This window comes from Blennius ocellaris, assembly GCF_963422515.1.
Source record: "Blennius ocellaris genome assembly, chromosome: 17".
Taxonomy (NCBI): domain Eukaryota; kingdom Metazoa; phylum Chordata; class Actinopteri; order Blenniiformes; family Blenniidae; genus Blennius; species Blennius ocellaris.
Genome location: NC_137666.1, coordinates 13,215,856 through 13,360,034, shown reverse-complemented (window position 1 = coordinate 13,360,034; position 144,179 = coordinate 13,215,856). Strand labels below are relative to the sequence as shown.

Sequence of the window (144,179 nt, the reverse complement as noted above, 5' to 3'; positions counted from 1 at the left end):
TTCCTTAACGTAATTTCGATCATGTGTGACATTGTACAGTAAATATCAAGTGGCCATTTGACTATGCGGGTGTTTTATTCCCAATATAATGCTGTTTTCAAACACATAAATGTCTTCTCACCCATATCATGTGCTGTCAAATTACTAAGGCTAAACTAACACAGACTTTTACTCAGCCAACAGAAAGAAGGCAGATGCCCGTAAAACGGGTGGTGGCCCAGCACTGCCACCTTTAACAGAGGCAGAGGAGCCCTAAGCCAGAATGTTGGGAGGCCAGTGGCTGAGGGAATCCCTGGAGGAGCTCCTCTTTCGAGTTCACCCCTCAAGATACGAGTTCCATCATAATATGCAACATGCCGAGGCCTACACATCTCTTTAAACCTATTTTTGTTTGTCTTTATTTCCCCATCATGTCTTTGTTTTTGTCACCCAACAGATTGTGATGGTGCTCTCTGCCTGCTGGACCCCCTCATGCCACAACAGACCTTGTAAGTAGGCAACACTCCAAAGATCTTGCAAAATGGTAGTTTAAATATACTGAAACATATTCATCTAGGATGAAGAGTACGAGGAAACCCTGTCTGCTGCCTTTACAGAGGAGGATCCACTAAGGCCTATAGAGGTATGATAGTTCTCATCCCGTTTACATTTCTTAAACATTGTGGTGAAATAAAGAGTGATATTTTGTCTGCACTGAAGTATTGACACGTTATCATCCTTTTTAACAGGGCATGGCTGGGCAGCAGCAGGAGGGTCCCTCAACATCCACTGCAAGGACTGACACAGTGAGACAGATGTTCAGTAAACACCAGAGGTTCATTCTGTGGAATTTATGTCCAAGTGTAATAATTGAATGTCCTCCTTATGTCTTCCCAGTTACCTGTAAAACACATCTATAGACTCCACCTGCTCCAGAAGAACTAGCTCTTGTATTTGTAGGAAATAAAAAAGACCAAATGAATTGTGCATCATGTCTTTATTTGGTGGTGGTGGTGGTGATCAGACCCCGAAGTGATGATGGCATATGGTGTCTCTGACAGCTCTGCCATCCTGCATAGCTGACAAGTCAATGGGCTCATCATCATCATTGGGGTCCTCTCTATGTAGGGCAAGGTGTTATGAAGGACAACACATGCCACTATAATATCACAGGCCCTCTCAGGGGTCACCCTGAGGTGACGTAGGCACTGGAAACGGGCTTTCAGCAGGCCTATGGTCATCTCCACCTGGGCTCTTGTCCTGTAGTGAGCCCGGTTGAAGTTCTGTTGGGGGCCTGGTTCAGGGTCTGGGTAAGGGGTCAGCAGCCGGGGTTGGCATGGGTAGTAACCCCTGTCAAAATCTGCTTCATTTTGTGAAGGAGCTTTGATGGGGATGTGCGTTCCATCGATGCAGCCTATCACATTTGGGAATCCTGAAAGACAGGAAAATTACTAATCCCATTCTAAGATTGCAGCACAATATCATTAACAGAATGTTATTTAATATTTATTTAATGGATCTCATCATTCACCTGCAATCCTGTGGAACTCCTCCTTGATGACTCTTGAAGGTTTCATTCCAGGGAATACAAAAAAAGTTGCTAAAAACCTTTTAAGGGCCAGGCACACCTTTCTGATTGCCCTGCATACAGTGCCCTTACTCAGGTGTTCTGCGTCTCCAATATTGTACAGAAAACTGCCATTTGCGAGGAAACGCAGCGCAACACACAATATCTGCTATGACGTCAGGGCATGGCTCCGGCTGGTGATGTTGCTAATGTACGGACCGATTAAACTGTGGATGTACATAATGGTCTATGCAGTAAAACGGCACCACTCAAAAAGGAATGTGTCTGGAAATGCCAGTACATCTATGCGCGGTCTGATGATGCGAATACTATCTGCGAATATTAAATTCTCGGCGAAGTAATGCTGCGCCTTCATCAATCGGATCATTATCAAAAGCACATTCCATTTTGAGGGAATAAAGTTGACGTCTAATTTGCCTCGGGAATAAGACACTGCAGAACTTTTTCGCCAAAACTCCCCCGCTGAATGAGGAAATGAAATCCCGTGTCCATCTGAAAGGGGGCGGAGCCAGAGCAAAACTCCGGGTTCATTGACAAAAACCTGCTCCCGACCAAGTTTGTTCTAGAGAGTCTGTTGCCCTGGTAACTGACCGAGAGTTGACGTTACCCCGCTTTGTGAAACAGGCTGGAGTTACCCCTCTTCCTCTGGTTGGAGTCACCTCCCGTTGTGAAACGGAAAACCCCGCATTTCCCTCAACTCGGTGTTAATTGACCTGGGGTAATCGATAAACCTGCTTTGTGAAACGGACCTGTGGTCTCTTCCCATGTCCTTCTCTCCATGTTTCTGTGACAGACAGTGAAAGACAAGTAATTAGCAGAGTCAGAAAAACAAAGTTTTACAAATGGAAATACAATATAACCGACTATTGGTGCAACAGAAAGTATAATAAGAGATAAAGTAGCTGTACTTTAGTTTTTACATTCATGCTTTACTGTTCTCAGTTTTAGAATAGACTAGACTACATTATCATCATCAAATGTATGGGCCTGAGGTGATGGTAGTGTGCATTAATTAAAATCTAATCCTAACCCTGCTACTCGATTGGCCTTTTTGTATTAATCTGCTATTTCATATTGATTTTGCTGTGTCTGCTAATAGCAAATAGCTTTATGGCTATTTCTGTTCCTGCAGCAGCTAAATATTTCCCGACATGGACATGCTGCATATCTTTACAAAGCATGTTTTGGGTAATTTTTAGTCACTGGGTTTGTTTAACAGATGCCTTAATTTCCTAAGCAAGACGCGGCTTAAGAATCGCTAGACGGGCTGGAAGCTAGCTAGTTAGCAACGTTAGCCTGTGGTCTTGTAAACACTGCCAACTCCGCGCTGCGGCACTATAATGACAGCATTTAGCACTGGACACACTCTGATTTAGACAGTGTAGTCTGTAATAAAGTCAGCTCTATATGGAATATTGTGTTTCCACACTGAAGAATCCTCCAGATTGTTGCTCTTTGCTCTCCTCAGTGGAGAGGTCGCTCCATACTGAGCACACAGAAGGGATGGGATCTGACCGGCAAACGGGCTCTATAAACACCTCAAAGTCATTTTCAAACTATCAACAGAAGCAATGCATCGTTTACACGTTGGTGTACAAGATCATAGCACATTTGACGCAAAATAACCTACCTTATATGATATTTTAGATGCAAGTCTTCCCAGTAGTTCTCCGTTGAAACAAATGTGATTTCGCTGTAACAGGAAGTGCGTTTCAAATGGAAGTGTGGGACAGAAGTAAAAGTGGGCGGGTTGGAATAAGGTCAATAGCTGGCATGGTGATGACAGAAATTGGTACGGGTGTGGAACACTACGGCCCAGACCTGTGGCCCGCCCACTCTTAAAGGGAGATCTCAGCCTACCTCCTGAGACAGACCTCGCCTGGCCCCTTTGCCTGGGTGTTCGTAGTGAAAGGCCTGATGATTGTATCCCACTCATTGAGTGTTCCCTGCCAGGGTATTTACTATTTTACTAACTCAATGTTTTAATGTCAACTGTATGAACCCTTTGTTGTTAACATATTCAGCTTTGCACTGGTCGTTTTCTTTTTTGCTGCACAACTTTCACATTGATCCCAAAGGAGCAGATGGGAGGCAGGGACCGAGACCAGGACTCGGGCCCAAGCACTACAGCTGTAACCGAACTGGGATCTGAGCTCGGAGGCAGCCATGGACGTCCGTCAGCCAGCTCAGAACAGCTCTACCAAGTCTGCTCATCATGTCATGTTGCGTCGTTGGCCGGTGCTCCATTGTACAGGCCACCGCGTGTCCGCATACATGTGCCGGCTCTGGAGTTCTGGTTCCCCAACGCCCCAACACAGACGTTGGAGCTGTCACACTACCGGTGGTACCGCGGGACCGGAGCCGACTGGCTTTGTGCCGCTGGAGCGTGCTTTGGTGCAGTTAGCAGAAGCGACTTCACTGGGCCGTCCGGCGTTCACTCTCTCTGAACCAATGCAGAAGTTGCAGCCGCAGCTCTGTGGCTGCAAGAAAAACTAGTGCAAAGCAGAGTATGTAAACAACAACAGATGATTCATAAGGTCTAGATCTGTTACCTACGGCTGAGACTACTGTTGCAACGTCACATAGGTATCTGTGGAGCTCTAAACCCCGCCTACATTTGACCCGTACTTTCTACAGTGGAAACGATCCCTGCACTTTTTTGTGAAAATGGGAAACAGGGCTAAAGAGCTATTTGGACCTTGTTTTTCACTGAATGGAAGATACTTAATTATTACATATTAAAATATACCCTCCCATTATTGTTTACATACGTCGCTTTGTGCATGCTAGTTGTTTTGTTGACAGTGTTAATTGAAATGTAGGTGCGCCACAGCACTGCAGTCTTCCGATGAGGTTCAGACGTTCCTCTCCGCAACAGGAGAGGAGGAGATCTGGCAGAGGATGGATGCTGGTGCTATTCGGATTAAGAAACCTTTCCACTGTGTCACAGAAAATGGAAGCTCTGGCCACTGGGAGTGGCCGTGGAGATGTGGGAGTAACTTCCACGTAGTTTGTGGCACTATTGTTGTGTAATGACGTTACATACCTGCGTCGTTTCGTGACGTTCACAATCCCACCTACAATTTATCGGTCGGGTCTACAGAGTCTCATTTGTTTTTGATTCAACTCCAGCACCATCACATTTACCCATATCATGCAGTCCAGGCTCTGGCATATGTTGTAAATTCTTCATAAATTCATCAGCCTTACACTTTCTGTTCATTTCTCTGTCTGTCTCATTCTGGCAATCTTTCACCTGTGTGTCATTCCAGCTTGGAAACATGTCAGGGCTCCTCCTCTTCCTGTGGGGATGTGTGGTCCAGCATCCTGCCTGTGCAGGGTACTGTCAACTTCCTGTACACCCTGAGGGCAGAATAAGTGGCCTAAATTTGGAGGATCTAAACTTGCAAGAAACATGAATGTGAATGTTCCAAATGTGGTGCCTGTCTATATATAAATCTTAATAACGACAATGATGAAGGGATCATTTTAAACAACCACAAAGAGACTTGGGCTAGAATTAATGAGTGTGCAGTAGCTCATTCTTCACATATATGCAAGTCATTAGTGAGTTACTTTTCTTTTAGGAATGGATCCAAATATTTTCTCCCATGCTATGGCTGCTATAAAAACTATTTTAAAACAGAAGGTGAATGAAAATGCTTCCAGCTGAAGAAAGTACACTGCTTGAAGCAATCAAGTAACATTGCTATGACACAAAATGAAAACATTTATGTGGGTTGATATGTAAGATGAAGATGAGCTAACATTTACAATGGAAGTTCCCAGTATATATTGCTTCAGAAGAATTCTGGTTCATTTCAACCTATTGTACTTACTAGATAAGTATATGTGTAGCAGGTAGTGAGGGGTGTGGTCATTCACTGGCCCTGCTAAATAGAGCTGTATGCCATCTGCATATTAATGATTGGAGATGCTATGTTCCATCATCTGAGGCAGAGAGAGCATGTATCTGTTAAATAAAAGAGGCCCAAAGATAGAGCTTTGAGGAGCGCCTTGAGGAAGTTGTGTTTCTACTCATTTTGCATTGTGTTGTTCTGGAGTCCACACTATCATTTGTATCAGTTAAATATTTGCCTTTGTGTGAGTGACGTTAAATAGAAATATGAGTAACAGTGAGAATTTATAGGCTGGAAATGTGTCTGTATCAGAAGAACTAAAAAGGTTTTGTTTTCACACAAATTGTAAAAAAAAATATGTATTTAGCATGCCACAAGTTGGCACAATAGGTTTTTTTTTTTTTTATCAAACCACAAACTTGCATAAAAGAATACACCATAAACATTAACAAGGTCGAGTATACTGACATTCATAAAGATAGACTGATGACTCAACTATAAAACTACCAAATGCAAGGAGAATATACTGGGCATCCTGACACTGGAGGCAAATATTGTTATTATTGTGCAGCTACTCACACATATGCTGAAAAACTATTCACTACAGCCATGGTGTGTATGCGCAGTGGCAGCATATTACAAAGGTTATGGTTAACATACCATTTACACGGAGACAGAGTGACTGAGCACATTTGTCATGTAAACAGACACCCAAAACATAATAAATGTTCTCAGTTTCACATACAAGCATTGCTGTGTGTACAACAACTGACACAGATTTTATGGGAAAATGTAATTTTACTTCTTAAAAAAATACTAATAATAGAACAAATTTGGTCTGGAGCTCTGCACTTTGCATATTGGGTATAACCACAGAAGGGGTGACTTTATCAACTCCACAGACTATTTGGTGTAGACTGCCATAACCACAGGTTGTAGGATTATCCTGAGACATTGTAAAACCAAAACTGTCATCCCAATAACCAAAATAGCCGGTATTTTTATTTAATATACAATATTTTATTTTTGTTCTCTTTTTTTATTTTTATGTTTTGTATTGTTGTCAGTGTTCAAAAATGCAATACACATTTATTTTTTACAAAAACATCGCCGTGAAAACGGGGCCTGGGTTGCATTTGCATGTGTCCCCTGTGTATCTGAGTTTTTTCCAAGGACTCTAGTTTTCCTCCCCCTGTTCCCAATCATATGGTGAAGCTGGTGAGTCTAAAGTCTCTGCAGTCATTAATGTGTGTGGTTGTCTGTCTTTCTGTCTTTTCCATGTGGTAAAAAAGTGACTTGTCAACCTGTATCCTGCTTTCACAAAGCATAAGCTGGGATCATCTCCAGTGCCCTGTGACTGCAATTCGGATGAAGCAACATAAAATATAGATGGACGGCATGAAAAACCAGAGTTCAAACATTATCATGCCTTAAGTGGTGGTTTTTCTTACACACTTCACACCTTTAACAAGCTATGAGTGCTGTTTATGTTGTTCACTGGGGCCTATTGCAGTGCAAATCCAAAACAGAGAAAGAATGCATTTACAGCAGTGCAGTGTAATTACTACACTGAGTCAATAAGCATCTTCTCCTCTCTGCTGTGAAAGGAAATCTCCACCTCGCAAGTCAAGATTACAGATTTCCATTCTCGGCAAGGAAGTGCCACAAAAATGACACATATTCCGACACAAACATGAAAAAGAATGTGGTCAAGCATGCACATGCCCACTGCAAAAATTGTCATCCCAAAAGTCCTGGATTGTTTTTGCTGCATTGTTATCTGCGTGTGTATGCGATGCGGTTTGTTTTTGCATGCATGTATAAACAGTACCTCACCCATAGCTTTCATAGCTCAGATTCCTCTGTCCATGTTTGCAAATAGCAGATAGACGTTCCTCTCTATTTGTCTTCCTCCACATTGAGGTAAAGCTGAAAGAATGTCTAAGTTTGAGGAGTAGAGTGACTTAACCTGAAGTTCATGTTATTGGCTTCTGAAGAAAGAAAAAAGCATCAACAACCTTTTTGGTCCAAACAAGTCAGAATCGCCTCCAGGAGTTGCTTTCTTTCCCTTTTGGTTTCATCTCAAACACGCTTTCTGACCCCACTTTATCCGTCACCTCTCTTCAGCTTTGTAGCTGTTTCTTCATGATTTTTTTCCCTCTTTGCACAATTGGAGGACGATGATATTCGAGCTGGGGCTCTGGGGAACGCGGATGAAAACCAAGAGAATCCCACAGAAAGCCCATATGTATGTGCACATTCCACGAAATACAGGAGCTTTAAGTGTGGGGAAAAGGGTTCTTTTTTACGATCTGATTTAGTCTTGTAAGTCTTACTGAAATGCATAAACATTTTTAACTCAAATTTTCCTTTTAAAACCTTTCAAAACTTTTCTGAAACAAAAATGCAGAAACAATGCATTTTCACTTGCAGCGTTGTTGTGTAAAGGCCTATTATGCATGTGGTTATATTGTTGGTTTGTATAAATCCTGAACCCTTTATTTGGTCAGTGACCATATTTGATAACTACCACATTTTCTTCTTCTTCAAAACCAAAAATTGATCAGTTGAAAAAACATATGCATAATAATTCTAATGAGACATAGCTATGGCAAATTATATGGTGAGACGGTGGTGCGAATAATCAATCCTACAGAAATACACAAGCGATGTATCCAATTTGGATTATTTCTTGTGTAGCCGTGGTGAAACATGGCTAATCTTTATTTCTAATGGATTTTTATCAAACAAAATTAGCATTTTGGATGTCCTCAACTCACAGTCTGTTACTGACATTTTCAATTTAATAGATTTTTTTTTTGTGAACGCCCAATAACCAGGCTGAGACTGTATGTTGGATCAGATTTTAGCATACATCTTCAATCAAAGTCTGTAGAACTTCCCAGTCGTTAAAAAAACAATCACATTTTTCACAGTTTCAGAAAAATAATTATGGGGCCGGGTTTTGTGTCCCTGGTGATCCCAGTGTGAGGTTGAGAAATGAGCCCCCTCCACGAACAGCGAGGCCAAAACAAGGAAAAGCCTGAAGGGATTTCTTTTGGAGATAATGGTGGTGGAGCTCTGTGTCACAGCTTATTACCAGCATCATATTCCCTTCCCACAACTACCTCTTCCGGTGGCCATGTGGCCATCAAACACATGGACGAGCTTGAGTCAAGGGAATTGAGTATTTCCTTCGGAAATTTAAGCTCTTCTGTTCCACTGCCCTGATATATATCTCCTAACAATGTTTCTCTTCTTGATTCTTACACACATTTCTGTTTCGTTCTACACTCTTGCTTTACGAGGGTCGTATAGTTTGCACATCGCTCATATCCAACTCACTCTGTCTTTCGTTTTCCATCCGCCTCACTTCTTTCAGACTCACTCCTCATTTGCTTTGAACACGCTCCAAGTTTCTCTCCCACGTTTGCCCGCTCTCTGCTGAGATACTACATTCCCTCACAGCTCTGACATGACGTAGCCCTGTGTATACTCTTTGCGCTCCAAGATGAGACAGTTGTGGGACAGAGGTGTCAGATCCCTTGACTGTGAACATCTGGAGAATGGTAATGTAATCAAGCCAAATCAGATTCCTCCAACTGTTGCTGGCGGGTGTTCAGGGCTCGGGAGGGTGCAGATGAGCTCTGGAGAGATGGGGCAAGTGAAGAGAGGTGGAGAGCCAGGCAATGAGTGAGGAAAAGGTTGCTGGTTTGTGTCCTTGAGAGTCAAGCTTATGTGCCGGTAAAGAGGTTGCACACACCTCTCTCTTCTTCACTCATGGTTGTAGTGTTTTGCCCATGCCATAGCTGAAGCGATTAGAGAGGAAATGGTGTAAAAAAAGAGGCCCACAAATGAAATTCCAACACGTGAGATGCATGATCTTGTAGCAGGGAAGGCCAGAGGGCTTCAGGGTCACGTATGGCTGTTTGCAAAAGCGAAAGAGGGTGTGTGATTAGTTTGCTTGTTGAATGGTTGAACGTGAGAGTGAGCCATTTGTAATGGTAACCTCTGACCCCCCTGGTTCAGGGCTGTCGTAACTACGTTTCCTCTCCCCTGGGGATGTATGTGCGTGTACCCTTGTGATGAAGGGGTGGAGGGGTTGAACGTACTTCCCTGTTGACAGTAACCTCGAGTTTCAGTGCAGTGACTGGCTGGGAAAGTAACAATAATGCAGGAGCAATGAGGTCATGCAGTTGGAAGACCACCACTCTCTCTCTCCCTCTCTCTCTCTCTCTCTCTCTCTATCTCTCTCTCTCTCTCTCTCTCTCTCTCTCTCTCTCTCAGCCTCTGTCTGACCCAGATTGCTGTAACGGCCAAAGCAGATTTGGGTCCAACCCCCACGGACAGATCACAGCCCCCCATGGGCCTGCATGCCACACACACTCGTCATTCCCCACTCGTGCCTGCTGGCTTTATCATGGTGAAACTGCCGCCACCACTACCCCAATGTCCACAACCAACCAAAACGGCTAATGACATCCACACATGCTGCTGCGCCGTGCTTTTGCTCTTCACATAATCTCAGGCTGAAGGCTCCGATTTCACCTCATAGTCTTGCTAATATTTGTGGGAATGGCTTGTACAATCAAGTGATACACTCAGAAAACCATAATATAGAGAATATACAGTATATAGCATAGTTTATTATCTTTTGTGCAACCTCCTACTAAAAAAAGAAAGAAAAAAACTACTGCAAAGGAAGGAAGGCGGACGAAAGAAGAATCAAGCTGAGGGAAGGATGTGAAGGACAGGAAGAGGTAAAAGAAAAGATACTCAGAGGAAAGCCTGTTAAAGGTATTTATACCCTTCTATTGACAAAGACAGAGAAGCAGACTAACAAGCGTACAGCAGGTGGAGGAATAAAGCCAGGTGGCTGAACCAGACAGGGTTTGCAATCAAAAGTGAAGATGGAAAAATCCAAGGGTGAAATTTTTAGATAGCTGAAGACAACCTTGTGATCTCAAGCAAAGCCAGACATCTTGTAACAGATGTTTGCAGAAAAGGGCAGGTAAGGGCTGTCTGATACTGTCCAGAGGGAGGGTGTGATAGTTAATGCAGAGAGCTGTTATTCTGAGTTTATGGCACTAATGAGTTTTGGGACTGAAGAGGCCAACAACCCAAGATCCATGCAGCATCAAATGACTCTGTACTTTTCACATCTTTATCCTACAATTCACTGGTGTTATGTAAAAAAAAAATATATCCTCACTTAAGGACAAGGCACCACTATTAATAAGCACTTTGAGGGCCAAATACTGACAAGACCCTATAATTACTGACTTGAGTTTTGCTTTTAGTTGGCAGCATGTGTTAGCAAATATGTCCACTTAAAGAGCAGCAGTATAGTAGAAAAAATACTTTTCCTGTTAATGCACAAAACGTAACACAATTTATTACACACACTGTTTCTTACTCTACTGTGTTCATACTGGCTGAATAAATTACAAGTAGTTTCAAGAAAGTATAAATCAGACTCAGGGGCCATCCAAACCATGAAACAGGTTAGCCCAATCGTGCTGTTTTTGGACGATCATCCACATGAGGTGGTGTTATTGAAGCTTGAAAACTGTTGAAAAATGAAAAATTCTAAAACCCCGGCTCATGCCGTCCAACCCCCCGGGGTGTGCAAAGACAGCAAAGACGATCATCTGTGGAAATAAGATGACATAATCACACCCCCTCTGCTCTGTGTTCTTCTGCATTTTTGGTGTGTTTGGTGAGTCACAGCGCCCCTAAAGGCCTGAAGGCTCGTGTTGAGCCGTGTCTATAGTAAGGTGCAGAGTTTTTTGGAGAAGGCTGGGGAGAAAAAAGATTGTTTTTTCCGTTGTGTGGATGTACACTCAGACTTTGGTCCTGGAGACCCACTGTCTTGTATATTTACATCAGAATTTAATGAATGAGTCATTGTGAGGCTCTGCAGAAAGCCTGATAATGGGCTACGAATTACAATAGGGTGTGTTAGCACATGGAGATTTCAAACACATGCATGGCTGTGGCCTCCAGGGCCAGGTTTGGCTATTGAGATTATTTAAAGTGGGGAGGTATGTGGTAAAGCCTGTAGTTGTTGGGCGTCAGCGCATCTTTGGTGTGGAGAAACAGACTCCTACAACACAGATAGAAAAGTGTATTGCGATGGACGGGGCTAAATGTTTTCATCAAAATAATCCTTAAGATTTGCATTTATCCTTTTTACAGTCTAATGTAATTCCCATTATTGTGCATGTTATGTCTCTGAGGATTTATAGTCACTAAAAAAACTGAAGCCAAGTGACATTTTGTTACTAAAAACATGAGAATTCATTCAGGATTACTGATACTGACCGATACTCACAATGTAGTTTTTATTTTTCTGATGACATTGTTATAGCAATATATCATAACATTCAGAGGCTATTTATTAACCAATTGCAGCACTGATTTGTTTTGTTCTTTCCTCAAGAAAGCTAAAATCTAAATGCACATCCTTTCAGGTCTACTTTGGTCCCATTTACCCAACGTTTGAAGTGAAAATGCGACTAAATTACTTGTATTTCTTGTACTCTGATTTTTCAACGTGATCTCCAATAGGTAACATTCTGTTCAATGAAAGGTTTCCAAAGTTAACTCCACTTGATTTGGAAGTACAGTGTGCAGAAGTAATGTACATTTTACATTTGACTATGCTGTTTTTCTAACGTGGTGCATCAAGTTTTGTTTTACTACAACAAAAGTTACAGTTTTGGAAGGGAAAACTTTTCTCATTGAATTCTTTTTTTTTTTTTTTTTTTTTTTTTTAATGATTACCCTCCATCAAGAAGTTTTCTGAGGCTATGTACCTAATGGTGGCAAAGGCCAGTTCAGTATTGATGGAAGCCAAAATGGGGACGAAAAAGATGCCGTTTCAAATCTATCTCCATTAGAGTGAACACTACTTGAGGAAAGCTCAGAGGGTAGCGAGGGTCAAACTATCACCTTTCTGCCTGTGAGTTCTCCCACAGCTGCCACCTCCATCCCAAACAATTAGTGTCAAAAGGCCCCAGTACAGATTGAGCTCTTGCTCTCCCAGGTTCACACACACACACACACACACACACACACACACACACACACACACACACACACACACACACACACACACACACACACACACACACACACACACACACACACACACACACACACACACACACACTCACATCAAACACACACCAAGGCCAAAAGCAAACCAGTCGAGAGGATGGAGGATGAAGACCTCACAGTTGTTCTTTTTTTAGCTGCACTGTAACGAAGCGACACAGTAACTAACTGGCAGTAATTGACAACTGTGAAAAAAATAACAGTACTGTAACTGTACATTAAATCACAGTAATTATTATGTATAGTACTATTTTTGTAACTGTAAAATACAACCCAGTAGCTATGTGCTGTTTATATTGCAGTACTATAGTTGTGACTGTGAAATAAAACATTCTACAGCATTATATTTTACAGTAGTATTTCATAACTGCAAGATATAAACGTTTATGTACTGTGGTTTATACTATAGCAGGATTAATGTGAAATAAGACACAGCATTAATATGTATTGTCTATTGTTCAATCATTGATGATTTAACTAAAATGAAACTACTTTCCCAAGTGTTGTATTTTTGGTTATAGAAATCATATTTTAACTTTATAATAAAAACTGTAATAGGGTATATTTATGTTTCAATATCATTCAATATAGCAACTTGTGACAATTTATTTTAGTATGATTCATGTTATCCAGTGATTTAGTGATTATCAGTATTCTCCTGTCAAAATAAAATATGAATGCATTTTAAATAATTCATTTTTTAAGTTTCAACAACAATTGAGACACCAAAAGATTCTTTTTCCAAACAAAATCTTTCTTTGCTTTAAACAGTAACAAGTATAAAGGCATTTCTATGAAGACAATTCTGCCTAAATGGTGAGCATGCCATTGCTACCACAAACACAATACATGTTTGTCTTCCTCAACACATTGAGTGCAGTTTTCAACGATTTCAACAAGTTGTCTTCTGAGGGTGCTGTCCGGCGAGTTGTACGGGGTTGCAGTTTTGTGGACGAGTTGTCCTACAATTGTGTCGTTGGTGTGTGTTGGCACCACACTTAACCTACTTCCATGAAAGCATTAAGACCCAGTTGTGATAAGAGTGTAAGCTAGAGGCCACCAAAACACTGAGGCGTTTGATTTGATGGCTCCGCAAAATGAAATTCGGCACTTCAATCTGTGCAATAGCATAATGTCAACTCTGTTTTCATACATGAGGATGACGAGGTGCGATAAGACATGCCTGATGAGCACAGGCCAGCAGTAATGACCCATAAACTTAGCACAGGGCGCGGTAATCAGCTTAGAAGTTCGTAGGAGTTAGATGGCGGACTGTGCGGTAAAACCACGATGCATTATGAAATAAAGAGCTCAAGGCAGCCCCTAACTCAGTAATGTTATTGAGTTATCCCATAACTGGCTGAGCCAAATCCGCCTGCTGCACTTTGCTTAATATACAACAGCTGGTGGCAGCTGGGGCTCGCGGCAGCCATGATGGATATGATGTCATATCGTAATTCCCGCCCACTCTGACCTCCCGTGATTCCTCGGCCGCTGCAGACTTCAGGAGAGCGGTGAGTGTGGCGGATTGAGTGGTGAGCGCTTGTGGTATGTGGATCATCCAACAGCTGTTCAGGGAAAAGCAGTTTCTTAAGAGGCACAATCTATTCAGCAAAATTATCAAAAAGTTGAAGACAACCAAATTCAATTACAAGAAAATATCTAAAATGTTGACGCAGCAGTAATGCAAAAGCAACATGTTTAAAAAAAAAAAAAAAAAAGTTAGGACATCAATTACTGGAAATGTTAAGTCCGTTGGCAGCCCGGAGCTATTGGGTTGTATAAAAAACAAATACTAAGTCGTACCAGCGCTGTTTGAAAAGACCACCAGCAAACTCCCAAAGAAAAGCAGAAAGTTCAAAATGCTAATGATTTTTCTCATGGTGCAGTTGAGAGACGTTGAATTGTGGTCCTGGAGAGCCACAATCTGCATGCGTCTGACATCTTCCTACTCTAACACACCTGATGTTAATAGGTGGCTTGTTATCTGGCTTCCTGCAGTGCTTGATGATCATGAGATTCATTGTGTTGGCACAGTGAGACGCCTCAAACATGGAGCACTTTGACCTTCTGCGACCAGGATTTAACAACTCTGGTCTAATTTATCAGATGCTAAGAATCTATGATGCAAACTTGCTATTGGGGGCCCTACGGGGCTTCACAATGGGCATTTAATATGCATCTTTGTGTATTGTGTCTGTTCAAGGAGAAAAATTCCACGTCAATGTGATTTCTCAAGCGCAGTCTTTGTAGGGTGCCCACAAAGTATATATGGCGGGGGTGGTCTTTATAATGAGGTCCAGATCCTTCAGTCGCCATGTTATTTCTGCTCATGTGTTTACATTCTGGGTTCACTTTTTCTTCACCTTCCAGAAAGCTACCAGACGAGAGGTTCTTCTGGTTCAGACACCCCCATTCATGCAATCCCCTCGCCGAACAAATTCCATCACTGTCGTCATGGCATTGTCATGGTAACCACTTAGGTCCCTGTCACCAATGCCTTTGCTCGGTGAACAGGGAAAGAGAGAGAAAACACGACGGCGAGTGAGAATGAGAGTGGAAAAAAAAAAAAGCAGTATGAGAGCAGGAGAGAGTCAAAAGTGGAAAAATGTGGAGTCAGACGTGACGGAAGGAGAATTCCAGCCAATGAAAAGATGAGAGTGAATATTTTATGTGATCTGACCATTAAATATGTGTTTAATAATGAAGAGAAGCTGACATGGGTGTAACTGGTGACTTGAATCTTCACGTAGCACCAGATTTATTCATGTGAGCGTAAACTGTGACTGACCCCTCCCATCATGGTCTCCTGCAAGTGTGTGTGTGTGTGTGGGGGGGGGGGATGCACAGCAGGTACATGGTTTATTAATGGATATGACTCTATTTTTGGAATCTGTGCAAGGAAGAGTTGCCTGGGAGAGCAACAAATGTACAGATCGCATATTTGATCTTAACATAGCTGAGGGCACGTTGGCTTCATCCTTCTTCTTTTCATCTTTGCCATGAAATGGAAACATAAAAACAATGGATGGCACATTTCCCTGTTGTGTGAAAAGCACTTTCACATCTCACTTCATTACAATTTCTTCCTCCCAGCCTACGAACAGCTACCCAAAGTCAAAAGCACACTGAATCTTTCTTAATTTTGTTTTGGAATTTTTTTTTTTGGTTTCTTTCTCTTGTATCCTTGCAAACACACACATGCATATTTCACCGTGCCCTGACACAAGTGCACCACTCTATCCTCCCCTCAGACTGGGAGCTACATGAGTAATCCATTTGCACAGCAGCAGGGAAGAGAGGAGCAAGCAGAAGGACAAAAACACTGGAGGAAAGAAAAGGGAGCAAAAGTGTGAGATGCTCTTTACGATAGCTTTTATATTCAGACGGTCAAAGTTTATCATGCAGAGTGTCAAACAACAATATGCTATATTTAGCACAAGTCTTAAGGCATTGTTGCTTGTTTGTGTGGGCAAAGACTTGCAGAGCCTCTACTCTTTGATGTATCAGGGGATGATTTGTGACATGTGATGATGCAAGCTGATGAAAAAGTGAAGGGGGGCTCGGCAAGGGAATGTAATTCATGCCTGCAGGGAGCCCAGTCAGGTTGATGAGAGATGTCTTATTCTATGCAAGTGTGTTTCCAAGCTAATCAGAAGTGGGCAGATAATTGAAGAAAAAAAAAAAAGAGATAGAAAGAAAAGCATACCGTCTGATTTCAATTTCACGAGCATAAGAGAGATAATTCTCAAGACAGTTGGATGGTGGGAAAATATGTAAAAAACCAAAAAAAAACACTTTGTCTGCTTGCATTATAGACACTGTTGGTCAAACCTGTGGTCTGTTTGAAACCCAGCAAACTCTTTGGACTGGATTTCATCACCACTGTGATATTACTGGAGGTGTAATTGCAGTAGGGGCCCTGGCCAAAGCAGAGACAGGTATCTTTCCATTACAGCACCCCCACCCTTCTCTCATCCGTTATCCCCATCTGAAAGGTAGGTCTTGCTATTGATTTCCGCCACCTGCCAAAAGCTTGGTGAACAGCTGCTTGGTTGGACTACCTCATCACTCATCCTAGACACTTAGCAGATATCAATAATCAGCCGTTTCCCTCTTCTCTATTTGGAATAACAAGGCCATACATCAGACACAACAGTCACTAGCTTGCTGCCAAATAGCTAGGGGCTCCAAACTCCTTCAGGCCTTATAAGGTGATTCAGTCTCTGGTTGGATGGCAAAAGAGAGAGATGAGTCTATAGGATGGGACATTAGAAACAGAGCCATCGGTGAACGCTCCTCTTGTTCACATTTGGCCCTGAATGCCGAGGAATTCAGTTCATTAAGCTTTATTTCTGCCCATTTAGTCCTCTGAAATACCTCCTTGTCAAACTGTGACACAGCAACTTTGGGAACACACGCACATGTGACATGCCCATCGATCAAGCTGAAAGGCGTTGTCCCAGTGCAACCTTGAGCTACGTCTCGTCTCGGAAGTCTGTGTGTGTGTGTGTGTGTGTGTGTGTGTGTGTGTGTGTGTGTGTGTGTGTGTGTGTGTGTGTGTGTGTGTGTGTGTGTGTGTGTGTGTGTGTGTGTGTGTGTGTGTGTGTGTGTGTGTGTGTGTGTGTGTGTGCGCACACAGGTGTGCAGCTGCTTCTTGGTATTGACTCGGAGGACTTTAGAGGTTTGAGGTGTTTAATGATAGCAGAAAGTTTGAGATAAGGCTGGTCAAAAAAGCTTTGCGCTGCTCGTTAATTACTCCAGATCGCACTGACCTTGAATAAGACCAGGGTCACTCAGCCCATTAGGACGAACAACTTGCCTCTATCCAGGCAACTTTACCACGACACCCCCATAAATCTCCCTAAAAGAATCTACCAAATGCTCTGCAGAGAGCATAAAAACAGACGACACAGTTTAATAAAAAGGCCTTTTAAGGAGTTTATTACCTACCTATCTACAGTGTAACAGCTTGGGAGTGTGAACTTGAATCATAAGATCTTTTCAACTTTTATATCACTTCCATACTTCTTCACTTGTGCGGTGAATTAGACACCCTGGAATGTTTCAGGGGTAAGCCCCTTTCGGGCAAATTCCTAAGCTTGTGGAAAAGAAGGTGCCAAATAACTAACCACATCCATCAAACACTGTGGGGATGAATTTGTGACACCAAATAGCTCAGATATTTCAACAGTCTTTGCTTTCCAAGGCTGCTCGGCACCAGAAGTAAGGGCACAATGAACAGTGATCAAATTGCCCTGTTGAGCTTCAATCTGGTCTTCTGGTGACACGGGTTATGTGCTTATGTTACACATCTATAAACCTAAATCCCTCAGTGACATCAATAAAGAACTGACAATCTCATCAAATTATGGGCTTCTATCTATATACTGTATCTGAACCATTGTTATTAGGTTCAAGCAGATTATCTCCCACACAGTCCTGAATGGTGCCTGATCGGCTTACATGTTGGGTATTTGAGTATGTTAGCACCTGATGAAATGGTGCACAACCTCCTGAGAACTGTGCCAACCAATGCCCTTGGCCCCAATATCATACCTGCCGTGCCCCCGTTTTCCCCGTAGCAAGGGGTCTCTTAAATGCTCTCTTATTGATCTTCAGTCAGATGTTATCATGGCTCATCAATGACCCATGATAACCTTGTTAGCCAGCCCAAAGAAGACAATACAACGAAGGAAAATGGGTCCCTCTGCAACCTAAGAATGGCTTTATGTGTCTCCCCTCTGCTGTTGTCGGAGCAGGTGTCTTTCATATTGTGGTTGTCTTCAGGAGATATATAAGCCCAGTTTTGTTTTTAATGTCTCTTTCTGTCAGGGCAGTATCTCAGGCTCTGACAAGGAGTGAACGTACGAGAGAATAATATGGGCAGTCACAATAAATCTTTGCCCCAACCTGACTGGACTCATTTCCTGATGAGACACAAACGTAAATAACCGCTCGCAGTCCCCACACTCTTATTTCACTCCATCTATCCCCGGTTTTAACCAATCAATCCACGATCAATCACTTGCAATCACTGTCAGGCAGTAGCCAAAGTGTTCCAGGCGAGCCAGACCCAGGCTAGCTGGAAGTTAATGCAGACTCAACCAGGCGGGTTAGTCAAGCAAGTACGGATCAATGTTAGCATTTCCAGCAGATGGGTTGGGATGATGTGAGCGTCCTAACACAGTTGTGTGGCTGGAGATAAATCAAACCATTGCTAGAAGGGAAGGAAGCATGGTGGGATGATAGAATGCAACGCAAACGCTGATGCCAGTATGAAGACAAAGCTGTGGGGACGGTCTAGAGGTCAAACCTAGGAGGCTGGGTGAGTGTTTGATGAGCAATCATCTTCGTAGACTCATAGTCGTTAATCTAATGAGGAGAGGGAGCCATAAATTGTTACACCCTTCAGGGTGGAGAGCCCTGACCTTATTTGATTGACTGACATCTGAGGTTTTCTGCAGATACCCAAACCCCAGCTACTGGATTTGAAATTTCGAAACTATGCTGGCCAATGATCTAAATGTTTACTTGCTGAAAATTATGTGACTCATCACATCTTTTTTACATGCAGAATTCAAAAGTATGTATTGAAAAATGCTATGCTGGGAATTGTTATTCAAATAAATACTGCAAAATCAACAGAACCGCAATGCCTTTTGCTTTACCAACAATTACAACTGATGAGGTACTTTTGAAGAGTAAACACCTTTACACAATTCAAGTATCCTTAAGTCCATGATCATAACACTGCATTGGAATAGATCTCCAAAAAGGGAGTTCTAAGGTATCAATAGTGAATTAGTGAGTGCAAATGTGTTAAAGTTGACTCAGGAGAGGATTCAGGATACAAGCCAGCATAGTCGGTGGTGCAGAAGCTAATTTTCATTCTCACCAAAATGCAAAAGAGCCAAACAATCACAATGAGGCGCAAGCACGACTATTGCTGAGACAGTGGAAGGACCAAACATGTAGAACACAGACTGAAACGTTGGAGGGCTGCAAACACAGACCAGCCCAAAACACCTCTTTGCAACTTCACTTGACAACAGAAATGGTGGACTGCATGGTCCAGAATTGTACAAATACCAACATATATTCTGGATTTCTTTTACAAATGTATTTAAAACAAGGGTTGCCGATTTATTTCATCTACACAACATGGGGTTGGTGGTCACCAACACCCAATGAAGTTGAAAAGTGACATGATGTGTGCAAATTTGAAGCAATGTCATCTAAAAATATAGGTGGTATATAAAATCAATATAACTTCAATTAACTAAGTACATCAGAAGCAAATTTGACACAGGAGATATTGCACAAGCTGTTGGTCTGAACGGCATCAAAAACGTCATGTGACCATCAGCTAGTTTTGTTTCAAATAATCACTTGAAAAGTTCACATGTGCCCTGGAGTGAATCATATTTATTCCAATTGAAACAACATTTCACTACATTTCTTGAATTATTGACTAACACCTAAATCTTCCCAACACTGTGACAGGCCTGGTTCAAATGGGGACTGTGTTTTTAATGTAACTGTGTTTTGATAAAACGAAAGGACAGTAAAGGGAATTGGGGGCAAGGGGACGGGTTATAAATAGGTCAGTCGCAAACCAACGCGATGATACTCCATGACAACCCAGCTGCAATGGCAGATGGATAGCATGGAAAACTAGAGCAAAATGACAACTAAATAATGACTCGTGCCAAGGTGGCAGCAGACTGGGCGAGTGGGGAAGCCATTTTTCTGCTGCATTTTTTTTTTTGTTTTTGTTTTTTTGGGAGCGCACGGCCTCAATCCCTCCCTCTGTAAACTGAACCTGCACATCAGCGCATGCAAAGGGAGGGTGAAAAATTCGAGCAAAGCATCACCCTGTAATTATTATCATTGTTATTAAGTTAACCGCGTTAGAGATCCTGATTGTTAAGAGGGCAATCAAACAGGGAATGAGGAGTCAACAGAGGAAGTCAGCCGACTGTCTTTTTTTCCAGCGCAATAAGAGGTGCAAAGCCCATGAATCCAGCCGGCACACGGCTCATTAAAACACAATGGCTGAGTATCGACTTCAGACATTTATTTATTTTCGCTGGAGGCCTTTTTCGGCTCTTTACCATCTCCACTCTCCATTCTGGTGTGTGTGTGAGACAGAGAGAGAGAGACAGAGAGAAAGAGAGAGAGTGAGGGACATTATCATGAGAGGGCACTCAGTAAAGGCTGTATTACACTCCAACAGCTGGGACCAGCATGGCCTCAAGTCTGAAGCTACGTATGTGGCACCTCCACACCACACACTAACGTTAATAGTACACATACACTTTGTGGCACGCTTGTAGCAAAAAAGAAAAAAAAAACCTCGGCATGATTCTTGCACAGCTTGCACATCTGAAGACTACATGTGTGCAAATTAGTGAGATTCCACTAATAGCTTCGACGGAGCAATACACAGCAAACGATGATCACTATTCATTTTCCAGTTAGTTGGACACAGCATTAGTGTATGATGGAGGGAACAACAATGTGACCTCGATGACATTAAGCTCATTATGTCTAGACAGAACAAAACGCTGTCGAACATCCCATTCTCCACCGCTCCGCTGCTGGATGAGATTACGGTTGCGTGAAGATACGAGGGGCATGCCTGCCATCTTATAAGATGATGATGATGATATCTGATGTCTGAGTCATGTATACAGGCCGGGGGAGGGGGGTAACCCTCAAAGCTCTCTCTTTCTCTCTCTCTCTCTCCTTTCTTTCCCTTCCCCCTCTACCCACGCCGGACCGCCCGCTGAGCCACAGCAGGGCTGCCAGGTCATACTTAACACCAACCACAGCCTCTCCACAAAGCTCCCCTCCTCCAGCCTCCAATACTCCCATCCCCCACCCCATCCTTAAAAAAAAGATCTGCATTACAATGAAGATGGCAGAGGAGGAGGAGGAGGTGAAGGGTGCAGAGGGTGGTGGGGCTGCTGGACAGAAAAAAGAGCTGAGGGGGATTTAAAAGGTGAGAGAGAGATAGAGTGGTGATCTCACAGATTGTCCAAAAAATGGCCCAGCTAGTAGATCACCCAGAAATGATCTAATGAGTCTGTCTATGCGTGTGGAGCAGCAGTAGGGGGTAAATTCATTTGCATGTGGCCGCACGCAAGTGGTTGTTGTCGTATATGTTTCTTTGTGTACAGCAAACAAACGACTCTCGTGGTGCCCAGCCACATTGCAGAGCAGCGGGGATGATGATGTCTCCGAGGTCTTATATCACTCAGGCCTTTTTACAATATGCAGGAATGCAAAGCTGTCATGTAATACAGCCTATTATGTTTTATTGGTGGGCTTTCCGCTGTGTGGAGCATGTCAGCAGATCTCTGCTGCTGCCCCAGGACTATTACACTGAACTCACAAAAGTAGAGGTGATTTGTGAGGGGCACAGGACAGCTAAGATGTTCGATTTTTGACAGAAGGAGATATACATTTGATAGACTTTCAGACATGGAACATGAAACATCGCTGGCCTTGTTGAGCCGTTGCACTGGATTTTCCACCTATAAATTGTGCATGAAATATAGCATGCACTGCATAAATAAACAATAATCGTATGAGGTATGAAGACAAATATTGTTCCTGGTTAAATTTGGTACAACAGAGACACGTACTATTGTGACTCTCACAGTCCAGGATGCTGATTCAGCTCTGAGCTGGAATGTCTGATTGCTGCCAGATGAGCAGAAAAGCTGATTTAGCTCGTAATTGGCGACTTGTAGATTTATCAGTTCACTGTGAGTTTCAACTTCATATATTGGATGGAAAGATTTAGATCTAGGGGACATAAATTATAAAAACACATGTGTAGTGGTTAGCACTCTTCTCTCACAATGATAATATATTCCATCAGTCCAAAGTATTACATGAATTGTTAATCAGCGGGTGGGATGGTCACCATGAGTACAACCAAAACTGAAACGTCCCCTTCTTTTAAGTACTGTGGGACACTGATCTGAAAAAGTGAATTTGGCAAAAACCTAAAAAAGGAGATTTGAGCTTTTAGATGAGAACAAGTGGTTCACAAATCGCTCACTACCATGTTTCTTACGGTTGGTGATGTCAAGGGTGACAAGAAATTGTGCAGCTATTTCAGTTTAAAAATCATTATTTAAATTGATAGGTTTTAAAGAGATTGAGTCATGCGTGTGCGTGCGTTCGCGCGTGCGCCTTTCCTTGTACTCCTCGTATGAGGATTGACGGCAAACGACTGCAAAAAAATGTGGGAGGTATGAAGAGGGAGAGCAGAGGAGGAAGAGCAGGCTGCGATAATGATGAATGAGATGATGGCACACTGACCTAGTAACGCCGCGGCGCTGCTGTTGCCGTTGGGGATGGGCTGCCCTACTACTGTATGCTCCTGTCTGACACAGGCATGCACACACACATCGACTCTCCCTGTGCTCCGCTCATCGACACTTTCTGCACTTCTTAACCCCTCGCCCTCCTCTGCTCACTCGTTATGCCGTTATCTTCATCTCCCACTGCATCTTAGCCGGCCTGCATGTTGTGACGGTACCTGTGATGGCTCGAGTCGGCGCAAAAAAAGACAGAAACAAGCATAGCTTGTGGGCCGTGGAAGTGAGTGAGGCAGAATTCATGACGGGGAAGGAAAAGAAGTCAAATGGGAGAAGATGGTGAGGGTAACGGTGAAAGGGAAACTACGCTCTGTTTCTCTGCAGTTGAGGAAGGGCTGAGGGTCTCCGCTGTGTAAAATTACGTGAGCACAAACAAATAAACAAACCCGAGATGATAGCGCTAACATGAAAACAACGCGAAAGCCGTATCCTTCTCCATCTTCTTCCTGACCGGGTTCCCAGCGAAACCCCGTCTCTCCGTCACATCAGCCAGAGATGGAAGAAGCAGTTGCCATGGTGACCGGCTCCGTGGTATGTCTGCACTCAGGCAGGAAATGCAAGGGGGGGGGGGGTTCGTGTCGCGTCATGTCTGCCACCTTAGGCACAGAAAAAGAAGTATGTGAGAGCTACACACATCAACATGACTTCCAAATTAGGGTTTCATCAATGAAGCCAGATGAACATGCAAATCTTGGCCGAGCAGTGGAAACCCATTTCCCCTCCTCCTCCGAGAAGCCACAGCCATAGTCCCGCACACTGATATGTCTCCACAAACTCTACCCCCACCCCCAACCCCCGGCATTCTTGGCCAACATGGCTGCCATGTGCAGCTTTGTGGTTGCCTGCTGGTGAAGGCCTTTTTGCAGTCAATAAGCCAGTTGATCGAATTAATTAGCATTAGAAAGGGCTTTCTCTTAAGTTGACGCACCCCTATTCATGCCAGTGAAGAGGGCTGTTTATTTTGCCACTTTCTGACTGTTTGGGCAGCACAGACGACACTGCGTTCCAGATGTTTGCCTCAAGTATTCTCTGGCTTTTATTGTCTTGTACAGCTGCGTTAGATGTTAAGTTATCAGGGCTATTTGTTGAGCATTTCTGGCTCTGAACTGAGGGAGCACAGACATGGAAAACAGCCTGCGCTCCTGTTTATGCAATTGTGTATGCATGAATCGCTGGCAAACAGAGGAACCTTGGGAAATTACATATTCATCACGCCGATGTGCTCAAGTAATTTGCTCAAGGTGACTGTTGCAAAGATGCTTTTTCTCCTTCCCGAAGCAGAAAGAACCCCAGAGACAGCCTTTCTGACTCTTCCATCTCGCTCTTTCGCTCTCTTTCCACTTGTAATGCTCATCAGTCGGCTGGCGGAGAAAGGAAGGGGACAATGGAGGCTTTTTTAGTGGTGGATTTTAGAGCTCATCCTGTGTCGAGGGCATGAAAAATGAGCAGCGGCACAAACGGGGGCATTGACCGGCTCAGAGGAGGAAGAAAGAGAAGGGTGAGTGTGTGAAGAGGAGAAGAAGCAGCATGTAAAATGTGAGCGAAATAAGTAGACCGGTCGAGGAAGCCAGAGGAAGCGCTCCAGCCGCAATCTCATTTTTCTCAAGGAAATCAGGAAATCGGGACTTGTCATCATCCCAGAGTGTGCGTGCGTGTGTGCATCGATGAGTGAATTGGATACTGAATCAAAAGGAAGACTTTCACTCAAACAAAAATTGAGCTCTAAAGTCCGGTCTGTAGTGCTTTTGCACATACGCAAGTAGATCCAGAGTGTCACAACTGTCAGTCCATATTCTCCTGGGACTCAAACTAACAATCCAACTTTGTTGTCTCTCCATACGAATGTCTGTGTACTCGCCTTTGCAATGTCTATACCGTATTGCTCTCTCCGCGCATGTGTGTGGTTTCATCGCGAAAACAACCGAAAGCAGCAACTCGTGGCCTGCCATACCAACTACCTTTTTTTCAGAATTTCTGCAATTTCTGTGTAAAAGGACACTGCTTTCAAAACAGAGCTATGTAAACGGGAAACTTTTCTGAAATAAAAACAACAAAGCGTTGTCACTTGAAACTACGTTTAAACGGGACCTTTGCCATCTACGTACATACCTTTTCTGTAACTAAAAAAATAAACACAATATTGTCTCTATCTGATCTTTCTCTTGTAAATATTGCCTTGAAAAGCTGACACTGTGATCACTGTCTTACCCCACAATTTAAACCACACTGTAGCAATAAAGGTTCAAAGAGGGAAATTCCACCCAAAACATTTTCATTTCATTTCATTTCAGTTGACAGACTTCAGAAAGAGTGCTTTGTCTTAAAGCTTGTCACATTCCCAACATCTCAATCGAGTTGTGATACAACGGTTGCAACTTTCTCAAAACAGAAGCAGCCATGCAAAACCTTTATGTAAAGATTTCATCATGGAAGCAGTCAAAGACTGTCATGTTAGAAAGAAACAAGGAATTTCCAAGCCGTGAAAGAGATCCGCATACACTGGAACCAGAGATTGGGGGGGTTTGAATAAAAAAACATCATGTGGCTCTCTTGCTTGACTCACATTGGGGGAATGTAGGGAGTAATGGTGGTGGTGGATAGGAGGGGTCGGGGGCGTAGATATTGAACCCCTGAGGGTGTATTCCACTCTGGGAAACTCAGCCCACTGAAAGGCTGGAGATCATTCTCGGGGTGGCGTGTACATGCCTTGCATACCATGGCCGTGACATGTTTGTGTGAGTGTGCGTATGTAAGTATGGTGTGTGTGTGTGTGTGTGTAAGAAAGAAAGAAAGAAAGAAAGAAAGAAAGAAAGAAAGAAAGAAAGAAAGAAAGAAAGAGGAAATCATAAATTCCACTTAATGAATTTCTGTGTAGATGACAAGCAGACAGAGCACCATTTTGTTAACACGGGTTCATCTTGGGGATAAACAAGGGCCTCGTTGATGGGAACGAGGGGATAATTTGGTTAGAGCTGCCAGAATTATGTGGAACGGCTTTAAAAGAGGCAGCTGGCATATAAAAAATGTGCGTTCCAAACAAAGAAAGACATCCACTGGCTCCCACAGCTCAGGGTAATACGTATGACCTCTGACCTTGTTGGATGGCGATAGAAGCCCGTCAGCGTTGGGCTCCCACAAAGTTATAGAAAAAAAAGAAAAAAAATGCAGAGTCACAGTTTCTGTGATCGTGGGATTCACTGTTCTGGCCAAAGAGAAGTCATTGCCAAGTGACATCCCGATTCACTGTCTCCATGTGTCAGGAACAAAGCAGCACCAGTCCCACATCAGAAGTCTCAGCTGGGCGCAGCACGTTACGCAACCAGTTTACTCTTGGAAAGCCGACGCTGTCACTCAAGATCCAGAGGAGGCCATTTAAAATTCCTCACGGCTCCAGAGATGTGCTGCTCCCCTCAGAAAGTGCCATGGCGAACATTGTCTGAGGCCCATAACACAAGAATCGCTGAGAGAGGCAAACAAAGTTGCCTTCAAGTTGAAAAGAGGCAGACCCAACAAACTGCACGTTTGACCTTTTTGACCCATAATGTGAACCCACCTCCGGCAACGCTTCCATTGAGGACGTTAGACAGTTTACCGATAATCAAGAAGATAACCTGATGTTTATCAAGTTGCAGACGTAAATCCATCCGACTCCCGATTGATCCTCCGACCATTAATAAGGCTTTATGTTGGTTCATTTCTAGCAGGTTCGGTGTGATTGAAGTGAACTCTGGAACATTGAACGGTGCAAGGGGAGTGGTCGTGTGTTTTGATGGTGAGCGCGCTGCCCTCACAGTGGCAATAGTTCAGAAAAGTTGTGTTTACCCCGTTTACACAAAGATGGGAGTCAGAGCATTTTCAAAAAGGTGCTTTCTCAGCGGCCCAGGCTAACAGACACCCAACACAAAAGTTTGGAATGTGATAAGGCGAACATGGAGAATAGAGGAAAAGGAACAATGTGGAATCCTACCACAGTAAAAGCCTGCGGGTTCAAACCACAACCTTTTGCTGTGACATACCACGGTGTCATACATTCTCAGGCTTGTAGCAGGTGTAAGTATGAGGAGTTGCCGCAGCAATTTGCAGTGACTTACCGGTACCCTAAACTTTGCCAGTTTTGGTTTTGGATGAACTTTCTGTTGCAATTTAAACCAGGATTCCTCACAGGAGTCGAGGTCGAGACTTAACTGAGTGCACAACCTGGAGTTGCAGTTGGTGAAAGTGCAATGACAAGACCACAAAAAAATACATTCAATCAGGCCAAATTGTAGGGGAGGTCAGTGATGATTTGTGGAATAATATATTTAATATAGAAGTCTGATATGACACTTGTTTAAATCATTTGATCAGATGTTACACTATCATTATAAACAGAAAAACTACTGAACTAAAGTGTGTTTTTCTGCCTTGTTCAGGACCTATTTACAACTTTTAATTATTCATTTTTGAAAACAAACATTTCCTGTCATCAGTGTATCTAATTGACATGTAACAATAAAACAAAGCATTCATTTTAAGTCGTCAAACAAAGTCTAAAAGTGTCCATAGTCTTGCAAGACATCTGAAAGAGTGGAAAAAGTCTTGCTGATGGTTTGTGGCTGACTGTGGCAGATTGAGAGGGGGGGGTAGATTGAGGGGGGGTGGGCAGAAGAAGGCCCATCCCCCCTCGGCTGCAGATTGGACCAGGCCCGGCTGTCACGCCCAGGGGAGGAGACTCTGGTCGATTTTGAGGCGCGGTTGAAATACTCACAGTCTTCTCCCTGACATCCTTTAATTTGAGCTCAGCCGCCGTGGGGTTCACACGCAGACAACAAAAAGGGGGTCTTCTCAAACCTCAAGCTTAAAGGGAGCAGGACATCCACACGGATTTTTTTTTTCTCTCCCCCCCCCAAATATCTTTTTTTTTTGGGGAGCTTGACTCTCATCCATCCCAGTGCTGGATTTTTAAATCCCCAATACCTTAACAACTCCTGGAGGTTTTTTTCCCTTCCTTTTTCTTATTTTTTTTGTTCACATCCCCCTGAAAGGAAAGAGAAAATGGGAGCCCAGTTGTCCAAGGGTGGAGTAGCTGTTGAGGGCAAAGCCGCCGCCGCCGCCGCCGACCCTGCAGCTGCCAAAGCCAACGGCCAGGTGAGTTAGAAATAAAGAATTTAATATATAACGGGCCTGGTCAGCGGGGAGCCACATGGCACCCAACGCCCACTGCCAAGCCTGGTTCCATGGGGGGGGGGGGGGGGGGGGGGGGGGGGGCATGAGCATCGCGCAGGAGAGCTTGAAAAAAAACTTTGATCAAAACTGATTTTACAAATTTAAAAAAAGAAGAAAAAAAATGTTGCATGTATGTTAGAACACGTGAATTAATCCAGAGACCTCCGGCAGGCGGCCGTCGTCCCCGCTCACTGCGCGCCCCAGACCTGCCTTTGTTAAATGCGTGCGCTTTGGCCCCTCGGGGGCGATTTATCCCCGCGTTCACCCGCTTCTAAAACACCAGTTTGGGGTAGAAATGTGCGTTTGGACAACGATTTCTGTCATGAGTTGGACGGACGGAGGCGCTCGACGTCGAACAAAAGACGCGAGCGGTGCGAGGGATGCAAATGCGCTCCGCTGGAGGCGCATTCTGCGGAGCTGCGAACAAAAGCGCGCACAGGCGCCAGCTCAGATCCCCCGATTCTCCCCGGCACTTTCACACCGCACACACGTTACTGTCTCACACTCAAGCTATTTTGACAATCTAAGTTTGTAGAAATGATTGATGGGCAGATTTTTCTTTCCCCCCTCCCCAATGTGGGTTCCTCCTAATTTGGGAGAGAATTCGAGTCTTGAGAGTCCAGATTACAATCCGTGTGATGGCCGTTCAGACGTGACGATGAACTTGTGTTTTAAAACTTTAATTGGTGTATGACTGTGGCTGGATGTGGCTTTTAGATGTGTGTGTGTGTGTGTGTGTGTCTGGTACGTGCTGTCTACGCCAGGCTCAGCAGACAGTGTTAGATGGGAGCTGCAGCTCCCTGGATGGGAGCAGAAAGCAGGTTTCACGGGGATTCCTTTGTTCCTCCACTGGCTGACCGTGTTCATGTTTTGACGGAGCAATACTGCCCCCCTGTGTCGGCTTGGAGTCACGCAGCCAGCTGTTGAACCCCCCCCTCCCCTTCCTATGAACTGCTGTCAGGGCAAACAGCTTTCCTGAAGTCTGACACATATTACTAATGATGTTACGACTGGCGCAGACTGCAGCTTTGGTTTCTCTGATTGAGTGCGCGAATCAGGAGTCTCTGTCGTGATTATGATTCAGTACGATAATCATTCATGTGGCATCTCTTTCTGCAGGAGAACGGTCACGTCAAAACCAACGGCGACGTCTCGGCCAAGCCCGACGGCGAGGTCGCCGCCGCCGACGGGAACGGGACAGCCGAACCCGCCAAGGAGGGCGAGCCCAGCACCGGGGACGCCATCGAGCCGGCCCCAGCCGCCGAGGGCGAGGCGGCGAAGGCCGAGGGCGAGGCCGCCAAGGAGGGCAAGAAGAAGAAGAAGTTCTCCCTGAAGAACTCCTTCAAGTTCAAGGGCATCTCGCTGAAGAAGAGCAAGAAGAGCAGCGAGGAGGGTAAGGAGGAGGCCACGTCCCCCACGGCCGAGGACAAGCCGGAGGAGAACGGCCACGCGGCCAAAGAAACCAAAGAAGAGGAGACACCGGCCACCGAGGCCAAAGAGGGCGAGGAGGCTGCCGCCGCCCCCGCCGCCGCACCTGAAGGCGAGGCCAAGGCGGCGGAAGAGGCCCCAGCGACGGAGGCCGCCCCGGCCGAGGAGCCTGCAGCCGCCGCCGCCGCCGCCCCCGCTGCTGAGGGCACGACACCCGCAGCCTCCGAAGGCGAGGCCAAGGCAGAGTGACTGCACCCCGCCACGGCACCCGAACTGATTTTGCAAGATTAAAATATATAAATATATATATGAGAGACTTGTGCCACGTTCTTAAAGTTATAAACAAAACTACAAAAGAAGACAAAGGATATATCACGTTTGCTGATTCAACCACCAGTTCACTGCCTTTTATTAGTTCTTCGACAGACGGAATCTCACCGGGCCCCTCTCATGATGAAAGCGTCGGCTTGTCTCGCCCCCCCCCCCCCCCCCCCCCCCCCCCCCCCCATGGTACACACAGGGACTGGCGTGTGGCGAAGGTAATGGATTGGATGTGGAGCGAATCAGGAATACAGACTTATTTTCCCAATTCATGGAGAAGCATCCTTTTTGAAACAGCGTGGCAGCCCTATAACATCTTCTTCTTTTATTTTTCTTTCTCATCTCTTTTGGGATCTAAAAATTTGTCAGCGTTGCAGAGCGGGGTGGACCGACTCCTTCACTCGAACTGACTGTTATACGGACACATAAATCTTTGAAACGATCGTATTAATTTTTAGAATTCTACATTCCTATGTTTTACCCCCAAATTTTAAGTATTTTGTCATGTATAGAAAAGAGAAAAGAAAACAGGAGGGGAAGTGGAAAAGGAGCTATGTCTTTGTTCGTGCATTTTGATTCTTTCTCTGGCTAAAACCACATTCGAGCTTCTTGAGTATTGCAGTGTTCACATTTCAGAGTTTATGACGCGAAAGGGGTTGGGATTATGTACAAAATGTGAGCTTTTTCAATCTGCAAACTTGTCTCTGTAAATATGTTTTGGCCAATATTTTTTGGTTCTCTTTATTTTGCTATCGTTTGAAGATGTTAATGGTTTTATTGTAACTTTTAATAAGGGTAAATAAATGTTCGATCCCCTCTTTCTTGTCTTCTGCCTTGTGATTGACAGCAGCACACATGCCACACTCATACCGCACCACACTGCTTTGGTCTATAGTGAAGTCAGAGCTGGAAACAACACATAGCTACAGGGTGAAATATTCAAATTAGAAAAGACTTGAGTTGGGCAGAAAAAGGAGGAAGCAACAGCTCTTAGTGTGAGACAGTTACAGAAAATTATTTGTCAAAGCATTACTATAAACAATCAGGATATCAACATAACACAATTCTTTGGTCCAGGGCTGATTTGCCATGCGTTTGCTTAGTTTTCATTTGTTGGTCTTTGCCGCCATCTCGTGGTCAAAAGTTAATACTGCACGTTATATGTTTGGCGTTTTTTACGGTTTGTAAAGACTGGACAAGCTTCCACAGAGACACTGTGCCACGAAACATGTCGATGATTATAGACTGAAACATTCATCCTCAATCAAGCTACATAGATGTATTTTTTTGGGGCTCTGTAACCCACTGAAAATAAGGAGGTGACCACTTCCAGGTCACAAACCTCAAGCTGACAACTACTGGCCTATTGGTTAAGTGCTCCGTAGGTGTTGGTTTGAATCCCATCATCGTTGGACTGTTTTAATCAGTCAGTTAATCGAGGTACAGCTATCCCTCGGGGCATTCCTGCTCCTCAAGTCCAGTATGTTTTCAATGTTCCCATCTTCCAACACACCTGAATTTAATCACTGTATCACGATGAAGCTCTGCTTAAAGCCTGATAATTAATCATTACAATGAGGCAGGTTGTTGTGAAAACACATTGAAAACATGCAGGAATGCCGCCCTTGAGGACCACGGACTGATGATTTGTCTATTGTGTACCTTGTCCTTGCCCATAGTTTGCTGGGATCGGATCCAGCAGATAGTTGGATGGACTCTGTTACATCCACCTCCTTCCTTTACACTTTTCTCATCAGCAATATCAAATAGCTTTGGGCAAGGGGGCTGATGAAGTTTTTTTTTTTTTTTTTTTTAATGTCCCATCTAAATGATCAGTCATCAGGGAGGAGGGCACAGGAGGTAAAATAATTTCAGTTCGGACGGCCACCCAAAAGTCATCAAAATGAAGGCTGTTATATTACTGACACCATGACGTGGAAAGAAAAGATTGAATTGATCAGAGAGCACCTTGATTCCTTTCTCTTTGGCAAAAATGAGTTTCATTTTTGGAAAAAAAAAGAATGTATGTATATGACTTCTTCATTTCCCAGAAGATTTTGACCACAGCAAGTCTAAATGGTGTTGATTCTCAGGTGACGTGAGCTGATGTATTGAGTTCTTTCATTTTAAAGGCAGATGGTTAGCATGACCTCAAGCAGACCAATGCGATATAGTAACAACAAAAACAAAAGAGACACACAACTCACCCTGTAATGATGCCTTCCTGATGATACTGCCCAGTGTGAGGGATGAATCATATCCTCCACGAATCCTTTCTGCTTGAACCTATGATCAAATGAATCATCCAATCAGGTAAACTCAGCAAAATCTCTCCTCCAAATATTGTTACAGTGTTAATTAGTATACTATGGTGATTCCATGCACCACATTTATCACCACACTAAGATGCACAATTACCAAAAAGGAGCTCCAAATAACCACAAAAAGCTTCATTAAAGCATGAAGGGAACACAAAAATAAATAAATAATGATAGAAATGAACACAGAAGTGTTAACATGTCTACAAAGGTGCATGTCTTAAACTAAACTGAATTTTCTATTACTTTATTGGTGGATATGAAATGTTTAAAATATTTAAACCTAATACTTACAGTAGTATTAGTAATCTTAGCAAACAGTATGTGGTGCATCGTTCCATAAGACGTGTAAGAAACAGGATTGCAGTTGGGTACATTGGAGGTAGTTTTTTTTTTCTTAAGACACCACAGTAAGACTGACCTGTAAATGCTGCTAAACTATAATTTTGCCATCTTTAAATAATAAAGGGATTTCTTTAACCTGAACTTTCAAAAAACGTTAATTCAGTGAAACAATGAGCGGCACACACACGTTACCTTTTATAGGTACGTCATAGATAATGAATAGGCTTTTCTTTATAGGCAGTTCAAGTCTTGTTACAGGCCCATTATAAGCAATTGCATAGTCTCTTTAAAGTTTGCCTCATGATCCTATTACATGCTCTTTAAAAGTGCTTTAGGAGTCCTTCATAGACATTTCACAGGCTCTTGATAGGTCCTTTATAGACATTTAATAGGCTTATTTTAGGGACCTAATAGGGACATTACAGGCTTTTAATAGCCTTTTTATGCATTTTATAAGTACTTTATGGGGTCTTTGAAAGTGCTTCATCAGCACTTTATCGGTGCTTATCGGAACTTTATATTGGCTTCACAAGCTTTTTATGAGCTATCGGCTCATTATATGCATTTTAGACACTACATTCCCGTCATAGGCACTTCGCAACAGCAGTCCGTCACATTCATATGCACTCATCTTCATAACTATGGGTCATTTAGAGCCACCACTGACCATGTTTTTGGCCTGTGTGTGAGAAAAGCCCCATGTGCACAGGGAGAACATGCAAACTGTACTCATAAAGGCTGGGTTGGAACTCGTACTGATGCCCTTCTTGCTATGGGGTGAGAGTGTTAAATTATAGTGTATCATGTACCATAGACCTCCAAAAGAGAAGGAAAATGTCCAGATGGTAAATTGCAGCCTAATTTAAAACACACAGTTCTATCAGTAATATAATGTATTAGTGAACCTTTCCTAAGACTGATGCTGCTTCATAAATTAGTCACATAAAATCACAGCCATTTTATTGCTTCACATTTTTATTTAAACCCAGAAAGACTTTATTTCTCACTCTTTGTCCTCAATTGTGAATATCTGATGGAATATTTCAAAGAGGTGGTTGGTGTACAGTTTCCTCTCCTCTTTTTTCTGGCAGGCTGCTGTAGGTTTTGGTCCAATAGTCCACATAGAAAGATCTCAAGTCGTAGCTGCAGGGGAAAAACAAATCAGTCAATAGGTTTTATCATGGCTCGGTTGGTAGAGATGTTGTCTCCAATTTGGAAGGTTGCAGGTTTAATTCCCATCTCTGCCTGCCTACATGTTGAAGTGTCCTTGTGCACTGAGCCCCAATGGAGTGAATGAATAATGCAATGTAAAGCATCTTTGGGTGTCTTGAAAAGCACTATATAAAACCTATGCATTTTTATTATCTCCGTGTGCGTGTGTGTGTGCGTGTGCGTGTGCGTGTGTGTGTTTCACACCTTGCCAAATGGTAAAACGACTGTTAGGTTATGGTTGATTCAGAGGAGAGATGCTCAGAGCAGGGAACATCAGTGGAGTCAGACTTGAGACGAACACAATACCTGACAGACGACTTGGTCATTTTGTGGTTGATGTTCATGTAGGGATGGTGATATTTGGTGAACGCGGGCCAAGCGACCGGGACTTTGTTGTTACCATTGTTAGGATCACTGGAGAGGGAAAGAGTCCACGTTTATAACAAACACAGCAGTGTAATTACTGTATATCAATCCAGTTCTATTATATCTGTTTTTACTATCTAATATTACTCCAAAAATGATTGAATAATAAATAATCCGTTTTTTTGCGCAGGGCATAAGTGAACCTTTCTCTCTTTCTTGCTTGTTTCCAAACTGGTTGTAACTCATTTAAACCAGTTCAGATCAGAGGTGACCTTACTTCATAACCTGTCTCAGTAGTGACCTTGTTTAACCTGGGGAGCAGTGAAGTCCAGTCGAGAGCTTTGTACATACAGGCTTGGTCTGTCTCAAGTAGACCTTATTGGTTGGGTGTGGAGTGCATGCTGGGAGTTTACCCGGTCCGGGCGAAGTTGGTCCAGTAGGCGATCATGTACCCGGCCAGATCCCGGTGTCGGGGAAAGTAGACCAGCGGCGTGGAGAACGGCTTTCCAAACAGGTACTGCAGGTCCTCGGCGTGCTCTGCTTCCACCCAGCGAGGGAATCCTGGGATACGAGTCTTCATGTTGAACAAGTACGAGTAGGTACGGGCGCCACTGAGGGACACACAGCACACAATAGGGCTCAGGTTTGAGACGGGCACCAACCGCGACGGAGGCGTTAATTAGTCCGTCCATCCATAGATGCATTAGGCCATCCAAACCCTAAAAAAAAAAGAATGACTATATTTTACAGATTGGAAATAGCCCTAGGATATAAGTTGCATACGTCAGAAAATGTGCTGTGAGGAGATAAAGAACACGTGTCACACTGGTGTCCTCTTTATCACTGGGCTCGCTGCAGTGAGATCCTTCATCACACTTGAAAGCCGGGTAAATCTGAGCAGTCGGAGCTGACCTGGCGTTGTTGGCGTGCAGCTGGAGGGCGATCTGAGTCGGGACGAGAAAGAGGAAGTCTGTCTCGATGTCGGCCACTGTCTTCTTCACCACGTCCTTTTCTGGAGCGGAGCCCCAGTGGGAAGTGTAGGCGTTGAAGGCTGAGGCGGCGGCGGCGGCTCCTTTATCTTTGGTCAGACCTGTCAGGAGACCCTTCACCTGCTCTCTGAGAGCCAAACACAACATTACAACCTTACAAAGTGCTCAGGTCCACCGTGGTGTTTCATGTAATTAAAATGTTTTATTTGTTCCACTTGACTGATTCACGTATTAAATTCATATGAAGTTGAAAAAAGTATTGGGAAGAAGGTGTTCTAAAATCTGGATCCGTGGACTAATGACATTGAGGAGCAGCAACAAAAACAACAGATTAACTATCAACACGCAAACAGAACTTAGGGAAGCGAACTGCTACAAGCTAATAATATGACTTAAATTATTATTGACAGCGGACACACTTCACGTTGCTGGCAGGAGGACTGAGTTGTTCAGGATTAATGAGACATTTCTCCATTAAATATGAGTTTAGTCAAATACTAACAGAGCCGCTCTGCAGCAAAAGCCTCGGATAATGGGATAGTAGAAAAGGAAACCAAAGGCTCATTAGGTGATGAGGGGAGTTGAAGGCAGTGGTGTCCTGACTCTAATTGGTTTACTTGATGTTGTGCCTAAAAAATGCTATTGGATAATTAATCAAATGCATTCAAAGGGTATTTGTATACCAGTTGGTAAATTAGTCAAAGTTATTATTATCATTAGACATGCACAAGACTGGAGATTATTACAACAGAGCCTAAAGGCCAAAAAAAACACAGGGCCCAGGATCAAGCTGTGTGGAACTCCAAGCCGCCGGCAGGGTAGAATGTGAACATGTTATTTCACGACTTACATACTGGTGGCGTTCCTCATGTTAATGGAAGGAACATCAACCCCGGCAAAGATGTGTCCGTCCATGCTGTTGACCCCGGCGAGGTAATCGAACTGAGCAGCGTTGTGGAACAGGCGACTGGGCTCATCCGGGACAAAATCTCCATCAATAACCGGAGCAAGCTCCAACAGATCCATAACCACACCTGCAAAGAGGCGAGGCCGTTTTAATGGTCTAATTAAAAATCTTCACTGATGGTTTCTAATATTTTTATTTTATTTATTTTATTTAATGTCATTATCATCAAATATTGTATTTAATTCCCCCCCCCAGTGGTTTTCACCTTTTCCTAGGAGGAGCAGCACGTCGATCTTTCCCGCCATGGTGAGACCGATCGGGTCACTCATCTTCAGACAAGCAATCATGTCGTCCTCATTACTTCTCCAGCAGCCCACTTTACGTGCAATCTGCAGAAACATCAGAGAGAATGAAACTGTATCACTCTCAGGTTTTTTGTTGTTGGTTTTTTTTTTCATTTTTCTTGAAGCTGAAAGGATCAGAGGAGATGATTTGAGAGTTCGAGTACCTTTTTGGTCAGAGCCATGGGGTTCTTCTGCAGAGCCCAGGGACTGAGGGCCACGCCACACTGAGTGATCGCCCTGCGGAATAATCCTTTACTATATGGAGACAACATCTAGGAGACAGATTAGAGAACAACATGGTTAGATCGTCAAGGTTTTTTGAATCTCTCACCAAAAACTAGTCTGTCATAGAGACAACCAACAACTAATACAAATTTAAATGAGCTTTCATAGCATCTATTGTACAACTAAAAGCAGCGACTGAAATTTACAACAAACTGTAACAGTGAACTGTCAACAGAGATAGACGAAATGAAAGATAATCCAATATCATAGGTAAAAATTATAATTAACAGGTAAAGGGAAGGAAGTGGAAATAAGTTTACAGGTTGATAATTTATGTTCTAGTACATGCTTAAAAATCTCTTAATATGAACAAAGAATTCCCATTTATCTCATCTGTACTATATTAGAGTGGGTAATTATCATGAAAATCTTGTAATTGGATTTGTAAAGAACAGAGGCCTTTTTTTTAAACAAAAACTTTGGAGTGAGAGATCAATGAGACTTTCCCAGAGGTTAACTTTACAAGTTCCCTGCTGCTGGGACACACATTGTAATATGTATTATGTGTGGGATTAGTGGGACGGCTTGTGTATATGGACAGGTGGATTGATAATCTGCGAGAAGTTAATATGGTAAACCGTTGCGATGGGCTTTCAGAACGGCCTCCGACCTGGTAGCTGACACTGGCGGCTCCAGCTGACTGGCCGAAGATGGTGATGTTGTAAGGGCTGCCTCCGAATGCCTCAATGTTCCTACGGATCCAGGAGATGGCAGCATGTTGGTCCCACAGACCGTAGTTACCTGAGATGGACAGCAGTAGCGTGGATGTTAGTGGTAACGTCCATACCCAGTACCATTAGTGTCCGTAGTACTAATTGTTCTTCTATAAACAGAAATAACTGTAATGGTAGTTTTTCTTGTTCTCGTTATATAAACAACAGTGCTATTATTCCATAAACTGTCAGTGTGGTAGTAGCAGTACAAGTAGAGGTATTAGTATAAATAGTAGTAGTACTTGTTAGTGGTAGACGTAATAGTCATAGTGTAGAAGTGGGAGCAGGAGTGGTATGATATTTTGTGTTGTGTCATCATTGCTGGTTGTTGTTTTTGCTACTGTCGTTGTATAAACAGTATTTGGTGTTGCTGTTTTCATGTTGTTATTGTCATTGCTCAGACCTGGCATTCGGGAGTCTCCAGTGCTCAGGAAGCCCATCGTGCCGACTCGGTAGTTGACGGTAACCACGATGACTTTGCCCCTGTCGGCCATCTCTTTGCCGTCGTACAGCGAGTCCCCGAGTATCGCCACATCGTTGGATGCCCCGAGCAGGAATGCGCCACCAAACAGGTACACCATCACTGGGAGGCCGGAGGACACTGGGGATGGACAGAGAAGATGAAGAATACGTCTCCAGTACCTGCAACATCCACCAGATGCTGCTGTGATCACACTCCACGCTGCACTTACTTTAAGTGTTTGCATGAATGTGTGTGTGTGTGTGTGTGTGTGTGTGTGTGTGTGTGTGTGTGTGTGTGTGTGTGTGTGTGTGTGTGTGTGTGTGTGTGTGTGTGTGTGTGTGTGTGTGTGTGTGTGTGCTATCTACCTGACCGTCCCTGTGGAACAAAGATGTTCAGGTAGAGACAGTCTTCGCTCCCCTGGGTTTTTGTCTGCAGCAATGTCACCTGTAGGCAGCGATCTCTGTACTTTGTCGCCTGCAGGACCCCTGAAACAAACCACAATTTATTACTTCACCAAAAGCACTATTGACGAGTTACACTTTTTTTATCGGTTCAGTGTGTTTTCATTTTCAAAACCACCCCAAGTCAGTGACGTCAGTTTCCTGGGATACCGTTGTACGTCATCAGATGAACTCACCGCTCCATCCAGGGTGAGGTTTAGGTTTCTCCCACTTTCCCGGCACGTCAGCAAAGGGGATGCCTTTGAAGACTTCCACGGTCCTGAATAAACCCATCCGGTAACTCTTCCCCTCCACCTTCCCACCCTCCGTCTGCACCACATCCAGCTGCACACAAGACACAAAAACAACACATTTACAACGACTCAGATACACCAGCTATATACTCTCCACTTTAGGGTTGAGGTTTTAATAGTTTTCACATTAAGGTTGCCGCTCTGTCCATCATACCCGGAGGCAGCACTAATTCTGGATCCGTGGTCAATGACGATGGTTTGTTGATGATTTTCATTAGTGTTCAAAGACAGTGATTGTCAAAAGTTACTTCAACTACAGAATCCTGCCCGTTTTGAATGCAGTGCTCCCCGAGAACCTGAAGATCAGCACAGTCCAGTCTTGGTTTTCAGTCGTGTCCTGTGCTTACAAAATGTTCTCAGGATTCCCAGTCCATTGGGTTTCTTGTAGTTTCTTGTAGTTTCTGGCTCACTCTCTTTCCTCTTTTCTGTGTTTTGTTGGAGTCTGTTCTTTGCTCTTAAAGGACAAATCAGCTTAATGTACAGCAGTAAGGAACAAAATCAAACTCACCTTTGCTGCATTGGTAAAATTCAGGCAAAAGCCAAACAGAACCAAGAACAGCATCGTGCTCATCTTGCCTTCTGCCTTCTGCTGTAAAACTCCCTGCATTTTATATGCAAACCTTATCCAATACCTTATCTCCACCACCTGCTGCTGAAATCCTTTAAAGGGGCAAGGCAATGTGTGAAAAACACACAAAAAGGGAAATGCTACAACCTGTCAAGGATAGCCTGTTCCTACCTGTTGGTCCTATGTTTATCTCTCCTATATAAATAAATCGTTACAATGGTTTATCACTGTCCTGCTGTTATTTTTTTCCACTTCAGGCTGCAGTGTCATTAAAAAAAGTAACCCACGTGTTGAGAAAGTCAGTGTGACCCCTGGCTCAGTGAGCCGATCCATGGAAATACCAATTCTTAGTTCCACTAAGTATAAGTTATCATACTGTAGTGAATGTTTGGGGATATCAGCAACGTGTGAATGTACACACCTGTTGTTCATACAAACACACAGTGAGGGCACTACGGGCACTGAGAAACACTACCTTCCTCTAATTCCCTCCGTCCTGCAAGAGCATATGACAGAAAGCTGGCGATTGTCTCATTCATTTTCCATAACGTAAGGGGTCGTGGGGCACTAGAGTCAATCCCAGGGCAAAAACAGGCTCCAATCTAGTAGAATTATAACCAGGGAATTTCAAATTCACACTTACTGGAAAACGTATCAACAAACCTTGCATGCTGTTGGACGGTGGGGGGAAAAATGTGAACGTGAGCTCTGTACAATTGAGACCGAGTCTCAAAAGTATTGAATGCAATTGTTACCTGAGATTTATGACATAATTTATGTTGAAACTTGAAACAAAGAAGCAAGAATTAGATAAGTTCAGTGGTAGACAAGTGACGGATGGATCTATATGAGATTATTATTTATTCTGATGTTGCTGTTTCGAATCCCATCCTCACTGACTCCCTGTAATGATATTCAACAAATGAGACAAATAAAATACACCCCCAAAAAGCAAAAGATATTCATCAGATCTGTACAAACTGCCGAAAGATGTGAAATTCGATTTTACAGAAGAGTGGCAGACTTGTCCAGAACTGACTTGTGTTCACATTGATGGACTTACGTCATGTAGAAATGGTACTGGAAAGCCATGCCTTCTATATGGTGTGAAAAGGTTGCTGTGGATTCACACCAGACATAGACGACACTACGTTGACTTTTATCATAAAATAAACCTGTGACTCACCCATATCAAGGTCACGGTCACTCTGGGGTCGTGACCCTCAGCTTGAAAACCACATGTCAACAGTGCAAGTGGACGAGGTGGCCGAGTGGTTAAGGCGATGGACTGCTAATCCATTGTGCTCTGCACGCGTGGGTTCAAATCCCATCCTCGTCGATTACTATTATATATCCAAACAATCTCTCAGAATCAGATTGAACTCATGAAAAACACTGGATGAAAGGAGGAGCCATTTTATCCTGACCTTCCCACATACTGTAGCCACATGTTTTCAGTGGCACGTCAATCACACAGCAGACAATTCTAATTATTGTTAACTCTCATTAAACTCAGAAACGATTTTGTCATTCAGTTATGATGTGGTTCAACATTACTGAAATTGATGACACGGAAGTGAAATAAGCCCTTTAGACGACAGTCACGAATGCAGTCATGACATTTCCTTTGAGTGTTTTTGGGGAATCCCAAATACCTTCATACTTTACAGTCCGTTGAGTCCACGGTGAACACTGGACCAGGAAGCTCGAGGGTTTCTCCGCCTGTCGCCCTCAGCTGTCAAAGTTTCAGTCTCTGCTGGATTGTCCATCATTTTCTTGATTTTGATACTGTGTGTTAAATAAAACAATTTTACAATTACAGTGTTTCTACAAGCCATAGCGATGAATACACTTTTACATTGCCGCATGGTACTGGAAAGCCATGCCTTCTCCCTGAAAGTGGCGCCTAGCAGGCCTGGACTGACACAGACACAGACTGTTCTCAGAGCTCACGAGAGAAACTTTTAGACTGGCTGAAATTCAGGACCAAGGCAGGATTTAGGGCAATACACTTCGAATATGATAATCTTCGACCTCCAACTCCTTTGAGAAATTGTTGAAAAACTGTATAGAAGCATCTCTGTGAAAATCACATCTGAGGAAGCGGGAGGTTTTGCCACTGTTCCCAAGAAGATGAACAAGATCAGGCTCACATTAGGTGAACAAGGATGTCTCACAGATTATGTGGAAGAGTAATTATAACAGTGCATCAAGTAATTCACGATTCCAAACAGGTTTATGTTTGTATCGAGGTTAAAAGCTCCGAGCCAGCCAGGAGTCGAACCTAGAATGTGATCACTGATGGAATTATGTCATGTAGAAATGGAGCAAACCTTTGGGTTATGGCTCTGTGCTTCCAAACAGTGGAATTCATTCACTTTAAACCTGAAAGAATGTTATGTTTGTATAGGCTTTTGTTTAAAAGACACGAGCCAGCCAGGAGTCGAACCTAGAATCTTCTGATCCGTAGTCAGACGCGTTATCCATTGCGCCACTGGCCCGTTGATGAGTGTGAAAGTACACCTAATCGCACAGGTTACTTGGTCAGCAGGCTGAAAAATTGTTGTGATTTGAGACCGTTGAGTATGTGTGAACATCCCATTGGAGGAAACGGGAAGTTTTGCAATTGTTCACAACTTCATCTCTATAACATCACGCTCATGTGAGGCATTGAACAATGTCTTACAGATGATGTGGAGGAATAATTATAACAGCGCATTAAATGATGTGTGATTCCAAACAGAATGTATCGAGGTTAAAAGCAACGAGCCAGCCAGGAGTCAAACCTAGAATCTTCTGATCCGTAGTCAGACGCGTTATCCATTGCGCCACTGGCCCGTTAATGAGCATTAAAATACACCTCATCACACAGGTTACTTGGTCAGAAGGCTGAAAAATTGTTGTGATTTGAGACCGTTAAGTATGTGTGAACATCCCATTGGAGGAAACGGGAAGTTTTGCAATTGTTCACAACTTCATCTCTATAACATCACGCTCATGTGAGGCAGTGAACAATGTCTTACAGATGATGGGGAGCAGTAATTATAACAGTGCATTTAATGATGCGTGATTCCAAACAGGTTTATCTTTGTATAGTAACTGTATTGTATTGTAACTGAAGTTAAAAGCTACGAGCCAGCCAGGAGTCGAACCTAGAATCTTCTGATCCGTAGTCAGACGCGTTATCCATTGCGCCACTGGCCCTGTGACTTTAATACCTCATCTCAACCTCAACAGAGCCCATAAACACATGCATATTTTCCCTGAAAGCAGCTGTTACAAGAATACAAGTCTTTCCTTAAGAATGATCATTGTATTTATGAGACTCTTACCATCATTATATCAACACACCACGATTGTATCAACACGCCACATTTTCTATCAATTCAATCAAATTGCTGCATTTTGCTGTCTATATGTCTTTGTCACCATCTGCTGGACAAATGTGAATACTGCATCTTTTCTGCTTGTGTTTTTGAGGTTTGTAAAGGCCCCTCCACGCTTTCCACACCGCGTGTCTGCACACCATGCGCAGGCCGTGGGCGCACACATGATTGCATCCATACTTCACTCTGGGTTCACTTCCATGTGCGTTCCATAACATGACGCATGCACAGGTCGTGCGGTCATTACATTTGAGCTGCTCGCAGTCGACCGGAGAGGGGTTGGAGCGCACCCTAGAGCACAATGGCGGATTATGATTTTGATGTCACACGTACTCTGCGCACACAGGAGGCATGGAGGGGCCTTAATGCCATAAAACTACTTTATTAGACCATGTTGGTTGTTGTGGATTAGTTATGTTTTTGGGAAAGCTACCAGTAGCTGATCTTGAGAGTGAAAGCAGTGCGGAACATTTGTGATGACTCACTAAACAAGCCCCACAAATCATATATTCTATATAGTGTGAAAAGGTTGCTGTGGATTCACACCAGACATAGACGACACTACGTTGACTTTTATCATAAAATCAACCTGTGACTCACCCATATCAAGGTCACGGTCACTCTGGGGTCGTGACCCTCAGCTTGAAAACCACGTGTCAACAGTGCAAGTGGACGAGGTGGCCGAGTGGTTAAGGCGATGGACTGCTAATCCATTGTGCTCTGCACGCGTGGGTTCGAATCCCATCCTCGTCGATTACTATTATATATCCAAACAATCTCTCAGAATCAGATTGAACTCATGAAAAACACTGGATGAAAGGAGGAGCCATTTTATCCTGACCTTCCCACATACTGTAGCCACATGTTTTCAGTGGCACGTCAATCACACAGCAGACAATTCTAATTATTGTTAACTCTCATTAAACTCAGAAACGATTTTGTCATTCAGTTATGATGTGGTTCAACATTACTGAAATTGATGACACGGAAGTGAAATAAGCCCTTTAGACGACAGTCACGAATGCAGTCATGACATTTCCTTTGAGTGTTTGGGGAATCCCAAATACCTTCATGCTTTACAGTCCGTTGAGTCCACGGTGAACACTGGACCAGGGAGCTCGAGGGTTTCTCCGCCTGTCGCCCTCAGCTGTCAAAGTTTCAGTCTCTGCTGGATTGTCCATCATTTTCTTGATTTTGATACTGTGTGTTAAATAAAACAATTTTACAATTACAGTGTTTCTACAAGCCATAGCGATGAATACACTTTTACATTGCCGCATGGTACTGGAAAGCCATGCCTTCTCCCTGAAAGTGGCGCCTAGCAGGCCTGGACTGACACAGACACAGACTGTTCTCAGAGCTCACGAGAGAAACTTTTAGACTGGCTGAAATTCAGGACCAAGGCAGGATTTAGGGCAATACACTTTGAATATGATAATCTTCGACCTCCAACTCCTTTGAGAAATTGTTGAAAAACTGTATAGAAGCATCTCTGTGAAAATCACATCTGAGGAAGCGGGAGGTTTTGCCACTGTTCCCAAGAAGATGAACAAGATCAGGCTCACATTAGGTCAACAAGGATGTCTCACAGAGTATATGGAAGAGTAATTAAAACAGTGCATCAAGTAATTCACGATTCCAAGCAGGTTTATGTTTGTATCGAGGTTAAAAGCTCCAAGCCAGCCAGGAGTCGAACGTAGAATGTGATCACTGATGGAATTATGTCATGTAGAAATGGAGCAAATCTTTGGGTTATGGCTCTGTGCTTCCAAACAGTGGAATTCATTCACTTTAAACCTGAAAGAATGTTATGTTTGTATAGGCTTTTGTTTAAAAGACACGAGCCAGCCAGGAGTCGAACCTAGAATCTTCTGATCCGTAGTCAGACGCGTTATCCATTGCGCCACTGGCCCGTTGATGAGTGTGAAAGTACACCTAATCGCACAGGTTACTTGGTCAGCAGGCTGAAAAATTGTTGTGATTTGAGACCGTTGAGTATGTGTGAACATCCCATTGGAGGAAACGGGAAGTTTTGCAATTGTTCACAACTTCATCTCTATAACATCACGCTCATGTGAGGCATTGAACAATGTCTTACAGATGATGTGGAGGAATAATTATAACAGCGCATTAAATGATGTGTGATTCCAAACACAATGTATCGAGGTTAAAAGCAACGAGCCAGCCAGGAGTCGAACCTAGAATCTTCTGATCCGTAGTCAGACGCGTTATCCATTGCGCCACTGGCCCTGTGCGTCTGGGTACTTAAACTGTAGGGTAGCATTTGAGAAATACCTCAACTCAGCTTCCTCAAAGCCCAGAAAAACATACATATTTTCCCTGAAACCAGTTGTCAAAAGTAAACAAATCTGTCATTAAGAAAAATTATTGAGTTTATGTTTTTTTTTTAACCACAATTGTTTTAATTGATAAATTTTTAAGGTGTTTGTTGATTTTTGAAAATATTTTTTGTAAGGGGTTTTTGTAAGGCTTGTGTTGTTTATACAATATTAGTTTTGAAATGCTGTGGTTTTAATACCTCTGTATTTCAACTGCTCTGAAATGTTTGAAGGTGGAATTCTTCAAATTTGTATCTTACACACTTTTGAATGTGCTTTTTTGGAAATTTGTAGTTCTTTTCGCCACCACAGTGGACGTCATTAACTTGCGCCGCCGCTGCATTATTATGACGTCACTAAGTAAAAGCGTGGTCCGATTTTCACTACTTTGGGAAGCCTTTCTAACACATTTTCTTGACCCTGTGACGTAACCCACGGGGTGAAGTCAAAGTCGATAGGAGTTTGGAAGGACTTTTCGGACGTAACCGTAGATTCCAGGCTGCAAAATCCACAATAAACATTCGTAGCTCACGTGCTCGTCAACGCAGCAACACAAATAATACCTCGTTTTAAACCTGAGGAAAAGCTCTATCCCATGGAAGCCTCATGGGAAAATTATTGGGAGTCGGGAAAACGTCTTCTACGGGATAGAGATTTTCCTCAGCTTTAAAATTGGGTATTATTAGTGTTGTTACGTGTACTAGCAAGCGAGCTACGAATGTTTTTGTGGATTTTCTAGCTTAGAATCGATGTTTAGCACAAGCGGGAGACCCCTCAAAGATGGCGGCGCTGAAGGCACATCGCGTCAACCGACGCTGATCGGACGTGCGGCATCTCGTGTTTATATCTATGATAAAAACTATAAAATGCGTATTTTTGGACACAATTTGATCACAAACAGCAATCTTTCAACAAAAACATATAATGGCTCAAATAAAAATCCGAAAATGACAGCCAACATATAACACAATCACATAATCATTACAAGTTAAAACGACAGGCCAAAACGTGACTTACCGAAGAAGAGGTACGAGATGACCACGAAGCGACACAAAACGACAACAAGTTTGAAAAACGAGCAAAAAGAAACACGACAAAATCTAAATAAGAACAAATAAATCAAGCGCAGCTGCTGTAATTAGCGGGACACACGCAGATCACACTAACACATGCTAAGTGACAGTGAAGTAATAATGTAGTAAATTCTTTCCCATTTTTCTGATGGTTCATGAAGGCACCGAGTCATGTTGCACACATGTGACCGACATTAATAAAAGTTCTCTCTTAATTACAAATTAAAAGTAAAAGTAAAGACAGAGGACTTGTTTTTATAGTTGTACTGTATTGTGAATCTAAATTAAAAAAAAAAAAAAAAATTCCTGCTGCTAGACCCTCACAAGCCTCTTTAGATGACTTCAGTCAATTTCCAAGCTATATTTTTAGGAGACCTACTTGTAATTTGCCACTTTAAACCCTTTTTTAGCTCATTTTTACAAATTCAACAAAATGCGATATCTTTATTAAGAGCAAAAATACACTGGTTTGAAGTTTTATAACCTAAAGCATTAAATGGCACATATAAAGCACAGTGATAAATAACATCATAAAGATTATGTTAGTATTAATAAATTATTATTATAATATTTTAGTTTCCCCAGCTACATTTCTTTGTCATCTTCAGTTAATCAAATAAATGGTATGGAAGTGGAGTACATGGTGTTTAATATAAAACTACATCAGATATAAGTAGAAGCACCTGAATTGATTTGCATAATGCATGTTTAAACTTATCTTTAAAGCACCACATGCTCCTAATATGAAACGATCTTGCAGTAGTGACCCTACTTTAATAGTATCTGAGTAGTTACTTTGTTATGTTTAATCAGCTACATCCCTTTTTTTTTTTTGCACAAGATATTACTTTTTCATGACATTTCTATATTTGTGACAGCAAAAATAACTTAATTTGAAAAACACCTAGATTATTTTAATTAAAATGCCAACTTACTTAAAATTGCCCCAGAAATACCACATAAATACAATGAATTAGTCATTTGAAACTTGTAACCAACTTTAGTAAATCACCTTTACCTCTTTCTTATAAAATATAAGACCAAGTTACTTTACATTTTAGGTAAAATGTTAAGTGTTTTTTTCTTTAAATGTACCAAAGGCAGTAGGTGTGAATGAGGTTGTTCTTAAAGCAGTAATAAAAAAACATTTAAAAACCAAGAGTCTCTTTATTAAAATGCTCCAAGAGTGACAAACAAATGAAGCTGGCATTATGTGGTGAAAAAAAACAAAAACAACACACTTCAACAGGAGTGAAAACAAAACTTAAAACACTGATGAAACTGCCGATGCCCTCCAGGTGCAAACACCACGAAGAAAAGAGGCGATCTGCACAAGAAAACCTTCTAGTGGTTTTAACCTCAACATGATAAATCACCGACTCAATTCCTCGATCTCAAATCTGGATGGAGTGAGTGCAGGCGACCAGGCGGATAGTTTCCACTCATGAAAAGCTACATGAAAGTGACACGGGAGGCCTGAGAAATAAATCAACCTGCAACTGGAGACTGAAGGGTTTTTTTTTTTTTTTTTTTTTTCAAAACTAGCATGCAGAACATGACCGAGTAAAAGCAACAACAACAAAATATTTCTTTTACAGTACATGCCTTCATGTGCAAATCAGAAATTCAAAATCGAGATCCAACAAATGACTTCTTCACAACAGAAAGTAAGTGTACAAAAGTAAGAAAAAAATAAAATGATCGGGACGTATTAGAATAAAATGACAGCTTGGTTTTGATTGACCTTGGGCTTTATATCAAACTCCATTCATTAAAAAAAACAACACACTTCTCAAAGGAATATCCATGTCCTCATGACGTTACATTCCAGCTACATTTCATTCAACATGAAACATCATGTTCACGTCATGGTAATTCTTTTATTTATATTCCAACCAAAACTTGCTCAAAAAGCTCGTTTGAGTTGGGAACGCGCCTCACTGACGGGCGACAAACTGGTTTTGTTATTTCAGCACCGCAACACACACTGTTATATTAATACTGTTATAGTCAGTTGTTGAAAGCGTCAAGTTGTGCTCCTCGCATCAGAATCAAATCGACTGCCAAACTGAGCTTCACACTACAACCCTGAGACACGGTGAATACAGTGAGCATGTGTTAGAAAGACAAACACCCGTGATAAATTGTTTATAGTGAGCAATGTTTAAGGGGAGTTTTGTGTGTGTGTGTGTGTGTGTGTGTGTGTTTCCTTAAACCTGACCTGCAGGGTTTCATGAGGTCCGAAACAAAGCTCCCGGTTCCCTGACCACAATCGGATGTCTTCACTGAGTACATTCATCTTTAGACTTGATACATACGGATTTATTTATGGGAAGAGAACAATGTATAATGTGCCGTTTAGCTGGTGGGTTGACTTATTTCCTGTATGACTAACGGGCATCAAGTCACACATGAGAGTAGAAAAAAAGGATGGATCATCTCTGCTACTGCCAACAACGCCCGAGACCTCAAAACATGCTGGTGGCCACGGACCAACACATGGCACAGAAGCTCGGTCAGTCTTCTGATGAAGTCTTGGCGCTACGCTAATATGGCCACTCTGGGTGTCAGGATAAAAGTAGAAGCAGTACGAGTGTATCTTCAAGTTAAGGCTCGACCCTTACCACCAATGTAGCACAGTACGGACTTTTTTGGTATCAAAAATAAAATATTTTCACATCAAAACACCGGATTATTTACACACGAGTACAAACGTTCAGTACTCTGGTAGAATTCAATCCGTCAGACCTCAATGTGCTTCTTCACAGTCCTGATTGGAGAGTCAGCCGAGGTGGAAATAAGTCATTTATGAGATTTTAGGACTTTGTTACTTAATTTAGGGGTAAATTAAGAAACCAATCAGCTGATCTGTGAGGTTTAGTTTGAGGGGGGGAAAAACATAAGTATATCTGGAAATCCACCATTAGATCACAGTGCATCAAAAACTATTTATATCAAATTGCATGTGCAAATTAACTTGCTGGTGCTTCGATCACAACATGTGCTTAGTCCACATTTACACTACAATCTCAAACTTTATATAGCATACAGTCTTAGCGAGTCTATTATTTGATATTGTCAGCCTTTTAACTTAACGGACAGCCATTAAAAAAAATTTAAATATTGACTACTTGATATTTAAAAATAACATTTTGTGCTTCGGATTAAATAAAACAGCCTGGATCACATTCTCTTTCAAAATATGTTGCTCGGAGGGTAAAACTGCACGACGGGTTCAACTCGTGATGGACGCTATTTTAACAGAAGTGGCACAAACCATCAAGATCTTGCCTGGAAAGAAAAAAAAAAGTCTTTTTTTTGGTGACAAAAATAATACAGGCGTGGTTTTGATATAATCATAGAAACTTGCTCTGTAAGTTAATCAAAGCCATTTAGCTGATGTTGGATTGACGCCATGTAAACAAAGTTTAAGGGACTGTGTAACTAGTTACACTGCCGTTTACTAACATTACTTAAAAACTGTTTGTTTTTTTACTCGTATTTCTTGTTGTCGAAACCCCGCACACACACTAAATCTGTACGGCCGCTGAGTGAAAGTATAAAAAAAAAACGTTTGAATCCTCCTTATGTATATTCTGCCTGATACGCCACAGTGATGACCAACTCTGCAACCCGTGATAATAACCAACAGTTTAAAAAGAACAACCCCGGAGTTTTCTTTTTTTGAGGCCTGGAGAGACTGCCGTCTGTAAACAGTGGAGGGAAAAATACACACTTTTGAGTTCTTATGGTCTCAGGCAATGTCCGCAAGACGACAGCAGAGTTCATGCTACCGGTTTGAGGACCGAGCGTAAACACCTGCCCTCCTTCGTGAGCTCTCTGGTGAAACACATGCAGGGCAGCGGGATGGCTTCCTCCCGGCGGGCGATCGTGTTGAACTTGCACTTCTTGAGGTGGTCGGCCATGCTGGCGATGTTCGCAAACTTCCACTCGTTCACCGTACCGAAGGCCGTGCTGAACCGCCACACCTGAAGAATAGAAGCAGAGGAGTGGTAAAGAGAAAATGTACCAGAAAATGTGTCCCGGTGTGATACGAAACACGTCTTTCATGAAGTTCACATCTTTCCCCATCTACATGTTCATTACGTACGTGGCTTACGCATGTCGGAAGAATATGTGGCACATATTTGTTTTCTTTCTGTCGGACCTCTTAAGGAGTTAATTTGTTGTTGTGGTACGACATGCCGTAATCTTAATTCTCTCTGCACTGGCCCAGAACGAAATTCTGAAATGGGACAATAAAGTGTATTGTGTTGTTCTGATTATGGATGTAAGCGATTTGCCATGTAAATGATTTACACCGCCTGGCTGGTCAGCACTTGAAATATTTGTTAAACCAATGAGTGTTTTATTCAGACGGCAGTGCTGGAGCAGGTTTAAACCAGCACAGTGGGAACATTAAAGCATAACGTTTGGCTAAACCAACGTGGTTTGACAATTATTTTCCATGTAGAAGATGATGACAAGTGAGCATGTGAGCAATGTCAGAACGACAAAATCATTGCAATGCACAACCACTTTATAGTGAAAGCATTCGGACTTTGGCTGACAAATCGGTGGAGGATCTCCAGGTTTATCCGGCACGACGAGGCTTCGCGAGGAGGACTCACCTTGTCTGTGATCTGCCATGAAGGAGAGCCGTCAGCACGCCGCCTCTTCTCCCACAGCAGGACCACCATGCCGCGCATCTGCAGCAGGCTGGCGCATACGTCTCTCATGGTGCGCGACACTCTGGAGAGCTGGCACAGGCTGAAGCTGTCCAGAAAACTCGCTATGTGCTGCAACACTTCAAACGGAAGACTGCTGAGCTGATCGCACTGAGAGCCGAAGTGGCAGGTCTTTCTCGGGAGGCTGTCGCCCGTTTTTAGGGGCAAACCCGGCTGCACGCCGAAAGAACCGAGGTGCCTGTCGTGGATGATCCGGAAGCCCTGCACCGACGGGCAGAACCGCCGTTGGGAGTAGGTGCAGCCGTAGTAGGCCAAAGGGCAGCGCTGCTCCATCCAACCGTTGAGTCCGGCATGGATATCCCCGTGAACATTTTTGAAATGAGACGAGAACTCATCTCGCCGGAACAGCTGCCCGCACACAAACGTGAACATGGAGCGCTGCTTGGTTTGGTATCGGGCCACACACTCGAGCACCAGGTCCAGCCTGAGTGTGTGGAAGGGGCTGGGGTTGGAGAGCTGAGGGCTGGCGTGGTCGCAGGCCGAAGCCGAGGCGATGTCCCCCACCATGGTGTTGGTGGCCAGAATGGCGGAGGGGAAGGAGAACGTCTGCGTACCGAAGTCGATGTGGAAGCCGTCCACGAACCTGCTGTCCGAGATCCCTCGGCCCCCCGGAGAATCCCCGAGGCAGAAGAGCAGCGCCGCAGTGATGAGATCGATACCGTGGAGCCCCATGGGGTCGTCCGCCACCTCCAGGTCGGACGTGTCCACCGCCTTGTCCTCCATCTTCACGCGAAACGGGAAGGGATCCGACAGCAGCATTGCACTGAGCACCTTTACATTCTGAAGCTTCCGCTCCCAACACCTGTACCTGAGTTCAGGAGGTAAGTGCTGCAGGAAGTTGTTCCTCACGTGATCAGAGAGCAGGAATGGTATTGGACGTGGGAGAGGTGCTTGTTGAGGCACGGGCGGCTCCAACGCGACAACTGGCATGTAATTCGGAGGCACCTCTGGCCACGCGGGGTTGGAATCATTGATCGCTTCGTCCACTGCGTTTTCCTTCTCTTCGAACAACAACTCGACAAAATCGTTGTCTTCTGCCCAGGTGTTACCGTCTGCCTCTGCGTCTGTACCCACGGCACAGTCCACTCCGCCAACCGCTCCCAGCTCGGACTCTGATTCAGAGTCGCTCTCCCGCATGTCGACATTCTTCCCACCATCCGCTCCATACGCACTATGACTGTCGCCATTTTCTCCATTATGGAGCGCGCCGTTCTTATCGATCTTTTCACCATTTAAATTTACAACAATCACATCAATGTCCTTGGAATTAGTGAGGATGTCCAAGGCAGCAGCCAAACTTCTTCTCGTCTCCACTGAGGCCCTGCACAGCTCATTATACGTCTCTTCCTCCATCTCCACTGTCCCGTTACCCATTAATACCGTCTCTGCTAAACCCGGCGCTGTGGCCATTTTCTCACTTTCATCCGCCTCTTTATCGCCGTTCTTTGACACAGTGGTCGTGACCTTCAGGGACTCCAGCAACATCCTCTGATCCTGCAGAGCTAAGGCCATGTCGAGCTGCTCCACCTCGTCGAAGTCTTTGCTCAAGTTTTCGTAGGACTTGTAGTCGGCGTAGGTCACTGGCCAGCGGTTCCACTCCATGGTGCAACACACTATACTGGCGGGGCACGTCTCGAGGTGCTGCGCCATCTTGATCCTCGGGATCGTGAAGGGGCAGCCGAAGCCGCTGTTGAGGCAGGGCAGCCGCTCGTATGGACACAGCAGCCGGTGCTCCTCGAGCTTGCACGAGTGAAAAACTGCCCCGCACACAAGAGGACAGCCGATGAGGTCGCAGGAAACACCCGTCTCTGGTCTGACCATGCATCTTCGATTGACGCATTTAAGGCAGTGCGGGTGCAGGTTCTCCATGTTCGCTGCGTTGCTCTTTGGCCAGGCGGGTGTCACCGGGGAGGGGAGGGGGTGGTGAGGTGTGCAACCCTGAAATAAAAATCAGGAAATAAACAGTTTGAATAACACACATACGCGGAATGTTTTTACATATCAAATCTATTTAATACAAAACCAAAACATTGTGCAGAGTTCGAATTACAAGCATCGCATCCAGTTGGTTATATTGTTTGTTTCAGACGACTCTCCACTGATCCAAAGATGGCGAATGTGCAAAACATGGCTGTGCAGAATTATTTAAGAAGCTCAGCAGGTCTAGAGTTGGTGGTGCCTTCAGTTACCTGCTGTGTAATTACTCCTAATCTGCTATTTGCTTTACTCATTTAATTAAGAGAGCCATGAAAGGATTTCTGATTATCTGCTCCAGAAATCCTGAGGGTGGGGGCTGGGGCGGAGGAGGCACCTCGCCTGTTGTTTTGACTAGGATGAGGATCTGGTCTTTAGATGAAGCTGTACGTTGGTGTGAACTTTATATTTCAGATACAGCCTCACTGGAGATGTACAACAAAGTACAGGACAACAGGGATTAAAAAAAGGGTTGAATTCAATGCGCTGTGTTGTCTTCATTTAGATGTTTAAACATGTTGAGGCTACAAGCTTGACTAGGTGGGGAAAAAGGACTCTCATGATCGTAAATATTACAAACTGATGCCCTATTTCGTACGCAACAATGGCCCGTCATAGGGTCTACTGCAGCTTAGCAAAATCCCAAACTTTAGAAGGAAATTAGTAATCTTTCAATACACCTAGCTGTAATTCTCAATTTATCCACTGGACATCACACTGATTCATATTTGCCGATAAAAGTAAAACCAGAGAACAAGGACTGCAGCCAAATTAAGCCATTTTTTGCTATTGAAATAATACAAGCATAAAAACCAGACTGTGAGGGTGAATTAGTGAAAAGATGCATGCCGATGGCTGGAGAAACCGTGCAGCCACTCAACATTTCCTTAATACCCTCACACACTCCAGATGATAGATCATACTATATTATTACTGAAGCATGTCAGCTGCAACAAGACAAAATGTTTCTAAAAGAGGTTAATTTCACGGCAAAGAAGGAAAATGAAGTTAGCCTTGATTGTCTTCTAACCTAAGAACAGGAACGCAGAACAAGAGTGAAATGTTTTCGATAAAATAAATCGGGGCACGTTTCGACTACAAGTGTAAGGAACCCGGGTTTGAATCGTAACGGTGCGTGAAGCGCATCCCGCATTTAAAGTAGCCGAGTAAACAGTGCAAATCAAAAGTAATTGTTGTAAAAATAGAGCAGCCAAATAGGATCTTCTTCACAAAAGTAGAATAATTACCGATCATTTTGTATTTGGATTCGTGTTGTTATTCCATCATCTTACGTCTCGCAAAGGACTCGATAAGATACTTCAACCCTTTGAGTGGGAAGGATTCACAGCCATCCAGGTCACGTCAGATCTGATTATATCTTGAAGGAGTTACTGGTTGGCTTGTTAAAGAGTTCAGACCTTTGGCTAATACACCAGGACAGTTCTTCACTCACTGTTGGTGTCTGTTTTATCTCTGGAGGATTGTTGTCCTGTAATATTGGCATTGAACAAATATTGTCTTCCTCTTACTTAATGTGAGGTTGGATCTATGCTACAGGAACTGTCTTCTTGGAGAGCACTATGTTGGCTGACTGTGGTGTGAAACATGCTGTGGTACTAAAGGTGCAGAGTTAGTCAAGTAATGAATTATGAAATCATTGAGTCTGTAGAAGCCTTTGGGTATCTGATAATTATTGTTTTGGAGTAGTGTTGGTCTCTCTATTGAAATCCTGCTGTATTTCTATTGGCTGTTGCATTGATCCAGTGGTCATCTCAGGCTGTTTGTGGTCCAACACTTGCGACATCGGCGGTCCGTGAAGCGGTCGCCCTTTCCAACAGAAGACCAGCTTCTGAACCACGATCAAAGACGTTACCACGATTGCTCACCATTTGTCCAAAACAGGTGAACTGTATGAATGAGATGCTCCTCTGTGCCACCGCACAAGTTGAATTACTCACACAAGTCACTGACACCCAGACAGGAAACACACGAGGTGCAATGCCCTGAAGACAGACTGTACCAAGCTCCCTGTGGGTGTTACTACATTACCAGTGGCATTTCACAACTGCTCTCCCAGATTTTTGCTGAGACACCAGTCTCAAAACCACAAACCTGAACCCTCACCTTTAAAATCTGGGAGGTGCCTTCATTCATTAAGTTTGGGACCAAGATTTCCACTGTTAATAAAACTGTTTGTTTACAGCCATGAGGTGAATATCTCTGATTATTCACCTCAGGGGGGGTGGGAAACATTAGGTGGTGTTGATTGTGTGATGGGATTATGGAGAATGAAAACTGGCCAAACTAAGATTGAAATACCCACAATAATAACACATTAAGGGGGCTATTGTTCCGAGTATTTTCTGCTTAAGTTACAGTTTGCTGAACTACGCAAGCAGAGCTGGCATGGTAGCAATCAGCTAAAAACACAAACAGCAGCACCGGTGCAAAACTAGAGTCAAATCTCAGCCTGGGAACACGGTGTCACTGTGTTTGCAGCCGTGGACGGCTGGTTTAGTGGTTGCAGTGCGGGGCCAGAAAGCGACGTGACGGGTCACGAAACTTTCACAGTTGCAAAGTTGAGCTAAACAAAAGAGCATAAACAACATGGCCAGCGCGTTAGCATTAGCGGCTACACTTCGTTAGCCGACTTAGTTAGCCCGCTGGAAGCGTCTGGAAACGGCTTACCCGAGTTTGAGGGGCTCTCCGGGGGTGTTTGGTGGAGCTTTTCGTACTCAGACCGTCTCTGTAGACACCGTCAGCGTGAAAACGGCAGCTGCACAGGCACCCGGTGGCACCGAAGTTGAACGTTGGTCTGACACGGGCAGGTTGCGGCTGGTTCTCCGGCTCTCCGGGTCCGTTTGGGTGTTTTGGTGAAATGTGCGTGCCAGCAGACAGTAACATCTCTTTCGCGGGAGCGCGCACACAACGACCGCGGATCACCCCCCCCCCCTCCACACACACACACACACACACACACACACACACACACACACGCACACGCACACGCACACGCACACACACACACCCCCTAACGAAATTAATTAACAAATTAAAAAACAAATTAAAAAACAAAGTAACTAATAATTATTTTTAAATACACAATCATCATCATTTGCATACTTTTAACAATACAAAAATACAAAATACAATTAATTAAAAAAAAACGAAAAACGAAAAAACAAATTGAATTTAAAACACTCACTGGTGTTTTCAACTCAAATGTCGATGCTATTTTTTTTCTGCTGCCATTACTGAACACTGTGTTTTCAGATTAATAAATTGGTAAAGTCCAGCTGATGCTTCAATATTATAGTCACACTAAAAAATACTTTCAACCGCAGTATTTAGTGTCTATTTTCGAGGCGATTTTTCTTAATTGCCTCGGAACACAGAATAAAGTTTTATTTTATTGCTAATTAATCGCCTAAAAATCACTCTATTCAACTGCTTCCGGTCAGAATGAAGCACCACCTGGCCCGCGGGCAGAACTCAGCGTAACATCAAGTTATGTTGATCCCGGTTTTGGGGGGGGCGCACGCCGTGACGTCATGACGCAAAGTGACCAGTCACATTTATGGAGGCAGAGCCTGAGAGAGAGAGAGAGAGAGAGGGCGACCTGAAATAGACAGAGTGGGGAAATACCCCGAAGACCGTTTTACTCCCAATCACTCATAACATGTCCCTCATGTTGCTTTTGGACTTTGATGGTCACAGGCTCGAATTACACTATCCAAAAAGTATTATCCCATTATCAGGCTATCGTGATCATGTTTGGTAGCTCCCTAATTCCTTCTAAAATGATGACAAGTCGCATAATAAATAGATTGTGTATATCAATAACTCACCTGTTTCTTAAAAGCTTTAAAAAGAATTGAGTCTGGTTTTCTTCCATACGTATTGCACACCATTCTCACATAAAAAGTGTGTGCAAGTGAAATTTATATACTGTATTTATTAATTCCGTGTATTATTAAAATGTATTGTGTGTGTATGTGTGTATATATTTGCTGCCATCAAAGAAAGTGAAGTAGTTTTAGCACATTGCCTAGACTTTATTGTGTTATTATATGTGACTATTAGTTCAACACACTGTGTACCTAATCGTAACCAAGGTTTTTTGGGGGTTTTTTTAAGTGAAAAATATGAATATGATGGAAATAAATTGACTAAATAGGCGAAAAACAAAAACAATTGATCTCCTGCTGTAGGACACAAGGTGTGTAGTAACTGAGAGGACAATGCAAAAGTTGAATTGTTTTGAAGGATATGTGTTTTCATGGTTTTACTTTGCACATGTTATAATAATCAGGCTGTGCCCATTTCTACAGCTGCATTGTACATCAAGCTCATATGTCCAGGAAGGAGCTGCATGGTGGTGCAGTGGTCAGCACGACTGCATCACAGCAATACAACAGTTAGAGTCCAGGTATTGCTCTGTGCAGTTTGCATATTCTCCTTGGATGTGTGCGTTTCCTGCAGTCCAAAAATATTTTTGGTTATTCCATGACTCTAAATTTGCTGGAGGTGTGATTTAATTCAATTAAAGCAGCAGGATAGAAGATGGCAAGTCTCGCAAGTCACTTTTAGGTTATGTCTGTGATGGATAATCCATACATTGTACGACGGTGAGTTGTGGAAAAGATGTGACTACAATGTTGTACAATCTTTGACTGAAAACTACTGATGAATTAAAGGTTTTCCTTCATTAATTGCCATTAAAAGCATGTCTTCATCGTCATCAACATCTGCAGTCAGTGCAGCTACAACCATGACTGACAGACCTGTGTTGTCCTATGAATTACATTACATGTTCCACCACAGATTTTTCTGTTGAGGCTTCTTTACATAATCAAATTACACAATTTTACTGTTGATGTGCAACTCTAAATAACAACATTCATGCATTTTGTTTCCTTCTCTAACAGGTTGTAAAATAAGGAAGCAGACAATCATTGAAAAACTCAGCATTATAACTTTTCCAAAAGCAGAGTTTAGAGCAGATCCATGAGGCCGTAACTTATACTTTGGGTGATGATAGCAAAAGCTGTTAAAAATTAAAAGGAAACTATTTCAATGCTGTGCAGTGTTAGTTGCATATGATCTATTTTGCAATGTTCAATAATTTACATTTAGTATGACACACAAAAAAGGAGAGGCCGTTCTAAAAATGTAACAGAGAGAAATTACAGATTTAAATTTAGTATTTTACCTTTCAAATACATATCAACACAATATTTCTACATATTTATATTGTTCATATAATAAAATTACAACAAATGTACTGGATGTAGCTGTTACGAGTATAAGTAATGATTGTAATAAATGATAACTTCTTGTTAAAAGTATTCATTTATACCCACTGATGATATCCCAGTCTGTTTAAAGTTTAATTTATGAATTTATCACTTTTTCACAAAACAAATGTTATTCACAAACAACATAAAGTAGCATAAACATCAAAATAATCAAGTGAAAGATGTCCAAATGTTACTTTTTATCTAATGGAAAGAAGATGAGACAAGCTTGAGAAGAATTTTTTTATTTCGTTTTTGTCTTGCAAATCAAGGATTGTATCATAATAGTAGAAAATAAGCAACACTTCCATCGTTCACGTGTTCGTTTCTGTGTCCGTTGGTCAACTGGATGAGATCTGTGGTTCATGAGGCCACCTCGGAGATGTGTTGTATGTTGGACAGGGTGAGCTGTGCCTCGCGTGCCGGGTAGAAACGCCTGGAGCGAAGCCACAGCCTCCCAAACACTATGGTGACCAGCAGCAGGACCACCAGCAGCCCCCCGAGGACAAAGGTCTCCACAGACAAGACTCCGGCTGCAGCTGCAGAGAGGAAGACACATGCATTATGACCTCTGGATGGTTGAAATGCCAAAATAAGAGGGCGAAACGTTGAGGATCAGTATGAGGTACATACTCGGATTAGGTTTCTCGCTGCTGCTTAATACTCGTCTTATTGGTCCATAAGACACAGTATGTGAGAGAGGGACGTCTCGCCTCGATCTCATTAATCCGTTCTCACCAGAGCAGTTCTGTTTGGAAGACAAAGTTCACTTTTCCCACTTAAATCAAATTGAGCTGTGAAACATTCTGAAGTGGAACAAAATGATTTTGTGATTATGGATGTCTCATTGACTGGGCAATTCGACTTTTCTGACTCAAAACTGCAAAGAAGGGAGACAATACAATTTTTTTTTTAATCGATTAAAGATTGAATTCTGCAGAAGCATTTTCAATAACTGAATCAAACGTCTTTTGCTTATCGTCGAAGCGATGGCTTAACAAGCAGCTCATGTCCAGACTGATGGGTCTATATTAAGGACGTAAGCCTCACATATAGCAGCCGCCTCGTCAGAACAAGCCTCTGACTACCAGTTGGTGGAATGGCTGCTGCGTGAGCTGACTCACAGGCTGGCACAGTCCCGGGCCGTTGTGGCAGATCTGAACGTTGCAGTGGAGGAAGACGTCGGTGTACGAGCTGCCCACAAACTTGAACATTTGTATCCTGAACGCGGCCTCGGGACCCTGGCCGTTCCTCATCACGCTCAGCGTCTGTTGGTTTGACAGCACGGGGCAGCTAGAGAGAGACACAGAGGGGTCAGAGGGGTCAAGGGGGTCAGGGAGGGCAGCTGATACCCAGCTTTCAAAAATAAAATGAGAAACTTTGAAAGTAGAGACATAAAATTCAGCTTGTGTGATGATTTTTTTTTTAAAGTTGGGAAATATGTAAACACAGTCAGAAGTGATTCAACACAGATAAGTTGAAGTATTCCTGCTTTCCCTCTGTGAAATCGCTGCGCCGCTCATCGCCCTGCCGTTGCTAACGGGACCAAATACTGCCCGGTTGTCAGGGGTATGCACAGCTGTTGAAATGAAACGCATGTGGCCTCTCAGACTGGAGTCACATGACCAGGCGCTGAAAGTTGTTGTCTGGCCGGCCCTTGAAGCAACAAACTCTCTTATTTCAGATTTCAACAGCGTTCCCATAAGAGGACATGGAGCTGTTTGGAAATGTGAAGAAACAAGAGGAGCCCAGTGGAGAAACAAAAAACCCCAACAAACATTGAGCGTGCGTCCAAGAAGATCGCGAGTTATTAAAGCTCACGATGAGGGGTCTCTGGACAAACCTGTCCCGGATGAAGGTGTACTGAATGTTGCTGTATGGATCGCTGGTCGGAGTGGCCCAGCATCTCTCCACGCGCAGCATCAGGTGAGCCGGGACCTACAGAGACACACGGGGTGAGAGGATGAGTCCAGTCATTCCCTCAGCCACGGTGTGAACTGCTGATTCACTGTATCCAAACAACAGGTGTGCCAAAAGGGGTTTTCAGCGGCGAGGAGACGAAGCGGAGCAGCAATCGAGTGACTATCGGGTTACGAGCAGAGTTCAAGATCTCCAGTGTTGCTGAGAATATCTGCACGGACAACATATTGCTTAACATTAGGGGACAACGTGCCGAAACCAGTCCAAAAATAGCTGTGAATAGAGAGCTCTGCACAGCACGAGCATGCTTCAAATGCTCGCGTGTTTTTGTTTTGTTTTTTTCCACAGCACGACATACACACTGTCTCAATCCTAATATCGCAACTAAATAGCGCTTTTACAAAACTTACATGCATGCCATGAATGATGTTTGACAAAATGCACATTAGAAACAATGATTAAAGAATTCAGAGGGGGGTTTCTTTTGCTGTAAAAACTGGATTTTTTAAAATCAAAATACCTCACCTTTATAGATGCCATGCCACCCAAAATATGTAATATTGAGATATATATAAGTAGAAAGTGGCACAAGAGAAAGATAGGGATGGGAGGATGTACTGAAGAATAGAACAAAAACCAATACATTTGTTTTGAAGAACAAAATTTGAGAAAAATAGAATAAGAATAACATTAAGAAATGCTTTGTTAGAATGAATATTTAAAAAAAAACTCTTGTTTGTTTAGTAAATGAATATGAGTTTGATAGAACGCTCCCTAAAATACTCAAAATGGGAACATTTTAAATAATAAAATAATAATTTCAGATATATTTTTAAATTAGACTTTTGAAAGTCATACAAGTAAACCATTATTTGTCATTTATTTAGTAAAGAAATTGAAGGACTGGTACAAAACTGAACCAAATCACACATATTTCATGATGCGCAGCTTCAAAAACAGTCTGTATGTGACGTATTTCTTGATTTCTCGATTCCTGTTTGCGTTTTAAAATATCGTGTGCGCATCTTTATTAGTATCAGTGTACTGCAATGTAATTGTTTTAATTGCAATAATTTTAAATATGTCCTCAATAATCCCTTATAATTTATGAGATGATTAGGAGACCTTGTATAACAACTGGTAGTAAGAGGTGCTTTCTCTGAGGCAGTGTCATGATTTGTTATTATTTACAGGAGCCGCACCTATTTCGATGAGTCCGACACTATTTTGTCTTTTGGGATTGTCATGAACTCCTCACTGTTTGTGACGATGAACTAGGGAGGGTCTACCATGAAAACTTTGACAAAGATGTCGTCATCGAGGGTGAGCGACGGCACCGTCGTCCATCGGTCCCGAAAGGCTTCGTCTTTGTACAGCAGCATGGACACGGAGAAATTCCCATCCTCTGTGTTCAGGGTGATGGTTCTGTAGATTGGAAGGGGCCAAAACGTGTTCACGGGAGCGTTTCATTCAGAGCGGGAGCGAGAAGGAAAAAAACAAATGCACCTGACGTCCACTCTGATCAAGTTGCCCCCGTTGGGTTGTTGCACCATGTAGTTGATGGGGTAACGGCACACAAAGGTTATGTTGATGTAGTTTCTTGTGATGACATCGGAAATGTTGTTGTGTATGGTGTTTATGAACATGATGTGTGTGTCATCTGACGCCTGAGGAGAGATGGAAAGTTCACTGGAGGTGCTGAAATAGAAATCAACAAAAATCAACAGTGACAATTATTCTATTTTGATGAGCCTGTTGCTCCTTCTGAACCTTGTTATTGCCAGTGAAGTGCAGCTCTGTTATTATTCATGCTCTTTAAAACACATTTGCACATAAAAATACATTAGGATGATTTAAAAAAAAAAAAAAAACTTTCTGTCCACTCGATACATAAAAGCATTTTGATGCATTTGACAGCAATAAAAATCCTAAATGTTGATTAGTTTTCGCAAAGTAACTGAAAATATTGAAATAATTTATTTAGAAATGTTACACTTTGGAGCCACTGAAGCTGTTCCAAGTCAAATTAGACCAAAATCTGTTGACTTTAGATCCACTAATGTGGATCAATTTGTACAATAACAGATGTTTAACATCTTTAAACAAATGGTGAAAAAGTTACTTTTCCACCAAATTCATACTGTTCAGGTGCAGGAGCTGCAATAGCTCCTCTACGTTTGATGAAATAGAAACTCGTAACTGGTAGAATGACAAATATTTGGTTAACTGCATAACAGAAACACTATGTTGTTGAAGGTAGACGAGAACCACTCGTTTTAATATGTTCTAGATGTAAAAAGATGGCTGCGGCATCGTGAAGTCGTAAACGTCCCGTTAAAGAAAAAGGAACTGGGGCGAACTGTCCACTTCAATAGATTTCCTTTTACACACTGTAAATGTGAGTGATGGTGTTTGATTTCTTTCCCTTTCTTTTTTCCTAAACCACTGACGTACATAAAAGCCAATAAAACGGCGATGTGTAAAAGGTGGTGCATGACGTTTAGACACTTTCTGTGTTCACCGATGGGGCAAATCAAACCGAGCTCGGATCTTTTACCACTTCTTGGCAAACACACACACACACACACACACACACACACACACACACACACACACACACACACACACACACACACACACACACACACACACACACACACACACACACACACACACACACACACACACACACACACACACACACACACACACACACACAGAGATTATAAATCCAGAAATATCAGTGAAACACGAGCTGTTCGGTTTCAGTGAAAACATCTGACCTGTAAACCCCCAACGCTTGCTTTGTGTCTGCTCTGACGGCGACGTTCAAAGGGCTTCCACAGTCAAGGTGAAAGCTTTTCTGACAGCTACGGCATTCTTCCCCTTTAGCAACAGCCACCTAATCCACACAGGCCTCACTTTCCTCAGCTGCGATGCAAGAAACTTGTAAAATGCTGAGGTGGACGACCGGGAAACTCGCTCTCCGTTAACCTTTCGCTCGCTTTACGAGGGCAGAAACAACTGATACATTCCAAGAAAGCGTTTGAAGGACACTCGCAGGCTGAAAAGAGGATTTAGACGTCACTAAAATTGGAATCCATGAGAGTTGGTGGGATTAAAATAAACCAGGGGGCTTGTTGGTAAGTGATTTACGGCCTTACTATTCAGTGGACCTCAACAAATAATCATTTCAATGTAAATCCTGATAATTTAAAGCCAGAAAGGCCATTCAGGGTCCCCCCGGGGCTTTGAATGAAGCCATGGGCTGTTATAGAGGCGAAGGAACAACACTGCCCTTCTGTCTTGACATAAATGCCACTCCCCCTTCTTTTCTCCTCGCTGCTTTCTGTCTGGCCCCGGAGGATGTGCCTTTCTCTGCCCGTCTTCAGCTATGATCCCTCAATCAGAACACAGAGACTCACAGTCCATCTTTACGTCACAACAGGGGAAAAAAATAAAAAAGTTGGGGTATTTTTTACTCTTATGCAAAAAGCCACAAGAAGTTTCTTAATTTTTTTTCTCATAAAAGATCCTCATTTTGTGAATGAAGCTTGAGATGATGGAGACTTTATGCCATCGAGGACGGAGATACTGGGAGCAGTTTGTCTTCATATTGGTTAAAGCTGGTGTCTTATTCCTTTGTGGAGAGCTGTTCTAACTGTCTGAATTCACGAGCAGCTTTATTTACACTCTCGGGCCCTGCAGGAACCGACTGAGGGTGTCTGTCAGAGAGCGAATGATTGGCTGAAGATGGACGAGCATACCATCACGGTCCCGCAGTCTGAGAGGTTCGTCTTTATGCTGAAGACGTAGACGTCTTCCACCTCAACGCCGCGACACTCCGGGTCATTTAGATGCAAATCCCAGACCTACAAAGAAGAACCACAGCAAGGAATGACAAATATTCCATTGTTTAGCAAAGCAATAAGCAGGAAAAAAAAAAAAAAAAGCTATATTCAGTTGAAGGTTGGCTGCTGTGGACTCACGTAAACTGGAGGCACTTTGGTGAGAAAAAATGCGCTTGGAATGACAACTTCCATGTGGTCATTGGTACATATGACAGTTTCATTGAGCTCTAATAGAAAGAAACATGGGTTAGATATACCTTGAAAGTGATCACCAATGCTTGAATTTGCTCATTACTTTTCAGACTTGCATGTACAATCCTGCATAGTTACCATCACATATTTAAGCCCAACAACCCATATATTCTATTCACACACAAATAGTCACTAAAGGCCAGGGAGAAGTTCAAATAAGTGTATTTACTCAAGCGTCACAGCGTGACTTTAAACTTGTCTTTAACATTTCAAACAAAAAAAAAACCCCAGAGTGATTTACACTTTACATTATGGATTTGAAGGCTAAAGATGCAATATAAACCCTTTCATATTCGACTAAAATATCACATGTATGTTTAGAAATTTCACATTTTCATCCCAAAATGTGAATAAAGGATATTTTAACACTTGAACATCTAAATTTAAGTCAAATTTGTACATAACAAATCTATTGAAAATCATTAATCTGACCAAAATTACAGTATATACAATTTACAATTGATATCATTTAAAAAATTCCTAAATTGGATAAAGTTCTTACTGGATGGATGTACAGACATATTATTGAGTATCAATGCAGTATTTGCATGAATAACTTGAGAAGTTGTTATTTAAGCAGTTAAAGCATCAATCTCACTGATTGGGAGGAAATTATTCTTTACCAAAAGCAAAGTGAAGAAACCCAACAGTAGCAACTTAATCTAAAGTACTATATATTCATGTTTTCTATAATATTCCTGTGTTCACGATGACTAATTCAGTAGAAAATGTGGAACATTCTCATTAGCCTGATAAATCCTAATAAACAGAGGCTTTTTTTGTTTGTTTTGATAACACTGATTCTGCAGGGTGAAGTTATTTGCATTGTACCAATTTGCAAGTACTTCACTACACATAAAAAAAATAAATGACTTTTACGAAACACTTTTAGAAGATAAAGATCTGCTTCTGTGCAAATGCAGTGAGCAATTATGTACTAATCTTACAAGAGCTGTAGATGGAAGATTAAAAAAAACAAACAAACAAGCCTGCAGCCGGAAAACTAAGAATGAACTCATGATATTAATAGGCAGCATCATAAGTTTGTCCTTTTCCTTTTTTTGACCTCTAACATCTTCAGATGTGTGGGATCTGAGCAGTGCACTCACCCTCCTCTTCAGGCTCCAGATACACTGCCGAGGCGGCGACCATCCTCACGCTGAACAGTAACCAGGCAAAAACCAAACTCGCAGGTGCCATCTTCCAAACCCTGTCCCTCTGGTTTCTCTCACCTCGGCCACTCTTGCTTGCCTTTTCGGCCCTCTTTATTTTACCAACCCCCCCCTCAAAAAAAAAAAAAAGAAGAAAAAATCCCTCTCTCAATCTTGTATTCCCCACAGCTCGCTGTCACCAGAAAGACTTAGTACCCCGGCTCTCACTACGGGCCCTTGAAACACGGCTCTAATGAACTGGGAGCCTCCCTTCGGCCTTAAAACACCAGCTTGAATGATGCCCGCGCCAACAATGAGATTCCGCACATGAATAGGGAGAACTGAGGGGAGTCCGAGGTAACACGTATGTCACCGCCTACAGCGGCGATGTCCTCTTAGTAAACATCTTACAACCCTTCCTTCCTACAGGGAGCAACAAGGAGTCTGGTAACCATGTAAAGAACAGCAGCGGCAGCAGCAGCAGCAGCAGCAGCAGCAGCAGCACGAGGCTGGCTCTCTTTGTTGTCCCCATCTTTTGTCTGCACGTTTTAAAAATCTTTACTGGTGCGGGAATCCCTGTCAGTCAGGTGAAAGGAAGCTCATTACGAGTCAAGGGCAATTCACTGACAAAGCCAAGGACCTGTGAGGGGATGTGTGGTGAAGCAGACTGTTTAACAAAACCCCACAGTGTGCAAATGCAAAACAAAACACACGCACACAAAAAAAAAAAAGGATTATTTTGACCAAATTTAGTGTGGCGAAATGAGGGGAAACCTCAATAAAACAACCGCGCAGCTGTTAAACCTGTCCAGACAATTTGTAAAGTGACAATAAAACAGAAGGATGAGACAGTCGGCTGCCACAGGGAGGCAGAAATCTTTTTCACGTTTCTTAACTTTAACGGGTTTGATTTACAAGATTTGTTTCCAAGACGTTGCATCTTTAGCTTTCTTTGTATTGCAAATAAGTCAGACATCCCCGTCTGGCATTGTTTTCACCATCAAAGAAGACAGTTTCGTCGAGGAAAATCCTCCTACAAGCTTCCGCTCCTGACCTGAATTTACTTTTACTTGTTTAGAGAGAGTAAAGGGTGAAAAATAAAGGCATAAACCAAGGGACGAAGACAGCAGAGTATAACAGGCTGACGGACTTTTATTTCATGGCTGCAGCCAGCACAATGTGTATTACCTCACATTAGTTAAAATCTTTACATCCAGAGAAGTTGCATTAAAATGAACATCAGATCACCACAGACATCAGTACGGACTAAATCAATCGTCAAAGATGGAGGTGAAACAGCCAAAATTGTTATTGAGTCAGAAAAAACATGTGTACACAACGGCAAGTGTCCCAAAAACACAGCTGCTGCCAAAAGGTTGAAAAAAGGATTGATATGTCCCTAGTTATTGTCAATCATGTGCCAAAATATCTTTTCGGAAAATGCACTTTGTAACTTCAGAGCGCTCATATAAAAAAAGTGGAATGTGCAAAATCGGAGACCTTATTTTTTTTAACCAAACACATAGATAAAAAGGGCGTCTTTGTGTTGTTTTCACTCCAGAGGTTCAGTCTCTTCCGTGAAGAGGTCTGCCAGGTCGGCCACCGTCAGCACGGCCGCCTCCGAGTGCTTCATGGCCGTGCTGGTGTGACTGCAACGACACGGCAAAACAGTCACTACCGGTGCAGACGGCCAAACACCCGCGCTGATGATTTCCCCCACGCACCTTTTCTCGGCCGTCTTCAGCATCGCCTGCATTCGTTCCTCGATGGTGGACTTGATGAGGAATCGATGGACGAACGTCGGCCTGTTTGACAAGAAGTTGTGATGATAATAAAGTTAAAGGCATCTAACGATCGCTACACCTTTTTACGGTTTCATCATTTCGAAGGTGGACCCGTTGTCCCGTGGCTCTTACTTGGTCTGGCCGATTCGGTGCACTCTGCCGATGGCCTGCAGCTCGTGAGCCGGGTTGAGGATCGGCTCGACCAGCAGCACGTGCGTTGCTTCGATGATGTTCAGGCCGTTGGAGCCGGTGTGGAGAGGCAGGAGCAGGATGTTGATCTTTTCTTCGTATTTGAAGGAGCTCAGGTTCTCCTGGAAAAGGACAGTTTATAAAACTCAAGTCACAGCTCGTCGATAGTAATACAACCGTTTCTTATTTATCTCTTGGAGAACAAAAAGGTTTTGATACACCAATCAGTTTGTGTGTGTACTTTATTCTATTAACCAACGCTTAATATGATGATTTTATCCCACTTTTTTTTTTTTTTTAACTATCTTAACATCAATAAAGCAACAGTATTAAACTTTTGATTGCCTCTAATATCATTTAATTGTCTTATCTTTTAGATTGACGTTGCCCCATTGCAGCATCATTAATCACTTTACAGACCTTTGCTAATATGAGGACGAGGCATTGACAGGAAGAGGATCTTTTTAACGTCGATCATTCATGTTCATGTCAGCAGTTTTGATCAATAGTTTGTCTTGAATCTCCCCTCAAAAAGAAATCTGATATTGCGGCATAATACCAGCAAGTTGGTGGGAAATGTCTCAAAAAACTATTTAAAGGGGCTGGCGAATGGAAACAACTGCTTGGAAACTCACTCTTCTTAAAAGGTAAATAGAAATAAACATCAGCAGTGTCACTTTGAAGTGACAATAAAGATTATGATGAAGATGTAACACATGAAAACATTCAAACCTGAAATTTATGAATCCCATTGATTTGAGAAAACTCGAGGTTATTGTCAAACAAGGCCTTGGCGATGATGTCCAGCACACTCTGCCACTGTGTACAAGAAGATTAAGACACAAAGAAAAAAAAAGGTCAAATCTGAAGTGGACATCAGCGAAATAAATCACTGTGGTAGATCGTTTGCAGTTACCGTGGAGAAGACGAGACACTTGGCCCCGGGGTCGGTCACTTGAATCTTCTTCAGGGTTCTCACCACAGCCTCCACTTTGGTGGAGTGGCTTCCCTAACAAACCCAGGAAGAGGGAAGTTAACAATACCAACCCGAAAACTCCCATTAATAAAGGATCCAAAGTCTCCGAATCCAGATCCGTGTTTGTGTGAGCGGTGTGGACCGACCTTGACCGGGATGTCTTGGTCCTGACTGGACGACTGCGTCGTGAACACGTAGGAGATTTCCGCGTGGGACGTCGTTTGCCTGCAGATGGCGCACTTGATGGCTCGCCGCCGGGATCCCATGCTGTACTGCTCCACGATGATGGCGATGCACTCGTTACAGAAGCAGTGGCCGCATGTCAGCACGGCCCACTGGAGAGGGAAAAGAACTGAAAACCGCTGCTTTCAACTCCCCGGGACGACTTTGGCCCAGTCAGGAGAACGGGCCGTCGTCCCATCCCACGGTCAGTGCTTCGATCGCCTTCGGGTCAGACACTGAACTGTGTGAATGTGACTGAGTTTGCTGAAGTGTTTTTTTTTTTATTGTACTGAAAGCATCACATTGAAATGGGAATGTTATTTAAAAACTTTGAAACATATTCTCATTTTCGACATTTAATATGTGGCATTATATTGCATTTTTACTGTTTTAGTAATTAACAGGTTTAGTTAAATTGCGCTTTGTTTTTGTTTTGTTTAAAGGTATACAGGAGGATTTTCAAGAATTTTAGGAAAGAACCGCCCTCTCCACCATTTGAAAAAAATGCGCATGCGCAACGCTGTACCTGCTCCCGAGACGGAACGCCTACTAAAACGCGTGCGAGAGACATGCACGAGCCCAGTTCTCCTCGTGCACGCTCTGTTTACAAGTCACAAGTCGGCATCGCTCACATAAGCTCACTTTACAAGAAGATTTGCACCAGAGGGGGTGAAACTGTGTAAAAATGTCCGAGAATAATGCGTCGGGTCGGCCACCGGCATTATGAGGACCGTGTGGAGTGAGCTGCGCGCAGGGACGAGCACGTACGACGGGCTTACGTCATATATCACCAGAATGATTGACAATTGGGAGGGCCAGTTATTTTGATGATCCACCCGGAAGAAGAAAATCCTCTACTATACCTTTAAGTAAAGTGACACATAAAATCATAACACAAAGGTTTTTTTTTTTTTTAGCAGACTTAGCAGTTCATAGGCAGGATATCTGTATATTAAAAGTAAAAAAGATTTACATTAAGAGCAAAAACGAAATCGTCCCCCGAGGAGGAGACCGCCACAAAAATGGCGGCGGACCTCCTGTTGGTTTGGCTGTAACTGATGTTTTAGTGCGGCCTGATGTGCTACATATGCCTTTCCACATAGGAAAGAAAAAGAAGAAAGTCTAATAATATTCCCTTCCATTCCAACAGGGTCTTCGCACCACTTGGTGTTCAGGGCCCAATCAGAGTTGTAGTTTGAGGCCAGTGTCTCAAGACAGACACTTGAAGCTCGCAGCACTCACCTCCTGCCCCAGAGGCCGGGCACAGATGGGACACGGCTCTGGGTTCAACCCTCCGGTGGACTTGTCCTGCGACTGACACCAAACATTCACGTTATCGTCGGGCGAGACCAGCGCAGTGAAATCTGTGCTGCGTTACAGCAGATCTACCTTCTCCAGATTCGTGAGGTACAGAAACTGCCCGAGCTTCTTTTGCAGTTGAGACTTGGCCACGGCCTGGTCGTTCAAAAGCTTCACTCTGTTTTGCTCTACCTGCGAGTGAAAACAACCCAAGGAGGACGGAGAGGTCAGGAATGCAATAAAAAGAGTGAAAGCACAGATGCCAGGGTCAGACGCTGCAAAAAAAAAAGCTTTTTGAAACAAGGGGTCCTGCGGATATGATGGTGAATAAGTTGAGAGAATGAGTTATAATAATCTGTGTTGGGGAAATAAATGTCTCTTATAACCTGATATTAATTACTTTTAGAAGAATGAACTACTCAGTTGAAGAATAAGTAATTCATGATTCGCTCTCTGTCCTGTACACTGTGTAGATGCTTCGATTTAGCTGGTCACTATAAGTATTGCACCAAAATAAGAAAGAGCCTCTTTGATCCAGAGCTAACTCACTAAGTCCCACTGAGCGTAACATTAGTTTTAGCATGTATAACCAGTACCTGTGATGTGCAGCTTTAAATAAATGTTATTTCCTTTCGCTTACTTTCAAAACTGCTAACGTGTAGATTATAGGATGCGCGAAATAAGCGAGCTGTAAAGTTCTATGTAAAGTGTATGTAACTCGCTTCGTGCGGCTCTATGATGTGCAGGAGTTTGGGTTTGGGCTCGTCGGGCAGGCGCACTCGCAGCCGCTCGGTCGCCATGCCCAGCTCGTCGATGGCGGACACGTGATTACGAAGCACCATCCAGTACTCATGCAGCACCTGGAGAGAGAGAGAGAGAGCAAGAGAGAGAGAGTGAGTGCGTCAGCTCAGTGCACGTGACCGACCGCAGATTTCCGTCCATTTCTCTATATTTATTTTATTTACGAAGGTCACAGGAGCCGAAGTCTGAGTCGACTGAGAAGAATGCTGATAACCAGGAAAAATAAACAATGACAACATGCAAACTCTACCAAGAGACGTCTGGGAACAAATGGATTTTACTCTATAAGGTTTCATCTGAAACATATTTTATTTCCAATTGAGTTCAATTCTGAAGAAAAATGCTAAATTGGTGCTAAAATTGCTTGTTACCTTTACTTTAGGTGCAAATATATACAAATAATGTCATTATTTTGCTCTGGCAGAGAAACTTCTGCCTCAAGTTGCATCATCACGATGCATTTGTATTAAATTATTTTCTAATTTGAATATTAAAACTGGAAAAATGTATTATAGATTTAGATTTATGACCAAATTTCTCTTATCATCCTCTTTCCTTCAAACTAAAAGTGTAAAAATGGCAAAAAGTGTCGCTCATTTTGGCCTTGTTGAATGTAATAAAGACAGGAAGGTAATAAAGTAGTTAAAATAGATTTTTACAGCAGTGATTGACAGAAAGTGCTGCAGATTATATACCGTATCACCAACAAATGAACATGATGACTGTGTCATACACTGTACCTATTTCTGATAAGCAAACTACACAAAAACTGCAAAAAAAGTTGTTGTCTTTTTGTTTTCCAAGAAATGCCGTCCTACCTATGTATATTTATTTATTTATTTATATGTATAATATTGGCTGCAGTCATTGTGTTTTACAATCAATTTCTAAATGCTCCTCTGGCTCATATGTCCTATTACATTATTGGTTGTTATAGCACTGATTCAGAGAATATTCAAAGAATAGCAAATTACATTAAATTAGTTTGACCTTGTTTGCCTTTACGTGTGAGTTCAACACAAACCTTGTACTCTTTCTTCCAGTTCTCAAACAGCTCCATAAACATGTTTCCCTCCTCCACCAGCTCCGGGTCCATACGCTTGGCTTTGGCGAAGGACAGGATGGCCTTCAGGGTGCGTTCTGTCTCGCTCATTGCCCACAAACCTCGGCTGGTGGTGGGGAGACGGTCGTCCACGAGCCCCTCCTCATCCTCGATCATCTCCTCGAAGATGGCCGTCTGACCTTTCACCCTGTCAATCATTTAAATGTTTAAAAATCGATCGTAAAGTAGTGCTGTTGTCTGTCTTGATGGATGCAGGAAAACACGGCTCAACTCACGTGTGAGAAAACAGCTTGGACTCGTAATTGGTGAAAAGCTCGTCTGCTTTGCAAAACACGCAGCTGAAACAGGACGAGGGAGGACAAAGTGAGTTAATGAAGGAAGTTGACCATAAATGGTAAGGTTTTCTTATAAACGATAGTAGCAATGATACAGGGAACGAGAGAGTTGAGCTAATTGTTGAAATATGCCTTACTGAGTATAATATATTGTCAAGAGACAAGACAGGGGGAAATAAATCTTTCAACAAAGGAATGCCTGTCAGCTGCAATTGTTCAACTAAAATCTGTTGGTTTGACGCTGTAAACAAACGCTGATTGAATATCAGGTAGAAAAACTCCTTCAAAAGAGGAAACAAGGCGGTGGCGACCCACTTGTTGAGCGGCAGCCTCATCGGCCTCAGATGACAAACTGTTGCCTGGTGGATGACTTTTTGAGACGCGGGCCCCTCGAGACGCTTCACGGCTTCCTGGACAGTCTTTTGAGATTTCATCAGATCCTGCATTTGCGTGGTGAGCAGAAACTGCAGCCCGCAGGCGTCACGAAACCTGCAGCGCGCGCGGAGAGATCGGGGGTTGTTTTTAGCGCTTGAGGACATGAGGACAACTTCATGAACGTCGGCCATCTCGGTGAGGCTGTTTTACTTGTCTGCCATGGAGAGCTTGTTGGCCTGCGGCTTGTAGCTGGACGTCAGCTCATTCTTGACTCGGAACATCAGATCGTCGTCGGTGGCGCTTCGGGTCGCCCGCTGAATGACTTCCAGCCACCAGGGAGAGTTCAGTTTCACCTGGGGGAGATGAAATCAATCGCGTTTTATGAGCAGTGACATTTAAAAACCAAATAATACTAATGATACCAACATGATGAGCCATATTAGTCATTTTCACAAACACATGTCTTATTTACTTCTATAATTGACTGATTCATGTGTGTCTCTTCTATGATCCCACATCAGATCAGCAGCAGTGTTTGTTCTTGTCCTCTCCTCGTTCTCTTTTACTGTCACCTGACTTTCACTAGTGCGAACAGAAAGATCCCACCTCTGAGTCTTTATTTCCTGCAGGGTTGTTCCTGTGAAAACAGTTTTTCTTCTCTATCTTTACCTATGATTGCTCATGCGAGATAGGATTTTCGCTCTACATTGTATTTGACTGTAATGTGCTATTCAATGACTGCTACATTGAAATTGGTACCGTGTATGAACCTGAAGTAATTATTTAGTCTCTGCTCTATTCACAAAAAAAACAAAAAAATAAAAGGAATCTTCAAATCGAAAAAAAATTGAACAATGCACATTTATTTAATTTACCTGTTGTGATACATGTGCTATACAGTGTTGTACTAGTTTGTGGGTGTGTTTTTGTGTTTTGTTTTGTTTTTTATATATAAGTAAGTGCTTAACTTGAACTTTCTGTGAAGATGGAGGAGTTCTCACTTTTCTCTTCAGCTCTTTGATGTTCTGCAGCACCGGCTGCAGGGCCTGATGGGCGTCCGCCACCTCCGAGTCGTACTTGGTCATGTAGTGCTGCCGCAGCTGCTCCGCCTGCAGAGACACACAATTTAATCAGGGAACTGCCCCAGAAACACGTTTAGGTTCAGTTTTTTTAATCTCTTTCCTTTTGTTTTAGAAATCCCAACTGATACTTTATCATCTGTATTTTTGATTTCCTATTCATTAACTTAAGGAAAAAAGTAAAACAAATTAAATAAAAAATAAAGTAATGTAACACAATCATTTATCATCTTCCTGTTTTAAAGTGATTCATTTGCTGTGTCTATATTGCTGGTGACTCTTTTGGACTTGGAAAATGATACATTTTTCAATAGTTTTTTTTCATATTGGGCTTCATGTAGCTTAACAATAAAAGTAACTTTCTCTATCACGTATATTTCTTCAGCTATATTCAGCTGTAGTGTCGGGGACTCCTGCCTGTATTGATCTTCATGTGAACCGTGCAAAAGGCCGATTTGTCTTATATTCAGACCAACGTGGTAAAAACTGTGAAGTCAAACTTTAAACATAAAATGAGCACGTGTACACTAATGAATCCTAAAGTTTTGTTTCAATTCTAAGTGAAAACAAAAATAATACAGTGTTGAAGTGAAACAGTTTGAATCTCCCTGACGATAAAGAATACTTCCTCTGAATTACCTCTTCGCTCAATCGGTCGTCTCTCAGCGTGGGAGGAATCCCAGGATGCTTTGCATTCAACAGTTGCATCAAGTTGTGTGTGGCATGAAGCCTCTGTTTGACCAAACATGGAAATAAATAAAGAATAATGCAAGATTTTCAATTAGATCACTTTAAATCCACTGAAATACAGACTTGGATGAAAAAAAAAAAAAAAAAAAGTTTTAGTTTGTGTGATAAATTTAGCCGATGTCTTGTTGATTATATTTTGGGGTGAACACGTCATTAAATTGCTTCAGCTTTGGTGAAAGAGAGACGAGACCACAAACCTGCAATGAATCCGTTTTCAGTCGGCCTTTGTGCTCCTCTGATGAACGGAGCACTTCTCTATACATCTCGGCGGCCTCTACAAACTCATCTGCGGGCGGTGAGAGAAATCCTTACTGACACTCAATATGTCCGTCACACATTGTGCCACCAAGATGCGCTTTGCAGCGACACAGACACATAACGCCCCGCGAAACAAAACGTCTTGTGTTTCGGTTGACGGGATTCCCATGGGAAACAGCGAGCAAATGAGCACAAGTGCATATGTGGGCGTCTTATACCTCTGATGATATGGATCCCAGCCAGACCATTGAGTGCGCACACCAATTGTCTGTGAGCTTCTTCACACTCCACTCGACATTTCTTCTGCAGGGATTTCAGGAGCTCCTCCATTGTCATGGTGCTGGCGAGGGGAGGCACACGGATAGACCCACTTAACACATCCCCCCCAGCTCAAAGCACACAGGATCTTTAAATAAACACTGCTTCACGCTGAATAGGTGACAAACGGCTCGCTCGGGTCTGTTACAGCCACTAATGATGTGATGCTGATTTGATGGAGCTGATGTTAATCAACTCCCGCAGCCGTTGTTAAAGAAAAAAAAAGTTTCAACCTCCAGTGGCCCAGACAGGTCAACGTGACGTAAATTAAATAGATTTCAATTAGTCAAGCATTTTCATTGCTTCATGCGCACACCACGCAAAGTGCTCACAACACCATTGTGAGTAGTTTGTGGCTCCGTGTCTTGGGAGTGGAAATGGAGAGATCCAACTTATGAGCCATAAAAGCCCACAACACGGATGTAAAAGCTACAATAGGATGATGGGGCAGTGGGGTGGTTTTGTGGAGGATTGGCTGGATTCTTGGAACAATCTCTCAGCAAGCTTGTCTGTTATTTTCAGACGTTTGTTTCTCTAATACAAATAAGTGAGTATCCCAATATGGGAAATGTATTCAGGCGGACCCCCAAAACTTAAAGCCATTTATACACATCTGCCATATATTTGACCGTGTGTTTGAAGTTGCAGTGGTTTTGTGACTGAAATACAGTTCTACAGCAGACTTGCAATGCTGCAATTAACCGAACCTCTGGAAATCGCAGCGTTGACGCCAGAGGATGGTTTACCTTTTCTGCAGAGGCAGGAACTCCCCCCTCACTGCCTGGGGGTGGCAGCAGGCCTGCCGCAGCCTCAGCAGCGGACAAAGGATGGTGTTGACGGTCCGGCGGTCCAGGCTGCCGAGCTTCAGGCTCCAGTCGGAGATCTTCCTGAGTTTGACCAACGCGTCCTGCGAGCAGACCTCGTGCTGACGGTGGTAGAAGTGACCCTCGACGGGGGAGAAGCGCAGCCAGTGCACCTCCTCTGTCTGAGGGGGGATCTGGATCTGGAGAGAGAGAGAGAGAGAGAGAAAGATTCAAGACCAGTAAACACTCTATGAAGGGATTACTGAGTGAAATGAAATTTTTTTTTTTTTAAGTCTCCAAAGCCAAATTAACAAAATCATAGTAATCAGACAGTGTGAATATATATATATATATATATATAAATATAGTGTCCTTAGGACAAGCAGAGTTACTTCTCAGTTATATAACTGCTACTGAAGGATTGTGCAACAGTCAAGCCAACACAAATAAGCCCTTCTCTCACAGGGCTTGAAAATCCTCACATACTTTTTTTATAGAGGGATTTTCTTCTACAATTTGAGGCCTATTAAAGTTGACACTCAAGATTGTGGTCAGAACAGAGCGTCGCACATCAGAACTTCATGGCATCTTAATGCATGTTTTGGGGAATATCGGAGTACTCAGAGACAACAGCTCATGGGAAGAACATGCAAACTCCGCAGGGGTCTCAACTCCACCTGAACTGAGGTCCTTCTGGAAATAAGAAAAAAAAAACTGTACCTGATCAATGACGTCTTTTTTGGCGGATCTCCACAGTATTTGAGCGATCACGTTGTAGAGAGGCTCCGTGTTCCCTCGTCGATAAGGCCGATACAGCAGATGGACCCACCAGTGTTTCACCCAGTACGGGTCAACGCCCAGGAAAAGCACGAGGCCATAGAGATCTAACCAAAGAAGAAAATCATTCCGATGATCTCTTTCAACTATGAAGATTTGGGCAACTATTTCTTGCTATTTAGCAATCAATAATGCAATAACTGCCAGCAATGTGGTAACTTAGGCCATTATGAATGAAAAGACTTGACAATAATGTAATGAAATAAAATAAAATCACATTTCCATCACTGAGAAAGACTGGGGCACAGAAATGAATAAATATGGCAACTTTGAGATCTGCTATTTTTGATTATCAAGCGGCACAAAAACTGCGGAAAGAAATATTTCTTTCCAAGAAACAGAATACAGTATTTCTACTTTTACATTATTGGGTACAGTTATTATATTCTCAGAATGATCTGCTATTTTAATAATAAAATAATCAGCCAATGATGTAACACTTTTGGAAAAATGTTTTTGTGTTATTGGCAAGTAATGTCATTATTGGTTGCTGCATGGCAATGGGATTTTTTTTTAAGTGGAAAGAATTTTGCTAGGTACCTTCCAGGCCCCTCTGCACAGGAGTGCCGCTGACGCACCAGCGGTTGACAGATGCCAGACGTAGGGCCATTTCTGCTGCCTGACGGGCAAAAGAAATCATCAACAAACCAAAAAAAACCACGACCATAAAAAGACATCGAAGACACATGACGTGCTGACCTTCAGCTCACCTTGGCAGTGGGACATTCAACCATCTGAGCCTCATCCAGACAGATGCGCCACCACTCCACGGCCACCAGGGGACTGGGCACGGCCATGTAGCGCTTCTGGTTGCGGAAGCGGCGGCCGTCTTCGCTGTTGCTGTGGGGGATGTCGACGTAGTTGAGCTCCGAGCGCAGCACGTCGTAGGTGGTGATGACTACGTCTTGCTCGGCGAGCACATGGGGCTGAATGAACCCGTGTTTCTTCACGCCCTGATAAACCTGAGAGGAGAAGATATCTCAGTAAAAAAAACCAAAAAAAACCAACAGACATATTAAAAAGACGACGACATCAAGGACTCATGCTCCCTCACCAGCACTCGCAGCGAGGAGGACCGGATGTGCCGATTGATCTCCTCCACCCACTGGTGGCAGATGGAGCTGGGCGAGATGATGAGCGTCGCACCGGTGGACACCGGCTTCATGGCCACCAGGCAGTGGGGGCAGTAGAAAGGAGTGGTCTCCAGGCTTTCCTCTTTATAGTTCACACAGTCTGCGTGCTGCCACAGCTGACAGTTCATACACTGGACACGGGCCTTGTAGTCGATGATGCCCAGCTCACCACAGATGCACTCGAAGCGATAATCGGGGGTGTTGAAAGGGACAACAGAGGCTCTGGTCGGGGTCTCGGCCTCCTCGAGCTGTGAAGATTCTTCAGGGAGATCTGAAGAATCTGCCCTGCACATTTCCTCTGCGCCTGGCTCTCGTTCCTCTCGAGACGTCTGCAAAAGTGCAGCGGAGGAATCGAGCGCGTCGTCCGACCGATCTGCCTTCTCGGTGGCGCTTTCGTCCCACTCCTCTTTTGCTTTTGTTTCCTCGGGCACGGGAAAGACGGATGTTGGGGACCTCGGATCGGTTTGATCTCCTGAGAGGGAGTTTTGCAGAGCTGCTTCTGCCTTCTCCTTTGCTCGTCTCTGAAATGTTTTCCTGGGCGTGCTCTCTGTCGCTTTAAAGCTCTAGCGAAGATAAATGCAGGAAAACTCAAGACATCAAAATAAAATCACATTTGAAACAGTAAATTCTTTTCTGTCAGAAAACGTTTGGGTTTCCTTACAGACTTGGTCGCTGCTGCCAACGTTTTCTTTATCTCTTTGTAGTTCTTCCCCAGCCTGAATGACCCTGCCAGGCCACGACCTTTGACCCGATCAACCACACCCTCATCTATGAGCTTCGTCAGCGTCCTCTTGATGTGGTTGCGGTTCTTGAGGAGATCGTAGCCGTAAGTGGCGCGGGTGTAGGTGAAGATGGCGTTGACTGACGCTCCCTTGCCAGATCTCATCTCCTTTATTGCAGTGAGCAGCATGACACGCACGGCTGCGGGAGAAAAGAATATTAAAAATGTCGAATCAAGCTGGAAATACTTACGAGGCGCATCAGAAAGGATTACGAGCGACATACTGGGGTAGGATATTTTAATCTTCGTCTGAGCTTCGGCCTCGCGGCGGCTCACTTTCTTTCTCTCTAGCGGAGGAGGAGGAACAAAGTAATTCACAGATTTTCCCTGTAAAACCAAAAAAAAAAAAAAAGAAAAATCATTAAAATGCATATCGTAAATCCCTCACTAGTAAGTAGAACAGGAACCAAGGTGAGTGAAGGTGAAGAGGAGACGGAAAGGAAAAGCACATCAGAACAACACGACCCTCACCACAGGCAGCGTGAGGGTCTCCTGCTCGAGGTCCTGCCGGGTGTGAAAGAGGATGAGCGCCAGAACCTCCACCGTCTTTCCGAGCCCCATCTCGTCCGCCAGCATCCCACCAGGCCACTCGATGCCAGCCAGCGGGAACTCTCGGATCAAGCTGGAAAGAAACAACGTAGCAACGAGTGGAGATGTGAAAAACAAAACGTGATGCAGTTACAGAACAGTTAAAAACTTACTCTGGCTGACTCACCTGACGGTGAGCACGAAAGGGCGATATTCCCAAGAAGAGATAGGGTGAGATATACGCTTTCTCTCTCTTAGCTAATTATTCTAGCTTCAAGGGGAGGTTACTATGGAGGACTAAAATTGCCGGAATTAAAAAAAAACTAAACAAATTCATAAATAATGACTTAATTGTGTCATTAAATAGATACGTGTTTCATTAATTCAATCATGTATCAATTAATTTTCTGTACAAACCAAAACCAAAACACTAACATTATTATTTCACCATTTAATTAATTTTGTCATTGTCCTGCGTTGCACAGCTGAGGTTTGAATGGTAATACATGTTCACCTGCCGCACAGAAACCACAGAAAGCACGAGCGCGTTTTCACGCAACAATAAAGATTTCTGCCCCGTTTGGTGGTAAAGTGAGAGAAATGGTGTTGAGATGAAGCTGAGGAAGATGAAGGACGACATGAAGGAGGATGAGCAGGCGTTTGGTGTGATTAAGGAGACGCGATACAGAAGATGATCCACTGTGGCCCCGAACAGGAAAATGTCAAAAGAAGAGTAAGCTTGCTCTGCAGTGGCGCCTATATTTTATAAATGAACTGCTTCCTTTATCAAATGAAGAACAGGGATCTTACCAGCCAGTGAATGGGTTGTAAAACAACTTCTTGCCACACAATGCAATTAACTCCCGCCAGAGGAAATGCAGCGATTGTTCTGTGAAGAAAAAAGACGGAGTGACAAAATGCATTTAAAAGCCAAAGATGGTGTGATGTTGACTGGATAACAACTGTGGCTTCGATGGCCACATCTATCCAAACCAAGATTTCAAGTGCGATTTACATGAACAACAATGAGACCACCTTTAGCTGAGGTGTTTCTGAATTTCTCTCTTTTCAGCATCCAGTTGACCGCCTGGCTCTGATAAGGCCGGAGGACAGGAAGAAGAGCTTTGTGCTGGACATCGTAGGTCAACTCCTGGCTCTCCTCCTGGTGCAGAAGTCTGACGTAATCATAGAGCTCCTCCACGTTTTGCCTCTCCAGGTCAGTATCGCATTCTTCCTCCTCATTTTCTACAACTTCTGGATACAAAACACAAGGAAAGAACTTCCTCATCAGGATGCCGATGTTTTGCAAAAGCTGTCATGGAGCTCCAGAGCCTGTATCACTGCGTTGCATCAGACTCCAGGGCGAGACACTGACCAGGAATGATGAAATCGTAGAAATACTCCATTAACTTCTGCATCAATTGATTTGCTTTCTTCAGCCGAGAGTTTCCCTCACTGAGGAACTCTGGCTTCCCGAGCCCAGTTTCCAACAAGTAAATCCCCACCTGCCGAGCAGAGGCAAACGTTAACATGAGTAAGAAATGATGTGACTGTGGCTTCTTAAGATCCTCAGTTTTGGATGTATTTAGAAGGTACTATAGAAAGACCCTGTGGAGGTGAAAGTTTCATTCCAGGACATCTTAGCTTTCACTACCTCTGAAACCACAATCTGGAACTTAGAGGGATTGGATAAATGCATTGTTTCTGAACAACGAAAGCTCTGCCGTACCCTCAGAAACTCGTCTTCTGCCTGGTAGCAGAGCTGCAGCACCCTCCTCTTCTGCAGCCAGTCCAGATCTTCCAGTGGGATTCGACTGAGGTTGCACTCCGCCGTACACGTGTCCTCATCAGGCCTCCACTGCAGTGCTGAGCTCTCATCGCGGCCGCTGTAGCTGAGGCAGAGCTGATCTCCCACCCTGTGGAGCGTAAAAGCTCTTTCTTCGTGGTCGTCTGGAAGCCAAGCTGGCCGGACGCTGAACTCCCCGATGAGGGCCTTCCAAACGTGGCTGAGCTTCAGAGCTGGCAGCACGGCGATAGCCAGAGAGGCTGAGACGGAGGTGATGTCTGAAGAAGTGCCTGGGAGCTCCTCTGAGAAACGGACAGAGTGGATGGAATCGGCGTCCGTGATGTCCTCTGCTGCAGGGAGGAAGGTGCAGCTGGAAGTGGAGTTCACAGAAAGAAGGGAGCACGTTGGCGTCTGGTCGTCTTCCTGGATGGCCTCGTTGACACGGTCCTCCAGCATGTTCCAGTCCAGCTTCTTCTTGGCATCGTCATCCACCCTCACTGGAGGGGCCTTCTTTCTTCGACTGCTCATGGTGAAATCTTTAAAAAAATTTTCAATCATATTAGATTAAAAATAATACAGCAAGTATCTACAATTGGACAACAAAACGAATGTCCTGCATTCTGATTCAGTGAATGTAAAAAAACTGGATTATTTGCGAATGATCAAAGAAACTGTTTGAGGTTAACATGTTAACATTTTTCTATTACCTAAATGCATTTTTAGTTCTAAGATTACATGACTACACTTTCAAATCTTTAGGGAGTGAAGATTTCCTTTCCTCTCTTATAAGTATCACTTAATCCTGCTCAGATTATGGGACAATAGAGTCCATCCCAACTAACTAAAGTGGGATTCACATCCATGAACTAACTGCACATGCATGTTTTTGAACTGTAGGAGGAAACCAACACACACACATAGGGAGATAATTCAAACTCCACACACAAAGTCTGAGTCACTCTGAGGTGAGAATAACTAAAAACAGATAATATTTTAATCAGCTGTTGATGTTGCAGAGTTATAATTATTATGTTCACAAATGCCATCTTTGTTAGGGAATTAAAGACATGTAAAGTTAGTTTTGCTTCATTTTAAAAACGTTCAAACCTTGTCCAGCCTTAATGGAGATTTATTTGTTTTTACTTTAACTTCAGTGTATCAATGTTATCTGACCAAGTTAAGTTTGTTTATGGGCTTCCGATACAGTATGCACCTGATTTTGAATATTGCTTTTGTATAACGTGTAAAATGTACTGATAATAAATAAACTGAGCTTTGTATAGCATTATTTTCCATAATTAAATTCACAGTGAAGTGGGCGACATAGTGAAACAAGTTATATCTTAATAATTACACTTGAATTAACACGTAAACCAGCGGGAGGGAAGTACGAAAGCACAAAGAGATTCTTAAGGCTTTGCAGATTGTTTAGGTATCTGTACTTGACTTCAGTATTTATTTCACGAGGTTATCACTTGACAAGGATTCAGAGTCTTGATCAGATTATTTACGAGTAATCAGAGTGAAAAACAAACATCATATAGTCCAAACTGTGTCTCTGGCACCAGCTAATGTGACTACTGGGTTATGTACACCCAATAGTGAGGCTGCTCCAGTTGACGTGCAATTATCGTCTGTGTTGTTCACAGCGAATCTGACTCTGAGTAAGAAATTATCCAGATGGTTCTCAAGTTAAAATAAAACTCAGAGTGAAAGTTTAATCGCCTTGGGAAGGAAGCAGCGATGTTGCGTTTTTAAACGAGAGCACTCTTTCACAGCACGGCGCATTTTCTCCGTATTCCCGCAATGAAAGAAAATAGCAGAAGAAGCAGAATTACTTGTATGAGTCTCCTTCAAACCGCTCCGGGTTTTTATAGTTGTCTGAGGAGTCGTTTCATACTGAAGCAGCCCCGGCTAGTCCAGCGTGAAATCACCAAAACAATTCATTTCGAGGAAGCACTGTCCGACATTTTTAAATACCGGAAGTGACGTCGGAGAGGCGGAACTGTTTACGTATGACACCAGGAATACATTTTTTTAAGAAATCGATATATTTCAGCAATTCTATTTATCCTCGACCACATCAAAACTAATTTCTCAACATTCTTAAAGCATAAAAAAACAAATTCTAAATAAATGGTTGCCTGGGCTGCTTCCATTATCTGTGACGTCATAAACAACTTTCCTGCTTTTTACTTTCCCATATTTTATAAATATACATAACGTATATGTGTTTGTAAACCACATCACAACAAGCTTATCTTTTTTAGATTGGTAAAGGCACCCAGTGATGCAAATAATCGTACTTTTACACAGTGCTTGAATAGAGAGCACTCATTAAGATGGCACTCTTATTGACACACTTGTAAACATGTGTAAACTTGTAACTTGTAAACTTGTAAACATATAATCGATAATGATGCTCTGGATGAAACACTGGCCTGCACAGCCAGATACAGTTTTTTTTTTTTTTTTTTTTTTTTAATAGATATAAAATGCAGTTTTTAATCCTGGACATTAGTGTTTTAATACCTCCATTGTTCGCCTTACAATTTCACATTTACAACTTGTTTTGTGACCCAACAGTTTCAATTATTCTTTGGAAAATGTTTGATATTTCAGATGCAGCACCGGATATGAGCCACACGCTGGCAGCAAAGCTTGCTTCTTATTTGCGGCTGCAGCTCCCATACGCCACATCTGTCGGAGCCAGACACGACGCAGGCAGGAAACATGGTGCATGTGAAGTTTGACGAGGCCTTTTTTTCTTTAGTTTATGTGCAGATGTTGATCAACCCCAAACTCCCATTTAACTTGATGGAATGTTGTTGGTGTTTCAAGTTATCAACTGTGTAACTATGCATACATCTTTCCATGAATCACCTCTACATTTCTCCTTGAAATTGCCATTGATCGATGCTCCAACTGTGCTTTCCGGAGGTGTATGAACTGTTGGTCCAAATCAGGGACACTGCAGTGAGAGCAACCTGCTTTCTGGATGCAGTGAGGAAGACGAGGATATGGGGGCATCTCATCATCAGTGCAGAGAGAGAGAGAGAGAGAGAGAGAGAGAGAGAGAGAGAGAGAGAGAGAGAGAGAGAGAGAGAGAGAGAGAGAGCGAGAGACCCACCGTGTGCTCTCGGTAAAAGAGTCTGAGTCCAGTCTGGATGCTTCAGAGGAGACTCATCCCCACCATGTACCGAGCTGCCTCCTGCAGGTAGGTTAAGTCATCTTATATGGGGACTGAAATATGATGCTTTGCAGACACACTCTCCCCTAAAACATGCGACTGCCCTCCTAACACTGCTTGAATATTCAGTCCCTGCTGTCAATTAGGATTAGCTCGGGGTAATTAGGATGCATGTGCATGCCAGTGGTGACGATCCTCAGTGTTTTTGTCCTGCGAATGACTCCGGTGTTTACCGCTCCAGGGGATGTTGATACGAAGCGAGCAGGCAGACGGTGAAAAGATGGGATCCAGGTAGAGCGGATATTTGTCTTGTACGTGATGTTGGAGAGGTAAAAGTTGAAGAAAACAGTAGCAGGTTTAAAAAACAGAAAGAGCCAAAACTGCATTGATGGCAGCTGTCCGTGGTGCTGAAAGTTAAAAGAATCGTATTGAAATCATCCCATTTTCCAACGCTCACCATGTGACGTCTTTATCGCTTAATGTAAAGGTTTTTAAGTCCAACCTGCAGGTATTTGCCCACTTTGCAGCATCTGTATTTTGCAGTTTCCAACGTTTGTAATCCTTGAGTCAACAGAAGGGAAACGCCTCCCTTATCTCCGATCATTTCAGGCAGTTGAATTGTTCCTGAGTTACTGAAAGATCATATACATGTGAAGCGGCTGTTCCACATCAAAGATTCATTTTATTCATTTTTAATTGTTCTAAATTGAACAAGCTGTCGCAAAAATCTTAAAGCCTGATGTCTGTCCATCCATCCATCCATCCATGCACTTAGCAATAATTGTGTAACCTGGACAGAACAAAGAAAAAGCGGCCCAAACAGAGATACATTTGAAATTAGATGTGGAGACATATTAGCAGAGTTACAATTGTTTCTACATGTTTCTCCTGCAGGGTTTCGTGGCTCAGCAGGAAGTTGGTGACCTAATGTTATCCAAAACGGCTTGATGGACTTCTGCCATGACCAAGTGGACATGATTCTGCATTCGGCACCTGTGGCACAATGTTGAATATGATTCACCTGACAGTCATAAGCATTTTGTATTTGCCCGTTTTGGTGTTTGAGGCTTTTGTTTTGTCCAAAGGGAAATATGAGAGGTCGGCAATGCCGACCTCCGCCTCCCGCCTGGTGGCGAGGATGGATGGGGACATTATAATCGGGGCTCTGTTCTCTGTCCACCATCAGCCGTCAGCTGAGAAGGTGGCAGAGAGGAAATGTGGAGAAGTCCGCGATCAGTACGGCATCCAGAGGGTGGAGGCCATGTTCCACACCTTGGATCGGATTAACTCTGATCCGAACCTGCTGCCCAACATCTCTCTGGGCTGTGAGATCAGGGACTCCTGCTGGCATTCTTCCGTGGCTTTGGAGCAAAGCATCGAGTTCATACGAGACTCACTCATCTCCATCCGGGACGACAGTGAAGGTTCTCGGTGGTGCATTGAGGGATCGCCTTCCAGTCAGCCACCACCAACCAAGAAGCCCATAGCGGGAGTCATTGGGCCCGGCTCCAGCTCAGTTGCAATTCAAGTCCAGAACCTTCTGCAGCTGTTCAACATCCCACAGATTGCCTACTCTGCCACCAGCATTGACCTCAGTGACAAGACTCTGTTCAAGTACTTCCTCAGGGTTGTGCCGTCAGACACTCTTCAGGCCCGAGCCCTGCTGGACATAGTCAAGCGATATAATTGGACCTATGTTTCTGCAGTTCACACAGAAGGTAAGAATCCTCTAATATTAGAAAAAAAAATGCTTTTCCAAATGCAGAAAACTGCTGCATTCTGTGCATTGATGACTACCACCTTTCATTCCGGGGACCACTTTCATATAATCTGACCACAACAGTGTGAAAATATACAACCAAAGCTGTAGTTTTGGAGATACCTGCCCATTTTCTGCTTTTAGTTCATCAGCTTTGAGTGAAGACTGTTGATTTGCTTTGTGATATACCCAGCCAAGCAATGTGTGCCACAATATAGAACATAGTCAATGTTTTCCTCTGCTACTGGTCATAATGTGGTCATAATGTTCTGGCTGATTTGAGTACAGTACATATACACCTCATCCCTATTATGAGCGACCCATGTATGAAAGGAACCCAACCACCTTCAAAAATCCACCTCACAGATGATCTGGAGTGAAAATCAACATTTTATAACAAATATCAGTTTATATTATTTATCTTTATGTATGCGACTTGACATACAGAAAGTACACAATCCCTCTGCTGATAATTTATCTGTTTTAGTAACTCTCGAGACTCTCGAGCCAAAATCGGCAGAAGGTCCAATCTGGCCCATGGGAGGATATTGTAGCAGCAGATAAAAGGCATACAGAAGTCAATACTGCAAATTTAAATAAAAACAAACAAACAAACTGCTTTATGTGATAATTTTTTATCTGAGCAGCTACACTACTTGATGACATCAGTAAACATAGGCAAAGCTGAGATGTAGACCAGAATTTGACAATTATCACAACAATCACTATAACGAAGATGATTTCAGATTGTACTTTTTAAATAGAAATTCCACTTAGGAAATGATATGTTTGCTGAAAGAAAGTGAACATCTGCAGAATATAATCATAAATCTTCCCACTCACCCAAAACAAAAGCACACCCCTTGGACACCCCTGCACAAGACACTGGTGCATCACCCTGGGGACATTTTTGCTGCATTTACTTTTGCCCCAGCTGAACTGTCTGCTGCTTCTTACTGTAGTAAGCAGAGGATAGTTCAGCCCAGGGGCAGCAGCTACTTCCTCAACAAAGCCATCCATGTGCATCAGAAATGACAAATCACCACAATATACTACAATACTTTGATTTCTTTTTTTTTATTGTAATATTTGGTTTGTGCATGCCCCAAGTCAACCTGAAGACATCATTCTGTATGAACTCTGTATTTAGAATAGAATAGAATAGAATACAATACAATACAATACAATACAATACAATACTACAATAGTTTATTTGGAATGCCACAGCTTGTTCTTGTTTAGTATGAGAATGTTACATATTCTCAATGTATGGTGTTGCACGTTGTTGAGGTTTTGTATGGGGAACATTACACATTGGTACAGGAATATTAAACATTGTCCATGTTTGGTGTGGGCACATTGCCCATTATATATAACACATTGTTCATGATTAGTGCTGGGATATTACACATCATCCATCTTTGCTACATCTCATTTACATTTTTGTTTGTTTTAAATACAGTTTAATAAACCAAATCTAAAAGCAGGGATTATTTAAACAGAATATTTCTACATATTTTCATTCCATTTTTTTGTAACTTATCTGACTTCTCTTAATAGCTTGTATTTTAATATGATTGAATGAGGTCATTTTGAAAATCTAAGTTTTGGTTATTTGTAATTTCCTTTTCACTTTCTGTCATAGAAACTTTAAATAATTTATTTGAGAGACACCTCCTGGTGATGCACAGAGGGCTTTTCCTTTCTTTCTCTTTTCTTTTTTAATGTTGCAATTCTGAACAAACAAGCCTGAATTAATTTGTTCAAAAGATACGAGATTCACAAGGTAAACAAACAAACAAATCGGGTTTCATCTGATCTGTAGCTTCTTTCATTTCCAGTCCAGCTTTTAGGTAAACATCTTATTATGCAATGCAACTCATGCCTCGTTAGGAAAATATGGCTTTAATATATCCTTTCAAAAAAAATCCCATAATATTAACTGATAAAACTGACAAAATATGTTTCAAGCTTGTGAAGCACAAATAAACATGAATATTTGAAATTCCTCCCACAGCTTGGATCTAAATGTGATGCCAGAAACAGCCGCTTTGGGAAATCAGTCATCTGTTTTATTATTTGTCTGGTAGGCATGACATACGGAATGATGACACCTTTGAGATGAGTTGATAAAACTCCAATACCAATCCATACCTCCAACCAGGAACTTGGCTCTTCTTCTCCTTCAGTGATGTGGAACAGTTTGTTTTTTTTGTTACAAAATATACATGTACCACAGGCATTAGTTATTACAGAGGCAGCTATAGCTTCCTTTTGACTCTATTCGTTGCACTTATGACTGATGCCGTAGCTGATCCACTGGACAGACAATTTAAATGTGACAAAAACTTGTGTGTTAGTTGCTGCCGTCGAGGTCACCGTCACCCTGTTTGCTCCAGTTGCACTGCTCCGATTCCATAAAAAGAAATTTCGAGACATACTGACATAATACATCTTGACATTTAAACAGTATGGCCTACTCTTGTAATGGGCGATCCAGGACACAAATGCAGACAGAGTAAAACAAAAAGCAAACTTTAATGAGGATGATGAGGCCAGATGGTGCTCCAGAATGGTTGAACAAAGTCTAAACTCAAGGTAAAAGACAACGTACAGGATGGAGACACATGAGGGCTCGGCAAGGAATGAGATAAGGAACACTTTACTGTAAGAGCAAGCAGACTGAAACTCACAGTGAAATGGGATGAGTTCCACTACCACTGGTAAAGGTGCAACTGACCACGGTCAAAGTGTTGTGCTGGATTTAAGAGAGCCTCCAGACCCACCCCTCACTCAGCATGACGGCAAGTTTGGTGAAAGTTAAGAAATGAGTCAATTCCACACACAGTTGACTAATTTTACAGTAATCTTGACTGTATAAATGAGTGACATCACACACAAACCAGAAATCGACTACGAACAAAAAAAGAAATACAAGACAAAGAAAAAAGTGCTCAAAAGGAGAATTACATGAAAGCTCATGAAACTCCGGAATGTAAGAAACAATGAAGTCATACATCAAGGAAACACTGGAAAGCCATTAAATTGAAAAACAAAAAAAAAACACAGAGCAAGTTGAAAAAGTTAAATTAAAGTATTTTCATGCACTTGCATTTAACCCAACCCACTCTTTGTGATTTTTAAACAAAAATCACAAAGAACGATGAGCGCTGGGATTGTGATCATGTGTGTGTGTGTGTGTGTGTTTGTCCCACAAAAATAATCAAAAGACTTGCATCAAAAGTTGCAAAACTTGGCATTACAAGGATAAGAAGCACTGAACTCATCCTTCTTCCTGTGATTGAACCTCCTCTGACAGACGCCCTCGTCTCTTTCAGGTAACTATGGAGAGAGCGGGATGGAGGTGTTTAAGGAACTTGCCGCGCAAGAAGGCCTCTGCATCGCCCATTCTGACAAGATCTACAGCAACGCCGGGGAGAAGCACTTCGACAGGCTGCTGAGGAAGCTGCGCGAGCGTTTGCCTAAAGCCAGAGTGGTTGTCTGCTTCTGTGAAGGCATGACAGTCCGCGGGCTGCTCATGGCCATGAGACGGCTCGGAGTTGCCGGAGAGTTCCTCCTAATTGGCAGGTTTGTTAGAGAATGTTTTCCCACAGGGCTTCTATGGTTCGGGCCTGTTTTTTTTATTTTTTTTTATTTTCTTTTTCTTTTTCGGTTGAAAAGTTTTCAGACCGTAATGATGAAACGGATTTCTTCTCCTTCCCCAAATCGCTGATAGTAACAGTTGGTTCACAGAAGATTCTAATGGCTGTGAAACTCAGTCGACTCATTAGTGATAGAAAAAGAAAAATGTCCCCATAGTGCCGTCCGGATGTGTTTTGTCCGTCACTGGCTTTACTGAGAAACTGTAAATTATTATTGCATGATGTATGTTTTTATAATCACAAAAAAAATGTATACCTTAAAGCTGACCTACATTTTTCTCGATAATTCTGACTTTTTGTGAAACCTTTATGGTGACATTGAAGATGAACGATGATGAACATGAAACAGTGGCAGCTCAAACAGAGAGGGCTGAATCATATGCCTTGGGTTATGTCTCAATCCCAGGGTTGGAGGTTTGAAATCCCTTCTCGCTCTGAACCCCAAAATTGGTGACTGAGCACTTTGCAAGGCAGCCAGTGCAGTCAGGGTGTGAGTGTGTGTATGAATGGCTGAATGGAACTGAAACAGAGGAAATGTGCTTTTCAGGTGAAGTCAATTTACCATCAGCAGTCCTCAGTAGCATGTCAAACTATCAGGAAGAGCCTTCTTGACTTCTCTTCTTTCCATACTTTAAAAAGTCAGAAAAAAAGTCTTGAAATAGTTTGCAAGGACAAGCTCAAATATGACACTTTCACCAGTGTTTGTACACAAATTTAAAACTTTGAAAGGAAAAAAACAGGACAGGAGATAAAACAGAACACCAACAAGCTCCATTTAATATCCGTTTCAGTCAAAATAGGGCTATTATATACATTACAAAGACACGGATATCACATTTCATGCTACAGCATTTAGCCACACTAAAGACGGATTGGGGGGGGGGAAAAAAACCCTCACATGGAGCAGAAATATTCTTCTTTTTCCGGGAGCAGAGTTCCTCTGAAAGCAGAAAGACGCTTTGAGTCAGGCTCAGTAATGAATAATGCATCCACGCAGCGAGTTCTCCCACTCCCTGTCAGATCACAGGCAGGATGGGCTAATATGGGACAGCACCTCCAGCATAAGCTGGGGAATGTGGAGTAGTGAACATCAAAGCCGCCATCAAGCACGTACAGCAGACTTTCTCTCTTTTTGTGGCGTCTCGGCTCACCTCCCGCTCTTGTTGGGAAGCCGTCGCAGCGCCTGTGATTAAACGCTTGCTTCATTAAGGTTCATTAATGTTTGGTTTCCGGTGCACAAGGGCTGAGGAGAAGGAGTCAGTCCAGTCTTCTTGCAGCCCACAATGGATGACGAAATACATGTCGGTAAAAATAGGACATTTTAAAGCCTCAACTTCCACTCACCCCTTTCACTCGCATTTGCGCTAAAGTCTCAGCGGAAGATAGGGAGGGCGTGAGGTTTGTGGAGATGTGCGTGTGTGTGCGTGTGTGTGTGTGTGTGTGTGTGTGTGTGTGTGTGTGTGTGTGTGTGTGTGTGTGTGTGTGTTTTTTCTGGGTCAAGGAGAACACTGAAGAAGGAAAATGCTTTTTTTTAGTTTTTTTTTAGAGCAATGCAGTAAAGTGAACACATGCAGGCCTGTGCAGCAGGCCAATCAAAATGCCCGAGGAGCTGGTCATCAGCCACCCGTCTTCTGCTGCATGCTGGATGAAAGAGATGGCTGTTTCTCACAACACACACACACACAGACACACACACACACACTCTCACACACACACACACACACACACACACACACACACACACACACACACACACACACACACACACACACACGCACACACACGCACACACACACACACACACACACACACACACACACACACACACACACACACACACACACACAGACACACACACACACAGTGCTCAAACAACAAGCAGCTCATTTGATCAACTCTCAAGTGAACCCGCCCATCAGTTTGGAAATGATAAAAGAAAATTTCACTTTAATGGTGCTCCGCTTCTCAAAGTGCTTATTGCTGCTTTCAAAACGTCTTCCAAACCGAAGCAAAGCTATTTCAAACTCGGTTTCACAGGAGCCAGTTTTACCTTGTGCGTATATTAATGTCTGCCAATAACGCCCAAATGTAAAGATTTATGAGAGACCGATCCCAGGTTGGTGTTGTAAGTCTGCATGTGTTTACGTCAGAGCTGTAGGTAGTTGGCGCTCAGAGGGAGTGTGATGCTGAGAAGCAGATGGCCAGGTACTGTTGATACTGTCACACTGGACAGTCATTGTCAGCTCATTCTTGAAGCGGCAGCCAAGACAAACGCGCTGCTGGCTTCAGCTTGTGAAGCCCAAACGCGGGCTGTACAGTGACAAAGGATATTTTTGTGCTCAGGACAAATGGCGATTGGGGAAATTTTCAGATACTTTAGAGGAGCCGTCAGTATTATTAGGATAGAGAACATGAACATTCTGCTAGGCATTTATCAAAGTTCAAGTATAGAGAAGGAGATGGTCTTAAGCAGTTTAAAAATGACAAATCATGAGGAAGCAGTCCAATAACTATGGCAAAATATTTGAGGAAGAGAAAAAGAGGTGATCAGATGGAGGGAGTTTTTTGTCTTGGAAATTTGAGCAGGTTGACGATGGCACACAGGGGTGAAGTTAATTGGTTAAACTGTAGAAGAATATTAAAATCAATGTCTGAATGTTTTCTATTTACAGTAATTATTACACCATCATAAATCACTCTGACAGTTTTGTAATGTAACCCTCCTTATATCCTTTGAGATATACACACTGATACTGTAATACTGCTTTAAAACAACTCAACATGTATTGGGACTCAGACAACAGGGAGATGCTTTCTTGGTTTTCCTAATAATGTAAATCTGGAGCGTCGAACAAATGCTCTGCTTCATGAGTGTGGTCTCTCACGGCTGGATCCATAACAGATGTGACGTTAAACAGTGAAGTGTAAGAACTATAAATATGAACCGTGATGAGTGAAGATGTCAAAACTTACACTTGTGTGTGTGTGGGTGTGTGTGCGTGTGTGTGTGTGTGTGTGTGTGTGTGTGTGTGTGTGTGCAAACAATAGAGAAACTGTCTTTTTATATTAATTTTGGCTTAATGTTTTCTACTGCTGTTGATGATTGTGTATGAATAATTCACTTTTATTTTCAGTATTGCTTCCACCAAATGCAGTTGGTTTTTTTGTGTGTTCTTTTTAATAATGTTATATTTCTATGTTGTCTAATATTGGTCCTGACACACACACAGTTCAGAATATGTTCAATGTACCCATCCTTTAACCAGCCTGATTATAATTAGTGAATAATTACTGGACATTCTCCGGAGACAAGTGAAAACACAATAATTTGCTTCAGGTGTACTGGAGCAGAAAATCATGTGAGAGAAGAAGGACCGGATCAGACAAGACTGTCATATAGTGTGAAATGATGAAAATATGTTTTCTTCTTTTTCATTTTATCATAGACAGTTGTTCAAGCAATACCTTCCTTGTATTGAAATGAAAATCTAAAACCTGGATGGTGGTTTAACAAAGCTCAGTGCTATATTCTGGACCAGTCTTGTTTTGTGGATTCGACGGTCAAGTACCAAATTTGCATATGATCATCTATAGACTCCAAAATGATCTCTTGAAAGTAATATTTGTTGTATCTCAATGAGTAAAAATCCAGTAAATATCTTTATCAATCATTACTAGACAAGTCTTGACAAGACTTTTGTCTCAATCAGTGTCTGTAATTGTGTCATTTTACAAAATTATAATTTTGATGTATTTGTATCTATATTACAGAAAACTAATCTAAAAAAGACAATAGCCTTTTCATTGTCCATAATTTCTCCTCTACATGCATGAATAATGGATAATTAGGAAAACATTGTTGTTCTCCTTTAGCCACTGTAACTCTCATTGCAGTTTAATTAATATTCTTACTATGCTAAGAGTGTACCCCTTTTCAACTCTTATTGTTGTATATTTTAAAATATGAGTTTTCTGCTAAGGTGAAAGAAAAGGGATACGGTTCTTTTAATATATCTAATATTCAGTATTTATTTTTAATAAGAGCCTTATTTCATTATTTTATTCAATACAAATTTGAAATTTCAGGAGAAATGTCCTCTATAATTGGTACAAAATTTTTCCCACTATGATTTTATTTAATCATTTTATTATTGTCCCCTTGTGACTCTGGGAAACGGTTTCCTCTCTTTTCTGATCTCTCTGATAGATAGATAGATAGATAGATAGATAGATAGATAGATAGATAGATAGATAGATAGATAGATACTTTAATGATCTCCAAGAGAAATTCACATGATGATGGGAATCACCATGGCAACCTTTCTCAGCACCTCAATGGCTGATTTACGACGCCATGCAAATATTTGCAAATGCAATAATGCCTCTGCTATTGTTATGGACAAATCACATGCCAGCAGGTGCAATTAGCACATGGAAATGTTTAGTTTCACTCATGAAATTAACATTTATTATTTTACAATCCGCATGTTGTCCTTTATATATGCAACAGCTGGTTGAATTGTATGTATGGTTATATTTAAAGGTATGCTCTAGGTATAACATGCTGAACGAACCGGAGTGGTGCTGATTGCAGTGTCCCCCCCCCCCCCTGCAGTGACGGCTGGGCCGACCGCGTGGAGGTGGTGGAGGGTTACGAGCAGGAGGCTTTGGGCGGCATCACCGTGAAGTTGCAGTCCGAGGATGTCTCCTCCTTTGATGACTATTTCCTGAAGCTCCGGCTCAGCACCAACACCCGTAACCCGTGGTTCCCCGAGTTCTGGCAGCACCGGTTCCAGTGCCGCCTTCCCGGACACCCGCAGGAGAACATAAATTATGCACGAAACTGCTCAGGTAGCCAAATGACCCGTCAAGCAATTATGATGAGTTCCCGCAGTGTTTTCTGGTTTACACTTTCACGCCAGAGTTCACATCAGCTTGTCTTCCTGAAGTGTTCTGATGTGTTCAATGCCCAGGGGAAGATGCCAAAAGGCCCTCATAAACTGGAACACACTCTTTAATTATGAATCAGACCACCAGAGGGTACATTTCTCCCCAAGTCAATCCAGTAACACATATTTTTTTCATATTGTTCATTTCTGTGACGTGTGGCTTTACAGAGGATGATGATCTAGGTAAATTTGATCTTTTTCTTTTGCACAGGACCAGAATTTTCATATTAGCTTTGATTTCTTGAAATAATGCTCAACAAGCATGTTTCCAAAGCACATTTTTTACATACTACATAATTGTATTTCTTTTACAAAGCGAAAGTCCATATATTTACGTTTCCAATCTTAAGCTTGAACCTGGATAAGTCATTCACTGTTTCACAAGAGATAATTTTGTTTTAAGATTTTATAAGAATTTAAATTGAACACATTGATAAACGTAAATATAAAATGATGCATGCAGCACATTAATCAAATCATTATTCATTTATTTAGTTTACAGCAACCTAAATCAAACCTAAGCAACCTTCAAATTTGGTTTTGTCATCACATCTTTTCTTGATTTGAATATGTTTCATTTGCACATTACATAAATGAGTTTTTTTTTCCTTTTTAAATGCATAGACCTCAAGCTTCTCTTCATTTTAATGAAACATCATTCTTTAATAGCAATTTAAAGGGCAACTTCTGTTTCATGTGTGGCGATAAAGTCATTATATTACATAGTCACTTTGACTATTGTTATTTTTACAAATATTTATTTTATGTACTTAATTTTTGGGGGGCATAGAACTCCAAGATGGTGAGTATTTTTTTGTTTCTGAATGGAAACATAGTGCTGCTCTCTTTGGAAATATACATAGAGGTTGACTGATATTAAGATTTTATCACACGCTGGGATGAATTAAGTGTATTGCTGGTTACAGTTACGTTACAGTCGTAATTAATCTCAGTTGACCTCTAATATATGAAGCTATTGGGCTATTCTTATATTTCATTGCACTGCAGTGAGAGCGCCACAGTTGGGTGTACTTGCCTATCTCTTAGTTTTGTAATCTTCTTATAGTCATAAAAACAGCCCAATAACATTTGAGTGGGATGGTAACTGGCTGGTCTGGCTTAAGTTGCATGTAGCCTTAGATATGAGAGCAAACACGTATGTTCCAATCCGTGTTTCACTCCACACTTCGACTCGTGTGACACGACGAGGGGCCGAGGCATCCCGACGTGCGGCAGTTGCTCTGCAGCGTGCATGCTGACATGCTGACATCATTGCATCATCATGACTGAAGCTCACACGGCTCAGTGAGTGCGGCGAGCGTCAAAGCCAAGGAGCTGCCAAACTAGGTCACCAGCAGCAGCTCCCATCGGACGCTCGCCCAGCTGCGACCCAGCTGGATTTACTGTGTGTGTGTGTGTGTGTATATGTTTGCTCGCTCACAAAGTCGTGGAGTTTCCCCGCAGTCTCCTTTTAATGATCATTACTTCACTCAAAACAAATGGCAGCAAACACAGCAGCAGCTGCAGCAGCTGCAGATGATGCTCGTGAAACAATGAGATGGTTAAATGCTGCTGGGCACAGCCTGCAAATCCTCTCTTACCATGAGATGGTAGAGATTAAAGGACAGTTTCACACCCTCAGAGATGATACCTCCGCCATGCTTTCATAAACTGAGCTCAAGTTAATAGACCTGATTACAAAATAAACAGTACAAATGATTATCTCTCTTGATTTGAGTACACGAAACATCAGCTACATCTGTATAATTATTTCACTGATCTAAGAAGGAAAAGATAATTAAATTGCTGTAATACATTTCCTGCTTTATTTATCACATGATAGCCTGAACACAACAAACTCAAGTAACTTTATCAACTTCCTCAGAAACAGTTAACTAAATAAAAATTAATCTGGACTGCTGTATGAAACCGATATCCAGCTAATTACTGTAACTTTATATGACAGGATTTATGTATCTATGCACCTTTTTGTAACAGACAATCTAAAAGTAAATGTTAACAAAAATAATAATAATTCAGGACTGCGGGCCGCTGTAGCCGATTGCAGCTGTCTCTGGACAAAAGAATAATCCAGTCCCACACATAGAGGCACACACAGATGGACACATAGAGGCACACAGAGACACAAGTTTGCTATTCAGAGTCGCCAACGTGAAATGGAAGATTGTGACCAGAGAAGATCCATGAAGGCACAGTGAAAACATGCCACCTCTTCAGAGAAAGGCATTAGTGTCAACCACAACACCACAACCCACTCTTAAATTGTCTCTGTAACATTTATTACTTTGCCTGGTCTCATTCGATACTTGCCAAAGGCAACATTTGAAGCAAGAAAGTAGTAGTAAATAGGAGTAGATATCCATCAGGTTGCATGAAAATGCATGTCAATCACCAATCAGTCTTTTACAATCCACATTTCACTGTGAAAACATCATATTTCAATTGTTTCATCATCATTATACAAAAGAAAATAATTTGACACCTGAGAAGACAAATTTCTAAATATAACGCCAGTTATTTTCCTAACATAAAATATTTTCCCCCATCCATACATTTATTGTCTCCTATAAATTGTAGATCAATATACCGCAATAAACTACAAGGGAAAAAGATTGAATGATTAAGAAGAAGTGAAAAAAAGAAGTGAAAAATATCCTCCTCAGCTCCAGTGGCTGCCAAATACATGTACCTGGTCCACCGGTTCTCCAGAAGATTGGCTGAATACATGCTGTGGCGCATTGTAATAAACCTAAATTAACTCACTAATACAATGCAGCTTTTGGGGAGAAAAAGGAAGAAGCTTACGCTCTTCGAGTTTGCTTTACGCTGAAATGATGGGGTGTGGTTGAACATCATCTGCTGTTTGTATCTCACGAGTAATCACCTCATTCTCATTCACTCATGCTCTACGTTTGCAGCAAAAATAACAAAAAAAAACAAAACAGCGGCTCCCAATACACAAGCATAATGACTTTATTTTTCCGCTTGAGAAGGCAGTCTTTCAGGATTTTCAGAGTTTTAGACCAACTCTAATTGAATCCCGACTCATGGAGGCAGCAAAGAATAGACTTGCCATGGTAACAAGGCTTCTTTGAAGCCATTTTCTAAGGCTTCCAGTCCTTTTAAAGTGGTCTCCCACAGAGGCAAAGATGCATGTGGCTTGCTGCCTGCATTCAGAGAATGTACAAGAACTACAAGACCGCATAAGTTAGCACCCTATCGCTCTTTTGTAACATGTAACATGTGTCATGCTAGACACACTTGTGCAAAAAAATTATATGTAAATGACATGAACGGCTATTGCTTGCAAGAATAAATTCCCTCATGTAAGATTTGTTTGACGTGTGTGTTTGTTTGGTATTTTTTAATCCCGGAGATGAATCTTCACCGTTGTCTTGTGTGTGGGCAGGTTATGAAAGTCTGGAGGACAACTACGTTCAAGACAGCAAGATGGGCTTTGTCATCAATGCCATCTACGCCATGGCCCACGGGCTGCATGACATGCACTCCCACCTCTGCCCGGGTCACGTTGGGCTCTGTGACGCCATGAAGCCTGTCGACGGGAGCCACTTGTTGGAGTTTCTTCTCCACACGTCCTTCGCGGGTGTTTCCGGGGAGGACATTTGGTTTGACGAGAACGGAGATTCACCCGGAAGGTAACCCTGCTTTCTTTTTACTTTCTGCGAAGATCAAAGGTATTCTTGGGAGGATTAAAGAAAGAGGCATACGTATATCTATTCCATATATCAAAAATGCACAATTAGTTATTTACAACCATTTTCTGTCATGATCATCTTCGTGAAGATGTGGTAAACAAAAACTAATAATATAGGAGACGAGACGGGTAGAAATTTGTGCCAAATGGACAAGACAACAGAAAGATAAAACACCAGAACAAAGGAAATCATGACAAAATCAGACGTGATTGAAACACATAAAGCACAAAACAAAACACTAGGAGCTGGACATCAGTGGCAACAAAGCAACATCGATAAACAAGATTCTTCAGTGAGTTTTTATTGTTTGCAGCTTGTCTATTTGTAACTTCTTCTCTATACGTGTCTGCCCGTCATCCTTTGTTCTTTATGCTGCCATTTTGGCCATTTTGCAGTTTGCGCTGTCAAGATAACTTCCTCTTGTCGTGATCATGTGTAGTCTTTGTGGAGGGAAATGCGAAGATGTTGAAATGCTGTGGTGAACCACAATGACTTATACTGCATGGGGAAGTTGAGAAAAGGGTGACTTCAATGTGACCAGACTTTAATAGACGACATGAGATGAGAATGCTCTCCACTATACTACTGTATGGTTTTTACGTTCATCATTGAATCTGGCTGTAATTTTGTGTCGTGGTAGGAACTGTTGCATCACAGAAACAATATTTTGGGCTAAAACCCAGTCTTGACTTGGACCTTTATGTGTGGAGTCTGCATGTTCTACCTGTGCTCTTACTCCCTCTTACAATCCAAAAGAATTGATGTAATTGTAATTGATCAATCTAAATTGGCAACAGGTGTGACAGCATGTGGATATGGATTATTGTCTCTTTTTCTGAGTTTTTTGCTGGTGATAAGGTGTTGAAATGTTTATCAACCTAGCACTGGATCAACTATACCATCAGTACACAGGAGATGTGTAAACAAAAACATGCATCGGGAGTCCCTGAGCAAGACCTTCTGCTCCCCCAGCTTCCCTGAGTGCTACTCTGAGTGGCTGCTACCGATGGGTCAAATGGGAATTTCCCCTCTGAGGATTAATACAGTGCTAAAAAATAAAACAAATAAAAATTAAATTAAAAAATGGGGAATGTTTTTCCACTGGCTGTACCACCGTACCAGGGATAATACCAGGGATAATAAAGTTCACCTTAATAGTGTAGTGGGATTTGAAGCTCACTTGTCTCACCACTCAGCCCAATACCATCATGACCCACCAAGCTGTAATGATCGGCTTCCTTGGCTTCCTCTCAACCTGCGTCTCTACCCACCATCAGGTACGAAATCAAGAACTTTCACCGCATGGAGTCCAGTGGTGTTTATGACTACATCAACATTGGCTCGTGGCATGAGGGCATACTTACCCTGGATGATGAGATGATCCAGATGAACCGCAGTGACATGGTCCGCTCTGTCTGCAGCGAGCCCTGCTCCAAAGGAGAGATCAAGGTGAAGCACACGTTCTCTACATCGCTTGTAAATCAACTCTGTTAAACTACATTTGAATGTTCATAAGATCTGAAATCAGAAGTATATTTGATGGCAAATCACTGATACATGAGGATTTCAAGTGTGAATTTCCTCGGTAATGCATCCAGTGAAATATATTTGTCTATGTGATGATTTTACAACAAATATGTAATTATTGAAACAGAACGCTCCTCCATCGAGAGTAGACATGGGCAATCATAGAAATCTATTCGTTTTGTTTATGTTTTATCAACCAGGTGATAAGAAAAGGAGAGGTGAGCTGCTGCTGGATCTGCACTGCCTGCAAAGACAACGAGTATGTCCAGGATGAGTTTACATGCAAGGCCTGTGAGCTGGGCTGGTGGCCAGATGAAGAACTAGAAGGTAAGATTATCCATCTTAAGCTCCGCGTATCTGCTTTCGAAAACATTGTGGGGTACTGAGGAGAATACCCAATGTTGTTTTTTTTATTTGTATTTTTCAATTGTTTTCTTTCTTCATTTTGTAACTTCATGTGACATTTTTTGTTTATGTATCACTTTCTTTGACCTTTACAGGAAGACTCACATAGAACAGCTGAGCGGCATATTTTCCAAAAAAAAGTCTTTAAAAAAGATGGATGATGCAAATAACATGTGTTCCTATGCTGCTTCCCTGATTTGGATATCGTATAAATTTAAATGTCTGCACCTAAAGATTGTGTTATTTCTAATTCACTGTGGTTGTATACAAAGCCAAAAATGCCCAAATTGTGACTATAGCCCCACACAAAAAAAGTGTTTCATGACTGGCTTCACAATAGAATGGCAAATACAAAATGACTCGAGTGTAACTCAATGATGGATAGTGTTGATGCAAAAACATCCAGCTCTCTAGCCATCTATCAGCAAGGAAAGTGTCCGATTGCAGCTCCAGATCAAGAAAACACCTCTTAGTTGACAAATATTCAGGCAAAACAAAGTCCCTCATCAGATAAGAACAGGCAATCTCGCTGTTGTGCAGGTTTGTCATCTAAATTTAGATGAATTTATGTTGCTCCAGTGGCCACAGGCACAGATCCTGTTGCATGATTGATGTTCCCTGAGATGAGTGGAGAATTTCCTGGTTTTAGAGTCCTTGCAAAAAAAGTTAAGTTCCTTCAAGGTCTTTATACCCCTCCTCTTTCTACCTGCACCCTGTGCAGCTTGTACTGCAAAGAGTTTTATAGCTCCATTTGACAAAACCCGTTCTGTCCTATTTTCATTACTTTCCCATGACACCTGAGAGCCATTCATCATCTTCACAGTTTTATCCAACAGCAGGCCTACTTCACTTACCACTCTTCTGGCCCACTTTCAAAGGCCTTACGTGTTGTTCGAAGACAAGACACTTTCTTAATAGGATCATTCGGCCTTCATGCTGTTGCATTTTTTACTATGGAAGCCTGGAGACACCCAGAAGTGGTGCAATGTGAAGCATATGGATGAGGAGAAAAAAAATGTTCCGGTGCAGTTTTCTAAACCTCACTCTTACCCAACTAATGAATGAAACACCACAAGTTGGATACGCAAAGTGTGTTCTCAGCATGACGCAGGAAGGAGATTTTATTTGGGCCCATGAAAAACGCAGTCATTTACTTTGTCCTGCTGCACTGGTCTCCCTCTCTGCTGGCTGCAGTTCAGCGTGGCCGTGGCTGGAGTAGAAACTGGTTTATTTATAGTTGAGCTAAAAACCTACTTAGATGCTCACTGCATTTGTGTGTGTGTGTGTGTGTGCGTGCGTGCGTGCGTGCGTGTGTGTGTGTGTGTGTGCGCGTGTGTGTGCGCGTGTTTGATCACATACTAACACAACTGTACAACTGTACAAAACTGCACCGAAGCTCTTATACTTTCTTTTAGAATACTGCACTTTATTCAGTTGCTTTTGTTTGAATGAGAAGGAAAAAACATTGGGCCGAAGCTGAAACCATTAAAAATTTAAAAGTAGCTTTTAGGGTATTGTGACTGTGTTTTTATTCTCATGTTTTCCCCCATTTTAGGCTGTGAGCCAATCCCTCTGCGCTACCTGGAGTGGAGCAATCCAGAGTCCATTATCCAGGTAGTCTTCTCCTGCATGGGCATACTGGTGACGTCCTTCGTTGCCTTGGTCTTTGTCTTGTACCGAGACACGCCAGTGGTCAAGTCCTCCAGTCGTGAGCTCTGCTACATCATCCTTGCTGGGATCTTCCTGGGCTACCTGTGTCCTTTCACTCTCATTGCCCGACCCACCGTGGCCTCTTGTTACCTCCAGAGACTCCTTGTCGGACTCTCGGCCGCCATGTGCTACTCAGCGCTGGTAACCAAAACGAACCGCATTGCCCGCATCCTGGCGGGAAGCAAGAAGAAGATCTGCACGAGGAAGCCAAGGTTCATGAGCGCTTGGGCTCAGGTGGTCATCGCTTCCATCCTCATCAGCGTGCAGCTCACTTTGGAAATCACCCTCATCATCATGGAGCCCCCCGAACCCATCAAATCCTACCCCGGCATCAGAGAAGTCTTCCTGATCTGCAACACCAGTAACGTCGGTGTCGTAGCGCCACTGGGCTACAACGGTCTGCTCATCATGAGCTGCACCTATTACGCCTTCAAGACCCGCAACGTTCCTGCAAATTTCAACGAAGCCAAATACATCGCCTTCACCATGTACACCACGTGTATCATCTGGCTGGCGTTTGTGCCGATCTACTTTGGCAGCAACTACAAGATCATCACGACTTCCTTCTCTGTGAGCCTCAGTGTGACTGTGGCTTTGGGGTGCATGTTCACGCCAAAGATGTACATAATCATCGCCAAACCGGAGCGAAATGTCCGCAGCGCGTTCACCACCTCTGACGCTGTACGCATGCATGTTGGCGACGGCAAGATTGCCTGCCGAAGCAACAGCCTGCTCAGCATGTTCAAGAGGAAGAAAAACACTGGAAACGGCAGGTAGGTTCGTTAATTGAGTCTGAGTGCCGCTCCTGAGGCACCTCAGGGATGCTGGTTTTACTGTAATTCCCTCTCTTTGGGGATTTTTTTTTTTTTGTCTTACTGTACTTACCTTCACAGGAGTACCTGTTGTAAAGTGTGATGGATATAGGTCAGTACCCAATTCATAGTCATTTCAACCTTTGAACTGTTGGGAAAGTTAAAACGAGCATCTCTTTGTGCTGACGGATCGAAAGTTAGATCATGAATGCAAAAAAAAAGATTTTTTCAGGGTGTCAGTTAATAAAAAACAAACCATTAACCAATTGCATTACAGCCTTGTGATAAACATACAGGACTTGCATGGCCTTAATGCCCATTTCTATTATTTCGAGAATTCTTTAAGACCCTTTTTCTACGTTGGAATGGAGAGAGACAAGACACCATAAGCCTTAGCTTTTGACAGAGGAGGTAAAGCACTTGATTTCAAAAACTTGCACCTTAAACTATGCATGGATTACCACTTTAAATCACTTTATTGGCTGTTTTGAACACTGGTGCAACAAAAATAAGAGCTGCCATCATCTGTCTGTTTCATACCTCCAGAAAAGGTGTAATGATTAAAGTATGTATATTGTTTCAGTAGCACAATACCCTTTTGGTATTCTATGCTCTATTAATGGTAATTTAACTATATAATTTGTATAGTTATTTTTATTCAAGACACATCGAACATCAAACATTGAAACCCATAACAGTGTCTTTCAAAGTATTTAACTCTTAGAAATACACACAGCAGAACCAAACACACAAAAAACCTTAAAAGACCCGTACTCTTTTCTTTACACTACCAAAAGCTGTAATCACTGAAATCTCTCCCATTCTGAACATGTTGAATTCGTCACTGTCTTGGAAAACCTGTGGATTATCTGAAAAATGACTGAGTAATAAACCATTTTAAAGGGTACATTTAGTGAAAGTTGTTTTTAACAACCCAGAATCCAGAAAACATGGGATATGAAGGAAGATTTACTGAAAGGGAAGCCTTTTGGTCAATTTGTCTAATAAATTATTGACATTATTAAAAAAAAAAAAAAAGAAAGAAAGAAAGAAAAGAAAAAGCTACTTTTACAACAATGTTCCGTTATTTTCTGGACTCGGGGTTGTAGAAGAATCAGAAATGTTGTATTTGTGTCCACCTTTGTTGGTCCCAGTGCAGTAACAGCCGTTTTTATTTTGTTCATAGTTCTAATGGAAAGTCTGTGTCATGGTCTGAACCAGGTGCAAGACATCCTCCAAAAGGGGATCATGTGTGGCACAGACTGTCAGTGCATGTGAAGAGACAGGAAGCAGGTTCCAATCAGATGGCTGTCATCAAACCCTTAACTAGTACCTACCAGAACACAGGCCTGGAGTTCTCTAACCTCAGCACCAAGACTTTGTACAATGTGGCTGAGGAGGATGAGAGTGAACCTGTCAGATATAACTCCCCTGCCACTCCCCCCATGATGGCGTACGGGCAAATGCCTCCCTGTGGGCTGATAAATGATGTGCACACGGAGGTGCAGCTGTATTCCCCCGAGCCATTGCTGCACAATAGTATCATTCCCCAACATGCTGTCCTGTGCCGACGACAGGAGGAGGTGGTGGTGAGCAAGCTTGACAGTCACATCCCCCAGCTTCGAGATATGATTAGTATGCCCGAGGCTGTGAGCGGTGGCATGCCGGTGTACCACCAGGCTCACATGATCCAGCGGGACTCTGTCCTACCCATGCACCTCGATCCGTTTGATGTGGAGCCCGCCTCCCCTCTACAGGAGGAAATGGAGAACGAGCGGTTCGGCCTTCTCCACGGCTACATGTGCAACAACGCCCAGATCCACGAGGAAGAGGAGGAGGAGGAGGAGGAAGAGGACTTTGTCGCGGCCAAGATAGAAATGGAGGACTCTCTGGCTCTGATGCCTCCCTCCCCTTTCCGTGATTGCACTGGACCTCCAGTGAGCCCCTTTCCCAACTCGCCAGTGTCAGAGTCCATTCTGTGCGCGCCACCAAATGTGACATATGCCTCTGTGATCTTCAGAGACTACAAGCAAAGCTCCTCAACGTTGTGAGGGCACACTCTCAGTAAATGTTTTCAGCTGTACTATGTTTCCACATGTGAAATGACTTGTGCTGTATACGATGGGATATACTGTAAGGGAAAATCATTATATGGTGCAACAAGCAATTTTTCACTCTATATAATAGATTTTACATTATAAGGGCGAGAGACAATGTGCCACATTCTATTCTTACATCTGTTGTATGAAGTAGTGAACGAGTATCCTTATTACAAACATAGTGTATATTTCAAACATAGGCTTTAAAGATCAAATAAATATTGCTCTCAAAAGATGGATAACCAAGTTTATCTATGTGTGTACATTTATGACTTAATGTTATATATCCATATAAATAAAAGTGAGGTAACAATCAGATGAGATGGTTTTAAACAAGTTGACTTAATGTTGAATTTAGTTTACATGTAATGCGAAAAATAACTTTGACGAAATCCTGACAAATTATGTTTTCTATTATACATTTATGTTTCCTCTATCAAGCATGATAGAGAAAATCAAAGGAACCATTTGATCACTCTTTTGATTTCAGGCCAAATCTCACATGTGTGAATGATTTTAACATTTCTGATTTTTGTTAAGGCATGCACAATATTATCTGTGAGGTAGCATTTTCTGCATTCCTTTATTTTCATGAATCTTGTTAATGTGTTTCCGATTGAGAGACTGTGTTCCGTTTACATGAACACTGAAATAACTGATCTGACTGATGAACACGTATTGTTTACCTGTCCATAAACAATCCCAATAATATCTGATTCAATCAATGGCTCAAGTCCATTTCCAACTTGATCCAGTAGCTTGCCATTTTTGAAGGTTGAATATTTAATGAGATGATATGTATAAATGCAGCATTGTTTCCTGCTTTGATACTTGTGCTTTGCTCGTGCTGTTTTTCAGAAAAAGCTGTTTGTAATGTGATACATTTTGTGGTTATTTAACAGACTTGTGCACAAAGCAAACAAGGTGACACCACTTCTTCTGATCGCACCCTAATTTAAATTTCGAAGGCCAATCAAAGCAGATAAAAGTGTTTGCATGACACAATTTTAACCTGATCTGTGTTTAATCAAAAGACTTATGATCATATATGGAACATGTTTTAGTTTTGAGGTTTGCTGCAAGTTTCGCCCATCAAGAATTTGCAGTCAAATTTGTTGTTTACATATATTTTAAAGTTAGTAGCCATTCATTTCTAAATACCTAAAGAATAATTTCATCATATAAATTCAATAATTTTTAATTTGTCTATTTATGCAATAATTGTCATTTAGCCAAGCAACAGCCATTAAACACATTAAACACCAGCACAAAAACGATGACAAACAAAAATCTGCATTCTGTTATAAAGCAATTTGACATTTTACATCCCACAGTTGTCACACACACACACACACACACACACACACACACACACACACACACACACACACACACACACACACACACACACACACACACACACACACACACACACACACACACACACACACACACACACACACACACACACACACACATGCTTCTCTAACCTCAACGCCTTCACTGCCCTGACTCACCTTTACTAGAGTCAGAATAAACACACAGTACAAGAATTCTATAAATCCCCAAAATATCAAACTCAACTTTCAGGATCGTTGTGATACTTCTGATCAGTGATGTGTTGTGATTGATTGAGAGATTGATTACTGCCAGGCACTGACTGTATCATGAATGTAGCATCCTCCTAAATCAAGTGCCACGTATTTATTCTGAGGTTTGTTTGGTTTTTTTTGTTTTCATTTTTTTTATTGTACATTTATCTTATTTATAGTGCAAGTTTGTATCTTTTATATGATAATTAGACTTCTTATTGCATAACTGCATAGGTTTTTGTATAGGATATGTTTCGTTAACGTATGAATTGTGTGTCAAATTTTGTTAAACAGATGATATCTACAGTATATCTATAAATGTTACAGTATTATAAAAAAAACAAACATTACCTGTGGTTGCTGTGTGTTTGGTGATGTGCACCAATGGATTTCCTCAATATTATGTAAGACTATAGCAGTCTATTAAACTATTTAATGTAATGAAGTGCTACTGCTACCACTAGTAAAATTATGAATAAGCTACTTGCAACCTGATAGAGGGCAAAATGAGCTACGCCTGATATTTTGAACAGTATTTGCTGTAGACAAGCATTTGAAGGGCACTTGTTTGATTGGAGTAAACAAAATATTTTGTATGCTTTTGTGTTTTGTTTTTTCATGAAGTGGCTCTGTCTCCACCAACAACTGTGTCAAATGAAAAGTCAGCCTTTTATTGCATCAGCTTACAGGAAGATAATCAAAACAAGAAAATGTTTAATTTGAGAAGAGTCGTGTTTGTCTTTCCCTTCATACACAACATTTAGGCAAGGATCCAGCCTGGTAGAGTTCCAATAGCAGACTGCAAAAATGGAACAATACAATTATGTTCGATCTAATCCAGAACCGGTAAGTATTTTCTCCAGCTCAGTCTTGAATACAGATTTGTGCACAGGCTGTGGCAAATAATGTATTTTTTCCCTCGAGGTCCAATTTTAGGAACATGTTCAGAGCTTACTGCAAGGGTGCAAAATAAGCAATTGTGGAAAAACATGAAGGATCTGGAATGTAAGTTGTGTTTCAAAAGTGGACGTCCAGTCTCTGCTCTGATCAGGAGACAATTGAGGACACTTCATGTTCTCTCTGCAAGGACAAAGACTTCCTGGCTGGTTTGAGAGCTCTGCAAAGGTAGAGAAACCATGACTATTTCTATGATACTGGTTATGGCATTCCCTTGACCTCCAGATTCCCCCCTGCAGCTCTCCTGGGCCACAGAATTGTGAAGAAGAAGACAAATTTACAAAATAAAACAAATTGAAAATGTGGAATGCAAGAGTATTCTTAGCCCCTGAGTCAATACCTTTATCTGCAATCACAGATGATTGCATTTTGTAGTTTGTCTCGACTCGCTGTGCTCATCTAGAGACAGACATTTTCACCCATTTTTCTTTGCAAACGAGCTCAAAATGCCAACTTGTACCTCCTGAAAAAAGGCATCCCCCACAGCATGATGCTGCCACCACCATGTTTCACAGTGGGGATGGTGTGTTCAGGGCGGTGTGTAGTGCTGGTTTTCCACCACTGCAGCTCTTCCAGAGATACCATGGGCCTCTCGGCTGATTCGCTGACCAATGCTCTCCTCACATCGAACAGTTCTGCATTTCTGCAAAAGCAGCACCTTTGTCAATAACCAGTATAACTATGTAACCGTGTATATTTTGGCTCTCTATGATTTACTATGGTTAGGTTTCTTGAAGAGTGAATGTCTTTATGGTCATTATGGTCATTTGTTTGAAAAAGAATGAATGGAAATTATAAGGAAAGCAAATCGTATTGAGGTCAATGATTAAAGTCACCCGGACTCTAAACTTAAAGCAGCATAACTATGACAAGTAACACAAAGATAAAACCAAAATATGCGCCGATAACTCCTGAGAGGATTTCCTACTGTCATTTTCTGCTTAATTTAACCAATGAATAATTGACAATCTGCCAGATTATTTATTTATTTGATAGTTACACTTTAAAGCCACATCCGGCCGGTGTGAAGCCACTAGTGGATCTTGTGGGTCAAAATTATGCATGCATGAGTTTAGTCCATGCTGTAAGTGTGAACTCTAACTCTGCAGCTACATAGCCAGCTCATAAAAATGTGTTCAAATATTAACAAACAGGAAAAACTGACAGGGGGGGGTTCCAAACACTGAGCCACACAGATCCATGCACAATGTTTTAAATCATATCCTCCCTTTATCGCCATTAACACCAACTTCATTCTCCGTGAAGCAGTTTCAGACTGAATTGATTCTGTGTTTACAATAACATTATAATCATATTCTGGTCATGTTTTATCAATCATGTCAGTGCGGGAAGCCTCAAATAACATATCATTAGGTGAAGCTAATTTTCTGAATGAAGCTGTGCATACAATCAGGATAATAAACAGGTCAGCATGACACAAAGCCTGCTGGGAAAAATCTGTGACACATACGTCTGCACAAGTGATGCATGCTGTAGATCAACCTGCTAGAAATGTCAGAGCCAAAAACTCAAGAGAGTTTTTTTTTTTTTTTTTTTTACTTATCAAAATTCATTTTTGAATGTCAATCTATTCGAATCCATCTTCCAGTGTTACTTGCTTGTCATGTATACAATTATCTGGTAATCACTTTGCGACGGAATGAGCTCAGATCCCTGCACAAGCGTATCAGTATCTCAGATTGATGTGGCCAAAAGCAGAAAAGAAAAAAACAAAAAAATTACCAGCCTGACCTGATTTAACTGAAGGAAAGAAATTTGTGTGGATGCCTCGAGAGGATGACTGTGCCATAATATGAACAGAGCAGACTAATACCACCATCTAGATGGATAACAAATTACAAAAGCCTTGCAGATATTCAGAATTTTCCTACTTTGTACAGAGATAAAAACTGAATGGAAATCTGTGCCAAGTAGTGCAAAAGAGAGGTCATTCAAATGTCAAAGAAGAAGTATTTTGGCCTTTTTTGTAGTAAAATATACCAATTGTCCTGTTGTTGCAATGAAGGAGGCCACACAAAAAACCAGAACAACCTTCAACCATCAACAGATGATAGTTGCAAGAAGGAGAACGACTGGAAAGCGAGTGGAGCAGAGGTTATGCAGCCTGCTATTTGTAGAAGGGGCCGAACACCTGAGAAAAAACTCTGCATTCCCTCAGAGGCAGTACGATCAGGATTGGGTCCAACCCTCCGCTGTATTGAGTCGACAGGGAGATGGGTGGATGGATGAATTGTGTGGAATTAAAGTATAACTATTTCAGAGATTAGTAGAGAAACTGCGTCCTGTGTATTCACTGACATGTTGGACATTACTTGGGTTATTTTTGTATACCAATCTGTTCTTTGTCGTCCCGTGGTTTTACCTTTCTGTGTCCTTGCTGTGCAACAAGGGAACTGTTCTACATCCTGCCACCAGGTACCTGTGCACTCTAGCCTCAGAGCAACTTCGGGGTGGCTCTATGTTAATTTACTAAATGCTTTTATTCAACCCTTTAAAAAAAAAAAACCCCTATGTTGTTTATTTTATTTGAGCACTTCCTGTGTTCAAGCTCACCTTCATTATCAGTTATGTCACTGAATATTTTAGTTCTCTGATTCACAAATCAAACTGCTAAAATATAATTCCATAAAAGCACACTTATCAGAGACTAAGTAGATAATCAGAAATCCTCATGCAGAAGGAAGCAGTTTTATATAATGAAAGCGGGATGGAAGTTTACCTCATATGGCAAGAGAACAGGAAGAAGTAACACAAAACTGCTAATTATGGATGTATGTCCCAGATAACAGAGACCTCGATTCAGGAGTCAAACAGGGATGGTGGCCCCGATACTTCATCACGTCGGACACAAAAGCTCTGCCTCATCACTTGTTGTTTTTTAATATGACAGTCAGAATGGAAGTCACAGCCTCAGAAACAGATCCCATTTCTTGTGCATTATTGATACAGCCCCATTTTATCTGCCCTCCAGTGTGCATTTTCTCTGACGGCATTTGTTTATATATTCATGATTCCATGAAAATTTCAATTTGGACAAACTTGTGAAGAGGTTGATAAAGAGTAAAGCCGTGTGCAGATCCCTGCTGCACCTGGAGTCAAAAACACATGCTTTGTCAGATAAACAAAAAAGTAGGACATGTTTTCAATAATATGGTTTGATATTTAATTTTACAGCCACAGAAGTATTGTAGCAATCGCTGGTATGGCAATCGTTTGATTCCGGCTGTGGTGTTTAACTAGTGTTTCTGAGCAGAGTTCGCAAGTTCTCCCTTTGCATGCATGCGTTGTGCCCATTGTTGTGACCCATTTGATGTCATCCCGTGTGAAATCAGTATTCACTCTCTGCAAAACAGATGTTCTACAGCTCCGACATTATGTACCTTGAATTGGTTCTTTGACTTTCCCAAGCCCATCTCATTGTCAAGATTGTAAATCTTAAATGAGTGAAAACAAACGCCTGCACGTTGGTGGCGCTGCAAATTTTCATTGATCATGCCATGAACAACCGATTCGCTGCTGTCCATGGTTCTGAATATTGGCTCGAAAACCACAAATACAACTACATTCCGTAAGGAGTGCCTGCTGCTGACATGCTGGTTGACAGCGCCACCTCGTGTATAAAATACGTCCGTACAACGATAGAGAAAATGCCTTGACTTGAGAAACACATCATACATGAATGCAGAAACACATACTTTGTCAGATAAACGAAAAAGTAGGATATGTTTGTTTTTCAATATTATGTTATATATAATTTTCTGTCATGATATTTAATATACCAGCCACATATGTAGTGTAGGAAAGTGTAGTATTTTGTCTCCACAGCAGGAAGAGCCCCGGTTCGAGTCTGGCCTGGTGCTTCTGACTAGTTTGCAAGTCCTTTGTGTACATGTGTTCCCTCCAGCTAATCTGCTTTCTTGCCATAGTCCAACTGTAAAACTGTATAGTATCTTGTAGCTTGCAGGTGTATTTACAGTATTTGTTACACAGGGGGCCCCTAATAATGGTGTTCAAGTCATTTTATTTAATAATTGTATTAACTTCCTGTACTAACATGTAAACCTGATGCAGATAACTCAGGTTTTTAGATGACTTTGTTAAAAAAAAAATATATATACATACACATTTATCAGCTTTTGTGGTTTTTGTTGGTGTTACATAACTTAAATTATGCTCGTTTTCTGTAAAAGTACCCGAGAAGTCAAAGGCATTAGTACACTTCTAGAAAAACTCACTTAAAGGTATAATTACTTTGTAAATATATTAAATTGTATTGTCAATAGCAGGTCTTTGAATCACTATGAACTATGAAGTGTATAGAAATTGCATGCAACAGGTGTTTTATATTTTGAAGAGGACAAATTAATCTGCTATTAAAGTTCAGATCAAAGTTTTCAATAGTGGGCATACTCGGTGTCACATTTTGGAAGGACATTATATAGAGCAAATAACTGTAAATACTTAAATAAAATACTTATAATTTGAACCCTAAAATGCTACTTAATTACAGAAATGTGAGAATGTTTGTAATTCTCTGCTTCCACTTCTTTTATACCTCAATTTGAGGAGGAGCGTTAGAATCAAATACAATATGTGTGGTGCTTTGTATTACTATTAAAACTACATAACAACCATTTATTGCTACAGCATACTATTGACCATATTTAATAAAAAAAAAAAAAAAAAACTCCAGAGAATTAAAATCCAGGAATCAAACAGAAAACTATGTTGCTTCACTATTTTCTTGAATCCTATGAGTGTCCACAGTTGGGTGTTGAATGTGTTTTGCATAAAACATTGAATGGCCTGACTGCTTTTTTATAGACCGTGCATGATTTAAAAGTAAAAACTTCTAAATCAGTAAAGAAAAGAAAGCCAATGAAAATGTAGGCTGTCTTTAAAAAAAACAAAAAAAAACAAAACCCTGCAGATCACAAAGGTGATCATCTAACCAGGTTTAGTGTGTAATTCTCTGTGGATGTAAAACAACCCATTTTGTCCTCCTCTGGGAATACAAGACAGGAAGAGACACGGCCTATTTTAATTTCCTGTACAACAGATTGAGAAACATGACAAAAGGTGCTGCCCTCATATCATATTCCTGTGGAAAGATCTTTGGCTGGTATGTTTTGATCTGCAAGCATATTGACTGCTGGTACAAAGCATGAGCCGAGGACAACTGTGAAACAGTTTCAGGTTTATTTGTTTCAATCAGGACATTTCAGCAAGCACTGTGCTTTTTGTTTCTTTTAAAAATGTTTTCAAAACTAATTGTTTTAACCTTGCTCACAATCGCAAATATTGTTACATATTGTGAAACGTTTCCATTAATCTATCTGTCATGTAATTTAACAGACTTTTTCATTTTAAGCTATCAAACTCTGGAATCAGCACCCAGACAGATTGAAGTCCTCTGTCGACTGGAACGTCTTTACTCGAAACCTAAAAAAGCATATTATGGAAAAGCAGCTGTATCAGCATTAGTCCATTGAAGTTATCCATTGTTGTAACTTGTTTGTATAATGCAAGATTTTTAGTATTCTGTCTGAATTTGAGAAAACCAGGTGATTAGTTTTAATGGTTATTGCTAATGTTGATAATATATCAATAATGCTACTGTAGGCTATATTTGTAATATGTATTGCAATGTTGTGTTCCTGCCCGAGGACTGCAGATGGAAAGTAGCAACAGCTAAATTTGGTACAAAGCTGGTACTTTTCTTTAAGATTAATGTTTTGTGTACATGGTCCCTGAAAAAATAAACAAATAAGCTCATTTAAGGTCATGGGGAGCTGGAGGCAATCCAAGCAGACTGAGTGAGCACAGCATACACGAGGACAATTTACAGGTCTTTCACAGGACAAAACGGCAGTCACACACTGTCATTAACACCCCTATGGAGGAGTGAAAATCATCACATAAATATTTTTATACTGTGGAATGAAACTGGAATATCTGGAGAGAAGTCAAGCAGTGCAATGGGGCAACAGTGCAAATCATTGGGTCACAGGGCATTGGGGCTGATCCCAACTAACTATGGGCAGTTCACCAGTCCATCACAGGACAAACACACACACTCACATTCACACCTTGGGGAATTTGAAGAGTCATCAATTAACCTCACATGTATGTTTTTTTGACCATGGGAGGAAACCCACACACACAAACACACATAGGGAGAACATGCAAACTTCACATAGAAAGGCCTGCACTGTATCTGAACCCATGGCTTTCTTGCTGAGGCGAGAGCACAAACCAGTGTGCCACCATTCAGCATTTTGTCACGAGAATGGAATAATTAACCCTTACTATCTGACAGATCTCATTCAGTGTATCTAACCCATCATACATACTTGTAAATAAATCACCTTACGAAGAGGGTAAAGTTTCAATTAAATAGTGTTGTTTCTGTAAATACTGTGATATTATTTGTTAAGATAAAAAATATATATATATGTGAATGTCTGACCAGGCAGAAAGGTTGGAGGCGAAGACAAACAGAATCTATTTGTGGTATCACTCTCTGGTCATCACATGATCTGACACGGTGACAGAATGGTCCGTAACACCGGGCCAACATCCGGGTGCTCCCAGAGCGCAGGCTCAGTCCCCGCTGCAGTTCACTGCGTTTCCGTAGCCGAGCTGCCTGCTACCCGCTGAGCCTGGCTGCTGGGGGCAAACTGCTCACGGAAACGATTGATCCGGATCGAATAGAGCCAGAGCCGGACACATAAATGGCGGATTAACACCCACGTCGGAAAAGGACTCGTTAATTCAATGATCGTGGGCCGGGTGGTTTTGGAGAGTGCGCTCGAGACACCCTCCGTAACATGTGAGATGTAGACTGAAGGGGGGAGATATTAACTGTGCGTTATTCCGGGCTAAACTAGCTAGCGGCTCCCCCCCCCCCCCCCCCTCTTCTATCCGATTTATGGTGGCTGACTCGATCCGTTTTCTCAACCTTCGCGTCCGTACCGGAGGAAAATGAAGAAGTTTAACATTAGGAAGGTGCTGGACGGCTTGACAGCGGCTTCTTCGTCCTCCTCCACCGCCGCCGCTCAGCCGGGTACTCCCAGTCAGAACGACGTTGTCCAGGAGACTCTCCAGTCGGAGCATTTTCAGCTTTGCAAGGTGGGTTTCTATTATTGTATTTTTTTTTTTTTTTAAAGCAAGAAAAAAAAAACCGTCTGCTTTTTCTGATGCACAGTCAGATGACAGCGGCGTGACCGAAGACTGGCGTTGTTTTCATCCCCATCAGAGCTGCTGCCTCTCATTGGGATGGAAATCAGTCCACATAGTGCACACACACACATATACATGCAGCTCCCAAAAATCACACACGTTCTAAAGACTTCGTGTTTAAACACACAAGTTATGTCTGCAGTGGCGTTTTAAACAACAGGGGGGGAGAAATCAAAGCGAACCACTTCCCCAGGCTCTTGTCTTGTGGGCTGGATCCAGTTTCTCCAGTCAGCCAGCTCACATAATCAGCTCATAATCTTACAATACAACACTCACATGCCTGTGGCTGGAATAAACTCCTCCTCTCCACACTGCTCCGTGAGCGGATCCCTTCCCGAGGAGAGGGGACATAATCCACACTTCCACTCAAGTGTCAAAGTGTAGTTTATTTTAGCTTTGGGACACAAGGAACACACAGTTTCTTTCAAAACTAGACTGTGAATGGAGCTGCTTTTGAATATGCAAAAGATGTTTGGGTTTTGTTTGTTTTTTTTGTTTTGTTTGCATTTGTATTTGCTGTGGAACCCTCCCCTCCACCCTTGAAGAGTATAACTAGTGGTTTCTGAGGTCGATGTTGATTCCTGTAGGCAAACTGGGAAGGTACCAGCAACTGAAGATTGGCAGCCACCATCCTAAAATCACACCCGTCGTTTAAATCCCAACCTGGCAGTCGAATCATGCAAGATTTCCTGTTGCTAAATTGTGCCTGCTTGAGTCACGCTGGCTCTCAGATCTGACTGTGAAGATTTTCCCCGAGATGTGTTGAGTCGGCCCACCAACCCCCCCCCCCCTCCGGCCCCAGCTGGGAGCAGAACAGGTCAGGTCCCAGGTTACTGGCCGGGGCACTACCTGTTACATAATCCCTGCTGCAAGCTGTACAGAGCTTAGCAGGATGGCGTGGTAAATTCACCAATCTAAAACAATTGAGTTACAGGAGCTGGATGATGATAGTATTTTGGTGGCCGGCCTCCTGAGAGGTGCTTTCAATGATGCTGCAGGCGATTATCAGCCTTCGGATGTATGGAGATTGATTTACCATTGTTCTGTAGGGCCGAGTTTACACACACACACGTCAGGCAGTTATTAGGAAAACATCCCAGTCTCCGTTTGCACTAATGTTTATGCCTTATCTAATTTATTTTCATAATGAGACTAATTTTCCACATTGATGGATTACGTATGAAGGACATTAGGATGTTGTTGGGTTTTTTTTGTTGTATTTTTTTCTCTCTCAGCTCATGTCAGCTTGACCGTGTAGGAGATGATTGATTAGCAGAGTGGAGGTCTGATATAAATTCTGCTCTTTCCTTCAGACTGTGCGTCATGGCTTCCCATATCAACCATCCTCAATGGCTTTTGACCCCGTACAGAAAATCTTGGCCATCGGGACTCAGACTGGAGCTTTAAGGCTGTATCCTTTCTCTCTTTTTTTTTTCCTCCCATATGAAAACGAAGACTGACACAAAAGGAAAGTTAAGCCTGAGTGATTCAACAGTTTTTTTGGTTTGTTTTTTTTAATATCCCAGTCATTCATTTGCACACATGTACACACCAACAACATCACCCCTGGGTCAAGACCCGTCTCTCAGTTCCTGAAATTACTTTACATCATATAACCAAGCAACTATTCGGCATTCTGGGGAAATCACGTGATACGTGATGACTTCTGCCCTTCTGTCATCCAAATGAAAGGAATATCCAGACTGCAGTTGGGGGGAAGTGGAGGTTTTTTTTTTCAGAGGTGGATTCTTGGTGAGGAAGTGTTTGTGTGCAGCCAGCAGCGTTCTTCTGGAGCACCAGGGCTCATTAGTGCTATCTCTGCAGTAGCATGAGCAGCTCCTCTGCCATATGCCGAGGAGCCAACCTCATCAACTGCGCTGCCCATCCAGTGCCGGAATGCCGCTTCACATGTTCTGTAAACATAAGTGGACTTATACAACACATACAACCAAGCTGCCACTGTATGATCCCCCCCCACCCCCCCCCAGGCAGTGGGAAGGGATTTTTGTAATTGTGTTCGAGGATTAAAAAGAAATGTTTTTACAGCTAAACAAGTAAGAATAAGTCATAGCAGCAACACTAACCTCTGGATTTCATGCTTTCAGATGTCACATGAGTTGGTTCATTCATATCCATGTTGCTCTTTCTCCCGATGCCCCCCCCACCCCCCCCCCCCCCCATCAGGAGGTCCATCTGCTTTGGTTTAGATTTTTATTAGAAGCGCCCCCGTCCTCGTCTTTATCCACTCTCCAGATTAAGAGAGTGCTGTGTTTTCTCAGTGCAGAGGCCACACACCGCTTCCATGTTGTCCTAATGTGCAAGGTGGAGCTGATGGGGGGATTATTGTCATTCAGGCAATTGGTCCATTTATCAAAAGACGGGCTTTATCGATCCACCTCATTGCCCCTGGAGTTTGGAAACGCTGCCACAGCTCAGTAGACAGAAGCTCAATGAGGTGTCTACAAGCAATAAATGTCTGCTTTTACAAGATCTGTCTCTACTACAGTGTTTTAATCAGCGTGTTACTGTCGACAGTTCCAACGCTCATTTTGAACCTTAAAAAATCAATTGTACATCTTGTTTGGTTGAGAAGGAACTCCAGATTTTCAACGTTTTGAACATGACCTCACATTTCCTTTTTTTTTTTTCTGATTCGATTTTTGCACCTAAATCTATACAGTATAGATATTTTGATGTGAATTGGCATTAAATCAGTAGGAGGAAGTTTTGTTATACTTTTTTATCCATTGATCCTATATGGTATGTCCTGGACAGGTCACCAGTCCATGACAGGCCAAACTAAAGGGCAATGACAATTTAACGCCGCGACTCTGGGAGAAAACCTGTGAACCTGCAGGAAGAACATGGAGACTCGCACACAGGAAGGCCTCTAAGCCCAATCCAGACTTAAATCCTCTCTAAAAAAAAATCCTAAAATGAGTATAACAGCTTTCATATGGAACACAGTCACAATAACTTCCTGCTCTCATGATCATCTGTCTTCTTTGTCAGGGAAAAAAACTGCTGATGTTGAAATGCTGTGGTGAACCACCATGGTTTACTGAATGAGGAAGTGTTGATGTTCAAACATTGTGACTTAAGTGTGAGATGTCTGAAGGCTCCGCAGGAACAGAGAGGAAATCATTGTTAAGCTCGACAGAGCAGAATGGTGTCTGTGTCTCATGTGATCTTAGATTTTAGTGATTTACACAGGCTGTGCAGCATATTTCTTCTCCTTGGTGGATATATAACTGATCTTCTATGCTTGTTGGGAGGGGTTTAACTAGAAACAATCAGTCAGTTATTTTTACAGTTCCTGAAATGTCTTGTGTTTGCTGAAATATTGCAATATAGTCCAAATAAATACTGCCTCAAAGAGTCTTGTGGGAAATGTAGAAGTTGGGAAGTCTGAAAACAATTATGTAAATTACATAGTCTGAGTTTCTGTAGCTTCTCTGACAGCGGAGTATTTTTTGCTCCTAATGTGTGGAAGGAAGTAAAAGAAAATGCCTTTACTCGCTCACAGCAGTGATAAAATCTTGTTTTGAGGTCTGTCTTGGTAATTTCCTGCTAGCCTAGAAAGTCGCTTTGCTCAGCAGTGCCATTAACCTACATTAGAACAGAATCAGTTCAGGGTCTGCACACCTTCACTGTGCACCAGCTCATGGTCACACAAAAATGAAAAGGAGAAAGCTGCACCTTGTTTTTACTGTGACAAAGGGATTCTGCTGCATTATAATAATACAAATATGCAGCAGCGTTGGATTTGAGCATCCTTGTGCTTCCGACTGCTTCTCTGGTCTCATTTATGCATGACCAGCGGGCTTGAAACAGACTTAATGACTCTTCCTCCTCCATTGTGGACCTGTGGAGACATGAAATCCATTAATAATTCTGACAAATGCTGTCCAGGATCGGTGAGGCCACGAGCTAAACCTGGACGAAAAGGTTATGGGTGAGTGAGAGTTCATTTGCCAGCAGCCCTCGCCTGGCGCCAGCTGAAAGTCTAAAAGTCTGTCCCTCGGCAAGGGAGATGCCCGCTGGTTAGGCTGTCCCGCAATCTCCTGCAACCCCACCTTAGTTTGTTTAAGGCATTGAGGGATTGTTTGATCACAGCTTGGTTTAATCCTGTTCGGGGCTGTTATGCTGTCTCAGCTGAAAAAGGACTTAGATGGCGAACGCCGTGGAGCTCCCCTCCGACGCGAGCGTCGGGGAAACCGTACACCTTTTTCGTCTTCGCACACAATCTGCCCATCTCGAGATTGCATGATTAGATCCTGTGCGGTTGCCCCTCTGCTGCACGTCTCCGTGCACAGGATTGGCTCCATAAGGCTGGAGCGAAGCTCCCCTTATAAAACTTCTCACTTCACTGCCATTTGTGAAGATGTTTGGTGGCTTTCCCAGGCTGTGGTGTCTACGTGGCAGCAGCAGTGCACCACTTCGCCCTCTTTTTTTTTTTTTTTTTAATCATACATGCTTGTATGAGCGTCTGCCTTCAGTGATGAATACACAGAAGTTCTCCTGCCTGAAGTGAGAGTTAAGTTAATTATACTGCTGTCACTCTGGCTAACACACGTGAATGAACTAGGAAGACAGGGCCCACTGATTTTATTCATAACTCATCGGTTTGGTGTGCTTCATGGTCTAGTTGTTGTCCTTTTTTTTTTTCCCCCCCAAGACTGCAAATTTAAAATGTCAGCTTACCTCTTGTTCAGGAAACATATCAACATTGAAAACCCCTGATATTGACCCAGAAATGGCATGTAAATCATCAGTCTCACATTTTCTAAGAATTTCTTTCCAGTTTTCTTTGACTAAACTCTCTCAGCTTCGGCCGAGCGGGCGTGGAGTGCTACTGTCAGCATGAGAGCGGTGCTGCTGTCATCCAGCTCCAGTTCCTGATCAACGAGGTTCGTTCTCACTAACTGTTGCCTTCTGTTACCTGCCCCGCCCCGTCACCCTTTGTCTGTTCACTCCTCTCCCACATGTCTCTGCCCAAGTTCCTTTTTAGCCAGTATCCATGGCAATTAGTTAGAATTTGTTAGCCGCATGCTTCTGTGATGAACATACTTATGTACATGTGACAATAAAGCAGCCACATAAAAAATAAATTAAAAAATACACACAAAACGAATATGTTGTTGTTGCTTTTTTGAACCACAGGGGGCGCTGGTGAGTGCCTTAGCTGACGACAGCGTCCACCTGTGGAACCTGAGGCAAAAAATCCCAGCGATCCTGCATTCGCTCAAGTTCAACAGGGAGAGGTACGGTAACACGCTGCAGATTATGGAAGATCAGCATTTCATTACAGCTGCAGGTTACTTAATTTAAAAGCAGTGGAGGTACTTTGTTACTGCAATTAAAAAAAAAAAGCAGCATTCTTTTTTACTTGGGGCAGTAACTATAATCACATTTCTGTTGTCTTCAGTGCTCTTAACCTTCATGTCCACACACTATGGACATTTTGCACTATTCTAATGGAACTGTGGAAAATGTCCCAAAAAGTACTAATATATGATACAAATAAATTACTTTTGCATCATTTTTAGTTAAAACTTCTATTCAACGTTCATCCTGATCAAAACAATAAAATATTTCAATCCTTTAAATACCAGCCTGATGACTCGATGCTTATTTATCAGTAACATATTACGCTGTTTTGAATACTTAATTTGAACTTGGGGGTTGAATGTGGTTCGATAAACTGTAAAAGCATGTAAAATGAATATTCAATTATAAATCAGGTAATGATTTCCTTTTTAGTCAGTAGAAAAGTGCAATTTCAGCAGTAATAAATGACACGCGTTGTATGCACAGGTCTCCAAGGAAGAAATGGCAGATTTTATTGGGAAACAGTAAAAAAAGGCCAAATTAGCCATTGGCGAAAGAGTATAGTAAATTAAAGTGATGCCTGAGTGTTAATAATTAGCACATAGCTGCATTGCTGTAGTGTTGCTTTGACACATTAGCTGATCTGTGTCCTTATAACAACTCATTAATGTTTAATTTGAATAAATGTCTACACAGCAGCAGACGGGCAGCATGTTTTTGGTAACCACGGCATCATCATGTGGCCCATTTATATTATATAATGGGAATAAATGAACCAATAATATTACATTATCCTGACAAATATCATTTTGAATTTGTGCAAACATTTGGTCACTAATTTATTTGTAATACGGACACATTTATACACGTCTTGTTAATCCACAATTTCCATGTTTTAATGAAAATTACACTGAAAATTGTAGCGAAACACGATAAAAGTGATAACACGAGATCAGTCAGTTGGACATTGTAGATGTGGTGTATGACTGAATGCATCTTCCTACCAGTTGAGGAAAGACAGCAGTATCTACTGTGCTATTCCTCCCCGCTGATCTATATATAGTCTGGCTTCATTAGTGTGACACAGTGCATGGCCTTTGTAATTAAATCTTAGTCACTTGCCTCTCCTTCCAGTTGGACCAGCATGATTAGGGGACAAGGGGTGGCCCTGTGATGGGATTTGAGTCATGAGACATTGAAACGCTGATGGATCCTGATCTCTTGCAGGATCACATACTGCCACCTGCCCTTCCAGAGCAAATGGCTGTACATCGGCACCGAAAGAGGAAACATCCACATTGTCAACGTGGAGTCCTTCACTCTCTCAGGCTACGTTATAATGTGGAACAAAGCCATCGAACTGTAAGTATGGCTTTCAAAACACTCCCCTCCCCTTTTTACTCGCTGCCGTGGTTTGCATATCTTCCTCACGCACTCGTGCAGTTGACACTCGACCAGGAAACTTTGAATTGCAGGAGGAATGTGGAGGCCCGTGTCTGCAGATCCAGTGCATCCTGCTGGCTGCGAATACTGTAGCTCCGATCAGTGTGAGGGCGGTACGGAGGCGGTGATTGTGCCTTGCCAGGACTTGCTGTTGAGACTTCTGGAGGTGTTTGCTGCCTGATTTAACAGAACATCTCTGATAGGAAGTGCCCACTTTAATGACCCCAGCGGCTTATCCGGCGTCACCCACTCTCCCATGTGATCGCACACCGTAAGCGATCACAAGGAAAACCTCTTGGTTTTTTTTTTTTTTTTTGCGGCACACATCCTGTGCATCAGATATTCGACTGCGTTTCCGGCGGGATAGCCAATATAACTTGTCAAGGGTCAAACGTAGGTAAACTTCAGTTTTGCGTGTCTTGGTTATATTAGCAGTGCAGTGCCTGTTACCGCGCATTGAGGGAAACATTCATCGAACATTCCTTGAAATACTACAGCCCAGAGTGTTAATCTAAGCATGTTATCAGTACTTTAAAGTCAATACGTCAAATTTACACAAGGTTGAAATATGTGAAAATTTTTTGAAATTGCACATATTTGACCATTTTTAGATAAATCTAAATTAGGTAGATTGCACCATGGAGTTTGGGAAAACATTGGCTAAACCGTCTCGTAAAAAGAACCCTAAATACAATGTACTAGTGTTGTGTACCAAAGCATCACTTTTCGTAGTTACATCGTCTGTAGTTTTGTTCAAGTTAAAAGCATTCGTGTGGCAAATTGTAAAGATGCTTTGCCAGAGTAAGGGGGCAAGAAATACCAGCAGCACTGATCAAAATCTTTAGCCCAACTGTTTATTTATTTGTTATTCTGATTGTAATAAATGTACTATTATTAGTTTGGGATAAATATAGAAACTTATCGAAATTTAATGGCGGAGCGGGCCAGTCTCTGGTAGATGAACCCTTCCCACACACCTTCTCCTTCGTAGTTTGCAGCCTCTGCAAACATGTGGAGTCACAAACACCCCCCCCCCCCCCCCCCCCCCGCATATTGTAGTGACTTACTCTGCAGTTTCTTTCGTCCCCAATGATGACGAGGTGCTTTCATGTCGCACGTTCTCTTGTTTTCTGAAGCGTAACAGTGTAAACACGCTGGAGAAGTCTCATTTTAAAAAAACACCCACTGCCGCTTTGCTCTGTTCGACTCACTCCGCTTTTCTTTTTTTCTAAATAAATCAATGCCACATTTTGTTTAGTTTTTTAACTCTCAGTGGTAACCCCAATATTTTCTTTTAATAAACACCGCATACAGGTTAAGAAAAAAAAACAACAACAGAAAACAAGCCAAAGTGACACGTCAATGGCTGTGTGGCAGGGCGAGAGACGCATTAATCACGCGGCACAATGAATCGATGAAGACATTTGTTGTAGACACTTTTAATTATCCAGGCGTCAAGCTCTTTGTAGTCAATGAGCTACATACGGCCCGATTTGATCTCAACGGACCCAGACTGCTCAAACACCACCATCATAACCTATGAATATTGAGGTTTTTTTTTTCTCACTTTCAGTGCAGAAAATACAATTGCATGAAATTTCTTGAGAAGCCCCGTCACATCTTCAGCTGAATGATTTTGCTTTTGGCAAACTCCCCTTCGTGTTACAGCTTTGGCGCTCATGATATTTAACTGGCATTATGTGTGCATTTTTTTGGTCTTAATGTTACATTTTGACCTCTAATCTTGCTGAAACGGTTCAATCCCCAGTGGGCAAATTTAAAACAGCAGTTACACATTTGACATTTTAACACTTCATCCTGCTCGTGTCTTTAGAAAATGACTGAAGCGGTTGATTTAGTGGTATTGATGTACTGGGTGTATGGAAGTAGACGTTGGCTAACGGTTCCATCTTCGTGAGCAATTCCGATGTGGAACGGGGACCAACACAACAAGTGGCCTGTAGTTTGAGCTTGAAAAACTTCTGTACAGTTGCTCTCATTGTGTGGCTCATGCATGGAAATGAGATGAAATGTGATCATTGCCATCTGAAGCTTTGTTGTATGCCAGACAAACAAGCCCCTTTGGATTATGTCCAAACAAACTGTGGTGCAGTGCAATTAAAAAATATGAACCAAGTGTGGATCGAATATCTCCAAATAGACCAAACAAATAGATGCAAGTCTTTTAAAGGTTGTATAGGCTCTTGATGAAAACACATGGCCGTGCAGCTTTGTTATCATCAAGGTTTGGAGAGTTCTGTTGTTGTTCATGGTGAATCAAGTAGAAGCATATAATCGTTCAGATAATTTATTCTTCCATATTTCATTTAATCTTAAACTCTGAGGTTTCATGTCCTGCTTTTTTTCAGCCAGCAAATCATAAGGATTTTTTTTGTTATATTTAATTACTTTAATAATTGCCTTGAAGACAGTTTAATGTATCGTATTCATACTTTGAGTGCAATAGTTGCATAATAAAACAGTTAGCGGTATTGGAGGCATTCCAGGTCGTGGCGATTACCATTTGGAGTTTATATCTCGGTGCGTCACTGCGACATCTCTGACTGTATCGACTCATCAGCAGGCATGAGGTCATTAGTCGGTGGAGCCAGACCACATTCAGAGGCAGCAACACTTTCTTCAGGCCAGACCTTCACTTCCTCCGTGGCCCGTGCTCTGTTGCCACGGTGATCCAGTCTTCACACTCTATAATCTCTCATAGACCCTCATATGCCCCTTCTCCCTCTGATGTGTCATGTCTTGTCTCTTTCTCTGCTGCACTGATGCACATTTTCATCCTATAATCTTATTTCTCTCTCTCTCTCTCTCTCTCTCTGTCTCTCTCTTATTCTCTCCATATGCACAACAAAAGATCACTACTGATCTTTTGACAACTCTCCTAATACCTTCTGTGTTCTATTATTCCCTCTAAAAGCCACAGAACATATTTCAGACACATTTTACTCATCAGCCAAACATTGTTTTTACTCGCATAAAGCAAATATTCTTGCATTTCTTTGGTCTTTCCACTCGCAGATCCACCAAGACACACCCAGGGCCTGTTGTGCACATCAGTGATAACCCCATGGACGAGGGCAAGGTAACTTTAAATGCTATATAGTCTGGACAGCACAGATACATTTCATTTCTCGAGATGTGAAAGAACTTTCCACAATTTGTTCTCTCTTGAGGTGTTTTTTTTCTGCTCTAGTGCATGGACACAGTGTCTGGCTGATAATATATCACTGAAACATCACATTTTGGTGTCGCAGTGAAAGAAAGTTCCGTATTTTTGTTGAATAATAGTTCCTAGAAATGTCAGACAAAGTTAATAGATTGAGGAGGAGATACTGCTTTATTTGACAGCACAGTGGTCTGAACACAAGCTAAATACATAAGCAACTGGGATATCAATTAGTAAATAAAATGTGTTGTTTAAATATACAGTGACTCAGAATAATTGCACAGAAAATCTAAACCTTTGAAGCAATTTCTTCTGTCATAGAAATACGGTTTCTAATAATGGATTCATTTGAGTTATTCATCAGTATTCAGTGAGCTTTAGTTTTTGTAGTCAATAAGATTAAGCCCTTCCTACAAATAAGCAATTATCTAAATAAAAAGTTGATGTAACATTGATGTAACAACTTATGACGAGGTTGTCTGTTATTCAGTATACTGTACTGTGTTAGGTGGACTGGTACTATAAGGCTTTATAAATGCTTAATAGCGCTGATCCACCCCTTAAATATTTCAGCTCCAGACTGCGATCATATAAATAATCCAAAGTTTTCATCCTGCCATGTAAAACCAGCCTTCGTTACAGTTTATGTACAAAATGTTGCTTCAGAGCGTTTCAGCTGATCCGCGCTCTGCTTCTCTTGTTATTGCAGCTACTGATTGGATTCGAGTGTGGTGTAGTGGTGTTGTGGGACTTGAAGTCCAAAAAAGCTGACTACCGCTACAATTATGATGAGGTAAGGTGTTATTTACTTTTCCTTTCTTTTTTTTTTCTTTCTTTTTTTGTTCTTTGTGAAGTTACCAGTATTCTGTGGGTCATCTCAGTGTTTAGTCCCATTAGGTTTGTTATCTTTCATTTCATTATTGAATGATAATGAAGTTTGTCAAATATATCGGATAATATTATTTTGTGTTTAACTGAAATAAATTAATCCGTAATGGCCTGGAGGTTTTGTGTTAGAATCGCATGGCCCACTGTGACGAGCCTGGAAGGAAGCAGCACAATGACACAGAAGGAAACGAGTAAATGACTAAGAATAGGATAGCAGTGGTCTGATCAAATAGAAACCTAAACATTGGAGTTGGAGTTCAACAGGGCAATGTGTCTGAGATGAAAGAGAAGACTGAAGTAAATGAAATAAAATGCCAGTGTTATTTAAATCAAGGTAAAAAATATAAACAAGGGTCCAAAGATATTTCAGTATCTAATGATGTGGCGCTGCATGTTTTCCAGGCAATCCACTCGGTGGCCTGGCACCATGAGGGGAAACAGTTTGTTTGCAGCCACTCCGATGGCACTTTGACCACGTGGAATATACGAGCCCCGGCCAAGGCTGCGCAGATCATCACGCCGCATGGTAGGGACCTGTTATATACACAGTGGCATTGTTTACATAGAAGAGCGGAGGTATCATAAACAGAGGAAACGTACGTCTGTTAAAAGAAACCCACTCATTCCACTTCCTACAATTGTCAAGGTGTGACTGTGTTAAAGAAAACAAACGAAAAAAAAACAAACAAACACCCCACAGATGGATTGCAGTGATATGTCCATATGTGTGCATGCCACCATATGCACGGTGCTGGTGCAGTTTAAACCTGAGTGGGTTTTTTTTTTTTTTTTTTTAATTCTTCTGCTTGACCTCCAACAGGAAAGCAGCCTAAGGATGGAAAAAAGCCAGAACCATGCAAGCCAATCCTGAAAGTGGAGTACAAAACAACAAGGGCTGGGTAAGTGTGACACTGGCAAGTCTCCACACATCCTGTGTCTTAACCGATTCGAGTTTCAGTCTATATCCTGCACTTGAAGTCGCTTTTCCTGTTTTTCTGCATGAATCTGACAAACCAGTCTTGTCGGCAGCATCCTCGTGCTGAAGAACTGTAAACGGTGTTCATTGTTACTGTTGTGATGACAATACAGTATGAACGGGTTTCTCCCATAAACACCACGTTGCATCGGCTCACGCAACCTGTACATTATGTCGTGGTCCGTGCCATCAAAACGATCACTTCCACTGACATGAATTCAGTTTTTTCCTCTTTTTTTTTTTCCTCAGGTATATGAGGGCAGGGATAAATATAGTTGTCATTTTATTTAAAAAGTTGTCTCCTCCCATTAACGATCCTCTTCAAATGGGGCCAAATAATCTCCAGAGAAAAGCACCGCAGTAACATTCAGTGTCCCTCTTTGCCCATTTACCACTGATTAGACCTCAAGTTGGGGTTTTTTTGTTTTTTCTATTCTTCACTCAAAACCCAATTTTCTTGAACAAAGCAATTAAAGTGTGTGTTTTTGTGAACCCAGGGACCCATTCATGGTCCTGTCTGGAGGACTGTCTTATGACACAGTGGGGAGGAGAGCCTGTCTGACTGTGATGCATGGGAAGAGCACTGCCGTCCTGGAGATGGACTATCCCATCGTCGACTTCCTAACGCTGTGTGAAACTCCATATCCTAATGGTGAGCTGCAGCACAGACCAGATGTACTCGGTCGTCTTTGATACAATACATTTTTTTTCAATTTTACTTTAATATTGTGCTGCTTTGTTTTTGCCAGACTTTCAGGAGCCTTATGCTGTGGTGGTCCTCCTTGAGAAGGATTTAGTTGTAATAGACCTGGGACAGATTGGGTAAATATTCCACTCTATTTATGTGTTTTTAATCGTACTTGAAACTTGATATGGATTTGCTTCAAAAGACCATCAAATACCAATAATAAACTCACGACTGGGATTTTTAGAACTATTCTGCTTTTACATCTGGTCAACTTTCAATATCAGGCAGTTTTGTTTCAATAAATTGAAATGGCCTGGGAGTTGTGGTTATAAGAAGTCCGCATGATGAATCAAGTGACAGGATAGGAGTAAAAGGGTTAAATCAAAGAAACAAGATGTGCCACCAGGAAGGAGGAAGGCCCCTTTGGAAGGAAGAGGTGGGTCTTAAATGGACTGAAGACAGCAGTCAGCTGCTTTTAGATTCCTGATGGCCAACCAGGGACCTGCAACGCCTGTGATCAACATTAAACACCACCTACACAGGCTTTTTTTATAATGCCGTAGGGCCGTCAAACTGTATTGACTGTTATTATAATACAAAATACTTTGTGCCTAATTTCCCACAGCTTTTTTTTTTTAATTATTTTAAACAAGTTTGCAGTTTTTTAATCACTTCATTGACACTTTGTTAAAATAAGCCTTTGTTATTTTTTTGGACCATAATTTTGTTTTTGCAAGCTCTTGGTGATGCAATTGGCATCCTTACTTGAATATATCATATTGTTTTACACCTCTGATAATGTAAGTTTTAATTATCAAATGTATTTTATTCAGTTTTATTTTTAAGGTTTTTTTAAATCACAAAGTTTAAAAAAAAAACTGGTGCGGTGACGATATGGAAACAGGTCGACCGCATTTATCCAGGAATTCCAGTATATTTGAGGCAGCCAATTTGACATACCATCAACAATTATTAGTTCTGATAATGCATCAAACCTCTTAAATGCACAGATTTCTCTTCAGTTATTTTAAGACGGGAGTCATTTATCAAATTTAACCCAATTGAGATGAATATTGCGCTGCAGTTTAAGTAAAAACCCGTCCGTCATTGCTTTGACAGGTATCCGATATTTGAGAATCCGTATCCTCTCACTATCCACGAGTCACCGGTGACCTGTGTCGAGTACTTTGCCGACTGTCCTGCTGAACTCATTCCTGCACTTTACTCCGTCGGCAGCCGGCAAAAAAGACAAGGTTACAGTAAGAAGGTACTACTGTCTGTGTGTGTAAAATAAAATGTCATCTGATTGGATCGGTTTGTAATCTGTTGGAGTGGAAGCTTGCAGAAGGGAGATTCAATCCATGAATAATTAAGCATGAAATGCAAATGGTAATAAAAAAAAAAAAAAAAATGTCCGTTTAATAAAATGTGTTTTGGTATTTGGACAGGAATGGCCCGTCAGTGGAGGAAACTGGGGCCAGGGCACACAGAGTTACCCAGAAATCATAATCACAGGGTCAGTAGTTTTTAAATTGATCATTCACGTATTGGATAGTAACTATTTGTAATGTTTTATATGAATTCTCCCCCTAAAAACAGACATGCTGATGGATCAATCAAATTTTGGGACGCTTCTGCATGTGAGTAGTTTTTGTTTTCAGTCATTTATTTTTTTTTTGGAATGGACGACTTTTTTTATGCGAAGTCACTTTTTGGTGACTTGCTATGTGACTTGCATTGATTGCCAGCAGTGACTCATCATGACTTTCCCGTTTCTTTCTGAAGTGATGCTTCAAGTGCTGTACAAGCTGAAGACTGCCAAAGTGTTCGAGAGAGCTCGCGGTAAGGAGGAGAAGCCCAGCACGGATATAGTGGACGAGGACCCGTTCGCCATCCAGACCCTGTCCTGGTGTCCCGAGAGCAGGATGCTCTGTGTGGCCGGAGTCTCTGCTCATGTCATCATCTATAGGTTCAGCAAACAAGAAATCACCACTGAAGTTGTTCAGGTTGGTGCCCGGTCATGGTGCAGTGTTCAGTTTGGTCTTTCAATATTCATTTAAATTCTAAAAAAAATTGTTTTTCCCAGTTTTGATTCACACATGAATGCCACAAAAATCCAAGTGCTTTTTCAGATTAATGCCTAAAAAGGTAAACTGAAGAGAAGAAGAATTGTCTAATGACTGCACAATGTTGCACATTGGCCCACCGTCACATGAAGCTCGCTAATCAGATCATGTCGGGTGTTGGCATTGATTATTTTCTTGTTGCAAACACTGTCCTTGAGTCTATTTGTTAGAGACCTCAGCATCTTGAATCTCCTGCTCAAACACTTGCTGTCCTCGTTATGTGCAGCTTCCGTCGAGACCTGTTAGCAGGAGAATATATATATCCATGTGACTTTATGTGATTTTACATCCTGAAATCCAAACATAGGAACAAAACATTGCTCAACTTGCAAATATTTTAAAGAAAGTGCATGTTTCTTTTTTTTGTTTCTTTTTCTTGTGTGATTTCTCTCTAAAATCATACAAGTTTTTGTTTTAGTATGAAGCATTAGAGATATTTTATTCAGTTTTTTTTTTTTTAATTCCCTTTGTTTAGCTTCTGGAGGTGCGGATGCAGTGTGAGTTTAGCGACGTGGACTCTCCTGATCCGGGAGGGGACCAGACCCCTACTCTGCCCACATCCGGAGCTTCCGCCAGCCCTCAGGAGACCGAGCTTCCTACTCAGCCCTCCACGGGCAGCAATTCTTCTGATGGACCCCGAGACAATATACCCTGTCTACAGTATGAACTTTCATGCTTTCTAGCCTTGTTTTTGTGAAAGTCTTAATTGGGCTCAGTATGCCATGGAACAGACCGACACACCGATGCGAGAAGGAGCCCTCTCCAGTCTGTTTCCTCGCCTTTTTATCGTTTCACAAACATGAATATTCTTCAAAAAAAAATCATTGAATAGTTGTAAATAGTACCTGCATCAAAGGTCCTGTAATTCTGTCTGTGTCTTGCCCAAGTAATGGTAAATCGTTCCGTTGTCAAGTGAGGCCTGTTGTTTCTTCCCGTTGTGTGTCTGCAGGGTGCGGAGCTCCCCGCTGAAGCAGTCTCCAGGCTACCAGGTGGAGCTCGTGATCCAGCTGGTGTGGGTGAGCGGGGAGCCACCGCAGCAGATCACCAGCCTGGCAGTCAATTCCTCCTACGGCCTGTAAGTCTCTGTGGCCAGTACATCCCATGTTTTGACATCATCTTCTGCCCACTCTTGTCGTGGAGGACCTTTTCTCGTGGCTGTGCTGGCGCTAAAATATGCGTGTGTTAGGAGATTTTAATTTCCTCCTGTCGGGAGGGAGGGTGGCGGGGGGGGGGGGGGGGGGGGTGTGTTTGTGAATCAGAACTGTAAGTAAAAGCCAGCCGAGATCACAGCTTTGAGTTGTCTCACCTCTCTTGTCTTCCAGTGTTGTGTTTGGAAACAGTAGCGGTCTCGCCGTGGTGGACTACCTCCAGAAAACTCTGCTTGTCAACATGGGAACTTCGGAGCTGTACAGCCCGTCTGACCCCTACCAGGGGCAGCCCCGCTCGCCGCGTAAAGCCCGGCAGCCTTCCGGAGGTGAGCTGCACTCCACCTCCGTCGTGTTCGTGTGCCGATCTCTCTCTCGGAGCGCTGTGAACGAACCACACACGCTGCCCCGGCGATTGCAGTCGACGTTCCATTTATTTGCTGCCTCCTTAATATTCCTCATTGTTGCTGAGCTCTATCTGGCTGGTGGCAGTGGGTTTTCGGGAGGCCGCGGTGACACTTGGCAGCTGCCCCGACTTCACACCATGAGCACCGCCCCCTGCAGTAGCTCCTCTCCCTCAACAGGGGGCATCGCTGACAGATTCTCCATCTGTTCAGTTGGACACAGCAGAGACAGTTCGGCATGCATGTTAGTGATCCATGCAGTCTGAGCGGATGCTGCATCAGAGCTACTCTGCTGGTTATCTTATGATTTCTTTCGCTGATCAAATTGATGCATTGCCTCCTTTAGTCATGCTCGTTAATGCGGCGTCTTCCGTTTGTCTGTTGCTGTCTAATCATCCTGTCAGTCGCTGTTTATGTTCATTCTTTTCAGTCTCAGTAGTCTGACGCTCGCCTCAAAATAAAACAGAATTCTTTCAAGCCGCAGGAATACTGATAAATACATCTTTTGCAGTCACAAACTTGAGCAGCAAGCCACTGAGACTTGATGCCGTCTTCTCATTTGCACTTATGGCTTCCAGTCTTTCTTGTCTCTTTTGTTTCCTGTGATTTGGTGAAGACATTCCACCTGTGGCGTCTTGCATGTCCAGAATATCTAACTTGTATTCTGAGTCTGTGAAAAAACTGCGTTCATCTCAATTCAGTAAGTCATGTTGCATTGCAATCTATTCTCCTCACCCCGTCGTGTCATTGTTTTCCTCTCAATCCGTGTTTGAGCTCATGAAGATTCATTTCTTGGTTTTGATGTAACACACACACACACACACACACACAAAAAAGACTTCTATCTAAGCATCAGCGCTGGTGTGGGAGGGCAGATTTGAGACATCACAAAACCAGGAAGTGTGTCTTTAAACCCTACCACCTGCCGCACTAGATAAACAAGACTGAGTCAACCGATTTGTTCCTAATCTGAGCAGGCTTGTTTACTACATTGTGTTGAGTAGCTATCCTTGCCTTTGTTCAAACACACGTGGCAGTCCTATTCCTGAAGGGGCACCAGTCCTGCATGTTACTGACACGTCGAGTGAGTGACTAATTATTGGCTGCCTGCAGAGTGCATTGACGTCAGATTCACTGGATTCAGCTGCGCTCCAGCAGCATGTGTTGTGTAGCATATAACTCAGCCTATAATCCAGATGAAAGGAAGCAGAAGTGCATAGAGATGAGTACATCCTGATGAAGACAGTATCATAACAAGACTACCAGCACAATGTCAAAAATGTATGGTTTTTGTGATCCTGATATATTCATACAGTAGGTAAGGCTTTACTTAGTAAAGTTTTAAATCTGTTTATTTTTATTTTTTCCTAATATGAAGAAAAGAAAGAAAAACATTGTAAAAATAAGTAATCTATTAAGTATTTGGGGAAAAAAAAAAAAACATGGTCAATGAAGTGTTTTACTCATCCATCTTTTCTAGTCGCTTAGGAGATCAACTGGAGCTTATCCCACCAAACGGTTTAAGTTTAATCCCAATTACCTCAGACAAGGCAGCTATATTTGTCGGGCAGATTTCAGCGACAATTCAATTCAAAATGCTTTACATTCACAAACATGTATAGTTGGCCATGGGAAAAGCGAATGAAAGCAAGAGATTAAAGACAAATGCACTGAAATCTAACCTATCAAAGTGATTACCTAGAAGAAAAAACATTAAGAATAAGAGTACAAGGTTTGTTGACTAGTTGTAATATCAGTAATTTTAAAGGTACTTGTAAAGTTTGGTCAACCGATTTACAATTGAATCATGATTGTATTAGGTTGTGGATGTCAGATTGAACCATCTTCCAGCAGGGACATAATAATTGACAATATGCAGAATTGTGGCCCCTCCAGGAACAGGCTCCCACACCTCTACTCTAATAGCTGAACCTTAATTAATTCCATGTATGCTGTAGGAAGTACGTCTTTAGGAAAAGTTTCTCCAGAGAGGGACTATTTCCTCTGTAATTTTAATTATGGTTTCTGTGGCTCCCACAGCGCTGTGTGACTCCAACGACGGGTCCAACACCTCAGAGGACCGCTGCAAATCACCTACTTCAGGTACGTCTCATGCTTCTTTTCACACTGACCTGGCAACCCTCCTTCGGGGAGGGGGGGTGTTAAATGTAATTCTTGAGCAGCGCTAGCCAATCCGACTTCTCAGGTTGCGATTGGTAATTCGAACTCGTCTGTTTTAATCACTGCCATTTACCATGTAGGCTCCACCTCACCCTGCAATTCAGATGATGAACGAAAGCAAAAGTTCATAGAGAAGGGTACTGTATATTCAAGTCCGAGTCTTCTTGAAAGTTTACGTGTCTGAGAGGTGGCTGAAGTTGTCTGATGTGTATTTTTAACCTCATTTCCAGTGAAGTTCAAAAGCAGACGCTTTTCCAAGACGGTTGCCAATGACTTTGGTAGTGTATCCACTGAATGTATTCTCCGTGATTACTCAACTCTTTTCTCTCTGAATGGCGGCGTCCCTAACCAAACTGTGCCTTAATCCTACTCCAGTCTGTGCATCTCTTGCCAGTGAATGCCTTAGTACCGTTACGGAAATGCAATTTTGGCTAATCACACAGTTTCTGGGGCTCTTATAGATGATTAATAAAACCAATCAAGATTCTTTATCAAATGCATGTCAGGACATCTTTTAAATGAAGGCCTGAGATTTTCTATGCATGTTTGTGTCATAATACCGCAGGCTGTTGTCACATAGCTGTGGATGTAATACTGTAAATTGGAAGATAATATTTAAAAGCTGTCCACATTTACTGATACAAAGGCATAGAAAATCTGCCTCCTGCCTCAATCTTTGCAGCACTAATGTCTAACCACCAAAATGAATGACTTATTCCTCTTCAAATCTAGACACCTCTATCTGTTTCTCATTGCAGGGCTTCAGTTCAGTGTTGAAATGTTTGGCTATCCACTGATTTTTTTTTTTTTCCTCTCCACCTACTCTTTTTGCATAACTGAATTGTAATTACCTTGTTTCTCGACTGCCTCTTGCTTTGTTTGACAATACAGACTCTTTTAATTGTCTGTGATGCCTCTCATTTGTATTCACATGGTTTCCTGCAGAGTGCTTACAGACTGTAATCGGCAACTTTTGGGGACCCACTGAAACGGCAGTACTGCTTGTGATGAGCAGCATAAAGAAAGGCAATAACCACAGTCACTTCCAGTGGGTTTGAAAGCAAAATGTTTTATAGTAAGGCTGGTTTGCAACAATAAGGTGGAATTTTATTCAAGATGAGCTCTAATCAATGTTTGGGGGGAAAAAAACTGTTTATAACTGCTTTCATTTGTTTATGATTTTATGATATCTCAATATGTACATCTAAAAATAGTATGTAATGGCAATTAATTGTGTTCATTTATACTCAGACATTGTCTATAACGCTCAAATGACTAGACAATAGGACTTGTATAAGCATCAAGCATAAGCCAACGATCATTTAAATTACTCAAATATGTAGATTTTATGAACACTGTAGAGGGAAAATCTGTAACTCAGTGGTGTAGTTGATAAACTAAAAGCAAGAAAAGAGTCCAAGCAGAGATTGAATATTCTCCATGCATCTGTGTGGGTTTTCTCAGGGCACTCCAGTTTCATTCCACAGTCCAGAAAACATGCATTTGGCTTTAATTGGTGACTTTAAATTGCCTGTAGGTATGAATGTGAGTGTCTGTGTGTGGGTGTGTGTGTGTGGGTGTGTGTGCATCTTTGTGTGCCTGCCTTTATGTGAGTCAGCTGGGATCAGCCCCCCTCGACCGATACTGGATAAAGCAGTTCAGAAGATTTAGGCTTAATACATTCTGCCTTTTTCTCACTCCTTTTTAGATGCATGTATTGATTAGTATGTGCAGATGTATTTGGATTGCACGTCTAATTAGACACAATCGTGGCTTTAATGATGTGTGTAGTTGGTGAATCAATTCTTTCTCGGTTGTGTATTTTGGACAACTATGTTTTAGAGAGACATCCTGCAGACTCGTAGAGACAGTCAATCACACATTTTTACACAATTTAGAGTCACTAATTAATACCAAATGTATCCTCAAACGCATGATTTTGGGATAGAACCCAAGTATTGGGAGGACACCGATGCATGCACGAGGAAATCATTCAAACTCCACACAGAAAGGCTCCCAACTGGACTTGACTGGATAAATATATGAATATATACTGTTTTTAATCTATTTTAACCTATATAACTACTATATATGAACTGGAGTCTATTCAGCTGAGACCTATCAGCTGGTTTCATAATACATTGGAAGTTTGTGATTCAACATATCCTGCTACGCAGCCTTACAGCAGGCAAAACACATTACAAATGTATACTTGTGATTTTCTATATCTTCCAAAGATATAAGGCAAAATACAAGTTGGTTTTACCTGGTAGTGCCTATTATTTGGGTAAAATCCACTAAAAGTAAATTAGATGTTAAAAATATATTGAAAGTTAATTGCAGATTTTGAGCGTATGTAGCTTTATCCATCTTCTCTACATGCTTTATCCAGTTACTGTGAAAAGCTACAGCCTCTCCACCCTCAAGATTTATGTTGAATCCCCACTCATTTAAAGAGGTTTTAAAGTTTGCTACATATTTGGAAAGTTTTGAAATGCATTGTTATTGGTGCAACCCAGCCTAAAAAGTCTCCAAAAGTTGTCCTTCAGTTTGTATCACCACTCTGAAGTGTGTTACGATTGTTTACATGAGGGGGGGGGGGGGGGGGGGGGAAGCCATAAAATGCATTCATTCTACTTGCAGCGTCCCTGCTTGTGATTTACTGTAACTGTTGTTCAGAGTTCTGATTCTTTCCTCATAAAACAGGAATATTTGTTTCTGTTACAGCCAGGATGTCTCGGAAAATTAGCTCCTCTTGTGAGCATAAGCCAGACCAGGGTAAGCACGACCGAATGACTTGAAGTTTCTGACAACTTCTGTGTTTCCTTGCAGGTGTGTCATCTTGTTTGAAGCTGCTTCTTCTTCTTCTTCTTCTTCTTCTTCTGCTTGGTTCACAGTCTTAAAGTGCATCCTGTTGCTGAGCCGTGTGTCTGTGTGAATGTGAGAGCCGTGGTGTTGTGGTATTTTTCTGCTTGTGAAGTGTGTTTCTTTTTGCATTGGGAGCAGCGGGGAGGGTCCAAGGACGGTGCTCTCTGACATGTAAAAAGCGCATAAATAGTGAGAGAGAAGTCAGGACGGCCGCCATGATGAGCCAGAAGGGGGCCGTCTGTAGAACTAAGTCAGCCCCCAACTGCCGTGAGTGGACCAGCCGCGGTCTGACTTGGGCTGCAGTGAGATAACCGATACTAATCCGCTTCCCTTCTCACCTCCACTGAGGATTTTTGTCCAAGAAGGCTTAACATGTGACACTAACCCTCTCACAATGATTGTGTCGCTCTCTCTTTGAGGACGCTCCGCTGTCTTGACTGTTAAAAATCTCACTTTCCTCGTTTACAGTTTTTTGGCTTGTGAAGAACTCGCAGGATGGGCGGTGTTTTCTGGCTCCTTGTGTCTCAGATCTTTCAGCGTTTCTGTTGGGATCCCTCATTTTCATTGCTGTCAACTCGACATAAAGGCATTAATAATTCCTGCTCCCTAAATGCCACTTTTTCCCCGGGAGTTGCAATAGTCCAAGAGCTTTTTTTTTTTTTTTTTTCCACATTGAGACATTTGTTGATAAAATTGCTTTACATTATGCAAGAACTTCTCAATGTTTAAAAAAAAAAAAAAAAGATGGTTGGTGTTTTGCTTTGTGTTGTAGCGCGGTCTCATCCTCCTAAGTGACATGAATGTAATAGAAGGTGTCCCCTGTGAAGCTTTTTGCCAACAGAGTGTTGCTCTAACCTTGTGACACAAGCTTGTTAAAGGTGCTCACTGCCTCACCTCTCACATCTGACACAGATCACTTCCTCACTCTCCTCGTTTTCTCTGCTTGACCCCGCTGTCCAGACGCCAAGGATAACTCATTCACACGCTCGCGCAGTTCCAGTGTCACCAGCATAGACCGAGAATCCCGGGAGGCCATATCGTCCTTCTACTTCTGCGAGAGTTTCCCCAGGAAGACGGACGGCCAGGTCAGCCCCTGTCTGCTGGTGGGCACCACGCAGGGCTCCGTCATAATGGTGGCCCTCAGCCTGCCGCCGAGTGCGGACCAGAGGCTGCAGCAGCAAGTCGGTATCGCCTCCTGTGGTAAGAAGCTCAGAGAAACATCCAGAACTCTCATTTACCATAGATCTTCCTCGTCCATTGACATGATAGCAAAGCTTCATCGTGGGTATTATTTTGTATCACAAAACATTGTCGGCGTATGTTTTGTAATCCACAAACAATTACAGTTGTAAAAGACATAAGAACATTTTGGGGACCCAGGTTTGAATTCTAGTTATAACAAGAAGGGCATCGAGCTTAAATTACTATCCAGGTCTACAGTGTAAGTTTGCAAAAAGTAGATAAAACACAACAAATGCCAACGGCCTAGACACAAACAAAATATATGTCATGTTTTTTTAAGTTAAAAAAAAAAAGTGAGTAATGTACCTCATGGTGTCACTTGAAGAACTGTTGGACGAATGAATGAATGGATAAATTATTAGCATTATTATGCGCAAGAAAGCAGTAATATTTGTCCAAAAATAATAATTAAAACAGTTAATTATGTTTGTAATAAAGTCAGATACCTTTTTAAAATGTATTCTAAGTTGTGTTCCAACAGAGATTAATAAAATAACGGCCAGTGTTTTTTGTGTGCTTTCATGCAAACATGGAAATGCACATTTATTTGCCATCATGTAATAATATAGTTTGTATTATGTACTGGCTTCTTGGTTCAGAACAGAGGAGCCTTTAATATTGTTCTGACCATGTCTTACCCAGTTTGAACTAACACCTTTAATGTTTCAGGCACAATGGTCGAGCTCAAAGGAGGAATTTTAACAATGGCACTGCTGGACTTCACTGGAACTCTGCTGCCCCCTACCTACGAGTCGTGGTATGACCCAAACGCCTCGGATGACGAGAAAGAGAAGGTCCGGAGACGCAGGCCAGCCTCTCCTCCCTCGTCACAAGAGGGCCAGGACACTCAGTTCGCCGTGCTGTGCTCGGAGAAACAGGCCAAAGTGTTGGCCATGCCCTCTCAAACCCGCCTTTACAAACACAACATCACAGAGACGTCCTTTGTGCTGCGGGCGGACATCGTGCAGATGGCCGGCACCAACTGCATCACCTGTTTCTGTGCTAACGGGGCACATAATGACTCTGAGGTATCGTCACAACTTGTCCTCTGCCGACATTTGACTCTACCGCCATGTCTGCAAACCTATGACCTCACGCTCTCTGCTCTTTTCCTCGGCCCCAGTTTGCCCAGTCTACGGCTCTGCTGGATTTCAACTACCTGCCGCTAACGGACATGCGGATAGCCAGAACGTTCTGCTTCTCTAACCTGGGCCAGGCGCTGTACCTCACCTCGCCCGCTGAGATCCAGAGGATCACCTACAGCCAGGAGACGTTGCGACAACCTGCAGGTCAGATCCTTTTAAATTCCTTCATCAAAAATAAACTTTCCCTGTGGCGTTGGAGAAAAGAATCTAAGAATTAAAGATATGGGATCACAAACTGACATTGTGTATTTATGTTTGGTTACGTGATCATTTTGGAATATCATGTTTTTCCTGATAGGTATGGGAGTCAAATTTTATGATCATGCTACTTTTATAGCCAATTTCCAGCAGCAACCAGGAATATAGGATATTTTAAATACAAAATAACAATTAGCTGCCAAAATTTGAACCACGAGTGATCGTTAGATTAGCTTCGAGTAGATTGTCCTTATCTGATTGAAATTGCAGTGGGATTAGTGAAGGTGGTGTAACCCATTCACGCAAATGGGACATCAGATTACCTCCCACTGTGAAGAGTTGTGCTCGTTTGTGTGTCAGTGAATTGAGGAAAATCTGCGCTGGAAAAGCGCAGACTGTTCATTTCACATTAAATAGTGTAATGGCTCAGAGAACGTAAAGTTCACAATAGTGACGCGTTGAACAAAGTCCAAGAGAAGCTATCAGAGTTATCATCAATACTGACGGGCTTCAGGGTGAAGCTGATGTGGGACTACATGGGCAAGTCGCAGACAGACGCCATAACAATGCAAAGCATCATGGGATTGAGCCACTGTTGAAACAAGAGGATATTCTTGGCGCATATCAATCAGCATTGATCTTTTTTATTCAGTCTTTATGTAAATAGGACAATCTGATCCCTCAATCAGATTAACAACAAGTGACCATATAAACGCAGCTCCAGAGCAACAAATAACTTTGAATCAGGTCTGGATATTCTATTAATGACAGATAATGTTTTGAACTTTATGTTTCTTAAATGAAGTGATGGTTAAAAAGTGATGTTTTGTCCACGAAGGTTTTAAATAATACATGCAGTGCACACTCTGCTGAAACTGCTGAACTAATAGAGTCACACTGATCTGTTTTTAAAAATATATTTACATATAGCACTGTGTAGATGTACTGATGGTTCCTTCTTCCTCAGGAGATGCTCAGTGAGCTTTTCACCCCAGTGGAGACTCCAGAGGCTCCAAACCGAGGTTTCTTCAAAGGCCTTTTCGGTGGAGGAGCTCAGTCTCTGGACAGAGAAGATCTCTGTGAGTCTCGACGGACTTCAAGTGTCGGTTAAAATACCAATTTCATGGTCGATTTTAAACATGTTGACGTTTCATGCCTTTCAATAGATGAGACCAGTTTCAGATTTTACCAGCTGAGAGTATTTTATTAGTATTTTATACATTATCTTGTTGTTACAATATTTTCATACAGAAGAGTCCAAGCCTACCGAACCAGGTTCTGTGGCCTCTAGCAATTATCAAGTATTATTTATCCACATATGAACGACTGCGGGGTTGAGAATACGAGCAGTAAAGAGATATACTCTGTTGACTGGCCCGACCTTTTGTGTATGTGGCCTTGTAACAACCAATAATGTATACATTTTAGCCATTTTAAATGTAATAAAGCCAATAATGAATTGCCAATAATCTAACAAAACCAAAACATAGAGTATCATTTGAAAGGGAGTATTTCCTCAATTAATAAATATAACCACTGTACCTGTTTGTTTTTATAAATAAACTGCACCAGAACTGCAGAAAATTGATATTATTTCAGAGAAATGCAGTTGTAGTTATGCATTTCAAATTAGCGACTGGTTTTTGCCTTTTCTTTTTGTTTAAAGGCTTTTGCATATTCGTATATCCAATCATGTTTATTTCCATTTGCTGTTTTTGTCACCGTTGTTCATACCCTGTTATCTCAATATTCAGTAATGCCACACGAGCCAAATTGTTACTTTTTAAAACAAGTTTTAATACTACTTCAATTATGTAATAACCCACTATTAATGTCTTAACTTATTAATATATTGCAAAGATTTGATCACAATGATGGCTCACATATTCCAACACTATTGGCAGTCATTTCGTTATTTGTTCTTAAAAGCTCTCAGTAGAGAAAGTTTAACCGTCCATAACATTAAATTTTTTTTATCTTGCCAGTCGGTGAAACGACTGCCGGTAAGGCGTCCCGTAGCCTGGCCCAGCACATCCCCGGCCCGGGCGGCATGGAGGGCATGAAGGGGGCGGCGTCGGGGGTGGTGGGCGACCTCGCCCGGGCCAGGATAGCTCTGGACGAGAGAGGACAGAAGTTGGGCGAGCTGGAGGAGAGAACGGCGGCCATGATGGCCAGCGCAGAGTCTTTCTCCAAACATGCCCACAATGTACGGTCAACCGGATCAGATTATCCTCCCCACAGCTTTGGTCGTACGTCATTCTGACTGATCTTTCCTCCTCTTTCCTCTCAGATGATGGTGAAGTATAAAGATAAAAAGTGGTACCAGCTCTGATGGCAGCGTGTGGAGCAACGGACTCTCTGAATCACGCACAGTGTCTCTAAGGAGCTGCAGGTTCCTCTTCTCTTCTCGCTTTCTCTCCACGGGGGAATTTCTGTTCAACAGAATCATGTTTTATTTTTTATTTTTTTATTATTTTTTTTGTTTGTTTGTTTTTTGTCCCCCTCTGCACAATACCGTCACTCTGTTACCTCAGTCAGTCACCAGAGGACTGCTGCAGAGTCGACGCTGGCCAATGGACATGGAAAGAAATGGAAGAAGATGAGGTCGAAGGAATCTCTCATTCAATTTCACCTGAGAGCAACCAGAAGAGAGAGAGCGGACCTTTCATATCCATCATGCACTCGTATATGTGTCTCTCTCTCTCTCTCTCTGTCTCTCTTGTGCTCTCTCGCTCTCTCGCTCTCACTCACTCACTTGAAAGAGGAAAGACATATCTGCAAAAAAATGTACTTGTGGTGGCCTGACTGCAATTGTTTATTTTCCTTTTTCTGCCCTTTACGGTGTCTGCCAAACACAGTGAACTTAAACGAGGAGAAAAGTCTGATGACCCCGTTTTGTCCTTCAGAAGTAATCAAGTCAGTGAGCAAGTCAGGCTGAGAAGAACCGATTTAATCAATGAAGGACTCGCGTCTGTCTAAATTATTTGTGGGAGTTTGTCTTTGACCTTTTGTCAGTCGGTGTGTTTTTTGTTGGGGGTTTTTTTTGTCCAGAAAGGGCCTTTTCCAAGCACTTAAAGCAGTAAAAACAAGTAAAGGACAAGGAGATGATGAATCTATTGCCTCTCATCGAATAAGGGCTGGTAGTACACTAGTTCATCACTGACCATACCTTTTACAGCATTTTGCAACCAAGTTGTTTTAGGTGCAACCGACAGCTGGATTTTTTTTTTTTTTTTTGATTGTGTTGATTTGTTTTCCTTTTTGGATGATTTCCCTCAGTTGAATTATTTATTGAAGCAGCATAATAGATAGGAAGTGAACTAAGTATATAGTTGGGCATTCATTTTTTTCTTTTTGTGTTTCTTTCGTCAAAAAATAAATTGCACAAATTAGCACGCAACATGTTTACCCCCCCCCCCCCCCCCCCCCCCCCCCTCAATGAAGAGTTTACATTGACCTGTCAGAAAACATGAGTTGATACACTGGAAACCTCCTGAAGATCTTTTATTCTTCAAGCTTTCAAGGGGTTGTAGCAAAGTCATGTATAAGAAGGACGGTGTGTATGGGGCAAGACGAAGATTGTCCTTTTAATATAGCTGGCATAAATGTATATTTTGGTTAAAATCTTTAGTTTTATGTGACAAAGATCTATTAATACATGATCACTTGATTTATTTTTGACATTCTTTTGTAGCTGATTTTGTTTCTCTCTTTTTGGTTTTTCGTCTCAATGTGTAGAAAAAAAAAAAAAAAAGCATGTGTCTCTTAACAGCACAATGGAAGTAATAATGCTGTGTTTGTATCTGTAGCTGCCAGGAGAAACGACAGAGCACGACGTGCTGTGAGTCCTCTATCTCTCTGAATCATTTACTTAAAAACTGTTTCTCCTCTGCCTTTTGCCTCATGACGCGTATATGCTACCCTCTACCTATGTGTATATCTGTGTGTCTGTGAACATGCATATATTCAGGAATATGTGTATGGGCGCCACGTTTTCTAATACAACATAGATGCAGTGTATTACAATAGGTCTTTTGAGGTTTTTGGTTTTGCTTGACCGTGTTTTTCAATGTGATTAACTAGAATTCTATTGTATTTTTTATTTCTTTTCTTCTTTTTTTTTAGGTTTGCTTTTCATGGGGAAATGCTGCTATTTGTGTCAATATAGGAGCATCATCTTGCTGGTCTTTTATTTTTGAAAAGAGAAACAAGACTTTGTCAGTCCAGATTGCTGCCAAATGTTGTAAATAGCGGGACAGCTGGGCACAAATCTGACTGTGCAGGTTCAGGCAATGTGACATACTGTACGCTTGCGGCCATGTTCTTTTCTGACACCAAAGAGTTGCTTAATTTCACAAAGTTGTCTTGGTTTTTTTTTTCTTTTTCTTTTTCTTTTCCCCCAGTGAAGAGTTAGTCCTGATAATTTGAGAGCACTTTTTAAGTCAAGAAGTCTACTGTGCTTGTGTGGTTTATTTGGGGTGGGGGTACGGGGGGGTGTAGATTGGCTTTGCTTCTCCTGGTGGGCATAACACCTTCATCACTGTCCTGAACTGCTGTACACGTGCACAGTTGGAAGAGTTTTCACTCCAAAATGAAATATCCACCAAAGGAATTCAAGCAACCATGTGTGGAAATGAAGACTGCATACGTTTAGATCAAATTGCATTTATTTCAGAGTATTAGTGTGTACACTTGTCAGTCACACCAAAAAAAAAAAAAAAAATGTTTTCCAAGATGGATATACCGCATTTTGGAATAAAACCCTTCACTGTTAGATGGCTGGTTTTAATGTACTCTGCTGTATACTACTGAGATAAACCCATTCAGAAGAGCAGTTTTGTGGGTTTTGCACTATTTTTTGTACTCGGAATACTTTTTGTTAGTATGATTTTTGACGCGTTTCTTCGTTCGTGTCCCATTTTCTTATTTTTCAGAGGACCAAAACATGACAGAACCTATGCTTAAATCTATGTTGTTTGCCAATTATGCTGATTGCTTCCCTCTCAGATTTGTTTTCAATGTCAGGTTAATGATATTATGATATATTTATATATTTGAAATGATTATATATACTTTTAATTTCAATAATCTATCAAAAATGAATACCTTTAATGTAATTTTGGTATAGAATAACTCACATTAATGTCCTAAACTATTGTTGTGCATAATTATCCATCCGACATGACGGTAAACATTTTCTGGTATATATTGAACATGTTCATCTCAGATTCAAGCTTTGCTACTGCAGGATGATCATCTCCTTTCGGCGGGCCGCTGAGTCTTTCTACAAAGTGTGGCCTCGACTTACAAGTGCTTCAGTTTGCAACATATATGTCCTAAATGGTCTCTTATTGCACATTGAAGGATGCATGATATTAAGTGTTTACAAACTTGAAACAACCATGTATTATCCCTTTTAGAGTGTCTGTTCTGGCATTTGTATTAATCACCATGTTGAACAAAATGGACGCTTTCATCACACACCAGAAGCGTTGTCCCATGTCCATTTTGATCATGCCAATCGTATACGTGTGAGAGATTATATTTATTTTACTGGTACATCTGTTAATGTTACTGTTTGCTTCATGGAAACTCCGGCTTTCCCGGTGCTGTAGAAATGCATTGAAGTTGAAGCTACGCCCGTGGCACCGTGAAGGAGAATCCGGGGGTCTTTCAGTTACCATACTTCCATCCGTCTGTCTTCTGGGATGAATATCTGTGGAGTTGCAGTATTTTCTCATAGTAGGCAATTTTTGTACAGTTTTATTAAAACAAATTTCACATGGATGTCTGACTTAATCTGCTGCCACAAACAATTTAGACTGTAGATACAATATATATAGATATTATTGTCCAATGGAAAATAAATGTAAAACCAATCATAAGATTTGTCTTGTCTTTTATCTCTTTATGTGAACTCATGCGAACTTTACTCGAAGAACTATAAGTTAATGTAAGTTATAGACTTTTTTAAATAAAACGAACAAATAGGAAATAGCTGTGTTTATTCCTACATGTATGGGTGTTGGAAGGATGTTAATAGTTGCAAACTTAAAGGATCTTCACTTGTGCTAAAACAACATAAACAATAGAAATCAGATTTCTTACTTCTGCCAAAAATGATTCGGGATCACCTCCAAAATTAAATGAAATCTTCAATGGCCTAAAGTCTGGTGAAAATTTCAACAAGATCCATGCAGTAGTTTTGATGAAATCTTGCTTAGCAGAC

General features: G+C 42.1%; 7 protein-coding genes across 8 annotated transcripts; 3 read left to right on the top strand and 4 right to left on the bottom strand.

Annotated features, from left to right (window-relative positions):
* Nucleotides 1–27,730: 27,730 nt before the first annotated feature.
* Nucleotides 27,731–30,717, top strand: marcksl1a (MARCKS-like 1a). Its single transcript, XM_080512925.1, has 2 exons — nt 27,731–28,070; nt 29,268–30,717. The coding sequence occupies exons 1-2, from the start codon at nt 27,978–27,980 to the stop codon at nt 29,823–29,825; spliced, it is 651 nt and encodes a 216-aa protein (XP_080369051.1). The 5' UTR covers nt 27,731–27,977; the 3' UTR covers nt 29,826–30,717.
* Nucleotides 30,718–33,603: 2,886 nt separating this feature from the next.
* Nucleotides 33,604–39,164, bottom strand: LOC308142297 (bile salt-activated lipase-like; the record flags this gene model as incomplete). The annotated part of the gene is made up of 12 exons (XM_080512645.1): nt 33,604–33,703; nt 34,079–34,186; nt 34,552–34,749; nt 35,051–35,254; nt 35,978–36,161; nt 36,300–36,423; nt 36,543–36,650; nt 37,274–37,404; nt 37,780–37,977; nt 38,205–38,324; nt 38,477–38,624; nt 39,102–39,164. 12 exons carry the CDS (start codon nt 39,162–39,164, stop codon nt 33,604–33,606), a joined length of 1,686 nt encoding a protein of 561 aa, XP_080368771.1.
* A 7,964-nt stretch (nt 39,165–47,128) lies between these two features.
* fbxo30a (F-box protein 30a) lies at nt 47,129–55,520 on the bottom strand. The gene is made up of 3 exons (XM_080512260.1): nt 55,370–55,520; nt 50,591–52,645; nt 47,129–49,948 (listed from the first exon to the last, which is right to left on the bottom strand). The coding sequence occupies exons 2-3, from the start codon at nt 52,574–52,576 to the stop codon at nt 49,745–49,747; spliced, it is 2,190 nt and encodes a 729-aa protein (XP_080368386.1). The 5' UTR covers nt 52,577–52,645; nt 55,370–55,520; the 3' UTR covers nt 47,129–49,744.
* Nucleotides 55,521–58,297: 2,777 nt separating this feature from the next.
* On the bottom strand, nt 58,298–65,684 carry LOC308142296 (pancreatic secretory granule membrane major glycoprotein GP2; the record flags this gene model as incomplete). Its single annotated transcript, XM_080512644.1, has 8 exons — nt 58,298–58,517; nt 58,612–58,726; nt 59,103–59,271; nt 59,822–59,916; nt 61,188–61,323; nt 61,405–61,565; nt 63,666–63,770; nt 65,580–65,684. The coding sequence occupies 8 exons, from the start codon at nt 65,682–65,684 to the stop codon at nt 58,342–58,344; spliced, it is 1,062 nt and encodes a 353-aa protein (XP_080368770.1). The 3' UTR covers nt 58,298–58,341.
* A 617-nt stretch (nt 65,685–66,301) lies between these two features.
* On the bottom strand, nt 66,302–82,437 carry shprh (SNF2 histone linker PHD RING helicase). 2 transcript variants are annotated; one of them, XM_080512468.1, is made up of 30 exons: nt 82,308–82,437; nt 80,413–81,005; nt 80,059–80,188; nt 79,719–79,937; nt 79,494–79,572; nt 78,618–78,777; nt 78,380–78,482; nt 78,036–78,295; nt 77,296–77,937; nt 76,952–77,203; nt 76,782–76,860; nt 76,125–76,288; nt 75,348–75,604; nt 74,502–74,623; nt 74,223–74,311; nt 73,915–74,007; nt 73,198–73,305; nt 72,407–72,549; nt 72,137–72,310; nt 71,762–71,824; nt 71,448–71,673; nt 70,341–70,482; nt 69,713–69,810; nt 69,566–69,637; nt 68,248–68,436; nt 68,042–68,134; nt 67,858–67,944; nt 67,069–67,247; nt 66,877–66,957; nt 66,302–66,801 (listed from the first exon to the last, which is right to left on the bottom strand). In XM_080512468.1, the coding sequence occupies exons 2-30, from the start codon at nt 80,995–80,997 to the stop codon at nt 66,705–66,707; spliced, it is 4,986 nt and encodes a 1,661-aa protein (XP_080368594.1). In that variant the 5' UTR covers nt 80,998–81,005; nt 82,308–82,437; the 3' UTR covers nt 66,302–66,704. The 2 variants fall into 2 exon arrangements, with proteins under 2 accessions (XP_080368594.1, XP_080368595.1); XM_080512469.1 differs by having other exon boundaries at nt 78,627–78,777.
* Nucleotides 82,438–84,662: 2,225 nt separating this feature from the next.
* grm1b (glutamate receptor, metabotropic 1b) lies at nt 84,663–104,271 on the top strand (the record flags this gene model as incomplete). Its single annotated transcript, XM_080513393.1, has 8 exons — nt 84,663–85,377; nt 88,757–89,006; nt 93,696–93,931; nt 97,460–97,706; nt 99,044–99,215; nt 99,494–99,620; nt 101,254–102,181; nt 103,407–104,271. 8 exons carry the CDS (start codon nt 84,663–84,665, stop codon nt 104,269–104,271), a joined length of 3,540 nt encoding a protein of 1,179 aa, XP_080369519.1.
* Nucleotides 104,272–113,721: 9,450 nt separating this feature from the next.
* stxbp5b (syntaxin binding protein 5b (tomosyn)) lies at nt 113,722–141,348 on the top strand. Its single transcript, XM_080512932.1, is given in 31 exon segments — nt 113,722–114,020; nt 115,445–115,542; nt 118,960–119,041; nt 119,295–119,395; nt 120,690–120,824; nt 123,942–124,005; nt 124,799–124,882; nt 125,380–125,503; nt 125,798–125,876; nt 126,451–126,605; nt 126,703–126,775; nt 127,761–127,908; nt 128,090–128,157; nt 128,241–128,281; nt 128,427–128,647; nt 129,243–129,427; nt 129,717–129,842; nt 130,090–130,241; nt 132,357–132,419; nt 132,578–132,634; nt 132,728–132,775; nt 135,225–135,275; nt 136,326–136,565; nt 137,277–137,614; nt 137,616–137,635; nt 137,731–137,744; nt 137,747–137,880; nt 137,882–137,896; nt 138,918–139,029; nt 139,936–140,156; nt 140,241–141,348. Coding segments are annotated over 31 exon segments (3,438 nt in total). The 5' UTR covers nt 113,722–113,873; the 3' UTR covers nt 140,283–141,348.
* The last annotated feature ends 2,831 nt before the right edge of the window (nt 141,349–144,179 follow it).

Excerpts from the sequence above, each read along its gene's own strand:
- shprh (XM_080512468.1), bottom strand. The coding sequence starts at position 80,997 with ATGAGCAGTCGAAGAAAGAAGGCCCCTCCAGTGAGGGTGGATGACGAT. Across the intron at positions 80,189-80,412 it reads CAGAAGACGAGTTTCTGAGG|GTGGGGATTTACTTGTTGGA; the intron begins GTACGGCAGAGC and ends TCTGCTCGGCAG. Across the intron at positions 77,938-78,035 it reads TGGCAGCAGCGACCAAGTCT|AGCTTTAAAGCGACAGAGAG; the intron begins GTAAGGAAACCC and ends TATCTTCGCTAG.
- fbxo30a (XM_080512260.1), bottom strand. The coding sequence starts at position 52,576 with ATGGAGAACCTGCACCCGCACTGCCTTAAATGCGTCAATCGAAGATGC. Across the intron at positions 49,949-50,590 it reads CATGGCAGATCACAGACAAG|GTGTGGCGGTTCAGCACGGC; the intron begins GTGAGTCCTCCT and ends TCTATTCTTCAG.
- marcksl1a (XM_080512925.1), top strand. The coding sequence starts at position 27,978 with ATGGGAGCCCAGTTGTCCAAGGGTGGAGTAGCTGTTGAGGGCAAAGCC. Across the intron at positions 28,071-29,267 it reads CTGCCAAAGCCAACGGCCAG|GAGAACGGTCACGTCAAAAC; the intron begins GTGAGTTAGAAA and ends CTCTTTCTGCAG.